Source organism: Drosophila biarmipes, chromosome 3R (genome assembly GCF_025231255.1).
Source record: "Drosophila biarmipes strain raj3 chromosome 3R, RU_DBia_V1.1, whole genome shotgun sequence".
Classification (NCBI taxonomy): Eukaryota; Metazoa; Arthropoda; class Insecta; order Diptera; family Drosophilidae; genus Drosophila; species Drosophila biarmipes.
The window spans coordinates 16,904,530-17,025,053 of NC_066616.1; the positions used below are offsets into that span (position 1 = coordinate 16,904,530).

Below are 120,524 nucleotides of genomic sequence, written 5' to 3' on the forward strand. Positions count from 1 at the left end.
ACCATTAAGGCGGGGCATTTCCCTGAATTCAACAGCCAAAAGCAAAGCTGTTTTGAATGACAAACAACCCTGAGCACTTTCCTGTCCACCAACACAATAGTCGTACCAGTAAATAGGCCTTAAAAGCATGTCAGTTCGGAGAAAAACCAGGTTTTTGACATCTTATAGAAATAATTTCTGGCTACTTTAATTGCTTAACTTAACATGTTTGCCAAAAGTGTGGCAATCATTTTTCCGCCATAATATTCCACTTTTTGCTTTATGTTTTGCTTTCAATTTCCGTGAAAAACATGACGAAGAAAAATTTGAAACTTTTATGTCAGATAAGCACGCAAACTTTACAAGTAAGAATTTATAAAAAGTTTATAAAATATTTCCACTAAAAGTGGATAGGAGATTCCTGAAACTGTTCACATTAAAAAAATATTTTTTATTGCTTTCTTGCTGTCACCCTTATATACATTTTTCAACTAAAAATGCTTAAAAGTTTCCTGAAACTTTTTATATAAATATAATTTTTTATTGATTCATTTCCGGTTACTTTTATAAAACGAAATTTTTTCACAAATTTTACTTTATATAAAATATAAAATTCAACCATTAGATAAAATCAAATATGGAGGACGAACGCTTTCTTCGTTTAGCCACATCATTTATTGTGTAGTTCGAGAACTGACTGTTTTTACAAGCGCAATCTCAACTTTTCGATCCCTTTCGATTCTAACGATTGCGAGTCACGTTCAATCGAAACTGAGAATGAATAAATTACATTCCCTTTTTATACCAAAGCATTATCTTATAATGTTTCCATTTCACTGCCAACTCGGTTAGCGAATGCTTAAAATTCCGACATCTGCTGGCGAAATGAATTCAATTAGGTTGATATCTGGCGAATGCGAATTAAATGGCAAACAATTGTGGACGCGAAGTGGAGAAGCCATTCCAGTTGTTTCGAAAAGGGGCTAGAACGGATGGCTAAAAAAAATGTTAGAAGGATGTAGATGTGGACGACTGTGTCCGCAGTTCGTGGGACATGTTGCCAACATCCGTTCCACAACAAATCACACAAAGAAATCGAGCAGCAGTTGGCATGCCGCCCATGAAAGGGGGCTCGGTTCGGCACATGGCAGTCGGAAATGAGTTTCGGGAGGGGGGCCCAAGTAGGAGGAGGTCCTTGGAGGAACGTCTGGCACGTAGCTTACGGTCTGCTGAAGCAACACGCGTACACATGGCAATCCAACGGCAATCGTTACGGGGACTCCTGCTTTCGGACCCCCAACTGCTCGACATTGATGCGATGTCTGCGGCTTTAACCGACATTAAATTGCTGATTCCTGGCAAGTCGGCTCCTGCTCCTCCGCATGTGGTCGCCCGCGCTTTGCATTGAGTCTCCGGTCGAGGCCTAATTGAAATGGTTTACTGACACATTGATGCCAATGGATTCCGGTTCAGTTAACCCTCCAAAACTTGGCTGTCGGCAATTAAATGCCAGTATGTTGGGGCATCTTTTGAACCGCATTTAGCAGAGCAAAAGCAAAATGAATTTTTTGAACAGAAACATACAGAGGAGCCCTACAATTTAATATCATTCGAATTCGCCTAAAATGTAATTAAAGGCGTCTCAAGGTGTGCAACACTATATATTGATTGCGACCATCTTGTTCTAACTATATTCAATTCTTCTAAATGTATTTTGAGGTGTCTAAAAGTATGCAACAATATATTTCGCTTGCAGAAGAACAATAAAATTGTTTAAAAACACAAATATCTTGTACTCACTATATTAAATTTAAAAAAATTTAATTTAAGAAATCTTATGGTATACAACAATCCACTTTAATCATCCCTATTACTTACTTGAGTCACCAAATGGAATCTAGGTTGAAGTTCGATGTTCTTCAGACTAATTCATGTTCAAATTAGACGAAACACCCAAATGACGGCGACGAAAGATCTGCAGACGAAGGAGGCTCATTTATTATGTTGACGGGAAAATCAGCAGCCAAGTGCAATGCAGCAGAAGCCGAGCAAACAAAGCAGCCAAACATGGCGTACAAATGAGCTGCAAAGTCTTATCAAATTTGTCACGAACTTTTTGGACACAAATCTGGATGGTTGGGTGACTGACTGACTGGCAAGACAAGGAGCCATAATATTTGAAGTGATTTCTACTGCTGACACAGCAGCAGCAGCCAAATATGCAAACTAGCCGAGCGCCAAGAAGCTAAGGTTACCATACATCAAGTGACCTTTCGCCAGGACACGCCTTGTCCACGTCCAGAGACTGGAGTCCTGTGTCCGGAGTCCTGGCAGTGACTTGTAGCCTTGGGTATGCGTGCGAGTACCCGTCTGCAGGACAAGCCACAAATCAAGTGCAAGCAGCGCAAAAACGCCAGCAGACGAACGAACATCGGTCAAGGCCCATAAATAGCACGCCCACATTTAAAACACTCAATGCATAAATCAATGCTAAGTAAACAAAGGGGCGGGTCAGCTTTCAGGTGTCCTACATGAGATTTTTTACAAGAAGAGGTCGTCAAAAAAGCTGAATAATAAAGTCGGACTGTCGAGTTATTTATTATGGTAGAAATAAATTCCATAATTTAAATTAAATTTACCATAAAACAAAGGAACATTTACTATTTATTTATGAAGAGTTCCACAAAAATCAGAATGGGTTTTAAATCCCTTATAATGACGCCAAAAATTATGCTACGAAATATTTTACATCTAAAGCATAGTGCCTTATGCTTTGACCAACTGTAACTATAATAAAGTATAATCTTTTTATACTTTCGCAAAAAATATTGAAAAAAGCCGAGTGCCCCAAAGCGCTCTACACTTTTTGTTTCTCTTATTATTATGTAATATTTGCCGAAGACAGGCAGGGAAATAAATGAAAAACGCCTCCAGACCGAACAGGGCGCATTAAAAATATAAATTTTGCGCAAGCAACAGAAAGGAGCTGAAATAAAATGAAAACAGCAATAAGTCAGCAGTAAATCAATTGAAGAAACATTTAAACGCAATTCCTGCCTGATTTATGCGAAAGAGAAATGACTGCCCGTTACTTGGCACCAGCCGGTACATTTTCAGGGTATATAATTGCCAATTGATAGAGTTTTTTGAGTCAGCAAACATCCTCTTGGCCCACGCCATCAGACAAATCGATTCGACCATCGACTTGCCAGTCAATCGGTATTGAACCCTATTTGCAAACCTGTCGACCATCATGCAATCATTTTATACAGCAGATATCTAGGCAATAAATTATATTTTAATTTTTCAAAAATCTCTTTTGTTTGAAAAATTGTTTGACATTTAATTTAAAGTGCCTAAAGGTATGCAAGAATACATTTTAAACTCTTAAGAACAGTGAACTCATTAAGAAAAAAAGGAATTCACTGCCTACTTTAAGACACCTTAAATGTAATTTAAAAGTGTTTTTAGAATCCATACACGCTTATTAAATGTTTTACTTAAAGCTATCAAACATTAAAAAAGTGATTGTATTTAATCAAGCACCAAGTACTCTTTAAGCCGAGTGTGTTCTAAGTGCCGCGATGCACATTCAGTGAGCTGTTGCTGCAGGTGGCAAGAAAGAAAGCCACTAACTTAATTGCAAGTTTCACAGAGCCCCTGGAGGAAAAGGTGAGCACGGCCACAACTTTAGTTGCTGCGTCTTTGGGTTGCAACTTTGCGCAATTTAGTGGCAGTGGTTGTGGCATGTGGCGCTCAGCTTAAGAAAGTGTGTACATTTAACCGGGTAATAAAAATCCGTCAACTTGAAATAATAATTTTGTTAGTTTGCGCAAAGCAATAATATTTTGAGTAAGAAATAAGCTTACAAATTATTGTTTTTCTTGTTTAAAAGAAACAATTTTAAATATAATTTCTTAAAGTTTAGTGTAGGGTAATGGTTTTATAATAACGACTTATACATTTAAATATAGTGATAAACAACGTTAAGTTATCATCCTGTTTTTTTCACAGTCCTTTAGGTTTTTAACGAAGGATTTTTTAAGAAAATGATACCATTTACCATTAAAGCCTTTCTTTTACTAAAAAAGGGTTAATTGATTGGTTTGTTCCGTTCACCATGACTGAGGTCCATCATGAGGCTTTAGCGGGAAACTTTGGGAAACTGCATCGAGGGAGAAATTTGCCACCCGGCCAGAAAACACACTGCAATGGCAAACAATACATCATTTGCGCCCTGCACAATGCATAAATTAAGCAGCTAAGTAAGCGTAACGAGACAGCTCCTCGCCGCCATCCTTCAGCGTCCTTGTTCCTGCGGATGAAAGCCACAACCTCATCCTTACTCTCGGGCGAGACAATGTTGACGCGAAACTCGCTCTGATGAATGTCACAGCGCTGCAAATGCGTCTGGAATTTTGAGAACCTGTCAGTACAGTCAAGAAGTTTAGTGCCTCCTTACCATAATAAATAATATACAAAATCTATACATATTAAGAATAAATTATATACAAATATAACAAAATATATTTGTAGTTTCAAATTTCTTGAAGGCATTCTATAAAGTTGAGCAACTTGTATACCTCTTTATTTCGCAGCATTTTGTTAGTACCAACTTGAAAATATTTTTGAAATTAAAAACCAAAAATAAGATACTATACCTAATTTTCACCGTGTAGCGTGTATTTGTAAATTTATTGCTCCCTCACTGTAATGTGCAGGTAACTTCATATACAAGCGCGTTAATAGTCATTAGAACCGTCACCTGACGGATATCTGGTACTGGAAAAACAATCCGTATATTTAATTGAAAAATCGTATGGATACAAAAGTTTTTTGCTGACTATGCGGCATAAAACATAAATAAAAACTTATAAATTAATTAAATTAATGTATGGGGAATTTGCTAGACCTAATTATTTATTGCCTGAAATTCAAGATTCTATTCCTTAGAGAATACTGATTATTGCTTTCTCTGCTCTTGATTATATAATTCATATGTTCACGATGCAAATCTATTTAATCAGTAGGCAACACGATTCGTAAATTAGTTGCGTAAGAGGTTTTCATGCTGAAGGTTTAAAATAAAAAATGTCTCTCTCTTTAAAATGTATCGCTACGATTCTCATCTTAGCTATCGCGAAATTGTCGAGGTGTGATATTCCAGAATGCAAATACGAAGAAACTATTGATATTTCGGACTACAACAAATTTAACGATACCTTTGTAAATGAAGATTTGGAAATCCCCGCTAACCTAACTGGGGAGTACCATTTTCGGGTGCTTCAGGATGGAACCAAAGAGTGGGTTAGCAAACACTTAAGGGCCTGTATCTGCAAAGTGAGGCCCTGCATCCGGATCTGCTGTGCCCGCAAGAATGTGTTGCCCAACGGGGAGTGTAATGACGGTCTACAGAAGGAGATTTCCCTAAGAATCTTGAACCTTACATTTGATGATATCATAACGTTGGATCCCAATATTACGGAGCTTAGGAAGATGCCGCAGTACAATCATACTAAGCTGATCGTGTTAAGGGAATACTTTCAACCCTGCGACGAACTTATTGGTTTGAAGACAGATGAATACACTATGTTAAAGGTTGGATTACAATGTGCCATCTGCTTCTCTGCTTTATTCAAATCTTTATAGGATGGATCCATACTGCTCCACTCCACCGCCGAGATCTTAAGCAACGACCAATACTGCCTGTTTCCCCATACTTACTCGGACTTTCCGAAGATCTTATGGTTTGTTAACCGAATGTGTGCAACAAGATACGTACCGGGTACATTTGATAGTAAGGATAATAATAGATTTAAAATGTATCGGTACATTATATTATATTTTATATTATTCCATTGCTTGAACAATTTTAGTTACGATTATATCGCTAATATGCCTCATCCTGACCATAACAGTGTATCTGTATGTTAAGAAGCTCCGAAACTTACTTGGAAAGTGTCTTATATCCTGTCTATTCTGTATGACAATGGATTACCTCATCTGGACTCTGAATCATTTAAGTTTGTTATACAGCATATGCACTCTAGTAGGTTAGTGCCTTAATTTTACAATTAACATTTTTTTAATATTTATCCCCATTAGGTTACTCTAAATACTTCTTCTCGATGGCATCCTATCTCTGGTCAGCAGTCATTAGCTATTATTTAAGGAAACTTTTCACTTCCCTCAATCGCCACGAGCCTCGTAACGCATTCAAAAAGTACAGCGCATTTGTTTGGGGCACGGCTGCTGTTCCCACAGGAATAATTTATTTAATGAATCAAATTTCGGGTGACGATCCCCAAAAAAGGTTCATAGCGCCCTTTGTTGGTGTTATTCGATGCACAATACAAGGTGGTATTAAATTGAAATGGTTTCAAAAAAGGTAGAACTATTTAAGATTAAATCACTTTGTTCCATCTATAGATTGGGGCTCGTCTAACTGGATATTTTTTAATGTCCCGATTTTGATCTTGACCACCTTCAGTTCTATCATGTTCGTCCTGACGGCCATTCACATTTGGAAAGTAAAGAGGGAGGTCAAAAGGTTCGCCCAACAGAACGAGCGTTCAAGGCCCTCACTGGACATCGATATTCAGACGTAAGAGCTGGTCTTTCAAGAGCTAAAGCGTATCTAATATTCCCATCCCAGTTACCTGCAGTTTCTTCGGCTTTTTGTCATTATGGGCGTATTTTGGATTCTGGACAAAATTATGGGTATGGTGGAGGACTTCCATTACTTGCTGGGAACCATATACTTAGATATACCCGTTTACCTTAACTCCGGCTTTGGTATAATCATATTTGTGATTCTTATTCTGAAGGGCAGCACACTTGAACTGCTAATGAATAGGTAAGTTCCCTTTGGTCACTGTCTTTATGCCCAAGTAACCCTTTTGCTGTCCAAACAGAGTTCGAGGAGGCAGGAAAAAGCCGGTTCAAAGGACTGCAATGAGGCGGCGTACGCAGCGTTGAAAAAATATATACATTTAAAATTATAATTGCCAAGAACCAAATCAAATTTAAAGCTAAATTTCACAAGAAATGTATTTATGTTTGCCAGGCTTGAATTTCCAATGGTCAATTACATTTCCTGTAACAAGTCCCCGCAGCGGAAAAGCTTGGCTCGTTGTGGTAGGTCATAATTCTTCTTAAATTCAGCTGCACAAACATCCTGCCCCCATAAATTTAATACCCGAAATCTATGCCAACGCCATTTGTCTTATCGCTATCTAAGCAAGTGCTAGCCTGCGACTTTGGCAGCCACTCAATTTGCATAATTTTGTGTTAATTGAAAAAGTTTTGTTGGTGGCCAACGAATTTATTGCCCGGCAGCTGGGGCGGCAAACTGCTTAAAATAAGACCTGCGAGTGATGTGATTAATAATGTAATTAAAACGCCCGAGGGGGTACTTTGGCCAGGATCTAGTCGAGGGCCGATGGGCGATGGGCCATTTAGGCTGAAAACATGGCCAAAATGACAGCCTAGGAGACGTGCGAGCATTCGACGAACACGCGCAGAGTTATGCTGTTGACTTTGGTTACAAATCCACTGCACAGAAAAATATAATGCAACTAAAAATATAAATAAAATGTAAAATCAAATATATAAAAGCATTTACTTTGTTTAAATTATTTTCCTATAATAACAGAAACTGTTTAAATCTTATACAAATTTATATTTTGTTTATTGTTATATAAAGTCTTATGATTTTTTTTCAGTGTGATCCTAGTCGTCAGTTGGTGGGCACGTGTTAGGCGGTGGAATGGGTATTCTTGGGGGTTTGGGCCATGTCATACTGTGGTTTTATATTTCATGACACAAAAAGCCAAAAAACAAAAGCAACAACAAAGGCGGCAGCAAATTGCTTACACTTACACTTTTTGGGGCCGCACATTTTATTTAATTTGATGATTTCATTAAACAAATTGCCCGGCGACAAGTTCCTTTCCCCTTCTTAGTTTTAACTCGAATGGCTAAGAGTGCGTGGGCGGGCGGGTTAAGGCCATTACAAATAGTGTTGCCTATGTTTGGGCGTCGACAAAAGCCATGTGAATGAATGTTATCTTTATTTGTTACGCAACACTTTGAATTTAATTTTATATTTTTCTTATTTCTTAGCATATCTTTAATTAAAAAAAAAACTTAAAGTTAAAAAATCATAAGCTTCATTTAAAAATAAAGTGTTTTCTTTTATTTCCAACCATTTTTAATATTTTAGAATGAACAAATTTTTAAAATTTAAATTAACATAAAAATATTATTAAAATGTGTATAGTAATTTATGAGATTTATATTAAATTTAACAACTCAAAACAATTAACTGTATATACCTTATAAAGTATTATAGCTATCTCCTAAAATAAAAAGTAAAATGTATTTTTAAATCATTATGTAATAGCCAGGGACCGCATCATTAAAATTTTTATTTTAAAAGTGAATAGTTTATCATTACATTTGATCCGAAAAAAAAACTCAAAAATAATCATTATTTTAAAAAATTAAAGTACCCAATTAAATTATAGAATATATACCAACAAATAAATTAAATAATTTTCTGAAACTAAGCACAAAATGGCCAAAGTGCCAGCACCGAAATTGGGCCTGCTTGAATCCAGGGAGAGGCTGGAGCAGAAATAATTAAAATTGGCCTAGCCAAATGTCGGACCAGCGTAATGGGAGGCACTATCCTGCGAGGGGGAGGCACTGATTGCAGCCATCGAATGACCTTCATCTTCATCAATTCGAAGCCTTTTCGCGCATACAAAAAAGGAGTCTCGTCCTTGAGTTTCACTAATTCAGACCGCCGCTGTGTCTCCTGGCATTTTGGCTTCACAAGTAATCTGCTTTAATGCTTTCCATTATCGTTCGCTGCGGTTTTCGTCCTTTTTCGCCCATCTGTGAGTGTTTGTCTTTGTTTGCCTGTGTGGCGGTGCTTTGGTGTGCGAGTGTGTGTTGGTGTGTGGGTGCTAGGGGGTGTTGTTGTGTTTAGAAAGTCGGCTATGTGTTGTTTGCTTTGCTGTTCCGTTTCCGTTTCGCCGACACATGAAAATTACAACACGCGACTTGCCATTTCAGACAGTAAATTTTTCGGCCACCTGTGTGAGTGCCTCTGTTTTACTTGTGTAGGTGTGTGTGTGGGTGTTTGTTTCGCTGTCTCCCTGTGCTGGTGTGTGTGCCCGAGGGCGTTACATTTTGCGGTGTTCTCTGCTTGAGTTGGGCATACACTTAAACAAATCTGTTATCTAAACACATTTAAAATCAATTTGATATAAAAACATGTAGGATGGCATCATCAACATATCCCATCCTAAATTTAGAAAAATATCAGGTTTGCACCAAAAAACAAAGGACCTCGTTTTACACCCAAAAATAATCAGTATTTTCGGCGAAACAAAAAAAATAATGGTCCAATTATGGAATGCCATACCTTGTTGAACTCGTAATAAAATTTCGAATCATTTGATATTCACGCCTAAAAATGTTATTTTTGATTAAATTTTGCGAAAAAAAGACGACCCTACCCCTTGTAAAAAAGTCAAAAATTTGCAAAATTTTTGTCATTTCTGGAATCGGCCAAAAAATTATTGAGATCAATAGTCTAGCTTGTACGCTGTTTAAAATAGGTTTCCGACCATTTTTGACCAAGTTACATCAAAAAAGATTAGCGAAAAATTTTATATTTTCGACAAATGCTAAGGACTTTATTTTCTACCTAAAAAAATCAGTATTTTGGACGAAACAAGAAAAGTATTGGTCCAAAAATGGAGTGCAATACCTTTTTGAACGTGTAATAAAATTCCCGATCATTTGGCATTCACACACACACATTTATTTTTGATCAAATTTTGCGGAAAAAAAAGACGATGCTACCCCTTGCAGAAAAAGTTAAAATTTGCGAAAATTTTTAGTTTCTGGAATAGCCCAGAAAATGATTGAGATCAATTGTCTAGCTCGTTAGCTGTCCAAAACAGTGCGTCAATTAGGTTTCAGACCAGTTTTTACCAAGTTACACCAAAAAACGTGGAAGAAAAATGTCAGATTTAGGCCTTAAAACAAAAATCTTCATTTTCCGCCCAAAAAAGCAGTATTTTGGTCGATTCAAGAAAAGTAATGGTGCAAAAATGGAATGTCATACCTTGCTGAACTCGTAATACAATTTCCGATCAATTGACATTCACAGCTCAAAAATTTTATTTTTGACCTATTTTCGCAAAAAAAGACGATGCTGCCCCTTGTAAAAATGTCAAAAATTTGCGAAATTTTGTAGTTTCTAAAATCAGCCAGAAAATTACCAAGATCTATTGACTAGCTCGTTAGCTGTCCAAAACACTGCGTCTTTTAGGTATTTTTGACCAAGTTACACGAAAAAAGACGATTGAACAAATCGGTTTTTCGCCATTAAAAATAACAATTTAAAGTGATTATAGGTGAAAAATAAATTTAAATAATACATTCATTTTTCCCCGTGCAGGATCTTGCGTTGACTGCCTCTTTATCTTTGCTGTCGACGCCCTTTGTGCAACTGTACTTTGTGCAAAATTTACTGCAGTGCCAAAGTTTTCAGCAAAATTACGGCCATAAAGTAGCAGTCAGCAGAAGGTGGCCACCACAATAACGTGGCCGTAATTAAAGGTATCCGGCTTAACATAATTTCAGCGGCATTCCGCCCACCTAGTGCTTATCAGAAGCCGAGCTCGTCGCTTCTTGGGCATTATATAAGTAAGCTTTACGACGACCTCTTCGGCGAACTGCTTAGGAATTCCGGGCAGGAAAGGTCAGCAAACACGGGCCTGTGATAAGACCCGGCATTTGTCAGTCCCTCAAAGATCACATAGCAGGAATACGTGACACTGGAGACGGCGTGCTGCTGGAGTTTAGGCCTCCCGGAATGTGGTAGTAAGCGCCGGCTAATCTGGTTCAAAAGTCTATGCAAATTCGGATCAATATTCCCTTTGTTGGTTCTGAAAATACATTTAGTGTGCACGCTTTTGGCCACGTGTTGCTTTGATAGATTCATAATTCCTTCAGGCCGAAGCAGAATTGGGATTATGGTTGTAAGTAGTTGTAGGTGTACGGGTAACTATATTTCTACGCCTTAACTTATGTATCTATTGCTAGTGACAAGTTTGGATGTCTTTTATATTGAATATCATTTTTACTATACTACGCGTACCTTAAAGTTGTATAGGTATAAAAAAACTGCAATCTGTCCCCCACGTTCGATGGTCAATGGCCAACGACCACTTGATCTCTGGCCCATGGTCGTGTCCAATGTCCAAGGGATCTTTATGACAGCCGGGCAAGCCATAAAAAGTATTTCAGCAAATAAAGCAAACGACTGATGGAATGGGGATGGGGATTTTTATACAATTTGTTGGTAACGAGCCATCAATATTGTATCTTTCTATGTTATCCTCGGGCGCTTTTATGGCACGGAAATGTCCTTGTCTGACTGTGCATATCGAAATTGGTAATTGTTTAGCCCGGTTGATTGTCACGCAGTTCGGTTGAGTTTTCAATTTGCGCCCTGAGGCAGCCCGGCGTAGGTGCCAGCACTTAACGTGGCTTAAAGCACCGAAAGGGACACCCAACCGCACACACACGTCCCCACGCAAAACCCAGCCAACCGCATAATCATGGCACAGCCCACATTAGACGGCGCTGCTCGAATAAACCACAAAAAAAGTACAGATATAAAGAGGAAAAAGTTTCAAACAACAATATTTGAGTGGCAAAGAGGCCGAGTGCCAAATGTTGCGTATACGCAACGTAATCAATTTGAATGTTTTTTTTCTCGTTCGGTTTAGCAGCCACTTTTGCGGCGACGGTGGTGAAATGCGATTACTGCACCTATAAATTTGCGGACTAATGAAAGCGCCCAGGTATTGCGGTATAGCGTCGGCGAATTATTTAATCAGATTCCTCGCGAAATCGCGAAATTTTTGCACACCGCAACGCTTTTTTGCGTTTGCATGAAAATTATTAAATTCATTAGCGTTCATTTGCGCGAAAATGTATCTTTAATTGCTTTCCCGGAAGCGGAACCGTAGCAAAACGAAAGGAAGCGAAATGGCAGCGAAAAGAGGAAAGCCATGAAAAACTTTTAACCGGAGGGAGGGCGCTCACAAAGGACACTAAACAGTTGACAATTCCGCCTTGCCGGCACACGACTCAAATGTTCCTATTGAGTAAGTGAAATTGCATGAATTTTCTGCTGCGCTCTGCCGGAGGACATGAAGTTAAACTAAAATGTGGCCAGCGAGTGAAAAAAATCCACTTCTGCTAACGTTTTCGGTTTAAAACTTTAAGCCTTGCTACACTATGATTTTTAGCACAAAAATACATGCTCTTCTTATTTAGAGGAAGTTAAATCCGGCTTAAACTAAAAAAAATTATTTTTTTAATTTATTTTTCATTCCATTTCACGCTTATATGTTTTAAAAATAATCCAAAGCAATTTGATATATAAGTAACAAGGGCACCGTGTGCCTCAACCCGCACTTTGATATATTATTTATATCACCGCAACTTATTCCTGTTGTCGCTGGCAACTCTTTTAAACAACTTTCCATAATCCTTCTGGAAAACAGAGTTCGCGTTGTCAAAGGCAGCTAAAAGCATCTTCAAGTTTCGTCGCTTAAAGCGAAAGTGTGTGTGCGTGTGTGTGGTTGTGGTTGTTAAATAAATATTACACATACGCCCTGTGTGGCAGCAGCAAAAATAAGATGATGGCAAGGGCATGGCTGCCGATAATTCAGCGCGCGCGATACAATGGCGATGAAAATCGGAAGATATGGCATCATATCAGACCTTAAAAAATGTACCCCCTTCTTTTTTGCTGGCACTGAGGAGGGTGAATATTTTCCAGCATTAATGGCAATTGGGATTGCGGATGACGTAGGTGTCTGTGTTCTTTTGGCTGGTCATCGTACTCGAACCGCTGGCCGCCCCAGTTTTTTAGGCTGGACCCCGCAAATGCGACGTTATTATCATTGATGAAAGGACAGCCTGTCGAGCCGAATTTATGTTTATGGCGCTCCTATGTGAATAAATTATGGCTTGTGCACCATTTTGGTGCCTCTCCGTTTCGGCTGCTGTCATCACTGCGCACATAAATATATGTGGCAAGTGAGGGAGTACATATGTGCAGACTGCTGCATGTTTTGGACAAACACTCATTTCCGGCGCTCCTCGAAAGTATGCAACAAAAATCGCACATATCGTATACGGCTCTGTCATTAAAAGGGACCAGTTCGTAAGGGGGCTTGTCCTAAGCACTCGCAATGTGACATCCTTTTGTACTTGGTGCGGGAATACGCTTCCTTTACCCCATCATTACTTTCAGTTCCTATTCCCGCTGGCTGCCTTTGTCGCTCCAAAGGACAAACCGGCAATTGGATTTTCCCGGTCCCTCACCATTCGCCTAGGCACTCTGAAAAAATGTTTAAGAAAATATATGAAACTTAGTTATGAAAAATCACATATTTTGTTTTACAATACCTATAAACTTTGATTTATTATATAGTATAAGAAAGGATAAGTTTTTTTTTTATTTTTCTGGCATAACACCTATAAGCATGCCTGCCTTACCTGTCCCCCAGTGTAGCTATCGACAGGCGTTCGCTCCTTTTTCCATTTTCGGATTTCTCGAATCTTAAAGCATATCCTGCGATTGGCTCCGATATCCTGGCGCTCCGCGTCGCGATAACTTTCAATAAGCGACATTTAGCGCTCGGCTGCACAAAAAGCATTTGCGTAATTAATTAAGTCATCTGCTGGGTTTGTTTAGGGGGCCAATATCGCGAAGATTGTGCGCCACCGCCAAATGCAATTCCCCATTTACGCCTGGCTTGGTGCGTCGACAATTTGCGATGTGAATGCTAAATGAGCGAATACAAATTTGTGGCCCCCGCACAGGCGGCAGTAAACACTTGGCAAAAGTATTTAAAGCCGTGCACCTACCACAAAGAATTACAGGCATTTAAATAGAATCCCCATTAATCAAGGACAAGACATTAACTCGTCTTCCTGTATCCCATAAAATATCAAATTTCCTTTGGGCACTTCCATCAAAGTTTGTCATAAAGTGTTCGGGTGTAGGAAAATTTCTAGTAATTAACAAACCGAAAAGCCATTATGCCGGGCGGTAAAACTCAATCCAGTTCGAGGACTACGCAGATATAAATAAATCTTCCCGGGACTGGACCCCAAAGAGTCTTTGCAACCGAAGCACAATTTTGGCAGCGACTCCGTCGTAGTTAATCAACTTTTTCTTTTTGCTGTATGGCTTGGAAAATTTCAATTGCCCGCTTTTATTGTCGGCGACGTCATTTAGCGTTTATGTGGGCCTACGAAACCAAACTTTTCTGGCGCTGTCTTGGGTTACCGCCTCAAGTCGGTTAAACTGGCTCCTTATTGATCGTGACCAGACATAAATTCATCAATATTTCGCCCTGGAGGGTGACGTCAACGGATGCTTCTGGATGAAAAACGGACAAAGGCAATTATATTGGACGGCGCATTGACCACTGAGGATGATGACCAGTTTGTGGTACAGTCCATTAATATTCTTATTATATTTGTATTTTAAATCTTCAGTAGTGCTTAGTAATGATACATACACTTCATAAACTAATAAGACAGCAACACGAAAGAAATACAGTTTGAAAACATTTTACTTAAGTGTAAGTATAATTTTTTTAAAAATTCTTAAAACATTTAAAGCTGCTTGTGTTCAAATTTCATCAAATGTGACTTAAGCCTGATTTCTAAGTGTAACAGACGCAGTAAATTTCCGCCGCAAAATGAAACCTTTGGCTGGCAATTCTCAGAATATACAAAAAATGGCTTTATTAAAATTCATACAATTATTTTGTGCCACTAGACCTTCACTCCAATTTCGCCCGGTGTAAAGACCTTGACGTTGCGATCGTTGACCTTGTAGAGCACCTCCTTGCGCGTCTCCTCGCAGGCGTAGTTGCCTTCATCAAGGACGCGTTCGATGAGCAGCTTACCGTCCACCTCGCGGAACACACCGCTCTTCAGGCGCAACACCTGGATGCGCACCTGCCCGAGCTTGGCCACATTGTTGTCTGTCAGCTGGTAGATGTCGCTGTTGCTCAGCTTCGTGATCACCGTGAGATTGTCGCGCTCCTTGGCGAGGGTGGCCAAGTCCTGGCAGAACTGTTGAACCTGCAGCTTGCTGGCGCCCAAATTGAACAATATGGACAGGTTGTCAATCAGCACAGTGTAGGAGTTGCGACTGGCATAGTTGCTCTCCACCTGGGCACGAATGTCCTCTACTAGCTGCTCGGTTAGTGTCTGACCCTCGGAGTTGCGCAGCCACTTGGAGGCCAATCCCTCGCCGGCCATGTCGCTCAGGACATCGATGACCCCCAGGGTTTTTCCCCGGAAAATGTTCGTGTTGTAGCCCAATCTCATGCCAGCATTAAAATAGTGCTGATAGTGATGCTGCAGGCAGACGAGCAGGGTTCCAGCGTTGGAGATGCGCAACCTCTGGCCCAAAATGCAGCTGATCAGGAAGCTGCCGTCCACATTGGACTCCTCGCTTATGTGCACGAATCCGGGCAATTTCTGTTCATTGAGCCCACAGGCGAGCAGCACTGAGGTGGCCATTGTTTCTACTACGCGTGCGGATCTGAAATAGCATAAAAAAACAGCCTTGGGTCAATTTGTAAATGTCATCTGCGAAGTTCAATTAATTAAGTACGCAGTATTTAGTCTTTTTGGGACGGGTCACGTGCCGACGAAGCCGATGAGGTTAAAAACACTTGAACGGGGCCAACAACTTGGAATTTATTGGCCAAAATTGGTGGGGGAAAATGAATAAGAGGGGCATTTCCATCTTGTCACTTCATCATTGCTGTCAGCGGCACACGTGGCCAGGATTGTAGAAAATGTATATTATATACAGCGGCGAGAGTTAATAAACCAAGATATAATAAATTATTAAGCATTAGTATAAGGGAATGCAGTCTATGTTGGTAATTTATTGGTTAGGGGGCATTGTTCTTTTTCATTTAAACACTTGTTATGGATACAAGTATTTTATAATTCGTTTTTTACATTTGCATACTCCTTAAAAATAAATTACCAAAAAACATATTGATATATTGTATTCAAAATAACATAATAATGTAACATAATTTTGTTTATTAACAAAAAACAAAGAACGTATGGATATATCCTGCACACAAATGATATGATGATAATCACTTCATAGGTTGTCCGGCTGAGTTACATCCTCAACATTCAACATTAATAATAGTTAAAAAATAATTTAAAAAAATAAAAAAGTTATTTTGGCCCATGAGGGGATCGAACCCGCGACCTTCGCGTTATTAGCACGACGCTCTAACCAACTGAGCTAATGGGCCGTTGTGTGAGGCGTCGACAAAGGCGCATTTAAGCTCCAAAGTGCTCGGGACTCCCCCATGCCGAGGGAAAGCTTTCTGGCGAAGCTTTTGTAGGTTATTTTTGAAAAAAAAAAACAATAACATTAGCTGTTCTTTTCCGTTGTATTTAATATTTAATCAAAATATAACACTAGGGATCAAGTTGCTAAAATAGCCGGGAGATACTAAAAGTGTTAATGGCGGAACATGCTACAAAAACGTGCGCAACAGTATTTAAAAAAGATTTAAGCACGGAGTTAATAATAGTTGGGGAAAATATTTGCCCATTCGTTCTCGCTATGGCTTCTTATCACGGCAGTATCCCGGCCAAGATTACACACTAGGAAACAGATTTTCCACTTGGCAGCGTTAACTATTCGCAGTACAGGCAAACAGAAGCATTCTAATTAAACCTTGACTCCAAAGTGCATTGTGCAAACTATTTGCTCGAAATCGAGCTTAATGAAACTATTTCCTTAGGCATGAAATGGAAATGTTTTTGCAATTAGCTGAATGAGAGTCCCATGATTAATGTGTTTTGGCGGGCACACGCCCGGATTTTCTTGAATTACATAAATGTTGGGGGGTGAGCGAATTTGAGTCATTTGCACATGGCATTTTCATGACCATTCCAAAACGACAGCCTGGAGAATGGATGAGACAGTGAATGGGTGTACCAGGTATTACAAAAGCTCGCAATTACACCTCGATCCCCATGTATTATGAGTTCTTATGTGAACGATACCATCGTCATAACGCACACACAGCCCACGAAACCCGGAGAGCCAGCGCGCTGTCAATAAAAAGCTCTCACCAGTTTTGTTTGATGTTGACTCGACTCTCGGACTCTCGACCCGCCTCGACTTTCTCCCGCTCTCCCACTCTCTCGCAGTGTCGTTCTGCTGACCGCCAACCACTGACTAACTGCCCAAGTCGATCCCGCTCCGGCATCGAACTCGAGTGGCCGGGTCCCGGGTGACATCCCGGCACCAGAACACTTCCGACACGGCCGCCTTGACCGCGCGATAAAGCAGACCTGAGGCAAATCCGGAGCGCATGTGGACACTGGGAGAAAGGTTTGCATAATACCTTTAAAAAAAAAAATTGTACAAAACAAATTGAACAAAAAAAAGTTGTAAAAAAAATCGTAAAAAAATGACCGAAAAATAAGTCAAAAAAAATGAACCAAATTTCGATTATGGCAACCTTTGTATAATTTATGTCTACAACTTGATTTTTTTGAACTAAAAAGTTAAATAACACCTTTACCTGGCTACCTGAGAATAAATAAACAAATAACTAACTCCTTTATATTGTTCAACATTTGTTTTACGTGAGTTCTTAAAATGAGTTATTTATTAAGGTGTTATTTGGAATTATTAAGCAATAACTATCAATCCTAAAAATAATATCGTTTAAAAATTCTTGAAAAGGCCATCAACATTTGTAAAAGTGTATAATCTTTTTATACAACCTGAACATCATACTTAATTATTAGTTAGTACTTGACAGACAAATGACAAAAACAGTTTAGGTTTTGTTAAAAAAAGCGCCTTGCATAGCCCCATGATTTATGATTGGGTTCTGATTATAATAGGGTCTAAGCTGTTATGGAATTTTAGGGGTGGTTTCGAACTCGATTTTTTCTGCGTGTAGGGTCGAGTGCCGGCTGTTGTGTGGGATCTGGCGCGCTGTCGGCGGCGGCGATCAGTCCGCTTTCGGTGCTCAAGCGTTGCGTTTCGTTTGCCTCCAGCAGCAGCAGCAAAACCCCTGACCAATCCCACTTCCCAAAACCCAGACCAGTTTGTGTGGACAGCGATGACGTGCTGAGGTCTCTCTCACTGTGCTTCCCTCTCCACCGCGCTCGCCTGGTGTGCCAAAAACTATAAACTTATTAAACAGTTTTCTTCGCGGAAAGCAGACAACCATCAACAGCCGGAAAAACCGAGGCAGCGTTTCGTGTTCAAGGTAAATACGCCATCAGCTGTGGCTGCTTTTCGCCACCCAGAAGTCTTTTTTTTGTTTCATTAGCACTTTAGCAATTGGAATTGCAGTGTCGGTTTACTATTCAATTTGCAAGGCAAACATGCGGCTTGGGAGCGGGCAAACACCCATAGAGATAGTGTTTCAGAGGGATTACTGGGCTATCACGCGATCTTTCGTGCCAGGAAAGGTTACAGAGTGATCCGAGCAGTCTACCCAAAAATCAGCTGTTCATAAGTAGTAAAATCCATTATCAACTCCACTTTTTTGGGGGCTCGATTGAAAGCGAAAACAACTTTCAGTGCTCCAAGTGATCATGTGATACTCGCTATTAATTCGACTTTGACCACTGCCCCTCATTTTTATATTCAGATAAAATTCAGCCAAAAAACAAGAATGAAACAAAGCAAGAGAATCGCCTTTTTTCTGCATATAATTTATGAAGCAATCGACGCACGTGTATGTTCTCAAACGAAAATAGTAACTGAATAAATAAATAAAAGCTGGCGAGCTGGGAAAAGGAAACGAGTACACATGCTGGCAATAATGTTGTGTTCCGGGATTTTGAGCGATGGTAAACATGTTATCTATCTATAAACACGGCCCGGTAACCGGGGTCCAATCGAAGGTTGATAAGGCAGGGACACCAACAGGCCCATAAATGTGGTTACTTTACTCTTGGGGTCTTGGGTTCAGAAATGGCAGCAAAACAATCGAAACAAAAGGCAATTGGCCGATGTGGGATACCATGACTTAGGTTATAAGCAAGTCGATGGTAGTACCAAAAGTATTGATACAAATTATAGGACTATTATGTCATTACTGAATCGATTTCTTGAAGGGGTATTCTTATTATTTTAGTTTGTTTGATCAGATAACAAGGAGGATTTATAAGGGATCTATTGCTTTAGGTTCTTTAGGAATAGTAATTCGCTTTGACTCTGTTGTCTTATACAATCCTACTAATAAGCTTTGCATTTCCTTGTGATCCGAAGACTATATCCTTTAGCGTTTAAATCATCAATCGCATATAAGACACTATTATACGACACTATTTTGGTTCAACAACGTACTTTTTTTAAGTTTGTATAGGATATTATAGGAACGATCTGTCTTAAGCAACATCAATAGTATCACCAGAGAAAGTAAATGGTTATTAATTTAAAGTTGTAAAGAATATTCTTTAAAAACGACTGTGTTGAACTTTTTGGTACACCCATGATTGGTAGACCCAGAAAAAGTATACCCAACAGATAGCAATACTTTCTCAGCTCTAGCTCTCCTATAGATGCTCCCATTCCGTTGGCCCGAATTCCTCGATTGTTATCTCACTCCAAATATAAATTCATGACCGATCTTCCGGCGATTATTGCCAAATAGACAAGGCTGAATGTGAACAGCACTGGAGACGCTCGACAACAAATGGATTTGGCGAGTCCGCAGATCGGGGGACGCTGGCCGGCAATGGCGACTTGTTGCGCAAGTTTGTGGGCACCGAATTGTCGGGCCAATTACTCACCCGTGGAGATGGTGGGCTGGCTGATTTCCAGAACTCTTCACTGGCGGCTAGGGATACACTTTTTCCGTTTAGTTTATGATACAAATATACAAATTTGACAGGAAAAACATGTTGTAGGTGCAGGTATGACCGTATTCCGAAACGATCAGCTGTTTGGCAGGGCTGCCAACTCTGAGAAACGGTGCTGTTAGGCGCGACCACAACGCTGTTAGCGGTTAACAGAATGTTAAGGGCGGGAAGAGTGGGTGTAACACATCCATGGGCGTTGTTTAGGGGTTGATCAATTCAAGTTACTTTTTTGCGTTGATTGCATATTTTATAAGCCCTTTAATATATTATAAATCTAAATATCAAGTTACTTATGCTTTTGTTGTTCAAGAAAAAGCATTTATTTTCTAATTTTTAAATTTTAATAAGTAATGACTTGATAATTTTGAGTAAATTTTTAAATTTTAAATTAATCTAGTACAATGATTGTAATACGTTTAATAAATTTAATACGTAAGTTTATCATTAACAACAAAAAAAACATTTTTGAAAGCACAGGATTTTAAGTATTAAATGGATGAGAATAAGAAAGTTTTTTAAAAATATTACAAATTATAAAGTAGATATGGGTACTAAAGTGAACCCCTTTTACCCAATGCCAAACTTTGGCTACGCCCACGATAACAGTAACCGTCTTTTAACCGACGAAAGCTTTCAAGCTGAGCTTTCGCGCAACCGCCCAGCTGTTTGGGTTCGGGGTCCTTGAGTTCCGTCACTTCCTTTAAGGCCCTCCGGCATGACATAACACGACCGACCCACTGAAAATGCCGCCCCTCGAAAGAGACTCGATTCAGTAGCCGTACCACCTTTTTATAGGTATAAGAATGGTGTTCGATTAAGCGTGTAAATAACTGACTATTTCTATCAACTTTCAGCTAAGGATTTTAAAGTTGCAACATGGCCAAACAGGAGAGAAAAGCAAGATGGTACTTTGGAGGACTGGCGAGCGTAGGCGCCGCTGTAGTCACCCACCCACTCGACCTGATCAAGGTCACGCTGCAGACGCAACAGGGACACCTGTCGGTGGCCCAGTTGATCCCGAAACTGGCGCGCGAACAGGGTATCCTGGTCTTCTACAACGGCCTCTCCGCCTCGATGCTGCGCCAAATGACCTATTCCACGGCCCGCTTTGGGGTCTACGAGGCCGGAAAGGATTACGTCAAGACGGACACCTTCGCGGGCAAAGTGGCTCTCGCCGGAGCCTCCGGCCTCGTGGGCGGAATCGTGGGAACGCCGGCGGACATGGTCAATGTTCGCATGCAGAACGACGTGAAACTGCCCGTGGAACAGCGTCGCAAGTGAGTCTTATAGTAGAGCATTTTTAAAGATTTGTGGAACTCATATGAGAACCTCTTCCAAAGTTTTTTATATAGTTCCGTAAAAAATATGAAGACAAAGCCTATAATACCATAAAAATACTACTTCAAAAATGCGAGTCAATCACTAAAATTATTATAATAATTTAGCTCTCTTAACCATATATCATACATTTGAAACCATATGTCATAATTTTCTTGTTTTTATTTTAGCTATAAGAACGCCTTCGACGGACTGTTCAAGGTGTACCGGCAAGAGGGATTCGCGCGGCTCTTCTCCGGCGCCACCACAGCGACTGCTCGTGGCATCCTGATGACCATCGGTCAGATTGCCTTCTACGACCAAACAAAGATCTACCTGCTGGCCACGCCCTATTTCCACGACAACCTGATCACCCACTTCACCGCCTCCCTGGTGGCCGGAACGATAGCCACCACCCTGACGCAGCCCCTGGATGTGCTGAAAACGCGGTCGATGAACGCCAAGCCCGGCGAGTACTCCGGTCTCTGGGACGTGGTGAAGCACACGGCCAAGTTGGGACCGCTCGGCTTCTTCAAGGGCTACGTGCCGGCCTTTGTGCGCCTGGGTCCCCACACGATCCTCACCTTTGTGTTTCTGGAGCAACTGCGTCTCAACTTTGGCACCACTTCCAGCTAGCCGGGATCCCGATGGCACCCATAACTAGGCAATAACTCTCCCATGGCTGGCTGGCAGATTCCCTTGAGCAATGCTACATTCCAGCTGCAATTCGTTCACAACAGTATCGAACATGTGTAATTAGCTATAGCCAGTACCAGTTGTTAACAAAGATGCTTTTATGCTAGCAAATTAGTTGTTATTAGCGTTTCATGCCCGTGTTTGCTTTTTATAGTCGACAGTAAATGGTAACAGTTGTAGTAAAACGGTACACAGAAAGTAGGATTTTGAATATGAAATAGCAGATTTAACTCATATGACTTCAATGTTTTTTAAAGATTAATGATTGTTAGGGTAAACATGTTTAAAAACTATCGTTATCACTTCACCAAGGACAGCAATATATTGCCAGTATATTGAACAAACTCCATTTTTTAAGAGCAATAAGTTGGGTTATTTTCTTCTTTGATTTGGTCATGAAAAGTTTAAGTTAAGCTCGATCGTACTTCATTGTCATTGCCGTGCTGTTAGCAATTAAGCGTATTTCGTTATCAATGGCTGCTCGTTTCTGCTTTACATGTTAGGACTGCCATGCAATTTACAAATAAAAAAAACGAAAATCGATGGTATTTCAATATCGTTTACAAGAATGTTGGGCACTTCCGCTACAAGCTGCAATTTGTTCTGCCGCTGAATGCCGAAGCTTATAAACCTCTTTAGTACATGATCGAACTTCAGTCTTATAACCATCGAAATGAGGTCTCCTTCGGCTCCGAATCTGGTGGTGCTCGTGACCATCCTCCTCGCCATCCAAATATTTGGGGTGCGGGCTGAAAAACACATAAAGATCGGAAGAATCGAAAAGGTCAAGGAGAACGACAGGTTTCTGGAAAGCAATTTAAGCATTGCGGAGGACGCGGATAATGTGCTCAAAGTCAACGGAGATCTAAAGTTGAATTATGAATGGGACGATCATTTTGAGGTAAGAAGTAGCTAGTAAGGACAATTAACCTTCAGTACCAAACTAAATCTGTGACTTGATCCTTCTCAGTTGGAAGTCTATGTAAATCGTTCCGACGAACACGGTGGCGATTATGAGATGGCCTATTATGGAGCCAAAATTGGGGTTTGCAAGTTTTTGAAGACCTATTACAAGGACTTCTTCTACGACCGGATCAAGGACTACTCCAATGCTCCGGACCCGGACACCTGTCCCCTGCCAGAGGGTTCTCACTTCCACTTGGTCGACTATCCGCTGGACGTCAAGCTGCTGAAGAGCCTGTTGAAGCCGGGCCATTACCGTATCGAATTTAAGGCTATGCTGGATCACCTTATGTATCCCATAATATATGAGGGGGAGTTGGAGGTGTTAGAATGAATCCAGAAGTGGTGGATCACAGGAAAACCAACCGCAATTAGGAAGTCAAAATTAAAATACATTCTTACACTACTTACTACCTTTGAATAAAATTGTATTTGAAAGTTTTGGACATTAATTCCAACACCTTTACTGTAATTGTCTTTTGGTCATTGAAGATGAAACCGCTTTTTAATGTATTCAAATTTAAGACTTTTGATAAAACAGATGAGAGTATATTTAGAAAAACCCAAACAGTTTTCAGAAAGAATGGGTATTAAATAGGTTTGTAGTTAATAAGTATATGTCCATACATGATTCTCATCATTGTCGTGCTGTTAGCAATTAAATATGATTCGTTGTCGATGGCTATCAATTATTGGGCATTTCCGGAACAGGTCCGGCAGAAGCTGCAATTTGGTCTGCCGCTGATTCCCAAACTGTATAAACCCCTGTCAGTATATGACGAACACCACTGATTCAACAATCGAAATGAGATCCTCTTCAGCGCGAAATCTGGTGGTGCCAGTAATCATCATCCTTACCATCCACCCATTCGAAGCGCAGGCCGAAAGAAAGCTAAGGCTCCACAATCTAGTGAAAGTCGAGGAAGACACTGAAGTTGTCGAAACTAATTTAAGCATCATCGAGGTCGATGGAAATGTGTTTAAAATCAACGGAGAGCTAAAGATTAATTCTGAAGTGGATGACAATTTTGAGGTAAGGAAGTGCTGATCTGGTGAATCACTTTTTTATTTCATTTTGTCTTTCACAGATGGGTGTTGAAGTTCAACGATCCGAGAAACATGATTGGGACTATGAATCGGTATTTTACGTAGACAAAATTGGGGTGTGCAGCTTTTTGAATACCTACTACAAGGAGTTCTTCTACGAAAGGCTCGAGGAGTACTCGAATGCTCCGGTCCCAAGCACCTGCCCTCTGCCAGAAGGAGCTCATTACCACTTAAAGGACTATCCGCTGGACGTCACTCTGCTGAAGACTCTATTGAAGCCTGGGCACTACCGTATAGAGTTTACATCTATGTTGAATAATGATTTCAATCCATTGATTTACTTGGTAGAGTTGGAGGTGTACGATTAAATTCATAATTGTCATAAATTTCCTCTAAATAAGTTTTTAATTTTCTGACTGCCGATAAAATATTTTAGTGTATGTACGAGGGACTAATGTATAATTTTTTCCTAAAAAATGAAGGGCATAAAAGATATTTTAGATAATTGGGAACATGAGTAAGTATTTAATAAATGAGACTAGATTTATATAGGATCATCATCAATGTCGTGCTGTTAGCAATTAAATGTGAATCGTTATCAATGGCTGCTTTACATGTCAACACTGCCATGCCATATACAAACGCAAAAACTCAAATAGATTTAATTTCAATATCTTTTGCAAAATTATTGGCATCATCAGTATATGATCGCCCATCAGTCAGTCAACTATCGAAATGAGATCCTCTTCAGCGCTGAATCTGGTGGAGCTCGTGACCATCCTCCTTAGCATTCACCTAAGTGGAGTGCAGGCTGAAAGAAAGATAAAGGTCCACAATCTAGTAAAAGTCAAGGAGAACACTAAATTGGTCGAAACTAATTTAAGCATCGTTGAGGTCGATGGCAATTTGATTAAAGTTAACGGAGAGCTGAATCTACTTTCATTACAAAATCAAATCTTTAAAATAGCTACACAGAGTCTATTATTTCAATTGATATTTCACAGATTGGTGTTGTACTAGAACGATCCAAAGTAAAAGGTATGATGTACGAAGTGGTATTCTATGCAGAAAAAATTGGGGTTTGCAGCTTTTTGAATACCTTTTACAAGGAGTTACTCTACGACCGGCTCAAGGAGTTCTCGAATGCTCCGGACCCAAGCCACTGTCCATTGCCAGAAGGAGCCCACTACCACTTAGTGGACTACCCACTGGACATCAAGCTACTGAAGACTCTATTGAAGCCGGGGCACTACCGTATAGAGCTTAAGGCTACGCTAAACAATCTTTTTTATCCAATGATATATTTGGCAGAGTTGGAGTTGTACGAATGAATCAGGGAGGCAAAATTAAAATATATAGATTGTAATATTTCTATCTTTTTTTAGCTTTGAATAACATTTTTTTAAGTCATCTATGTACATTAACTCCAAAATTAAAGAAACAGTGTTTTGGTAATTAACATTTTATATTTGTTGAAAAAATATTTTTGAGTATCTACATGGGGCTAAAATAACATTATTCACAAATTCCCAGGATTTTTAAAAACCTTAATAGATTTCGGAAAGGTAGGGTATTAAATAAGTATTTAAGAAATATGTATAGATTGATCATCGTCATTGTCGTGCTTTTAGCAATTAAAACCATTTTGTAATCAATTGCTGAGAATCTTTGTGTGTTAGGGCTGCAGTGCAATTATTAAATAAAACAAATAAAACTGAATTCAATTCGATATCAATTACTAGATATCTTAATATATTTAGAGCACGTCTGTTTCCGGTGCAAGTTTTAGTTCGGTTTACTGGTGATTCCCTTTTGACTGCCATAAAAACCCTCGACAGCTCGTGAGCAAGCATCAGTCTCTCAGCCATCGAAATGGGCTCCTCTTCTGGTACAGTTCAGCACCTGGTGGTGCTGGGGATCATCCTCCTGTCCACCAATGCCTTTGGAGTCCACGCAAGAAAACTTCGGATCCACAAGCTGGAGAAGTTGTCACAGGAAGAGGAGTATCTGCACAGCCGCCTGCGCATCGCCGAGTTTGAGGAAAATGTGTTGAAAGTGAGCGGAGAACTCAAACTCCATCATCACCTCGACAACGACTGGATGGTAAGGAACAGAAAGTATTTAGACTCTAGAAATCTTTTTATCATGTTATCCCTTTACAGATCGAATTCAAGGTGTCAAGGTCCGTGGATGGCGATGGAAACTACGAGAGGATAATGCTCTTCGAAGTGCAGCTTTGCGACTTCATGAAGACCTACTACAAGGATTTCCTCTACGAACGGCTTAAGGAATACTCAAATGCCCCTCACCCCAACACCTGTCCTTTGCCCAAGGAACACTACCACCTGGAGGACTATCCGCTGGACGTCCGTGTGCTGAAGAAACTAATGACTCCTGGGCACTACCGTATAAAGTCCAAGCTTAAAAACGAAGATTCAGTCATATTAGCTTATATGGCCGAGGTGGAGGTGGACTAGCGAGTGTAATGTTCACTTTATTGCAGAGGAAATAAACCTATTCGTAGGATCGCATCTGCTTCAAGACCTCGTCGTACACGTATTTCCTGGCCTCAGTGCCCCAAATGAAGTCCAGATGGGCCCATTTCTCGAAGGGCACCAAGTAGTCCAGTGCCATGTTGGGTAGTTCGTCTCTCAACCTGCGGACATCGTTTACATCACACATCCAGTCATTGGCTCCGTAATACAGGAGAACAGGGGCCTTGGCGTTCTTAAGCTTGTATTCCGGGGGGAAGTAGCTACCATATTCATAGGGATTGCGAAGAGCAGTGTAGTCGAATTTACGGAACTTTCCAGAGTTGAACTCCTGGCAGAAATGCAGGTTTTGGTTTACGGAGCCGCCAGCTGCAGAGGTGGCCATGATGTGTTCCAGCAGGGCCTGAAGAATTCACGTACATGGAGATCAATCAGTTTAAGCTTTACTTCTGGTTACTTACATAGTCCAGCTGCTCGGAATCGTAGCCTCCGATCAGGAAGATCTCGTTGGCACACACATCTCAATGTGGCCTGGCACATCTCAATGCCCAAATCCTGCTTGAACTTGCTGCTGGGCATGAACTCCATGGAACCGCAGAGCTCTACGATGGCATTGGGCTGGCCGAGAATGGGGGCAAAGGCGCGGATCATCGGGCTCTTCATGTTGCCCATATAGGCGGCGGGTCCCAGGAGATGGGCGGACTTGATCTTGTCATTGTACTCGGGCCTCTCGGACACCATCACCAGATAGACAGTGGTGCCCTGCGAGTGGCCCACATACTGCACCTGCTGCTGACCAGTCTTGGCCAGCACATAATCGATCATGGCCGGCACGTCGTAGATGCCGATCTCGTTCCAGCTGAAGTTCCAGAAGATCTGCCAGTACGTGGGCCAGTACTTGTGCGCCTTGGAGTAGGTATTGCCACGGGCATTGCCCATCCACACATCGTAGCCGGCATCAGCCAGCATGTAGGCCAGAGATCTCTTCGGACCCATCAGCACCCAGTCGGAGGAGGAGCTCAGCATTCCGTGCATGAGGAAGGCCACCGGGCGATCGGGAGTGTCTCCCGTTTTGGGGGAGTAGGGGATGCGGTGCATGGTCAGGATGTAGCTGTCGCTGGTGGTCACCACGTGACGCTCCAACGGATAGCCATCGTCTTCTATGCGCTCTCCCTAAGAACAAGAAAATAAAAAATCCAAAAATAATCATTCATTTATCTTTGCTTATGTACAAAGTATTTTTATATTTAAGAATTTAATTTAACTTACGCAATCGGAAATCGGACGAGTACCTGCCAATACCAGGCCCAAACCGACCAGGAAAATGGTTACTTCTAACGTTCCTCCTTTCATAGCTCTAGTATGGTCCGAGTGGTTCGGGATCCCAGCTTTTATAGCCTTTTTAGTACTATCTAGTGATAGCCCGCAATCAGATTTATTGGCGAACGCGTTGTTGGACCCCCAGTGAAATATATAGGAGAGATAGATACACCTCATCTAATCAGCTTCTTGTTCTGATTGAAATAGCGGTTCCCTAATTTACAATCTACAAAGCCCCAAACCCCCCAAGAGTTGACCGATTTTGTTATCGTTTTCCAATTATTTTAGTACTTATTTAAAAAATAAATAAAGTTTAAAAGCATACCGCACTTTTATGATGCCAAATTTATATTATCTAGATATATGTACTCGTATTTATTATAATGTCCCCTATTTTAAAAGGCAAATAAAGGTTCAAGATATGATATACAGATTTTAAATATGTAGGACGTTTAACAAAATTACGAGGGTGACACCCAGTTCATTCCATATAATGAGCTAGATCTCTGTTACTAATACTCTGCAGCACGTAATTCGTAGAAGATAACTTTAAAAATAGAAAGTGCGATTGCAAATGAAAACAATAAAATCCAAGAACCCTCTATACAAAAACAATTTTAAACGCATATTTTCAATTAGCGTGTCAGCTCCATAGACGGCTCATCAAATCTGGGCGTGTGTGATATCGATTTATAGTGCCCACATATTATTGGTCTGGACTATAATACACGTATGCCTCGAACCGGCTGCCCCTGGCGACGTGACCACAACATTGCCAGGTCCTGACCGAAAGAGATACTTATGACAGTTCCAGCCATAATTCAGTCTCGAGAGGAGCCACTCTTTGAAGGATTTCCGAAATGAAGCACCAACAAGTGACGGTGGACTACTGGACCATGTTCAAGACATCGGGGATGTGCTTGCTACTGGCGGTTTGCGGATTTGTACTCCTTAAGTAAGTCTATATGTAGGGCGTATTATTATTTTAATAAAATGTAATACAGAACACTGGTTGTAAGCTGGCTGGTGCTCGTTAAGTAAGTCTATATCTGGGCCATAGTAGTTTTTTATTACAGTATAATACAAAACAAAGGAAGTGCTTCAAATAAACTAAGTTTTTATTAAAAAATATATACTTAATACCTTTAATAAAACTCATGTCTCCCCATAGAATGGTGCAGACCATTTTCTGGCTACCCGGACACCTGAAGAAGAACCAAAAGCGTCTTGAGGATCTGGCCAAGCTCTATGCCAAGGACATAGGCGATGATGAGAGGGCCGAGATAGAGAAACTCTTCAACAGCGACGAGCCCATGACAGAAGAACAGATTAAGCAGCTGCTCGACAAAACCGAGAACGAAGAGCCCAAAAAGGATCAGTAGTTTAAATAAATAGACTTTCCGCATACTTTATATTATATATATATATTTTTATGTATATTGAGTGTATAATCGATAATTTGTTGATACAGGTTCTAGTTCTTACTCGCATATCGTATAATGTAACTCGCAACACAATCAATCATTTAACCAATCCATCAATAATGCATGCAACGCTCAATTATTCGGGGGAGAACATATAGAGTGATAACTATGTACGACAGTCGCTCGTCTGTGGAGCGGTTATAACCATATTTGCTACTGATATAGACGGACTCAGAGCCCTTTCCTGCTTCAATCGGTCGTCCCTGGCGGCCCATCGATTTTGCCAGCGACCTCAACCTCAATCCCAACGTCAATCTCTCAATGTATCTAGCTAACGAACTCATATCAAATACAAGCAAGTGTGCCAATTCGAATGCATACCGTGGATAGTATGCATTTAGATAGTCTATTTTAATTTTAAAAGCTCAAAGGGGCGCAAGTCTCTCTCATCAGTTTTGTTTGGTTTTTGGTTCGGTTACTTTTCTGTGTGTTCCTCTTCATTATTTTTGATTTTCTTATCGTACCGTAAGTGTAAAAGGTTCGTCCTCTGCACCTGCGGGTGCCTCTGCCTGGCCAGAAAATATCACGGGAGTACTTTTGCTATATTACACGTAGGCTAATCCGTTAACCAAAGTGAGGGGTGCCAATCGATCGGGTGAACTTAGGGCCGAGTTGAGTCAAAGTTCCGAGAGAGCGCCTCCTTAGAGTAGCGCCGATCAGTGGATATAAGCCACTTAGCTGATGCGGATTATGCGTGTTAACGTATATTTATATAGGGATTTGTATTAATCTGCTAGCCCCCCTGCGGATCTCTATTGGCTGGGTGTGTGCATTGGAAGCCTGTAGAAGGGGTTGGCCAGATTGACCCGCGCCGCCGGCAGCAGTTCCGGATGTTCGGTCAGGGTGTCCGACAATGCGCTGAGCAGCACTCCTAAAAATAAAATGTATTGCATTAAACAGAGGAACTACTATTACATTCCTAGGGGCTTCCCCTTTTTCTTTCTCATCAGAAAATAAAAATATACACTATGTAATTGTCTTAAAAAAATTAAAACAACTAAAAAAACTCACATTATCATCACTAAGTATTTTTCCAAACAGAGGAATCGCTTTAAAATTCGTTTAAAGGGTTTCTTCTTTCTCATCACAAATCGAAATAAACATGATGTAATTGTCTTAAAAAAATGTCATTTCTCAAACAACTAAAAACACTGAAACACTTATCATAATTACATAACTACTAACATATGTCATGATCTAGAGGACTAAACAATTTTAAATTGATAAAATCATAATTATAGTTGTTCTTCAGTTCTTAAACACTAATAAAGTTAAGAGTTTACTCACTTAAAACTTTCTTCTGCAGGTCAATGGGTATAACACCCATGTTACCCTCGCGCTCTAGAAACTCGGTGAGCTTTTGCAGCTCCATTTGGGCCTCATCGGATCCATGGGAAAGCGACTGGGCAAACATTACCTTTAAAATTATAATAAAATTATAATAATATATAATAAACAAACAAACAAACGTATTTATGTGTCTCTGAATTACCTTTGCCAGCTTGTACAGGATCTCCTCCAGGGAGTATTCATTGTACAAGTACTCCACAATCTTAGCCCGACCCTCGTCATAGTCATTCAAATCTGGAAAATGGGATACAGTTCTATAATATATAATATATTATAATATTTCGAACTACCCACCTTGCTGTGCCTCGTTGTCCAGGACTTTCAGTTTGTTCCAGAAGGTGAAACTATCAAAATTCTTCGCGGGCAGGATTCCTGCGCCTCGGGCGTTTCCTGATTCGATACCGGATTCGTGGGCTTCTGGGAATGGCTTTTCTGTGGTCGTGCTTGTGGTTGTTGTGGTAGTAGTGGATGTAGTTGGGGGCGTGGTAATGGGTGGGCTGTGCCGCTTTAGCTGATTCTGGCGAACCTCCTCGGGGAAAATCCGATTGGCGTAGGACCGCTGCAAGAACTCTATTCCCAGCCGAATGTCCTGCAGGAATTTTAGGGCGCTCTCCCGGGTAATCTAAGAAATAGAAAAATAAAGAGCTTTGTAAATGACATTATGCCTTATTCCTTATTTGGCTAGGAAAGGGGTCAAAATATACATTTTGCCGAAGGTTATATTTACACCAATGCAGGTCTTTTTGAATAAATTTGGCCCAAAATTTTCTATATCCACTGGTTGCATAAAATTATCTGCGTTCTCACTAAACATTTTAATTGCTACATAGCTCAGCAAGTCAATCGTATTAGGCAACCGGTTCTCTAAAAATAAATTAGAAATGCTTGAATCGTGCTTCATTTATGTGTAGGTGTTTTCGTATTTCTCACACAATCCAGCAAATCGTAAATGCAAACAAAATAATTACACAAAACCAATAAAATATTACTAATCCTATGGGCAACCAAAAATAGGGGAGAACAATAAGTGTAAATATGTTTTCATTCATGAAATACTTTTTGTTTCGTTTTATTTCCGCGTAAAATGAATTAAAGCAAAGAAATCGCGTTATCACGTTACACAATATTACTAACCATAATAATATTTATATATATTGTTTCCGCTGTTTTGAATTAATAAAACCATTACAAAGTACAATAATGTTAGTGACCTCCAATTTGACCCCATGACATTCAACATTAATTGAGGCTTTGAAATAGCACAACAATAATTCAATATTTATTATTTATTTAAAAAATGTAAAAATAATTATACAAAGATTCAATGAAATATAATTTTAAACGATTGTGTATTTATAGTATATTTTTTACTTATCTGAAAAAAACCCTAGAGCAATAAACTTATTTTTAGTTATGAATGAAAAATTGTGCTGTATTTATAATACTATTTTTTGATATCGTACATGTATCCCCTACAGCAAAAAATTACGCAAAATTCTTTTAGTATTGCTAAGCTCATTGACGTTGAAAAACAAGTGAAAAAGTAAAAAGGCAGGCAGCGATTACACAAGAATGTGGCAATATTTGTAAGCTAAATAAAATCGTTTAGAACGCCTTTCAACTTTAGATATTAATGGAATTGCACAAAATTATTACAATATTTCTAACTCTAATAAAGTCTGCTTTCTATGTTGATAAGATAGTGAAGTGAAAAACAATGTTATCGCTGGATGTGGGATTTGCCCGCGAGCGGAATATAAAAGCTTTTGCTTCGGCGGTGGGAATCAGTTCACCTTCGACAATCGAGCAGAGAAGTTCTCTAAAGTGTAAACAAACAACTATCAGCAAAGCAGAGAATCCGAATATGGAAGCTCCACAGCAAGAAACCCGTAAATTTGGAATGTTCCACTGCGGTCATCGTAGGGATCACCATGAACATCATGAACACCACGGCCATCATGGTCATCATGGCCATCATGGTCATCATGGTCATCAGTGGCACTTCGGACCCCATTGGAATCACCCCGGAAGCCATCACCACCACCATCGCTCCCCACCGTTTGGCTGCCACCGCCACCACCATGAACCGCCAAAGTGCCATCAAAGTTTTGGACCTCCGCTCACAAAGCCCTATGGATTCAGCCATTACTACTACCAGGCGATGCAAGACTAAATGTGATGATGAAATTCGGCCCACAATTCTAAACGGGCGCAACAATTTATGAAACCCCAAAATTAGTCATCTGATGTGGTCTCTTCTTGAGTGGTAGTTCTTAGGTTAAATAAGAGTATTTAATAAAAACCAGCCCAAAAAACTGCATTACACTGTTTTACTATTTCATCTATCAAGGCTCAGACCTGTTTTATAAAATCTCTTATAGGCCACTTACCACCTTTCCCTCTACCAGTTCTTCCACAGCTTTTACCACAGCGGTCTCATCGCCAGTCCAAAAAATGTACTGAGCCATGTCGAACGACGAGTACTGGCCATTCGGGCTTCGCAGCAAGTTCTTGGCGGTCTGGAAAAATAGATTAAAATCAAATGGTATGAGAAATTTACTAAGCACAGGAACTTAAGGTGATGAGATCTTTGTGAGAAAAAAGTAAGTTTCTGTTGCACTAATGGATAGAATTTTAGATATTCGTTTTTCAAAGGTATTTCCCTAGAATATAACCAATTTGCTGCCAATTATAATTTCAGGAACTTTTTCAGAAGGCTGCCAATCAATTAATTTCGAGTCCTTGGTTTTTGCAATTGTATATAGTGCCAATATTTCAATGCTGAATGATTTATCTGTGATGAGTTATAAGAACCTTGGCCGTGATCTTGGGCGTGCTGGATCTTCGCTCCGTGGTCCGGGCCACCACATCGAAGACAATGTCTCCGATGGTCTCCTTGTTCGATTCGTGTTGATGTGGCTTGGACTTCGGCGGATTCAGGGCGGTCAGCTCGGTTTCGGCCACTTCGCCGACGGGATCCTCGGCCTCGACTGGTTCCCCGGCCACATCTGGAGCTGTTTCCGCTTCCGTTTCCGCGGCCTCTTTGGCTTCCGCTTCGGCTGGTGGCTGGTGGTCGGCTTCCGGCTCGGCTTCAGCCGGAGGAGCTGCCGTCGTAGTCGTGGTGGTGGTTGTGGTTGTGGTCGTGGTCGTTGGTAGCACCTCTGGATTTTGGCCAAAAGCTAGACGAGCCGCCCCGTAAAATGCCTGTTGGTTTTTGGGTGGTTTCGTAGATATACACTTGGATTTTGCAAAAGAGGATTTCGGACTTTACCAAGCGGCCTAAAGGACGATTTTGCAGCGGGATATTGGGGTTGGCCACTTACCTTGGCATGGGCCGTCGGCTCCACCACGGTTTTGATCTGCGTCTTTGGCTCCTCCAGTTGCGACCTTTCGCCCTCCTCCTTGGATGTGGCCGTGGTTGTGGTGGCCGAGGTGCTTGTGGTTGTTGTGGTCGAAATCAGAGGCGTGGCCACCTCCAACTGCCTCTCCAGGTCGGGCAGAATATTCGCATTAGGATTGGGTCCAGGCTCGGGAACGGCAGCCACCTCCTCGACGCTCTCCTTGGTGGTTGTGGTAGTGCGGGCGGTGCTTCCGTCGTGCTGCCGCTTGGCCACCACCGCTCCGGGCTCGTTTCGCAGCTGGTCAAGCTCGCTGACATCGTCCTCGATTTGGGGGAAAGCCGTGTCGCCGCTGCTTCGTTTGGAAGGATCTGGTTTGGCAAACGGTAAGTTATCCACCCCAGCGAATTAGGTGGATTTTAACAAAAATATACTACATATTGCAAAAAATGAGAGCTTATTCGTGAGTATGTAATGATGATGAAAGATAGCATTAAATATTAATATCCTCATAATATCAAATCAGCTTAGATCAACTCAAGCTAAAAAACATTTTTTAGGATGCCGTATATTTCTCTGAGGTTTTAAGGTATTCCTCTCTAACTTAATTATATTCTGATAACTAAAAAAAACTAGTATACCACGTATTTGCTTAAGAATATAAAATCCCAAAGAATTTTTGAAAAATATTTGACTTTTGAGTGTAATTTAAAAAAAGTGTCGCATACTTTTAGACCCATAAGATTACGTTTAAAATCGTTTTTAAAACCGTAGTGATTTTATAAACATCATGAAAGCACAATAAAATGTTCTATCTCGCTGCATGGTATGTGTATAAACTTCGGCGTTCTGCGCTCAAATCTCGGCCGGTTTGGAATGCAAATTAGCCATTTGGAGAGGGTAAACGATGGGGTCAAGGAGTGCGAGAGAGTGCGGTACTCACTGTAGATGTAGGGCAACAAAGCCGGATATGCCTGGGCCATGCAGATGCTGGCCAAGAGAAGGATGGCCAACAGATTCCTCGAAGCCATGTTGTTTTGGCCCAAAAACTGAAAGTGACACAAGGCGTAATTCATTGGATTAGCAGCCAAGATTCGATTACACCATAAAAGGGAACCCACGCACAAACACAGAGCAGGCCGAAAAGGAAGTGCAAAAACAAGCACAAACAACTTGGACTCTCACACACACACACAGCCACAGAGAGAGAGAGGGAGAAAGCACGCACATACATATGCAAATCACGCTAAAAATAACACAAGAAATCGATAAGACAACAACAAAGGCAGGCACAGTAAAGCAGTGGGAAATAATAAAACGCCAAGAAGCAGGCAACACAAAACAACATGCCAACTTTGATGCGAAAGCCAAACACACACAGTCACAGGCGGGCACACACACACGCACAGATACTTCGGGGCTCAAGTGTAAATTGAGTAAATTGGCCGCATGAGCGAATTATCGATGCATTCGGGGAGCACTTGAGCACGTTTGGGAATCCATCGAATTAAAGGGCCACCGGAGAATAGCTCAAGCCTCTGCACTTGCCCCTTTTAAAGCAAACCTCCCTCCCCTCCCCACACACACACACTCAACAAACAATGCACTTTATCGAACGAGCAAATCTCGCACGGAAGATAGTTCCCGCAAAACTGTGCTAACTTTTCTTATACTATAAATCTCGCCTCCGAAAATCGACAAAACTTTTGGTTAGCCCAAGTATGAGTTACCTCTTAGATTTCTGGTTATAAGAAAGCGAAGACGCGTCTGCTGCGCTCGAGGAAAGAAAGTATTCTAAGCCGAACACCGTTAGGAAACGGTGGCCACATACCCAAAGCTCTCTCTCGCTCTCTCTTGGCCAAATTAAAGCTGCCAAAGCTGTGCTCTTAAAGAGAGGAAAGGACCTGCCTTGCCGTTAGTATTTGAAAATTGTAAATATAAACATTATGGTTGCATTTGGAATTTCCTGCTCGGAAATAAAGATTTTTACTTTGAAAACTAATAAGGTAAGCTTATAAATTATTATATATAACGTCTTTTTCAACGAGCAATTATTCCTGTTCTGGCTAAGGCCAGAAAATATTATTTTTGGAACGGTATATTCTGTTATCTAAAAAATTTGCTTAAAATATATATATATATATATTTATATAGGAAATAAGGATTCGTTTTAAGCAGGAGGCAGTTGGTACGATCAATGCCTATCCCAACATTCTGGTGCTTCTGCAATTGGTATTAGATAACAATTATACGGCACAGAATAAAGAACACCGCGTATTTTCAGCTCACATCATCGACGATCATCATTGTATTTTAAACGTTTGCTGTTTTGGATAAACCTATTGATTTTCTTTAGTCTTCGGTACAACCTTCATGAAATTCGAGCTGCTAAAGGTTTGCTTGTGTCCGACTACTTTCTATTTGACCTTGCACTTCCTGACATTGATGCCCATTTATCGAGAACAAAAATATTCAATAACTTTTTCATCAAGAATTTATGCTACATATTTTAAAATTTAAAAAATTCCGACGATGAGCAATAATTTAATTACTATTTTCGGACTCTCGCAACCACAATTACTCAACACAATATATTGTAAGTAACGAATAAATAGCAGCGCAATAACTACGAAAACACCAGTTTTATTTTAAACCTTTTCGAATCAACATGTTCTTGGGAACCAAAGGGTACATTTTGCTTCTGCTGCAGGCTGTTCTTCTGCCACATTCAAATGGAAATACTATATATCCTCACTTTTGCCAAATGAGTAAGTTTAAAATATTATTTTATAAAATAAACTTATAAACCCCTCGTATTTCATTTGATCCACTTATAAAACATTTTGGTTTTAAATACAATTTAAGTAAGAAAAAATGCCCTGACTCTGTTTGTCTTACATTTGAACTGCAAATTTTGTGTATAAAGTTTTGGGCATATAAAGCTGCAAAATAATTCAACATTGTTAATCAAATTTTAGGATCGCACTATCCTGGATCCCACAATTCTTATTCACACTATCCTAAATCACACTATCCTGAATCACACAATCCTGGATCACACAATCCTGGATCACTCTATCCTCAATCACACTATCCTCAATCACACTATCCTCAATCACACTATCCTGAATCACTCTATCCTCAATCACACTATCCTGGATCACACAATCCTGGATCACACAATCCTGGATCACTCTATCCTCAATCACACTATCCTCAATCACACTATCCTGAATCACACAATCCTGGATCACACAATCCTGGATCACTCTATCCTCAATCACACTATCCTGAATCACACAATCCTGGATCACTCTATCCTCAATCACACTATCCTGGATCACACAATCCTGGATCACACTATCCTGAGAGTTGGACGCAACGAAAAGCAACAACAACCACAAAATGTAGAGCTGATGAGGAATGTAAAAGTCTAACAACGTGTTCCGGCTTGAGTGCAACTGCAAAAGGCAGTGTTAAGGCCAGAAATGATATATTAAATGAAAGAAGGTGTTCCTCGATGAATACGGATTTTGTTTGCTGCCCGAAGCCAGGAAACTTTCTCCCAACAAAATCCTGCGGACAATCAGCTATTCGCACGTTCGGCAGAGAGGCCGGACCCAATGAGTTCCCTTGGATGGCCATGCTTTTGTATCCGAAAGGAAACGGACAATTGGAACCCGCGTGCGGGGGCTCCCTGATAAACCAGTGGTACGTCCTGACCGCAGGACACTGTTTCAAAGGCAGTGGAAATGAAGGCAAAGGCAATCCTAAAAGGGTGCGCCTGGGCGCACACTACACGGACCCCAATATTTACCCTGATCCCGATATTCGACCTAATTTTGAAACCGACGTGGCTCAGATAAAAAGGCATGAAAAATTCTTCCATAAGAGTGCATATAGGAACGACATCGCCCTGCTGCGACTCCAAATGCCAGTACGGTGAGTATTGAGTCCTAGATTAACTTCTTCCATCATTTTAATAGTAAATTTAATAGCTAATTTTTTCACGCCGGTGATTCATTTCTATCTACTTAGTTATTCGATGGCAATCGGACCAATTTGTCTTCCGACCTATGAAGCAGCACCTTATAGTCGTATTTTCGAAACAGCCGGCTGGGGAAACGGAAGTACAGTGTTGGTGCGCAAATTCCTTCAGGAAAATCGTCCAGGGAGTCAAAAATGTAATCAAAATGCTTTTCACCAAGATACCCAAATCTGTGCCGGTGGTCAGGATGGAAATTACACCTGTAAAGGTGATTCTGGAGGTCCCCTGATGGACACCACAAGTCCATCGCGAGTCATTTTAGCCGGCATCATATCCTACGGATCTCGGGAGTGCGGACAGAAATCAAAGGCATCTTTTTTCATGAACACACGAGCATATCTTAAATGGATACAAGAAAAATTGACAAAATAGAAGAAGTGAAAACATGAAAACTAGAACAACAAGTAACAAGTGTTCTGTACTTATGTATAATAATATAGCATAAACACACATACCAAGCCCGAAAACCCATTCTGCGGTTTCTTACATTTTATTGGCAGAAAAATTAGATTAACAGGGGACTATCACTAACTGCATCCTGGAAAGGGCTCGGTGCGATTTTTGCGCAATATGAACTGGATTTTTCGGTTCATGTCTTCATTGTAGATGGCCTTGCACTTCTCGAAATTTATGCGGCGACGCACCTAAAATAAGTTAAAAGCAATATGAGCCAATAGCCGAAAATCGCATTTTGACTCCCACCTGATAGGGCTTTTCGTAGAATCGCGTGCGGCGGAATTGGTCGAGTAGCTCCTCCTTGCCCAGAACGCGGTTCAGCAGGCGACACGCCTCCTCCACATTGTTGTTTTGCACCAACACAGTGCGGGCCAGAAATTGCACGTGTCTCATTTGGGCGGCCGGATTTTATTTCATAAAATGGAATAAAATTGCTTATGTTTATTAAATAATCAAGTACGAGCAGTGTGCCCGTGCTGTCTAAGAAAGACCCCGAATACGGTCTCACAAAAATGTTGGGAAAGTTAGCCGAGACACCCTCATGACATTCGCATGTGATCGTTATTTTCGTAATTTTTATTCTCTCTATCGATATGCCTGTTTTTAATATCCAATGTATAAAATATTATTCACCCGAAATTATCGGTATTTTTTAAGTTAAATCAATGCATTCACTTTTGGTTACTATTAGGAAAAAAGAACAAAACGAATTTTAGTACTCAAATTTAAAACCATTGAACACGTATGTGACTTAAAGACCTAAACAATGAAACTTTGGTTCTTAAACATATAGTTTTGTACATTTCTGAAACGCGAAGCTGCATTGCAGGGACAATACATATTGAAAAAATGTCGGTACTGAAATAGTTTACAATTTACAATTATAAACTAATCATTTCAGTACAAAACACCCTTTTATGTGATGTAAAATTTTTTAAAAAATACTAAGATGGAAGTATTTATTGTTATTTCAAATATCGTTACTTTGATACTTTTTTGGAATTGGTACTTTTTGTCTCAATATTTCTGAATCTTACGTCTTTTTTTCACTGCTATTTCAATGAACACAGCTGCAGATAAAAAAATGTAAATCTAAATCTAAAATCTAACAGTGACACTTACGTTTTCGGTCACTACATTTCCGATAGATATCACGGTATTTTAAATTTTCGATACTTGGCGTTCTCGGGCATTCTCTCGTTCCCCCATTCTCTCGTTCCGCACTCTCGTTCCCGCATTCTGCCATTCTCACATCCCATTTTTTTCTAGCGTGGCGACAAGTAAGCTGTGGAAAAGCGTTCGTTCGAGTTAAAATTATTGTGAAAGTGTAACCTCGAGGAACCCGGTTGCGAAGTCTCCATTTGCCCCAGACACGACACGACACGAGGAAAGGTGAGTGGCGCTGCGCTGGGCCGACTCCGTCTCCGCCTGAATTTGCACATTTCGCCTGGCACATTGCAAATGCGCTGGCCCGCGGCTTGTGTGTGTGTGTGTGTGTGTGCACTTGGTAGACACACTTTCCTTCGCTGCGTTCTTTTCCCCACCGTTAAGTAATCAGCGAGGCTGGTTTTCGCCAGGGATCTGCCCTTGGTTCTTGGCCCTAGACTTGCAAAATCGATGGCCCCGGCTGTGCGCCGCCTTTGTTCAATCGGATTACTCTGACGCAGCGTCTTGCGCGGCGGCACATGTTGGTACCCACACACCAGCGCCCCTCAGCGCACAAACACATGCAAGCCGCTTTTCTTGGCCGAAGGCGCAGTTGATTTGGCCATTGATTGCTAAATCGATGGCAGACTCTTGCATTGATTTCCATTTTATTTTCGACACCTTGCCCTTTCCCCCTGTCTGCCCTTCTCTCGCCCGTTTCCCCATTATCGCGCTCCCTGCTTTGCGGTCGCCGTTCGCCAGACCAGGGCTGCATTGCGCCGACGAAAATTTCTAGAAACTGTGTATGGCTGCGTGCGCTAGAAAGAGAGCGCGGCGCGGGTGTGGGCCGCGGGGGGAGCTGAGGGAGAGAGAGAGAGCGTCAGCTGCTCGCCGAATTGAAATACGAAAAAGTTCTAGAAATCGGGCAGAAAACGTCGCAGTTCTTTTCGCAACACATGGCGGCGTTTCGACCTTGAAACCGGGGCTCTAGCTTCCGGGAAGGCCCCCCCCCATTCAATAGCCGCCCTCCGCCAATTTGCACTGAGAAAAAAGTGCGTTGAGTCGAGACGAGAGCTGAAGAAATCAATAAGCAATTGAAAAGTTCCCTAAAATCAACTATACCCCCTGAAAGTTTGTTTTTCTAGAATATTCAACCACATTATAACAAGTCGTGGGAGAAATTTCTCCATAACACTGATGAGTAATATAGAAATTCGCATACTAATGAACCAGAAATTCAGTTAGAGCGCATTTCCCAACCCCATAAACATCCCATCCAAAGCAAGATATCTAAAAAACAATTCGAATAGAGCTCAGATCATTTCTAGCTGCCATAGGAACCATAGTTGTTTTTTAAACTTCTGACTTCTCAATAGAAAAGCGGGGATTCTATGAGATATAAAGTTTATCATGTACTGTATACCAAACTATCGCTATCCCCTCCTGAATCCGCACTTACCTTGCCCCCACATAGTAACCCAACTATCCTCTGCTTTCAGTAAACAGCCAACAAGATGGTCAAAGAGACTGGATACTACGATCTGCTCGGCGTGAAGCCCAATGCCACGCCCGATGAGCTGAAGAAGGCCTACCGGAAGCTGGCCCTGAAGTACCATCCCGACAAGAACCCCAACGAGGGCGAGAAGTTCAAGGCCATCTCCCAGGCGTACGAGGTGCTCTCGGATGCGGACAAGCGCCAGATTTACGACGACGGTGGCGAGGCGGCCATCAAGAAGGGCGGCGCCGATTCCGGCGACTTCCGCAATCCGATGGACTTCTTTGAGAAGTTCTTCGGCGCCGGATTCGGAGGCGGCGGCGGTGGACGTCGGCGCGAGCGACGCGGCAAGGATGTGGTGCACCAGATGTCCGTGCAGCTGGAGGAGCTGTACAACGGAGCCACGCGCAAGCTGCAGCTGCAGAAGAACGTCATTTGCGACAAGTGCGAGGGTCGCGGCGGCAAGAAGGGCAGCATCGAGAAGTGCATGCAGTGCCGGGGCAACGGTGTGGAGACACGAGTGCAGCAGATCGCCCCCGGCATCATGCAGCACATCGAGCAGGTGTGCCGCAAGTGCGGCGGCACTGGCGAGACCATTCAGGAGAAGGATCGCTGCAAGAACTGCAGTGGCCGGAAAACGGTGCGGGAACGCAAGGTACTCGAGGTGCACATCGAGAAGGGAATGCGGGACGGCCAGAAGATCGTGTTCACGGGCGAGGGCGATCACGAGCCGGAATCTCAGCCGGGTGATATTATTATTCTGCTGGACGAGAAGGAGCACGCGACATTCGCGCACGCCGGACAGGATCTGATGATGAAGATGCCGCTGCAGCTGGTCGAGGCGCTCTGCGGATTCCAGCGAATCGTCAAAACGCTGGACGATCGCGATCTGATTGTGTCCACGCAGCCCGGCGAGGTCATCAGGCACGAGATGACCAAGTGCATTGCCGAGGAGGGTATGCCCATCTTCAAGAACCCCATGGAGAAGGGCACGCTGATCATCCAGTTCGAGGTCATCTTCCCGGAGGTGATGAATCCGTCGGTGGTGCCCACGCTGAAACAGTGCCTGCCGCCGGCGCCGGAGGTTGACATTCCAATCGATGCAGAGCAAACGGTTTTGGTGAGTACTTTGTACCGGAATTAAGAAAATAGGGGCAGAGCTCCGTGCATTCAATTCCGATTCCGACTATAGATATCACAGATGATCTCATAACAATGTTTCTATATTAATAACGCGATGTCATTAGGTATCGATAACATTCAGCTCTATTTGCTAATTTATCATTCATTTCTCGCAGGAGGACTTCGATCCCAAGCAACGCCGCCAGCAACACCAGCGCATGGCCTACGATGAGGACGATGGCGGCTATCAGGATGGTCCCCGTGTCCAGCAGTGCACATCGAGTTAAGCGCCCCGCTGCGTGCTGCACCCCTGGAGCCACACAACCCCAATAATACCCCCAATCAACCAGCAGTAATAATATGCAAACCAGCTCCCGGAACACTGTAACTGCGCTTGCAATGGCCGAAGAACTCCCAAAAGCACCCAAACACACCATCCCACACACACTAGGAGACCCAACCAGTCGAGATCTAAAGTTATTTCATGCAAGCTACGATATTTAGGTATAAATCAAAGGAACTTATCAGATATATGCACTATGTCTATAACGCGTGGTTGTTTGTAAACCGATGGGACATTTTTCTTTTCGTTTATGTTGCGTTGGATTATCAAAGAATCGAAATCGAAAACGGAAACTGAAACTAAAACTAAAAACTAAACTGAAATTGAAAATCAGCCGCCACTAGAAACCGTATCTAAAGTCCGCGCCAGCGAACGCGTCTAGGAACAAGTTTAAGTTATTTAATTCCAGCATAAATAAAAGCGTTAGTTTAAACGGATATAACAAATAAATAATTAATACACAATTTCAACCCAAACGCTGTTCTTTGTTCTTCCCGCTGTTCCAGTTCCTGAGGCCCCGGCTATCTGCCGATTTCATAATCGCTGCACAGTCATCTGGGGGATGAATCATGCTCCAAATGTCAATTGGAGATATCTTGAATTTGGATGGCACCTGTAGAAGTGCCTGGCGCGATTAAGTGGTGGCCACTTTTGGGTGAACTGCTATCTGGAATTAACTGTAGATAAAAGCGAACTGTGGATCGCTTTGAATACCACTTGCCTAGTTATCGTTACTTATATATCTGTTGCCCGAAATAATAAGTTGAATAAATAGTCACTATGAACCCGCCGCGCAAGTGGTTTAAAATGCATACAAAATTCTGTTTCATTCGAATTGAAAACCCTTTAAGTAAAACCCTTAAAACAACTATTTAAAAGGTCTTGTAAATTTATTTACAAAGTTGTAAGATGAACTCTAATGTTCTGTAGATGGTAGAAGCTAATGCGCAAAGTTCCGTAGGGCAGCCACCACGCCAGTGCCGTAGACCAGCTTCTCCTCCACGCGCTGCCACGCCTCCTGCTGCACCTTGGCCACACTGCGCAGCGCCTTGACCAACTCCGGCGACTCCGTCAGTCCGAGGCCGTGGGATCGCAGGAAGACACTCAGATAGGACTGAGCCAGCTCAAAGTTCAGGTTGGTGCCGAACATAAACTCGATGAGTTTGAGGAACTGCAGCATGGCGAGGAGAGTTCCTCCAGCCTCCGGGTGTAGCGACTTGATCTCGAAGTCGACCATCGAGGGACCCAGTTGGGTCAAGTGCGCCACAGCGGGAGCGAAATCCTGGCTGTCTGAGGTCTCCTCCAGCAGCTGGCCAAAGGCAGTTAGATTGTTGAGCGTGGAAGCCTTTCGGATGCGGGAGTTTTCCTCTTCCTTTTGCCCATTCTGCACATCGAAGCGCAGCTCTAGGCCCGAAACGGTGGGCAGGAAAAAGGGAGCCTGCTTGGGAGCCTTTGGTGGCGCCTTGGGCTTATTGCGTTGCTTGATGAGCTCCAAGTCCAATAGGTTCTGCCAGCGAGAGGCAGCCAATCCGGAAAGCGTTATCAACTCCTCGGACAGCTGGGCTGGAGTTTCGTACTTGGCATCGACTAGCTCGCCGAGCTTCGACTCGTCCTCATCGTCAATCTCCAGCTCCTGCATGCCGTCCTCCAGTTCCATGGCAACGCACACATTTGTGGGTAATCCCACATAGGGAGCCGGCTCCAGGGGATCGATGGAGCGCAGGGAAACCTGATTGAAGAGTGTCTTGTTTGCCCACAGGTAGATGCCCAGGAGGCCAACGTGCGCGGTGGCCAGAAAATTACCATTGGGCGACATGCTCAACGATATGCAAGGCGTCTGCACCCGGAAGTGATCCACCATGTAGGAGGAGGGTATGTCCCACACCTTGATCGTGGAGTCCATGGCGGCGGTGATCAGCCAGCGACTGTCCGGACTGAAGGTGAGGTCATTCAGTTTGGCCGTGTGACCGACGAACTTGCGGACAATCACCCGCGTGTGCATGTCCACCACATAGACCTTGAAAGTCTCGAGACCGATGGCCAGCATGGAGCTCTCGCGGTGCTGTCGCATTAGGGAAATGCCATCAGCCAGCCGTAGGACGGCCACCGGGGCCACGGGCTTTAACACTGGAGGAGGAGGAGAATTTGTTGAGATAATGTACTTCACGAACGAGATCATTCCTTACGCTTTCCTTTGAAGGGCCAGAATTTCAGCAGACCCTCCGAACAGCCAGAGATGACCGTCTGGTTGAGGTTGTCGCTGGCCAAGCCGCGCACTGCCATCTTGTGGCCCGGCGTGCCGTAGGTAGCTCGATGGAGGCCCGACTGGATATTGAAGCGCTCGATGTCGCCAGTGTTGTAGCCGATAATCACAAAGTTGCCGCAGTGCGTCAGCACGATGCAGGTGGTCTCGCTTCCGAAATCTGTGCGGTTTTTGTTCTGGAACTGCTTCGGCACCAGACGGTGTTGGCCCATGCGGTTCTTGTTGAACGACCAGGTGGTCGTCTGAATAATGCCAGCATGAATGGCGGCAATGTTGTCCCACTCCTTCTCGCGAGCCGTCTCCGAGGTGAACTCCAGGATGGGTGGCATGCCAAATTTGTCGAACTGGAAGCGATCTGCGGGGAATAGTTAGCTATTAAAAGGAACTGTCTAGGGTAAGCCATAAAAAACGTACTCTTCTTTTTAGTGGCAGCTGGGTTGTAGGTGGCTCTGCCCATGCTCTTGTTGAGCGACTCGGAGATGGTGGAGAATACCCTCATGGTGCTGTCCTCGCCGGAGGAGAGAATGGAGACGCCCGCGTGGCCGTGGAAGCGGATGCAGAGGGGCGGCTTTGTGTGGCCCTCGCGGATCCTCAGCTGTCTTGCCCCACCGTCCGGCATATCGAAGATGAACGTCTTCATGGAATTGTCTGGCGAGGTGGTGAATACCACGGGTTCGCTGGGCAGGCAAATGGCCGTGGTCACCGACTCCTCGTGCGCTTGCACCTGACCGGCTAACTTGCGCTCCTCCAGATTCCAGAAGGCCATGTAACCATTGCTGCAGGCCGACACAAGGATGGGCGGGCCATCGGTGCGGAAGGAGAGCTTGGTGACCTGACCCCAGTCTTGGTGGAACTTCATTAGCAACTCGTCGAACTTCAGGTTTACCAGAACGATGGCACCGTCTCCATGACCCACAGCCACGACGTCCAGAGCCGGGGCAGGTTCAATGCAGGTTATCCGGCTCTTGTGGTGGCTCAATGTGCACACCACGATGTTCTTCTTGATGTTCAGGATCTTGAGCTGCCCCTGCTGGGAGCCCAGCACGATTTTGTTGATGTACGTGGGCGGATGGGCCACCGCCGTGATCTGGAACTCCTCGGACCGGAAGGGCACCTCCAGATAGACATCCTCGGTGGGTATGTTCCACACCTTCAGCACATTGTCCCGATCGATGGCAATCAAACTGGTGCCAAAGGGCAGCAGAAGGTGGACATCCTTCTGGTGGCCACGGTAAACGTGCCTGATGTGTTTGCCCGCCCGCCAGGCGAAGATGCACTTGTTGCTCGCCGAGTACGTGTGCAGGCGATCGGTGGCCAGGGCCGTGATCTCGTCCGGATGCAGGCCGCTGACGTGCAGCAGCCGGAAGTGGTTGGCGGTGTACACCTGGAAGGATCTGCCGATGCAGGTGATCAGCAGCGTGTCCCGGCGACGCAGAATGTAGCGGGTGACCGCCGGAACATGGTTGCTCACGTAGCCGAGTGCTCGGTTGCGCCGGAAGATGCAGCTGCTCTCCTTGAACACGGACCTCCGCTCCTCCGACTCCGGCTTCTCATCCGCTCGCAGGTGCGTCATTGTGGCGTCTGTTCGTCCCGTTTCCTTGATTTTCTTCAATAAATCCTACGATTTCTGCAACATGCCGAAATGTTTACGGGCGAAACACGTGTGGAGCAGTGTGACCGCGGCGAAAAAATACCACTGGTCTGCTAAATATACCAAATTCAACCGTAGGAGTTTTTGTTAGGGGTGTTCGTAAGTCATAATTTCGGGGAAACCCACCAATTTCGTGGTGAGTTCCGTTTGAATTTTTGAAATACTCCTTTTTTGATTTTCTGTTTCTAAATGAATTAAAAAGCTTGTAAGCCAGAAATACTGGTTTTAATTAGGGAATCTTGCGTGTTCTCTTAAATGTTATTATTCAAAAGTTTTGAATTAAAACTTAGGTATTAAGGTAAAGTATTTAGAAATGTATATGAAATGATTCTCGGCTTAATGAATGGCATAGAATAATTTCACTATTTATTCTAAATAAATAAATGCTGCAACTTATAGAGATCATTTATAAGTAATTTAGAAACTTTTTTCTGTTCATTAAGGGTTAATTTCTTTATATTAAATTAAATGATCGTCAAAAATGGAATGCTCCTTGATCAGTTCATAGGAAATTTTGAAAATGCAAAACTTCCCGATTAGCCTTTGGAAAATTTAAGGAATTTGTGAAACCCAAACAGCCAATCGCCGACGATAAGCCATTAACCCAAAATAAACAATCAATGAGCAACACTTGAGATCAGCTAACCCAATAAGCGAACTCCAGATTGCACGAATGTGATTAGGAATATAGCAATATCTATGCCACTCAAAAGCGGCTTTCTGGGCTGCCGATACTTTTACGAATATTTCACTATGCCAATCGAAGATGGTTATCCGCGGGCCTATCTGGAGTGTTGATTCTGCGGATTTTGACCGCTACGAGGAACTGCAATTGTTATTACTTATACTGAGTGTTATCATGCCTTCTTATCGCCATGAGAGCTGCTGTAAAACTCTCAATTCCCAACGGATTGATAAGTCCGCCAGGAGTCCATATAAAACCTGGTGCGTCCGTGCGGATGGCATTGTGAAAGTGAAAGCCAAATATAGACGCCATGAAGTGCCTGTTCAGCGTGACCTTGCTGTTGGCCCTCGGGCTGCAGCAGATCGATGCCCACGGCATGATGCTGTCCCCGCCCAGTCGCTCCTCCCGCTGGCGCTACGACGGATCCGCGCCGCAGAACTGGAACGACAACGAGCTCTTCTGCGGCGGCTTGTATGTGAGTGAAGGATCTGAAAGGTTTTACGAGACTTGGGAAAGGATTAAGCAAAGAATTTGGAATACATTTTGAAGATTTAGTAGAACACTATGGGTTCAATGGGCTATGACTAACATACTTATCTTTTCCTTTGAATCCGCAGACCCAGTCCAACAACGGCGGTCGATGCGGTTTGTGCGGCGACAACTTCTTGGATGACCAGCCCCGCGCCAACGAGATCGGGGGCAGCATCGGTGGAGCCGGCGTGGTGACCAGGAGCTATGTGGCCGGCAATGCCATCACCGTGGGCGTGAAGATCACCACCAACCACCTGGGCTACTTCGAGTTCCACCTGTGCAACCTGGATGCCTTCGGCGGCGAGTCGGAGGAGTGCTTCGACCAGAACCGCCTGCGCTTCCCCGACGGCAGTGAGAGACTGGAAATTGGCCAGCAGAGCGGTGAATTCGATGTGACCTGCCTGCTGCCGGAGGGCCTGACCTGCAACCACTGCGTCCTCCGATGGACCTACGTGGGCGGTGAGTTTTGGAAAGGACTTGCCCGGAATTAAGGATGGGAAAAATTAACCGAGTATCATTTATGTTGCAGCCAACAACTGGGGCATCTGCGATGACTCCGGCAACGGATCCCTGGGCTGTGGCCCCCAGGAGACCTTCAAGAACTGCGCCGACGTGAGCATCAACTGGGGTCGCAACCTGGTCAAGGAGCTGGTCAGCGGTGGCCTGCCCGTGGCTCCCATCGAGGTGGTCTAAGAATCTACCCAAAATACGACAAACTGTCATTTGAGACTGAAAGTGCTACAAGCCAAAAAGTCAGCCAAAGTTAAATAAATGCCTGAACATGATTAAACATTGTTCCATGGGGTTAGTGGTGGCGTTTTATCATCTTAAATTATATAATTTAGCTTTTTTAAGTTAATTTTCGGAATGCTTAAATTATATTTCTTTCTTGACCGAATGTGTCTTACATAAATTCCAGCAGGTTGTCCTCCTTTTTATACACACTTAATAATTAATTATCCATGACGCAAGAATTGTTGTGCCAATAAATCACATATGGCTAACCACAAAAGGGTTAAAAGAAAAAAAGAACACACAAAAGAATTATAAATTAATAAAGTACTCTCGAAAAAGAAAAATAATTATTTATAAATATATGCAACACACCTAAAAAAATATTTTAAACCAATTTATTGAAATTAATTCATTGTCAGGCTTGTAGCTGTTTAAAAAAGTTTACGTTTCGGATAATTTTTGACCAAGTTACACCAAAAAAGGTGAAAAAATTACGTATTTAGGCCTAAAAATTGTTTATTACGGGCGAAACAAAAAAAGTATTGGTCGAAATATGGAATGTAATACCTTGTTAAACTTGGCACTTACATCTTAAAAGTGAATTTTTGATCAATTTTAGCAAAAAAAAAGATTATGCTACCCCTTGTAAAAAGTCAAAATTTTCAAAAATTTTTGCAAATTTTGTAGTTTCTTGAATTGACCAAAAAGTGACTGAAATCAATTGTCTAGTTTGTTAGCTGTCCAAAACAGTGCGTCTTTTACAGAAAGATGGTCAGCAAAAAACATCAAATTTTCGCCAAAAAACGTCATTATCTAACCAAAATTAATCCGAATTTTGGGCGAAACCAAAAAAGTAATGGTCCAATTATTGAATGTCATACCTTGTTGAACTCGTAAAAAAAATTCCAATCAGTTGGCATTCACAAGAAAGAAAATTTATTTTTGACCAATTTTAGCAAAAATTGACGATGCTACCCCTTGCAGAAAAGTCAAAATTTGGAATTTTTTTTAGTTTTTTGAATCAGCCAGAAAGTTACAGAGATCAATTGTCTAGCTTGTAAGCTGTTCAAAACAGTGCGTCTTTTACGTTTCGGACCATTTTTGACCAAGTATCACCAAGAAAGGTGAAAGAAAATATAGATTTTTGGCCAAAAACAAAGGTCTTATTTTTTTACTCAAACATGCCATACCTTGTCGAACGCAATTAATATTTGGCTTATGTTGAGAATTTTTTTTAAGTATACGCTCGTGTTCTATTGAATTTTGTAAAAGAAAACTTGCGGTTTTCGCGCATCGCCTTGCCTATATAAGGCATTAAATTCCGAGCCCACAAAGTTGTGCAGTGATTTCAGCTGGATCAACATGTGGATTAACTTCATAAGGAAGCTTCGCTCTAAAAAGAGTGGACCCATCGATACGTCAAAGAAAGTTTTTCCCGAAGCCGATGACTTTCTGAGGCTGGCCAGGTTTTACTTTCACTCCATGGGTGTGGATCCCTACGAGTCGGAGCAGAAAACGGGCATCGGATTTCGACTGTATCTGGTGTTCCACTTGGTCAACATGTTTTTCATTTGGATCTCAATGATGGTGTTCGTGACGAGCTCCATGGGTCCCAGGGCAGATTTCCTCCACATCTCCATGGTCGTGGGCTACATCACCTTCGGCAATGTTGGTGTCCTAAAGATAATCGTTGTGCAGTTGGAAAGGCGCAAGCTGAACCGCCTGGTGCGGCACATGAAGTCGTTGTTTCCACCGCCAGTTGCCGAGGAGCAGGAGAAGTATGATGTGGGACACTATATGAATTACTGCACCCGGATCTCGAGGAGCTTCGCGTTTCTGCTGACCACCATGGTTGTTATCAACAGTTGTTCCGCCGTCACACAATACGGAATCCAAAGATTTTGGCTCCACTCGGCGGATGTCGAACTGGCTTTGCCCTATGTGTCTCTCGCTCCTTGGAACTGGCGCGAAAGCTGGAAATTCTGGCCGACCTACATGCTACAGTCCATAGCAGCCTACACCTGCACTTGTGGCTACATATCCGCAGATCTGATGATGTTCGCCGTGGTCATCCAGGTCATCATGCATTTCGATAGACTGGCCAGGGCTCTCAGGGAATTCCGGGTTCGGGACAATCGCGATGCTGGCAGATCTGACGAGGATTTGAAGGACTTAAGATCCCTGATCGCCTACCACAACCAAGTACTGGAGTAAGTATATAAGGGAATTTCGATTAGAGACAGTACCATAATATCCTTCAGACTCACTGACCTTATGAACAATGTCTTTGGAGTGGCCCTGCTCCTGAACTTCGTCAACTCCTCGCTGCTCGTTTGCAATGTGGGGTTTCAGCTGACCGTTGGTTTCAGTTTGCCGTACTTCGGAAGGCAGGTTTTGATCATACTCTCCGCTCTGGCGGAGATCTACCTCATCTGTTTCCTGAGCCAGATGCTGATCAATGCGGTTTGTTAAGTATTCCCCATACTGCTTTCGTAATGATTCTAACCGAAATGATATTTGCAGAGTAACAACGTCAGCTTTGCTGTCTACGAAATGAACTGGATGGAGTTTGATGCTTGATTCCGGAAAATGCTACTCTTTATAGCTATGCGGGGCCAGAAGCCCGTCTGTCTAAGTGCCACTGTGTTTCTGGACATATCCATGGAGACCATGAGCGCTGTAAGTTTCCGCGTCTTTTGTGTTGTAAAGGTTGCTTACCTTAAGATTTGCAGTTCATACAAGTGTCTTACAAGTTCTTCTGCGCCATTCGAATGATGTATCAGTAGAGGGAGCTCAGAGGAGCTGACATAAAACCTACTTAAAGAAAAAGGGCTAAGTCGACAGTTTAGTTCGGAAGATAAATGAAAAATCTAGTAAAACAAACAAATAATGGTCAATAGCCTAGCTGAAGAAGGTTAAATTTGGATTAAATTGTAAAAATAAATAAAACATGAATTAAACCATAGAAACTTAAAAATAAGTGAAATTTTTATAAAAACACATCATTTATGATTATGGGCACCCTAATTAAAGCTTATGTGAAAAGGGTTCCCGTGCGCACTGTAATGTTAATGTTAAGCTTTGAGTTAACAGCGACCGTTACTTTGCGCCGCCCTGGCTGAGCTGCGTTGCGGCCCTGGTAAACCGCCGCCAGGGCTGGGCGCACCAAAACAGCTGACGCCGCGCTTGTAATCCTCCCCAAAACAAAGAGCAAAAAAAAACTCGAAAAGCTTGTTTCGCCTTTACACACATCCACAACCACTTTCCAGCGTCTTGGCCGCGTCATGAAAATAATACTCGCCGCCTGTTCGGTGGGCGGTTTGGGTGGCTGCCTGCTTGGGGGCTGGTGACGTCGACGCCGACGTCGGCGGCGCTGGCAGTTGTTGTTGCTGCCGCTGGATGAGCTCATACGAAAGTGAAAAGAAACAAGTTTAGCTTTTTGGAATACGGACGACACGAAACGACGACTGCGAATTGCAGCTTCAGTTTCATTTGAACGCCAAACGCCAGCGACGCCGGACAGAGAGCGAGCGAGGGAAAGGCCGCCAGAGAGCCGCGAAAAAAAAAACAAACAACAAAAAACAAGAAACGAAAACCGAAAAAGTGTGTGACAAACCGTGTGTGTGCGCGTGTGTGTGTATGTGTGCCCCTGTGCGTGTTAGAATCGTACTAGCTGCGGCATTAGTGTTGGTAGCGCTGCTAGTGGAAGCGCCTTTCTTTTTGCCACTAATTGGTACCAAAAAACACAGAGAAGAAGAGATTTAAAGAGCGTGTTACGTGGCCGTCTTTTATTCCAGCTCAGCTGAGCCACCAAGCACGCTTCCAATCAGAATCTAATTAACAGTTTTACTCGGATATTTCCAGGCTAACAGCGAAAAAAACACAAAATTCTAGTGCGAAAAAAGCGAGAGAGGGGTTAAAACTCTTCAGCGGCTAAAACAAAATCAATAATTGGCCCTGCGTCCGGCCCTGTGTGTGTGTGAGAGTGTTGAGTGGGGGCGAGTGTGCGTGTGTTTGTGAGAGCGACAATTGGAGCAATGCCTGCTGATTGATAGCAAAAAAAAGGGAAAAAAATACAAAAAAGGGTTAACAAATAAATAAGAGGCACCACTCGAGTGAAGAACTAATAAGAGTTAATTCAGTGCAATAATCGAGCGATCTAGAGGCCATGCAGCCCGCAACGCCCAGCACCCCCATTAACAGTGCCCCCTTGGCGAGCAGCGCGTCGTCGGCCACCCCCGTGGCCGCCGCCCCTGCCAGCAGCCAGGGCCAGGGGGCCAGCAGCCAGGGCCAGGGGGCCAGCAGCCAGGGCCAGGGGGCCAGCAGCACCCCCATACGCATAAACAGTGCCAAGCAGGCGGGCGGTGGGGGCGACACGTTGACGCAACCCTCCACGCCGCACTCCCACTCGATGCCCGGCACCCCGCAGCAGCCACAGCAGTCCAGCAGTGTGCCCACCGGCGGCCACCTCCTGCAGCTGCAGCCGCCCCTGCCCTCCGCAGCCGGGGCGGCCGGGGCTGGGGGTGCTGTCACCCCCTCGGGCCTGTCCATGGGCGCATCGAACCAATCGCTGGGCGTCAGTGTGGGCGCCGCCAGCAGCGTCAGTGGCATCAGCATCACGCCGCCGAACAGCGCGGGATTGCGTCAGTCGACAGGTGAGCTTGACCCCCTTTTCACCCGCCCCTCTCTCTCTCTCTCTCTGTGTTGTTCCCCTCTCTCTCTCTCTCTCTCTGTCTCCCCCACCTCCATTCAATGTCACTTACATTCAGTGTTCTCTCTCACTCCCACACACTATCAACGGTTCGATCAGTCGCAATCGATTCTACTGCAATATCGATTATCGCAAAAGCACGCACACACTCACACAACTGCGGTCAAACAAATAGCACAAAAGAAGCCATTCATAAGTTGGAGGAAATCGAGTACATTGCTGATTAGCCATGCGAAATGAATATTAACCCCAGGTTAATCTAATCTAAAATACTTGACTTACAAATAGATCATCATCAATTGTCATGATTTTTTTTAGGTGCAGAAAAAGGTGTTTAATCTATTTTTGTCCCCTATCTTATCTCAACATCCATAGACCATATCAATGGTAATAAAAGCCATTGGCTCAATTCAGATATTATAAATTCATTTCAGCAAGGAAACATAAAAATAAAGTCTATAAAACCATAAAAAACCATTAAACAACCGAGGTAGGAACCCCACAGATAAGACACTTCGATGGCATTCCGCTTTTGACCGCATTTGTAAACACAAAGGCTCTGATTGACTTTGTCTAGCTTTCCGTTCTCCGGTTTTCATTTCCGTATGCTGTGTGCTTTGCCTGCTTTGGTTTGCTGCTCACATTTCAAAATTCCAGCTCATTCATCAGTCGCCTGCCGGCTAATCCGCAGCCCGTACCCCCACACCCCATCCGTAATGCCACTCCATCCGATCCCGGGGGCCACCTTATCGCTTAACACTCGGCTTTGTTCGTCACTTAGCGCGCTTCCGCTCTGCGGGCCCATTCATCCATGTGAGATTCGGGCGCTGGTGTTAATTGATTTACATGCCAGTTGTCCGCCTCTACTCAGCCTGGTCGGTGGCTTTCGGTTGCTAGGCTACTGGTTGTTCCGGATACTTTCGGGGGCCCATTGTGGCGCTGGTGACTGTCAACTCGGCTAACCGGCGCTTGCCATTGGCACCTGTGCGGAAACCCACGGTGAAGGCCTGTCGCTTGTTGTGTGCTTACAGCCGGCTCCATGGCAATGGACGATGTTCATCTGCCGGTTCCTATCAATTAGCAGCGCAATTGAGCTCTTTGTCCAGCACTAACCCGCATTCCTGGGTTTTTATAGTCCTAATAAACGCATTATAAATCATTCTGTTCAAGCAAATTGAGTCACTACTTTGTAGGCTTTCGGTTCGAGTTGCTTATCCGGAGTAGTTTCCTTATCCATCTACCCAGATGACATCACATCCTGCTAGCCTTTACAAACTTTTCTAAAATTGGGTTATAATTAAAACATTTTCTCATTGCCGCCTCTTTTATTTTTGGCTTTCGCTTATAGATCACAAAAGACCATATGCGACGTTCCTCTGTCAGTCTATGCAAAGTTTTTTAATTGATTTTACTTGCTCAGAGATGAGATCATATTGCTGCTAATTTACTAAAGCTGGTCTATTCAACTTAGTTTCCTACGAGATTCTGTAAAGAGAAAATTAAAAGTAACTAGGGAAACCTCCAAAATGATGGAAACTTGGATTAGGAGATCCTATCCCTTTTATAGACTCCCGAATAAGCACTTCCATACCCTTTACTTAATTTAAAAAAGTTTTTCACTGTCTGTAAACTTAGAAAGGTCATTTGTTTTTAAGAAAACATATGCTTGGGTTTCTGATTCCATTTTTTATGCGCTTTATCGATTAGCTTTTGACGTGGTTAAGCGCTCAGTTGGGGTTAGGATAGCTGGGGGTTACCAGGTAACCAACGTTTTTTGCACACGCACGATTTGCTTCGATGTGATTGTGGTTTGTTGCTGTTGCCTTTTGTTTGCTTTGTGGTGTGCAACCGTCATTAAAATTTTATTCGCATGCTGTATTACTTTATAGCCCAGATATATATCCATCACTAAACACTATCTCACCACTTATATGAGCAGGTGTTAATTAGGGTGGACTTTGATGCCAGTTGAAGGTTAAGATTTTAACTATGAATTTGAAGCTAGCCGTTGCGAAATAGACTTCTTAAGGAAGTACTTTTAATTTTATAATTTTGCATGGGTTCCCCAACTATTGCACACCCACAAGGTCCACCCTGCTGCACCCTATATCTTGTATATAAGCAATTAGCTGACACAAGCACTCACACTCCCCCTCGCTTTCCATCCGAATGCGACTTTATAATTACCATTGTAGTCGCCTCGTCTTCTGCTGTTTATTTTTGAGGCCCCGGGCGGCAGGAACAGTGGGTGCGAATAAACATTACTCGCATGGCAAACTATGCGAAAACTGCATGTCATAAATGCTCGGAAAAGCCCCTCGCACCTGCTAAATAGGTAAGCACCCACCCGCCGCCCCCTTTCAAGTGTCCTCCTTTCGGTATCGGTGGCACGCGGAAATGTTTAGAGGTGCGAAAAGGGAAATTGCGTACAAAATAAATACGAGAAAAATCGATGCATGACTGCATTCTCCATGATGTCTTCGTTTCTGGGCTAGTCAGAGATTAAGTGTAGAATGTGGGGTGTAGAATTGGTTCTGATTCAACAACTGTTAGGATGTACTTGTTTTTAAAAATATTTTGAAAATATGATTCAAATATTCCTTGGAAAGTCTAGGTTTATAAAATGTATTTGACTTCTTATATGGCTTTATCATTTGTATACAACTTGTTTAAAACTTTTTACCACCATTTTTGCCAGCCTTTTGATTTGAGGCAACCCTTGTGAAGGACGAAAAGGGTGGTTGGTGGGTCAGTTTCCCCAACCCTTCATTCTTCGCGTTCTATTTTTGTTTTCGCTGAAAACTGTTTCCATCTCCAAAAGGTCAAAAGTGAGAGAGAGAAATGCAGCTTACACAAAGAAAAGGGTTATGCTATTCTTTTCATAAAAATATATTTTAAAAGCTAAGTGGTAAGATTAGTTCATACCATTTGTTATGGATATCTGAGCCACTTTGGCACTATATTTTAGCTGGTGGTGCAATCCTTTTTTCCCTGTTTACTAGAGGGATTCAGCAGACTAATTCTATTTGCATCTGCATTTGCATACCGAACGAGTCACTTGATTACGAGCGTTCCGCTCGGAAAGTGTGTGCAGGTGTGTCCGTGTATCGATGAATATTTTATAGCATGCTTTTGGGCCAATTACCGTCCGATAAATAAAACATTGGGCAGAAGGGTAGAAGTTGAGTGTTTTCCGGTGTCCGCCGCGCCCTCCCATTGATCCCGACACTTCTTGAGTGGAGTTTCTAGTTGAAGTCTCTATAGTGGCCATAAATATGGTGACCCGACCCCACAGCCCGACATAAAGTGTTTCTCCAGTGACCCCCACACACTCGAATAGAAAGCCAACTAAATCGTAATTGGATTACGTAAAAAAGAAGCAGAAACACATATTTTGTGTGGCGGGGTCAGAGCGGTTTGGGGGTCATTTAGAGCGGCGCCATTTCAGTGGCCAAACATGACGTCAGTTTTGGCCAGGCCCAGCGGGCAGCTCGAAATTGCACTTTCCGCGCTGCAATGTCTTGCATCAGCTGGCATCCTTCGGCCGGGAATTTAGTGAGCTGCCTCACGCAAAAGGGGCGAGTGGCCGGAGGCCTGGCCCGTAATTTTCTCCCCAACGACAGGGCACTGAAAAAAAGGCATACCCAGTATCTATATGAAAAGCTCTTTAAAACCTTAGTTTAGGCAATACTTTCCATTCAAGATAAGATAAAATAAAATGTAAATATTTAATAAAAATGAATATATTCTAGTTTTTTATTTGTTTAAGCAACAGTTCAGTTAATTAAGTTTTCAAAAAATATTAAGAAAATGGCTTTATAACAAATATTTAATAATAAATCTATAAGAACCATTTGTTGCCTCTCTTTAAAGTACAAATATAATGATGTAAGGAACACTACTCATAAGTATCTCAAAGATACATGATATCATTTCTCGATGTGCAGGCCCAATACGTGGGCAGCGACTTGGGTGCTGAACTCTGAACTATTCGAAACTGAGGAGGCGTGCTCTAATTGCATAAATTGATTGCCTGCGAGGCGTTGGCGCTTTACTTAAAATCAATCAGGGCACTGTATTGTCTCGGCCATCCCATCGCCATCGCTATCCTATCCGCATCTGCATCGCCATCGCAGCAGCAATCTTAATTACCACCAGCCGGGCAGGCGCCTCCTTGGCGCTCCTCCTGGTCCCTGGGTTCCTCGATAGCGACTCAGCTGCGTGCTGAGCTCCCATGTTCGATAGCAGACAATTGATGAGCGGCCATAATTAAGGCCGTAATGGTGATGGATGTGCCGGGAGGCGTTTCCTGCGGGGCTTCCCTGCGCCTGATTGGATCAAGTGGCTTAAGACTTAGTCCTGTCAAGGATTTCGCACTCGAAACTGTGTTAAACTGAACTTTGGGGGAGCGTAATCGATACTCAAGAGCTTTATTGTTTCACAGAAATTTTTTCATTGGGATATTGAGAACTTAAGTTTCTTAATTTTTGGAAAAATCAAATGAAACTCTCACTCTTTGATTTTACAGAAATATAGCTTTTTTATAAATATAATTTGTGTTTAATGTTTTGATGATGTTTTCGATTCAACATTAATTTTTCGCTGTGTAGTTGGCTGTTTTCGTCCCAGATTAAGTATGTCTTTCTGCGTGTTTGGTGTGACTATCCCTAAGTTTTCCTTCTTTTGTTATGTCGTGGTTAAAACTTTATCTGTACAATTTAGTCGTTGTCTCTGTGTAGTGTGTGTGTTCCCAAAACTGTCTGTACCAGTGACCTAAGAACTAAGACCATAATCCTATAATAAAATATATATACCAATATATGCTCGCTTTCTCTTTCTCCCCCTATATATGTGTGTGTGCTGCAATCTGCTGCTCAGTATTCGATTTCAAATTCAAACGGCGACCTTCGCTAAAAGTGCTCATGACCAAACTTCCGTCCACGGACAGTTTGAGCAACAGTCCGGCGCCATCATCGCCAGGTGAAGTTAAAAAAAATAACTCAAAATTTCAGCACAGTTGAACGAACGTAGAGCATCACTTATCATTTCCAGCGGTCATTCATTGTCAGTTAAACAGTAGACTTCTAAGTTGTAAAATGACCAAAAATATCATCAATCTTTCAGTACAATTTTATTTTTTAAATATGTATTGAGTTCTTTTTCATAAACCATCACAAACAGCCCTTTTTTATGAGTTATGATCCTCACATTTATAAATACTTTGAGGGTAAAGTTGCTTTGATCTTTTCTATCATTCATTGATCATTCAATTTTGATTTTCTTTCACTCAATCAAATTCAATACGCATGCTAGTGATTATTTCCAGCGCCTGATCCGCACACAAAACACAAAAATTATAGATCCCCACTTCCGATCCATTATTGGGTTATACAACATCCGCAGCACTTCAGCATCCATCAAAGCAAATAAATAATTGATTTTGACTCGGCGCGATCCTAAAACGATCATTACTTACCGAATTTGAGGCTTGATACTTTGGTTTTTGCTATGTACCGAAACACAATCAGCACGTTCGTAATGCTCGCGGCTATCACCTGATGCCGCATACCGAATGGAACCTGGCTAAAGTCGCATTCGTATGCATTTCCCATATGGCATGGCCCCACCCACGAAGCCCCCTGCCAGCCCAGCCATGCGTTCCAATTTTGGCGTGACGCATTTGGCCTTTTATTTTGGTTTAGAGCTTTTGTTGCGCTTTTTTGCCATTGTTTTTGGCGCATTATTATCAAACGGTTTTGCGATTGTTCGGCACGAGAGTATTATTAATAATACTTAAAGTGCCCTGCCACTAAACTTTCGGCCTGGATAAATGCTGGCCATGGCAATCATATCTTATCATCGCAGCCATGACATTTATGAGAGTTTTACAGCCTGCAAGTTTTGCACTTTGATAAGAGCTAATTGGGCTGTATATACAGGGAAACACTAATCGGTTTGCTAATCATAAAACAGTCAAGGATTTCCCGCCAGAAGGGGTTTTAGAGAAATCGATTGATGACTCAACTGGTGCCGGATTTATTGGACCCTCGGGGCCTCGTATATGACAAATCACCACCCGCAGACGGCATAGCACTTTCCTTTATCTATGGTGCTCCGCATGGTTGATAAGGTTTACATGTTCTGATTTTAGTGATGAGTAATATTCGAAAAGTAGATACCAACTCTGCACACCTGGCTTTTTTTTTGGATCCTCTTTTCAGGGCCCACATAATATCAACAGGTGTGATATGGGGCTGAAAGGGTATTGAGTGTTGTACGCAAGAGGTTTATCTGAGTGTCATAATAATGATATATTTCGCAGGTGTCTCTTTGGACTTTGCATTATTCATTTGTTGTCAATAGAACGCTGTCAAATCATAAAGTCACGGAAAATAAATGGCTAACTTTAGTCTTCGTAACTATTATTTTATTATTTTTGGAAACTTTTTCTGACAAGTTTTTGGAATTTAAATAGGCAATTTTTTATACATAAATTTACAAAGCTGAAAAAATACAATTTTAAAAGAGATATTTAAAATACTTTATAGATCCCTATTTTTATATTAAAGGTTTTTTTAAGTTATAATATCTTAGGAATAAATTATCTTTTCTGTTCGATTGCTGAATCTTCGCATTGGGATAGGTTAGGATGATGTTATCGCTGGAAAACACACAGATTCCACTGTAATTTCCACTTTCAAACATCTTTGGGTGAGATCATATATCAGTTGGACTTGCTAATAACCCCCATGGATACCGCCGGCAGAGGTTTGCCGCTCTCTCGTTGGAATATTTGCTTTCGAGAGAGCGCAGTCGGCGTTGATATCGTTATCTGGGCAGAAAAAGCACACCGAGTATCTATATATCTACGCACGAGTACGGAAAGCGAACTTTCTGCCTCCGCTGGCAGAGATGATCCTCTCATTTTGGATGAGTATTTTGGCTTGGCAAACGTTTTCTACACATCCTGTTTTTTTTGTCAAAAATATATGACGAAAGCCAGATACTTGTAGTAGTAGTTGGGCCTCTGCCGCGGCGCTGCCCTAGTGCTTTTGTCATTTGCCGCTGGTGCTTTGTTGTGTTTTTGTGCTTTGTGCGCGCGTTTCGGGGCAGACTCAATGTATCTCAATCAGTCGGCGAGCGGCCAGCGGACGAGCGGCAGGCAGAAAATTACCAAAAAAAATAAAAATAAAATAGAAGAAAAAATATAAATAAATAAATACAATAAGCCAAGCGGAGGTCGGCGTCTCTGAATCGGTGCTCGCATCACGCATACGCCATGTAGTGCCGTCCTGCAAACCGTGAATGAGCGAAACACAACAAAATATGCAAAATAGATAGAGAGACAAGTATTGGAAACGCAGTTCGAAGCGGTGTCCTCTGGTCATGAATCTCCTACAAAGCAAGTGACGCCTATTAAATCCATAATTAATACTTCGAGTTTTTTTTTGTGTGGGGTCTGTGAATATTAAGAGAGGCCTTTATTTTTAGCCGAGCAATAAAAATAATTAATAAGAATGCGAAAGACACGAGGGCAGCGGCCGTTGAACGATGCTTAAAGTGCAAGTGCGAGATACTTGACAATGCCAGTCGGGCGGTACGAGAGATCTCGAGTTCTAGAGATCTCAAGACCCCAGAGACCCAGAGAATCTTTCGCGCGATGAGCTAGTACTGTGCGTTCGTACTCTGGCCCGTGTATCTTTCGCAATAAAATAAAACATATTTGTAAAATAAATACACCGCTGACCCTCCGAGCTGCGCACCTTGAGAATCATTGTTTTAGTTCTCTATTATCTCTTTGCGGTTCTCCCTCATTTTGTTGTGTTTTGGTTTGGTCTCGTTTTATTCGGATCGTAAATAGGCGGTGGAAAAGTTTCCAAAAACAAAAAGATATCCCACTATTTCAGGGCTAGATCGATTAGATACCTGTCGGAACTCAAATCATCATGTTTCCCATAGACATCATACACACACAGCTCCCATGATAACAGAACTATGATCTTTCGTGTTGCAGGAATCGCCAATTGGGCCTCAGACAATCGGGATGGAAACCTGGCAGATAAGGCAAGTAAACCCAAACTTTAACTTTGAGTTGTTGAGCCGCATACGAAATCTGGGTTATTTATGGGGAGGGCAGCAGCGATAAGAGTTGCTACGGTGCGTTCCGTTCCGTTGTCTAATTTAGTTATAATCGATGTGTGCCGACTGTGTGATAAATGGTAATAAACATAGGGTCTGCGTTCCGGAACACGCCACGTGTCACATTCTGGCATAAAAGTGACAAATTTTTCACTTTTATCCGGCAGCTAAGCAAATTATAAATGCTAATTAGATTAACAATGCGTTTCGGATTTCGCTTTAGAAATTAAAAGCTTACCGGGCAATTGTTGCCGAGCATTTGACGTAAGCGCAGGCAAAAATTAACCGAAAAGACAACGAAATTATTACGAAATAGAGCAATGTATTTTAAGTACTTAAATATGTTTCGCTGCTGCAGTGGGAGAAAGGTTTAGTAATGGCATTATTATTAAATTTATATTAATTAATTACATTGTTTTTATATTTCGACCATAGTCAGCTGCTGATGCCGCCAAACTTAACAGGAAAGAGTCCTACAAGGCCCAGAGGAAGAACTACAGGCGGGAGAAGAAGCGAGTGGCCAGCGAGCTGATGAATTCCCTACAAGATCCGGCGGTTATAGTGCTGGCAGACTGGCTGAAGGTGAGTTTAACTAGTACCCAATAAATGATAAAGAATTTAATAATTAATATTCTTTTGAATGTTTTTAGGTTCGAGGAACCCTCAAGTCCTGGACAAAGCTTTGGTGTGTGCTCAAGCCCGGGTTACTGCTTATATACAAGAGCCAAAAGACCAAGAGCAGCCACTGGGTGGGCACGGTGATGCTCACCTCCTGCCAGGTCATCGAGCGGCCCAGCAAAAAGGATGGCTTCTGCTTCAAGCTCTTCCATCCCCTGGAGCAGTCCATTTGGGCGCCCCGAGGACCCGACAAGGAAACCATTGGTAATTTAAAACCTCATTTCTTTCACAATCACAAAATAACATATTTAAGCTTGAAAAGGTTAAAATCCAGCTGATGGAAATGATTTTCCTAATACTGAATCTGAACTTTATAATGTTAACAAGCTGTAGTATTTTTCGTATATTACAAGTTATCTATTAATATTATAGAATATATAATTAACTTAAGGTACATTTAAATGTGGTTTTCAACACTTCATAATACCCGAACTTTATAAGGAATACTTCTGAAGTCGTAGTGTTTTTCCTGCACTAAAAGTTTTTCAATATTATAAGGATGCCATACCTCAATTACTAATTGAACTCTTTTTCAAGGTGCCGTTGTCCAGCCGTTGCCAACCGCTTACCTGATCTTCAGAGCTCCCAGCCAGGCGGCGGGCAAATGCTGGATGGACGCCCTGGAGCTGTCCCTGCGCTGTTCGGCCCTCCTGCTGCGCTCCAATAGCAGCACGGGAGCGGCACCCTCCTCCAGCTACGTGGGCGAACCGCTGCCCGTCTCCCATGAGACGCAGTGGTCGGAGGCGGACTACGAGAAGCACTTCAACGATCACGGTAAGTGGGCGCAGTTCCTGGCACTGCCATCGGGCGAGGCGGACACCTCGCGCTCCGACACCAGCCTGTCCGTTTCACGCGCAGCCACTCCACTGCTGCAGCAGCTCTACAGCAGCGCCGTTAGCAACTGGGAGCGCACCAAGCGCCTGCCGCGCTTTGGCCACCAGTCGGAGCAGCGGAAGACCTCGTACAGCGATGCCTCCAGTGCGGAGCAGGGCATGGGCCTGGGATTGGGCATGGTCCAGCGAAAGCGGCGCCACCTGAGCCCCATGAGCAAGTCCATGTCGCTGGGAGCCACCCTGTGCAACAGCAGCTCCAGCGAGGATGACGACGATGGGGACTTTAAACGCAGCCAGACGGGCTTGCGGCCCCTCAGCGCTCCGCCAGATTGTCTAGTGATGCCGCGATTCCGTCTGAATGTCAAGGGTGAAAACGCCCCCTTTGCTGTCGTTTTAGTTGGTTGAACATCATCTAGGGGGAAGACTGCATTGAAAGAAGAATTTAATATTATTTTGAGATTTTAAAATGAAGCTTTTGAATATTTTTTTTTAAATGAAGATTTTAATGTAGTAGTTTTGAATGACATTTTTATGAGTCAATATATATTTCTAACTTATTAATCTTAAAAAAAAAACACAAAGATAAAGTGTTATTTGTTTTTTTTTCCAATAATTTTGCTTATCTTTGATTCAATTTTAAATGGAAAAATATTTCGACTGATCCTTACTGAAGATTATACTGTAGTATAGAAATTATTTTTTTGATTAATTTTGGGTTCTTACTTTGTAATTAAAAAAACACAAGCTACGGAAATACCCGAAAGTGTTATTTAAAAACATTTAGAAGTTCTTGATAAATAAATATTACGTCATCTCAAAATGCTTATAACATTCTCAAAGTCTGACTTAAAATATTCTTGTTTTCGCTTCTTTCAATTGGGTTTTCCCCTAAGCTAACTAGTCATCATCAGTAGCAGTCGATTTTCATGTTCAAAATTCGTGTTTTGTATGCTCACCGCCTGGCATTGGGAGCCAATATCCCACCGTTTTTCAAGAACAATTTGCTCGCATATGGTCAATCCTAGCGCTAGATATTCCTTACAGTATTCCGCTTTTGTGCCCAGACGAAAGGTTGATGTATTTCACCTGTATTTCGCCAAACTCAGGCTGCTAGAGAAATGTTTGTGTTAATATCACTGATTTAACAGTCCCATCTCATCGGTTTGGCTGTGTACTTTTAGATCTGGACGCAGACAGCCAGAATGAAGCACCCAATGCCGTCATGTCTGGCCCGGAGTCGGAATCAGAGTCGGATCCTGCAGAGCCGGCGCAGGAGGATGGCGTCGAGCAGCAGTGTGAGGAGACCACGTATGTGCCCTTCACCGAGGAGGAGTTTGGCGAGGTGAGCTGACCATATAATACCATTATTGACCCACTAAAGGTTTGCTTACTTGATTTCCAGCAAGGGGAGCAGGTAGAGGAGTTGGCAGAGGAGAACAAGAGCCTAATTTGGTGCATTGTCAAGCAGGTGCGACCGGGGATGGATCTGAGCAAGGTGGTGCTGCCCACGTTTATCCTGGAGCCGCGTTCATTCCTGGACAAGTTATCCGACTCGTATTACCACGCGGACTTGCTCTCCAAGTGAGTTTACCTATTCCTTTCACTTTTCTGTGCACTATATAAGTAATCCTCTTTCGATCCCAGGGCCGTGCAGGAGGATGATGCCTTCACGCGCATGAAACTAGTTGTGCAATGGTACCTGTCAAGCTTTTACAAGAAGCCCAAGGGCCTGAAGAAGCCCTACAATCCGATTCTGGGCGAGCGGTTCCGCTGCTACTGGCAGCATCCCAGCGGCAGCCGGACCTTCTACATTGCCGAGCAGGTCTCGCACCATCCGCCCGTGTCGGCCTTCTACGTGACAAACCGCGAGGACGGCTTTAGCATCTCCTGCTCCATCCTGGCGAAATCGAAGTTCTACGGCAACAGCACTTCGGCGGTGCTTGAGGGCGCCGCCACGATGACGTTGCTGCCGCGCGGTGAGTGCTATACGGCTACGTCGCCGTACGCCCACTGCAAGGGCATCCTGATGGGCACGCTCTCCATGGAGCTGGGAGGCAAGATAAACATCGAGTGTGAGAACACCGGTTACAGGACGGAGCTGGAATTCAAGCTGAAGCCGTTCCTCGGCGGTGCCGATGCCACCAATGTCGTTGTGGGCAAAATCAAGCTGGGCAAGGAGACGCTGGCCACCATCAGCGGTCACTGGGACAAGGAGTGCCGGGTGAAGGACTCCAAGACGGGCGAGGAGACGCTGCTGTTCAAGGTGGATGCCGAGACGCGATCGAAGCGGCTCACGCGACACCTGGTTCCGCTGGAGTCACAGGAGCCCAACGAGTCGCAACGCCTGTGGCAGAAGGTCTCCGAGGCGATTGCACGCGAAGATCAGGTGGCCGCCACCGAGGAGAAGACCGTGCTGGAGGAGCGCCAGCGGGCGGATGCCAAGGAGCGGGCTAGCACCGAATCCACCCACATGCCCGAGCTCTTCGAGGTTGACAGCTACGGACAGTGGCTGTACAAGTACGCCGACCTGCGGCCCTGGGACTCGCGCAACGATGTGCGTCAGTACGAGTGCCAGTTCAAGGTGCTCACCCAGACGCGACACAAGTCGGTGCCCATTGTTCACAGCGCCGAGATGATCCATCCCCTGCGCAGCTCCATCGAGACGATATCTCGAACCCAAAGACAATCGCCGGCCGGACAGGGCATGCAGACGGGCGGCTCCTCTGCGCCCAAGGCCAAGAACAAGAGCCTGGTGCTGGCGCCGCGCGACACCAACTCGGACTCCAGCCAGTCGCCGCAAGGAGCGGTCAAGCGCAGCTCCTCCAGCGCAGTTAAGCAGTGAGTACAACCTTCAGCTCAGTTTCTCTTGGGAGTAAGCTTATTCATATTTGGCCTCATCATTTCAGACTCGCTTTGGCCGTAGACCAGGTGAACCGTGTGCTGGAGATGCACACTCGGCAGTTGAACGAGATCAGCCAGCGCCTGGAGCGCATGCAGTATGCGCCCCCGCCGAGCAGCATGGGCGCGCATTCGCATCACTTGCTGGGCGGCGGCGTCTCACAGTCTACGGTGATCAAGTCGCTGGTCTACGCCTTGATCGGGCTAACCGTCAGCCTGATCCTGCGATGGCTGTTCAAGTAGAGTGGCGGCGGAGTCGTTGTTGGTGTCATTTCGTTTAGGATTAAGAAAAGTTTTGGTCAACCTATAGATAACAAGATATATATATATATATATATATATGCATACACCCTAGAGTACAGACAACGCATATGCTTTACTGAAATGTACATTTGGTCCTACTCAAATGCCTTTGCACGCTGCCAGAGATTTAACCCCGACCGAGGCGCGTGGCCAGAACATCCGTTGTGAGAAAGTCTAATCACGAACTAGGATTAAGTGTTTGTCGTTTGTAAGTCCCAGCGGTTCAGGTCTCTCCCGCAGACAACGTCCATGTGCAAGTCCTTTCCCCGTTTGTCCCTGGAACCGTTTACTCAAGCTAGACCCTCTGGGTAGGTTAGGATGTCGGATATATATATACAAATATACACAATCGTACGAGTAGATGCACCAGATTTCGTAAAAATTCCAATTTAACCGAAGCCACTACTTAGCTAGTTCGCTTTTCCGTTTCCTGCTATAGACAGTTAATAATAAACGACACGATTTGGGGGTGATTAATGAACGAACAATGCTCGAGAGGCTCTCTGCCCTTTAAAGTCACCACTTACAGACAGTGCAACATACCTTAGAGATTTAATGCGAAAAGTGCTTATAGTAATTACTTTTAGTATCTCTTATACACGAACTGTTTTTCCTTCTCCCAATACCTGCATACCTTTAAAACTTAATAAATTCCCTTTTTCAAATCAATGCTAGAGTGTTTTCTTTGAAGGACTGTCCGTGGGTTTCATCTGGGCATGGCTGCTTCTCATTACCCACCTTTATTAAATAACCAACATTTATGTTTTGCATGTTTTATTGTTGTTTCAGCTCTTCGCTTCGCTTACATTTAGTTATATATATTTTTATATATACTATATATTCGCTACAACATTTACGATCGATCTCTGTCAATTCAATTATAGCTGATTTTACTTGTATTTCTCCTCGTCGATTCACTTAATTTAGGGACTCTTGTCTCTCCGTTTTCTAATTTTTTGTTCTAGAAGCAACCCGGTTTTCATTAAATGTATTATTGATTATTTATGCGATCGCCTTCGCTCCGCTTGTAGTCATGTGAGTAGAAGATGCTGCTAAGTATGCGCTAAGAGTACACTTATATAAATAGTTGCTTTTTTCGATTTCCGTTCGGTTCGGTTCGCTTCCGATGGCGCCGTATGCAAGTTTAGAGCGGGCGGGGATTACACACAGTATAGCAATAACTAGTTTTACTTTTAATTAATTTACTTTACTTTGCTGGCGGGCTTAACATTTAACACGACGAGAAAAGCTGAGAGAAGCCGATACTCGGAACTAATAGGTAGGTTCGCGGAAGGGGCCAGGGGCATGAATTACAACAGATGCTAGGGGGATAATTTTGGTGTGGATCGATTTGTTGTAGAAAGAAGGTTCGGTGCTAAAGAAATCTACTCAGCCATTCTGTACCATTTCGTTTTAAAAACGGTTGCGCAAATATTAAGTTTAATCATAAGAAATTAAAGAATACCGTCTGCTTCTCATAAAACAAGTTCCTTGTAAAGGAAATACTTATGTTGTATAAAAAGGTATTACTAAGTATGCATATCTCACAACATAACAGATATAAAAGGTGAGTGACCTGGGTCACGCCTAAATTAAATATAAACAAATGGTGTTACTTGCTCTTCAACGCTTTATCAGTACTAATGTTTAATTTACAGTTTCCAAATTGTTTTTTGCAAAGAAAGAAATTTAAATATATAAAATATAGACGGCTGAGAATAGCCCTAAGATAACTTTTATGCACCGACCCAAATCGACCCATCCTAGGATAGTATAGAGTTCAGGCTTAAACACCCTGTATCATATTATTCGTGGCTTAGGCGAATACGGCTAGCCTTAATTTACAATTGGACACGCATGTGGATCAGCTCTCTACGATATAGTTACATACAATTGCGCTCTGCACAGCAGGTAAATAACACTTTCGAGTATATATTCAAATATAGTATTCATGTAATCGTATTCGTATGCCGTATATGCGATCTATAAGTGTATGTGCTATGTGGCATGCATATTGCACTATTCCTCAATGGCTGCTTGACTGGCTGGCTGGCTGCGGACCTGGATCGCGTCGCGATCTGGCTCTGGAGTGGGTCTAGCAGGTGTGCACCCTCAGGTGGTTCTGCAGCGTGCTCTTTTGCCGGAACTGTTTGGGGCAGTAGGAACAGTTGTAGGGCTTTTCGCCGGTGTGGATCTTCATGTGATTGTTGAGCGTGGCCACCTGCCGGAAGTTGACCTCGCAGATCTTGCACTTGTACGGCTTCTCGCCGGTGTGCGTCTTGATGTGATTGACCAGAGTGCTTTGCTGCGAGAAGAACCGCTGGCACACGCTGCAGCCAAACGGTCGGTCCGGATTATCGCCCTTCAGCATGTTGATGTTGCCCACCACGGTCATGCGGCCCGGTGGCGACCCGCCCGCCTGGAAATGCTCCACCTTGGTGTTGGCCGCCGCCGTGGCCACCACCGAGCTGACCGTGGTGCTGCCATCGAGGAAATGCAGGAGCGGATGGTGGTCCAGCTGGATGATGTTCGGCGTGCTGCCGTGCAGGTTGTTCGGCAGCAGCCCAGTCGTCAGCTGCTGCGTCCCGGGCGCCAATGGAGCGGGCATTGAGTGATCCACTGCAGGTGAGGGGTTGATTGTTGGTCGGTTTGTCGAAATTGGCATGCGTACAAGATTTAAATAAAAGCTTCGTTAGGGAAGAGCGTTATTAATCAATGCACACAGTGATAACAGAAAGCGGCTCATTGGTAGGGCGAACACACAAGCGGCTCACCTGTGGCTGTGACGGCTCCTGCTCCGCCGCCTCCTGCTCCACCCCCGCCCCCGGGAGCGATCTGGTGCGTGTGCGTCTTGAGGTGGTTGGTGAGGGTGCTCTGCTGACGAAACTGCATGTGGCAGTAGGAACACGTGTACGGCTTGTCGCCCGTGTGGATCTTCTTGTGGTTGGCCAGCGTTGCCAGCTGGCTGAAGGACTTGTCGCACGTCTCGCACTTGTACGGCTTGGGATCGATGTGGGTCCGCTCGTGGTTGTGCAGCGTGCTCAGCTGCGGGAAGCGGCGCTTGCAGACGCTGCATTGGAACGGTTTCACCAGCTCCTCGGCCGCCGGCGAGCTGTAGCTGCCGGAGTACAAGGTCTTTGAGATTTGGACGCGCTGATGCTGCTGCTGGTAGGCCTGGTGCATCTGCGACTTCCTATGCTTGCCGCTGCCCGTCTGCGGCTGATAATTCAGCAGCGACGTTGGCGTGCTGGACTCCGCCGCTGTTACCCGCAAACGAAGCGAAAAGGAGACAGTTAAATCGTTAGCTCCGCGTAGCAGATGCGACCACAAACTCACCCTTGTGCGTCTTGATGTGATTGATCAAGGTGCTCTGCTGGCGAAAGTCCTTGGCGCAGATGTTGCAGGTGAACGGCTTCTCGCCGGTGTGGATCTTCACGTGGTTGGTCAGCGTCGAGATCTGGCGGAAGGCCTTGTCGCAGTGCTTGCACTTGTAGGGCCGCTCGTCCGTGTGGATCTTCATGTGGTTGCGTAACGTGGTCAGCTGCCGGAACTTGTTCTTGCACACGTGGCATTGTTTCTTCTTGCGCGGATCGTCCACCACCACCTCCTCCTCGCTGATGACGCTCTGCACCTCCTGTTTCATGGGCGAAATGGGCGTGTGAGTGCCTCCACCGCCGCCGCCACTATTCGCTGTGGTGGTGGAGATGTCCAGCAGATGGACCAGCGGGTGCTGTGGATGGAGCATGGCTTGGTGGGTGGGATGCTGGATGGCCTGCACGGCGGTCAGTTGGTGCAGGGCAAAGGGGCTCTGCTGCAGACTGGCCAGGGTGGTGGCCTGCTGCTGCCCGGCATTGGGTCCGGGCCCAGATCCACCATTGGCTCCACCTCCACCACCGCCACCTGCTCCTCCGCCGCCGCCGCCACCGCCATGCGAGGCTGGCAGCTGGTAGTGCTGATAGTTGGCCATGGCTGCCGTCGCGGCTGTCGCATGGTTCAGATGCATGGTATTCGAGATGTGGGTTGCTAGCGCGGGTCTACAGTCTGCCCATCGGCGTTATACAATGGCAGCCACCGACGACCCTCGGCCATTCCCCGCCCCCGTCTTGGTCGCCCCCGCTGCCGCTCCTTTTCGGCCCTCTCGATTTGTTATTTTAGCCGTCTGGTTGCACTTCTGTGTACTTCTGCTGGTGCTGCTTCTTCTTCGCCTCCTCTTCTTCCACTCCACACGCTGCCTACGCTTCCACGTAGCGCCTGGGTGTGCTCGAATGGGCGCCCAGTTTGTCGCGCACCGCCCGACGATCAGTTCGCACCGCTTTCGCTCGGTTTTGGGGCGCTTTCTCCGCCGTTTCTGCAGTTTTTCCAGGCCACGCTCTTTTTGTATCCGTATCCTTATCAAAACAAAAATGACTGGCGTGGTTTTCCAGGGCTGGGCGAACGGCCAGAGCTGCACCCCCGCCGCACATCGAGTAATCGGCTAACGGCCGACGAGGGATGGGGGCGCGAAAGGGCCTATCGCTGGGTGGGCCGATAACAACTATCGGCTATTTTGTGCAACCAGTGGTGGCATTATAACTATTTCACTTGGAATTAATTATTTTTTATTAAAAATTAAATTTAAAACAAGGGTTACAAATAAAATACGATTAGCTAATACAAACAACAGCCGATTTTTATTTCATCATTTTTAATTTAATTTATTTGTATGTTTTTTGATTTAAGCTAGCAACAAATAATTAAAATATGGAACTAGCTATTTTATAGCTTTTAGCGATAATTTTGATCCCTTCGTTTTTTTATCGATAGTTGTCAGCACTGGTTGCTCGGCGTGTTTTGCTTTTGCGTGAAAAGAAAACAAATAATCAAAACAACGGGGGGAATTCCTAGGATATTACAAAGTTTCAGATACTTTTACCTCCCGGGGTCCAGGACTATTGCGGCCATGAGTGACAGCGAGAAAAAGCAGGAGAAACCGACAAGGACGGATTCCAATTCCTCGTCCAGTGACGAAGAGGAGGGCAAAGGTTTGTTGTCTAACAACTATAGTTTTACTGTCACCTACTAACCAGATACGACTTCCAGACCACACAATGGATGTGATTCGGCGCTTCTTTGCAAACACTCTGAATCTGGGTGGCTCCACGGACGCAAAGGCAGACCTCAAAGTGGAGAAGGTGAGAGCAGCGCCTGATAATTCAATTATCATCTTAATTAAGCCCCATGTTATCTTATAACCAGGTAATACCGGACTTGTCTTTCGAGGGCTTTGCCGAGCATTGGCGGGAGCATGGCTTCAGGAAGATTGTGACCATGGTGGGAGCCGGCATATCCACATGTGGGTATATCTATTCATGCCTTCAGAACATCTACTTACGTACTTAACTTTCAACTTTAATAGCTGCTGGCATCCCCGACTTTCGGTCGCCGGGTTCCGGGCTGTACAGCAACCTAAAAAAGTACAAGCTGCCCCATCCCACGGCCATCTTCGATCTGGACTACTTCGAGAAGAACCCGGCTCCGTTCTTTGCCCTGGCCAAGGAACTGTACCCGGGCTCCTTTATTCCCACGCCGGCCCACTACTTTGTCCGTTTGCTGCACGACAAGGGTGTGCTGCAGCGCCACTACACCCAGAACATAGACACCTTGGACCGTCTGACGGGTTTGCCAGAGGACAAGATCATCGAGGCACACGGCAGCTTCCACACCAACCATTGCATAAAGTGCCGGCAGGAGTACGACATGGCCTGGATGAAGGCGGAGATCTTTGCCGATCGTCTGCCCAAGTGCAAGAAATGCAAGGGCGTTGTCAAGCCGGATATTGTCTTCTTTGGCGAAAACCTGCCGCAGAGGTTTTACACCAGTCCCGATGAGGATTTCCAGGACTGCGATCTCCTGATTATCATGGGCACATCGCTGGAAGTGCAGCCGTTTGCCTCTCTGGTCCAACGACCGGGACCACGTTGCCTGCGCCTGCTCATCAATCGAGATGCGGTGGGTCAGGCTAGCTTTGTGCCCTGGATGGATCCCCATGAGCGGTCGCTGCTTTTCAACAAGCCCAACAACACGAGGGATGTGGCCTACCTGGGCGAATGCGATGCGGGTGTCCTGGCTCTGGCGAAAGCTCTGGGATGGGAGGATGAGTTGCAGCAGCTGATAAGCAGTGAAAAGGAGAAGTTGAAAGCCGGCCAGAAAAGCGAGAGGGGTGAGGAGAAAAAGGAAAACACCGATTCGGACCCAGTTGAAAAGGCTTCCGGCAGTGAGGCCAAAAAGGACGCTTCGCTTTAGACCCTGAGATTAGTTAGTACGATTCGTAGTTAATTTGTAGTTAAAGTGTGCAATCTATTTACATGTACTAAGTGTATAAAACGGACAATGCCATGTGCAGGCATTGGCTGGCTAATACCGCGCGCTTCATTTCTCCTCCTCCGTTTCCGGCATTCAATTATTCAAGTGCCATTTGTGAGCCATTAGCGTGTCCCTTTTGGCCGGGCCACCATAAACCGCAAAAACTGATTGAGTTGCTCTGCCGTTTCCGGCGCACAAAAAGCTGAAACCGCCAACAAAGGTTAACTCCCGACATGTTTCTGTTTCGTTTTCTGCTCTGATCCGGGCTCGGCAACGGATTCGGAATGTGATTCTGGTGCTGCTGATACAGATTCCGATTCAGTTACAACTGCCACCAGCCAGCCCCTCGACAACGCTCAACCGCTGTTGTGGGCGTGGCATGTGGCATTCTAACTGCCTGTTTGTGTGGCTTACACCGATGTTGCTCCGGCTGCTGCAGCTGCAGCTGCATCAACTTAATGACTCGCAATCTGTCCTCCAGAAATACACACGCACAAAGCGAAAGAGACACACACGGCAGTCCGGTAATGAAGCTTCTGCGGTGAATTGGCCAATAGAAAATACGTACGGGCTGGACTAATTAAAACCAAGCTCCCAACCAGGCCAGCGGGTAACCTCCTGCCGGGGCAGGACAAGCGTATATTGTTAATCGTTGACAGGGACGATGGTTTGCAGCCGAAGAGGCCTCCTCCCCACGGCGCCAGTCAACTTGGACCTGCCTCTCGCTGCGGATGCATTAGGAAATCAAATGCAGCCACGGAAATATTGATAGCCACGCAATTTGTTGCAGTTGCAGTTGCAGCTGCCACGGCAATTGCAGTTGCTGTTGCCCCAGAACTTTGGCAATTAAAGCTAATGGCCTAAGATCTTGTCTATTTGCAATTTTCCCGAGTGTTGCCATCTCAGCGAATGTGCGGCTGCACTGATAAAAATCGAATTGGAATAAATGGACTTAATATGAATTCAATACTTTAGGTGTAAATTGCTTTAAGCTTTATGTTATCAAATAACATAAAAATAAATGTTTTTAGGTATTAAAAATACACAGATATGAATTTGTAATTTCTAGTAAAACACCATCCAAAAATCTTTCAGTATAAATTTTTTTTAAATTTATGAAAGAAGAATAAAAAATATAAATATTAGTTCTTAATATAAGGAGTAACTATCTTATACGAGTCTTTAAGAAGAATTTGGGTAAAACGATCAATGATCTATTTATTTTATAATAAACAGAATTATTAACCCTTTAATAAGAGTGTATATGTATTCTGTATGTTTTTAATTTTTGATATTTTTTTTTGTATTTCGAGGATTTTTTAATTACTGATACCATCAGGATACCATAGAATATTATTTATGACATTCCTTTAGTCTATTTCTATTAGATAAACTATATATATCAGTTCTGGTGCTGATATATTTTCTCCTTGTGTGACTTGGCCCACTCAGTCAAAATTGACTCAAGTTGGCTCAATATTAACTTGACTTCCAAACCCCTCCGACAAATGCGGAACGCCATTAAGTGCACTCCATACACACGCCATTGAGGAAGCTGAGTGAGTGTGTGTGGTGGCAACCGAAGGGCAGGTCATATTTGTGTGAACATGTTTCATATTTGTAATCAAAATGCGATGCTCTCCACCCGCGCACGCCGCCCCCTGACCACCCATCCAACCCACCCACTCGCTCAAAGCCTGTTCATCAATGGCACTGAAAGAAAAGGCGGGGGGTTGATGAAATCGTGGACATTCCCCGATGTCATCAGCGACAGCTGCGCTCGCGCTTTGATATTGAATTCTTGACATGATTGTGTGGCGCACAGCTTGCCCGGGAATTGATTGAGCCCCAAAACACAGTTTAAAGGAGGCATAACCCCGACCGCAAATAACTCAGGCGAGGCTAATAAACCAGGGATCCCAATCGATTGGGTGGGAAGGGGCCAGCCACAAACCTATTTAATGCCCGCTTATTCTAAAATATATGCCTTGTTATCGTTGCATAAACGAAATCTTTATGAATATTTTATTATTGCTTTAATAAAAAGAAAAGCGGAGGGAGCTGCCACGACGGCTGGCCAATGCTGTTCTCAAAACGCAATTTGTGTCAATAAATGTGGGAGCACGAAAGTGGGAATTGCCTACAGCAGGGGACATGCCATTAGGTTTTAGAAAAAATTGGAAAGCCTTATTATATTTTTTAATAATAAACAAATTATTTATACTAAACTGTGAGTTATAAACAACAGAGGTTCGTAAAGTAATATTTGTTAGTGCACTTCTAGTACTATAAGGTTTACTATAGAGAAATATATGTTTAATATAATAAATCTATTTTTTATATCACATATAGTTCTTATTTTAGTGTCCGTTCCAAAGTGTAATTGAATTTTATATGTAATGTACTACATATTTGATATTGGATAATGTTTTATAAAAATTGATGCAGAAAGTATCAAGAAAATAGAAAGAACATGATAAAGTGTGACCAGGGCTGTTTGTAATGGGTGCTCGTGTGACCGTTCGCATGTATGAAACATCCCCAATAGAAAGCAGTTGCTGAAGCTCCAGCGTAATCGTCATAATCATTTTATGTGCATGTTGTATAGCATACTTTTGTGTGCATAAATTTTTTGGTTACGTCTTTGTCAACACAATGCTCCGAAAACGATTGAGATTAAGTGTGGTGTGTGTAGATGAACCCCTCCCCCATGTATACGCAAAATAAAGTGCGATTTAAAAGGCTGCCTGCCACACGGATCCAAATTGGCGGTTTTCGTGGCTCCAAATGAGCTGCGGTGGTGCTCGCATGTATAAAATAAATTTCCGCTGCGGTCCCGACACAATACCCCGATTGATGTCGATATGATGAACAATAAACAGTGTACGAGCGTCCACTCGAGTGTTTTCCCCAAATAGAATTATGCTCAAAATCGCTTCTTGCCCGGGGGCGCCAAAAACAAAACGAGTTTAGGGATTGCCATTAATGAAGTGTAACGAATTGGAAAACCAAATAATTCGCATTGATTTCGCTGGTTTTCGGACCGCAGGTTGCATTGATTTGCCGCCATGGCAAAAACGCGACCATGGCCAATTGATTGGCCAAAGCCAATCTTCAATGGATAGAATGAACGGATGCGGATATATGCATGTGGTTGGTGGTAGCCGATTTCGGGGTCCGTCAGGTGCATTGTCGAGTGCATTTAATTGTGGCCCAGCACGCACAGAGCTCTCTGCGACAAAAGGCTTTGGCCAGGATGTCCCTGCAACGGCGGGAAAAACTCCTCAAACAGATCGAAAGAGAGGAAAATGATTTAGCCAAAATGGTTGGCAGTGGACAATATTTTTTTTTGTATGCCATTGGTCTCTTTTTTCCGCTTGCATGTCGTTTTGTTTTCGGTTCGATTTGGTTGGCCATCGGTTTTTGTGGTTAATTGAAATTTTTCATTTGGCCCGCTTTGGCCATCGCCTCGGCGGCTTTAAATTCATTTTGAATTGTTAGTTCTAAGCCCCGGGCAATTCCCGGGCGAGTTCGCAGCCTGGGCCAAAATATGCAATAAATTTCCGAAAAGCACAGCGGCAACCAAACTCGTTTCTGTCACTGGATTATGTAATTGCACATATCTAGTCTCGTATATTTAAATTCATACAGATACAATTCGCATCGATTGGGGAAAAAACAATTATCAATATTTAATTCGTTGGCGGTTTTTGTGGTCGGCAAATGCTAATGAAATATGGAAATCTGTTTGGGCTTAAAGCACCAACCATTCCAATCTAAGTCAAGGCATTAGGATGCAGCTAGGCACCCGAAATAAAGGCTATCAAATTAAATGCGCTTAATTAAAGTTATAATTTCACACAACAGAATGGCAGGGGATGGGACTGGGAAAACCCATTTAGAGCGTAAAAGAAACTTGCATTTTGCGAAACATTTCCTCAGCCTGTTTCCTTCGTTTCTTACCTGTTTCGACTGCAGGATGTGTCCGGGCACCTAACCAACTTTCCCAGCCCCTTATCCTTATCGCCCTGGCCCGGTTGGGTCCGACATTGGTAATTTAGAGAAAATTCTGGGGGGCACAAGTATTTTGTACTCGTTACTTGTATTGCCTTTTCGATTTGCACTTTACACGCTTTCATTACACTTCGTTTCCGTTGCTGGGAAAATGGCAGGGAAAGCGGCAGGGAAAGCGGCAGAGGGCGAGGAAAGATGGAAATACTTGACCCGAAACCGTTGCATTGTTAGCATTTAAACTGTTTCTTTGCCGTTGCGCTTCACTTGAACTGCACTCTCGAGAGATACAGAGACAGTGCAGCCTCGCTAAGTTTTGCTCTTTGTTTAAGCAAACATTGGGTTACGTAAAGCTTGTCTTGCCAACTCAAATTCGAAATTTAACAGTCAGTAACCAAAAATTAAAAAACTGTCATATCTTATGGCAATAATAACCAAACAGTGAACCTAAGAATTCACCAGAGCTTTGAAATCATTTAATAAAGTAACTAAAAGCCTACCAAAATTTTGATTGCAGAAGTCAGCTGGATTTAATCGTAGCATACTTTTAGACACTTTCAGACACCTTCTATTACCAAACGATGGCTTCAGTAGCAGATTTCTTTTTAAAAACCATAATTGTTTTTTATAAGCAACTTTGAAGCTGCCAATGTGCACAAGGTGTTAAATTGCCGAGGCTCTACTGTGCTCAGAGGGAGAAATTGGTAAGTGGATGGGCGGCATTATCTAAATACCCAACAGCAACATTTGGCAGCTGCAGCCTCATAATCATCGACAGCCGAATCATCGCAACGAGCACTCATCTTAACGTCAGTGGAAATGATTGCTGCCCCCGGAAAATGCCACCCACTTTGGCAGCAACCGACATGCTGCTTTGACACTTTAAGCTGCAATTTCGTTAAAATATTTCCAATCGATTTCGTTGGTTTATCGCCAAGTTTATTTCCACTTTCTTGTTGTTTGCCAGTTGTTCTTCCCGCCCCCGACCCCTGTTGCCCCCTCGAAGTGCAGCACATTTTCCTTTTCCACTCTGCCAGATCTTACGGAAATGAAATGTGTTTCTATTTTAGTTTCACAAGCTTTATTTCTCTTTTTTTTGTCGTGTGTGTGCATTTACACGCTCGAGTGTTTGCCTCAAACTCGAGGAAGAGGTTTTTGGTAAGCTCAAAAAAAAAAAGGAACTAAGAAAACGCAGACTGCCTCTTCAGTTTATTTGGAAATCATGAAAAAATTGCAATTTTCAATACACCGAAAATGGCAAACACAAATATGAGCCCAGCTCCAGGGGGCCTGGCCTCGACCAAATGGCAAATGTTTGCACAAACTTTCGAGTTCCCAGCCCCCCAACGCCCTCTCATCACATTTCTGCAGTGGCAATCTGCATAATTGTGCGGCAACAAAATGTTATAGGGAAACCATTTTCCGTTTTCCACCTAGCACCACGCAGCAGCAGCAGCAAATGAGAATTTCAAGGACAAGGACTACTAATGCAGTGTAGTGTGCGGTGTGGAGTGGAGTGGTGAAACCGATGTGCTGGCTAATTACCATGCAAATATTTACACATTTCCATCAGCTGACAGAGGAATCTTGCCGAGCTTGTCGGATGCTTGTCAGATACCGTCAGATGTCACAAATGGTTATCAAGCATACGCCATGTGTGCCGGGCACTTGATGAGCTGTGCGTAATTGTTTCTGACTCGGGCATTGAGTGCCCAGCAGGTGACAGATGGTGATTGTATTAATTTGCCAAGGAATACATCTGATTATCTTAGAAAAATAGGAATTTGGAAACAAAGCATACCTATATATTCCATATTTTCTATAATTACCTAATATTCCGTCCCAAAATAATTAAATATTTAAATATATAAAATCCATTAAAAAATATAAAGTTCTTTAAATGTGACATAAGTTAAATGAAATTCATTATACATTTAAAAATAGGTAAACACAAGTAAAAACCTTAAGCTCCTTGTTATCTGAGAATAAACTAAGAAATAACAAGTATACGCCCTGTATGCCAATAAATAATGAGAATTGAATAATTAATTGAGCATAGATGCCAACATCTAAGGTAAACAAGCCTATTTATACAGTTTCACTCACAAATTGCTCTGGCATTGATAATAGATATGTCTAAGAAGTACAACTGAGCCCACTCGTTATGTCACTTCCAGATACAGATACATGTATTTAAGTTTCAGCCTTTCTGTGACAAGTTAAACTCGACCAGAATTATTGATCCCAGCGCATTGTTAGTCAGCTGGCGTGGAAAATGAGCAAGTGAAAGTCGTGGAAAAGGGAAAACTCATTTGCATTGGCTTATTCACTCGCAGCCCGAGCTGCCATGGGCTATAATGAAGTGGCACGATTTACCACCACTCTTTTTGCCATTGTTTAGATTTCAAGGCCGACGCCTTGTTTCGCTATTCATTAATGCAGCTGCGCCCCTCCTTGTTTCGTATTATTATTATTTAAATCCAAGTGGATGGCTTGCAAAATATATATGCCTGTACTAGAGGGTAATTTGGCTTTAAACATGCCCGGCAATTTAAAGTTGCTGCTGCGGCGAGCACTTTTCATTAGCATGCAAGTGCAATTCGGTCTAGGCAAATTGCCCGCCAGCAGGCACCAGATGAAAGCATAACACAAAACTCTAAGCCACAGACGGCTGGAGAGGAAAAGAATTTAAAAAAACTTTAGCTAAAAATGCGCCACGCACTCACTCACTCACACAGCCGTAAACCTTTTCGGTTTTTGGCCATATGTTGCCACTCTCTGCGTGAGTGTGGGTGTGTGTGTGTGTTGGCCACTTCTGCAGCTTGTGGGCCACATTGCGGTCGGTTTGCTGGTCAGCCCGCCTGCGGTGCCTCCACCACCCGCCCCCCTGCACCACCTCCATGATAGCTGCGTGTGCCTGTGCGTGTGTGAGGCGTGTAAATTCCATTGCTGCGGACAGACACGCACGCAGACAAACACGTAATCGCACAAATCTGCATTTGTGTCTTGATTAGTGTTGCATACTTCAAGGAGCTGCGAACTCGGGGCAGCTTTTATTGTTGTTTTGGGGTTTCAGGTAAAACTTTGTTTGTGAATGTAGCAGGGGATAAAGGGTATTACTCTCAGAATATTAGGAGTTGCAACAAAAACTACTGGGCATTGAAATCTTGAACAAAGAGTTCTATAGGTCTTGCTCTTCGAAAATATTTTGTTGCATACTTTTAAACAGCTGCACAACGTTTAAAATTACTCTTTATTTTTTGATCAGCACAGCTTACCTCAGCTTAAAAATACTGTTACTAAATGGAATCGAAACTGAGTAAACTATTAAATGTAATAATTTCTGAGTTTTTTGTGAAAGTCTTCACAAGAATAAAGTAAAAATATGTAAGAGTTATAATCAAGACAATCAACTTGTTTATTTCACTCACAGCCTTCGTAACTTTAGCTTTAGTATAAACCTAAAAGGAATTTCATGAGATTTTCTGTGATAAATCATTTCTGCAGGGGTTTTTGTAAGCCCAAAAATACCGAATAAATTTTATAACGTGATTTACCAAGTTCAAACTTAATCACTTTATCAAACCTGGCCCTCATTGGCTTTATTGCCACCCGCAAAAGCGTTTGAGAAGATAAATATCGTTTCATGGATTTTTAATGCCATTGACTTTCGAGTAACTCGGACTGGGGTAACACACCGCTTGAGTGTTTAATTGCCCTTCAGTGCCGTTCAGAGCCGTGAGTGTGTGTGGGCGAATGCTATGGAGCCATGGCATTTTTTTCTGTTTTTGGGGGGTTCCCAGCAGGTTGTCGAGGCAATAAAATCGCCGCCTGCTGTGCACTCAAATGACCAGGACCAGAACGAGGACCAGACTCCCCGGGCTGCCTGCGATGGCCATGTCTCCGCTGGCCTCTGCTTTGGCTCGCCAGGAGCAAATCCTTTAATCTGTCTTTCAATTTCAAATAACCCAATGGTTAAGCACTCGCAACACTCGCACATTCACTGCGATAGTCTGCTTGTCTCGACTGTCCATTTGTGTTCCCACATCGGCGATGGGGCAACGACTTCGTCGTCCTGCGTCCTGCATCCTGCGTCCTTAGCCTCTCGCTGCCCCTGAATTGGCTGCCAGACCAATTGAATTGTTTCAATTGACACTTGGCCTGGTCCCGGCTCAGTTTCGGTCGACTATCCATGGACCTTTGGCTATGGCTCTGGCTTCGGTTCGGGCTTGTTCGCGTTCATAATGAAAGTCAGTAGTTTCGCCGCATTGTTGCCGCTAATTTGTGGTAACGCTAATTGGGCGAGAGCCAGGGGTTAAGAAAGATCACTGCGAAAAATTGGGGGTCTGAAATTGAAACACATATTCTTTAAAAGCCAGAAAATGTTAGATTAGCATGGACCTTACCAATTCACTTGGTTTATATAAATATAATGCTGCATATTGGTCAATTTTATTATTTTAAAATACTGAAATTTATCAAATAAAAATTGGAACTTATCATTATTTTTAGTAGAAATTTGTAATGATAAAAATAATTTTCTTAACTAAAATTAAAACTTTAATACCTATAATTTTAATGGATCTTTAAGTGTATTAAATGCTTTAATAATGGCATTTTAGATACTTAACCAGACATATTTATTCCCGTAACTTATCACTTTGCCCACTTTTCAGAGTTGAATAACCAAATAAAGATGCTGTAGCTGACTCTGAGAGTGCTGCCTTCCATCAACTTCATAGATAGCCAAACTAAACTGAGGATTTCCGGTTGACTTACCCGAGGCACCCTTTTGTTAAGCTCTTGTTTGTTTACTGAATTATGCAAATATCGTAATGTGCTGTGTGCGTTTCATTAGGCTAATGTCTAGGCAAATAACGCCCATTTCCAGTTTGCGACGATAGGACCTGCCGGAGGTTTTCAATTACAGTTCGGGTTAAAATCAATTTGCCGGCCAATCGAAGCAGACTCATTAAATGCCAGTCCTATAAAAGCCGGAAACAGGGAAAATGAAATCAAAAGCCAGCCGAGATGTGGCTGCAACCGCTGGTGATGCATTTGAGCCAATTGCTCCGGATTATAGGTAAGGATAGTCGGCTTAATCCTCTTAACCAACTTAAGATAAGCTAATTCCTTCTTAGTTGGTCAATACTTTGCTGGATTTTCGTCCATTTTGATTGTCTACAATAACTCTGGGTCTACAACTCCCCTTCAACTGGATTATATGAGTGCTTTAGAATTGGTTCTTAGGGACTTAAGTCAACCCATTAGGCTGCAATGGATTAATGTGGCACTATTAGAGGATCTGGAGGCGGTGGAGAATCAAGTTATGGGTGCTCTAAATAGCAGTGTAACAGAGGTGATTACTTCTTTTTCAGTTTAGGATAATATTATACTATGTGTATAATTACTATTTATTTCTTCTAATCCAGGGGTTTGTCACCATCTTGTCTCAGACCAACTACTTTCTCCACTCCCGATACTATGTCACTCGCAATGCAAATGTGCGACTCAAGGATAAGAGATACCTGTTCCTGTGCGAGGACGAAAGCCCCGCGGAATTGCTCGGCATGGCTATACTGCAGTGTGAGTTCGGTTTATAGATAGTTGCTAATGAATACGGATAACCCGCTTCAATTGAGTGCTCCTGTCGTGCTCCATCCGATTCCGATTGAACCAAGCCCGTCAGCATCAATTTATTAGCTTAAGCGGTGACTTCTCGCCACCTCCCTGGGGGGCGTGGCAAAACAAGTCAAACTGGAAAAGTTTTCTTTTCGAGGGGACCAGGACCAGCAGTTCTCCACACAAAGGGACTCGACTGCCGCGTAAACATGGTGGGCAAACGGGAAACAGCCGCAGGACATTCGTGGCCAGTTGATCAAACTTTAGCACTTGCCAATAATTTCAACGCTCGACGGCGTCTTGTTCAATTGTAAACTTGGGCTTTTTGGGGGCTTGGGCTTTTACTACCCAGCATTTTTGTTGGACGCTCTCTATTGTCACATACTCTCTTATATGTGTTAACCTCTTAATATTTCCCATACCCTAAGGACACACTTCAAATATGTATTTAAATGAAAACTGAGAAATTATAATTTTTTTATATTATTTTTAAAGTTCCTTAGTGCTTTCAAATTAGGTAATTCCCAGTCGAAATCTCTCGCTATCTAAATAAGGTCCCTGTCCGTTTTTTTAAATCCCCCAAACCCTGCTTGTCCGACATCGGGAAATCGGTGTAATGCGCTTTAGTCTACCCCCACCATCTGATGGTGCGACCCGGAATCGAAACTGTAGGAGCAGGACCAAAAACAGGACCCCAACCAGACCCCAGGCGCAAAGCGGGAGCATCGGTAAACATGGGAAACAAGGAGGATGGAGTGGGCGGATTTGGTGGGACAACAAGGACAACAGGGACTACCAGGAGTACTGGGAGTTTTGGGCCGACAACCCCTTCGCCCTACCGCGACATCAATTTCGAGCTGTGGACACAAAAGTTTGTCGGTGCCTTTGGTAATTTGGATGCCCTGCTCCTGGACGCATTCTTGCCGAACGAAACTTTTGCCAACCGGGTCGAACTTTATCCCAACAAGCTGCTCAATCTGCAGCGCCGCAGCCTGCTCGTTGGCTCCATTACTTATGTCCCATATACGATTACTAATTATGTGGTAAGTAATTGCCGGTTAAGTTTATATTTATCGTTTGTTGTTGGCATAGCCGTTGCTGCACTGTGAAAAATAATAATAACAAAACGTTGTTTGTAAAAATTTGTTAATTTATAAAACCATGATACACATTTTTTCATTAAATATTAAATTGAAAATGTAATTTAGGTGGTTTAAAAGTATACAGTAAACATAGGGTTGCAAATCTTTCAGAATACATGTTCGGTATCTATGAGTTTTTAATATATTGTTTCACACTTTTAGATACCTAAATTTAATTCAAAACTGTAGTTATAAAAGCTTTAAATCTAAGACTATTATTAGACTTGGATATGTTATTTTAAGTAAAATATTTTAAAAAAATTCATAATTTTAAAGGAGTTGACACATTTTAGTTTATTTTAATATTATTTCCACCAAACTTATATGATATAAATTTGTTCGAATAAAGAAGGCAGGTTTTTCTCTGTGCCTTCCTGATGGCCAGCCAGCTTTACCCAAATGCCAGAGATTTGCACGCCGGCATTAAGCAAAGCCAATTGGTCGTCCTTGTTCCCCTAGCCCCAACCTCCCCCCACACCCCGTCACACCCCCAAGAATGTTGAGGACTCCTCATCTTCATCAGGCTCATTCACATCGTTGTCTTTGCATTAGTCGGGCTCAGTGTGCGAACTCATCATGAATAAATGTCCAGTGGTTGCTCCTTTTGGCCCAAATTCTCATGTGTGTGTGTGTGCGAGGTTTGTTTGGTGTTTGTGTGTGTTAGTTTGGCGGTGCTGGTGTGGGTGCTTAGTTATTCGGCTTTGTTGTCGTTGTGGGCAACGATTTCGGCAACTAAAATGTAAGCACATGTTGTGTTGCGGTGCCCAGTCCATGGTAATCACTGGTGGGAGTTGTCAGGAGCCGTCTCCATGATTTGTCTGTGTGCAGGCACTGTGGACTGCAAAAATTCAAACTTTGTATTGTAAAAAAATTTTACTAGTTCTCAAAATAATAATAACTTTCAAGACAACAAAGAACAATAATGAAAATATATAAAACATTTTTCATTTATTTTGGGAAGCTTTAAAATGTAGTTGCAAAAGTCTTGTTTTACTGAACATTAATTAGTCTTCAAAGCAAGATTCTTTTTAATGACTAAATAGTATAATAAATGATGGTATAGTGTCTCGATCACAAAACTCCCAGTGTATCCCTAATCAGTTATTTTTCTGACTACTTTCGAATACCTTTCTCCCCATTGTAACCACAGAATAGACGCAAAAAAAGCCAGCTTTTGTTGTCAGTTGGCAAAAGTTTTGTTCGCACTCAATTGTTTGCCTTAAGGACATTTGCACATTTGTAAACACACGCACACACCCGTGGCCTAACACTAACACAAACACCAGCACACACACACAGAGCCACAAGCATGTGAATGTGGTTTTGTTTGGGGCCTGGCTTTGGATCCTGCACAGGACCAACATTGATTTAAATTACGTGTTTCCATTTAATTGCCGCCCGACGAGCCAAGTGTCGATGTCCATTTGAATGTTACTTTGCGCTCCGAATGGAGTGTGAGTGAGTGTCGTGTCAGTAATGGTTTGGGAGTGGGCGTGGCACCAGTTAGCCCATTAACGAAATTAGCAGAGACACTTGAATTGTCGGTTCTAGTTAGCCATTAACCATTAACCCATTGCAGCCCGCTGGCCAAGGTGACGTGGATCCCATTAACCCGCACAGGCCCAACCGTTCGCTCACCTTCGACGGGGCGGAGGCCAATGTGATGAAGACCTTCTGCCAGGTGCACAACTGTCACCTGAGGGTCGAGGCTTGTAAGTTACTTACTTGAATATTGATAAGATTCATTTTAAAGTATAATAATATTTGGTAGATTAAAAATTAAAAAGTTTTTATTTAGTAGAACATGATTTTCTTAAGAAAATCCTAAGTTATCTTAAACTTATCTTAAAAATCGTGAATTGTTGCTAACTCGGAGTTATTCTTTAGTGATTTGATTACTTTCTATATGACATAAAAGTTCAATTAATTTAACATAAGTTTTTTACAGATGGTGCCGACAACTGGGGTGGTATTTACGAAAACGAATCGAGCGATGGGATGCTGGGGGACATCTACGAGCAGCGTGTGGAGATGGCCATCGGGTGCATCTACAATTGGTATGATGGCATTACAGAGACCTCGCATGCCATAGCTCGTTCATCGGTGACCATTTTGGGTCCAGCTCCCGCGTGAGTTTCCTCAAACCTTACAAACCCAATCGAACCAATTTGAATTCTTATTTTTCAGACCCCTACCAAGTTGGCGCACTAACATAATGCCTTTCAATGACCTCACTTGGCTTATGCTGATTGCGACTTTAATGATATGCGGCACCTTTCTGTACTTTATGAAATATGTGTACTATAGCCTGGGGTATTGTCCAAATCAGTACGGGTTTCATCACACCAGAAAGCTTGAGAAATCCATGCTGGACATATTTGCTCTTTTCATTCAGCAGCCATCGGCTCCTGTGAGGTGGGTTCGCCAAGACAAAAAGTGAAAAATGATTACAAATTTCTAAAATTTTAGTTAGATATTAATTTTTTATTTTTCGATAATCTAGTTTAATTAGGTATAAATATATGATCTTTTAGCTTCGATCGATTTGCACCACGCTTTTTCCTGGCCACTCTCTTGTGTGCCACAATCACGCTGGAAAACATTTACAGTGGGCAACTCAAGTCGATGCTAACCTTCCCCTTCTTCTCCGCCCCCGTGGATACGATCGAGAAATGGGCCCAATCGGAATGGAAGTGGGCAGCTCCCTCCATTATCTGGGTTCATACGATCCAGAGCTCCGATCTGGAAACGGAACAGATTCTGTCCCGGAACTTCGAGGTGCACGACTATAGCTACCTGTCGAATGTCAGTTTTATGCCCAACTTCGGATTCGGAATTGAGCGGTTGTCTTCGGGCTCACTTTCCGTTGGCGATTATGTGTCAACGGAGGCTCTGGAAAACCGAATTGTAATATCTTTTGTTTCCCTAACTTCTTAAAGAATTTACAAATCAATATTTAATTGAAGGTTTTGCATGACGACTTATATTTTGATTACACGAGAGCCGTTTCGATACGTGGTTGGATCCTGATGCCTGAGTTGAATAAACACATTCGAACCTGTCAGGAAACGGGTCTTTATTTTCACTGGGAATTGGAGGTAAACTTAATTTAATGTTTTTTTTGTACATCCAATATGACCACCAATAAAGGTTCGGGAAAATTTTATATTTTCGCCAAAAGCCAAGGACCTTATTTTCCACCCCAAAAAAATCAGTATTTTGTTTGAAACAAAAAAAGTATTGGTCCTAAAATGGAATGTCATACCTTGTTGAACTCGTAATAAAATATCCGATCGTTTGGAATTCACGCCTAAAAATTTTATTTTTGATAAATTTTTTCTTAAAAAAGACGATGCTACCCCTTGTCTAAAGTTGCGAAATTTTTTAGTTTCTGGAATCGGACAGGAAATAATTGATATAAATTATGTAGCTTATAAGCTGTTTAAACTAGTGCTGCTTTTAAGATTCGGACCATTTTTGACCAACTTACACCAAAAAAGGTGAAAGCATACAATCAGTTTTTGGCCAAAAAACAAAAGTCTCCATTTTATGAAATTGTATTTAGTTATGTTGTAATTAGTTCTAAATAAGTGGTTCATTACCTTCAAATACACTTTTAAAGCCTTCTTTTTCAACTACCAGTTCATTGAGAAGTACATGGACAAGAAGAAACAGGAAGTGCTGATGGATCTCGCGAGTGGACACAAGGTGAAGGGAGCTCCACAGGCACTGGATGTGCACAACATCGCCGGCGCGCTGTTCGTCCTGGCCTTTGGCCTCACCTTCGCTGGCTGTGCCCTGGGGATGGAGTTGCTGATCCATAGAATGGATATAAGCAAATAATTTGGCCATTAAAATGATGCCCGTTTGTGCAGCACGGTGGGGAGTGAGCCACTGCATCCTTGGGTTTCTGGCGCACGTGTCGCAGCAAACATCAAAATCGCATGCTGCATGACACGAAAAAGCCACAAAAACCCCGCATGACTGGAGAACGAAAGTGTGGGGTGCACTGAGGAAAAGTAGCTATAAGCAATAAGGAAGAAAAGGTTTTCTTTAATATTAATATTAATATTTAAAATAGTAGATTATTTAGGGATATTATTTTAGTAGTTACTAGAACTGCTTGACAGTTAATAAATTTTTCACTGAACTGCATTTTAAAATGTAGTAAAAATGTTAATTTACACAAGACACTTATTAGTAATAATTTTAATGATTATAGCCAAAATAGTGCTTAAATAATACTGGAGTTAGTTCCAATGGAATAACTACCTAGACCCTGATCATAGCCTATTTTTCCGAATAAATTCCGTGTTGAGGAGGCATTTCTCAGTGCTCGGTGGATGGGTTCCCCTGGCAGAAATATGACGGCAGTTTGCAGCCTGAAATCGACCACTGGCATTGTTGGCCATGGGATGGATAAGCGTCACGGCCGAGTGGCCAACTGAAAAGTGAAAAGTGGACCCATCTCCCTGGGAACTAGATGGAGATGGGGGGATCCATGGGCTGGTCTCGTTCTGCGGCACTATCTGCTGCACTTGCCACGGAAATGCGGGCGGATTGGGGGATTGTGGACATGCAAGCGGAAAATGACTTCTGCCCTGTATGCTGCGGTAATTGGAAAAGCGTTTAGTGCTAGACGAACGCAATTTCGTCGCCGGCAACATTTTTAATGATGCCCTTAATTATCGCTGTGGGAAATTATTCATTATCACTAATTTGCCGTAGCTTACAGGCCACTCGCATGCACCTGTCCACGCCACCCCACTCCAACCTGGAAAGGTGCAAAGTCGCTTAGCCAAGTAAGCGATTTCTCTTGGCCCTCTTCTTATCCGCCTGCCACGCCTCCTGCCCTCTGGGTGGCCCCCATCTCACCAACTCACAATCTCACCTGCAAATACGGCGTGTTCTGCTCGTTAACAGCTCGTTTCAGAGCGACAAACAAGCAAACCAGGCAAGAAACCAACAGTGGCAACAACCACGACGGCTGCATTCACAGACAGCGGTAACAACAAGTTGGCCAACATGGCGGCTGTGTCATTTCCGTTGTCGTTTCTCTCGTTCCAGGGGATGCAAGCCCTTCCCAGGGGTATCTTAGTTTAAGCCTTGGCGTTAGGAGTCATTTAAATACCAATACTAAATTCAAATATACATAAATATACATAATATATTATTATTTATTATATTTGTTAAATATTTTCATATATCACGCATACGCCCTGATTTCTGCTCTCATTTATTTAAGCGCTAAGATAAAAATGGACTTAAAAATAGTTTTTCTTGGCTAAAAAATAATTTTAGTTGTGTCTCTCATACATTTTATTGTTGTTGAAAAAACAAAACTACAGTAATTTAGTAAAAAAATTTGTGTGAAACCTTTTTATGTAATATATCACTCATACGCCGTGTTGTGTTTATTTTGTGCGTAACATATAAAGTTTTTTAGGAATAAAAACCAAGTGACATAAAAAAGAGTTTATTGTTTAGCAGTTTGAAAATAATATCTTTGCACCATTATTTTCCTTTTTTAAGTTTGTTTAAGAAATCTCCCTTCAATTATTTTCAGTAGTCCAATAAAAGTATTTAAATTCTAGGGTATTTTAAGGCTCGATCTCTGCCTTTCGCATCATCCTGTTTTTTGTTTTGTTTATTGCTAGTCCAAGCTTTTGCATATTTCCGCTTTGTGTTTGGAATTTTTAAGTGAGTGCGCTCAACTTTGTTTGTTGCTGCTTGTTTGTTGCTGCTTGCTGTTTGCTGCGATGTGGCTGTGATTGCTGCTGATTTGCGTCTGCTAATGCAGCTGTTTGTTTCCGTTTGTTAGCAGTCACTTGTTGTTGCTGCCCCAAAGTTTGGACTTCTCCTCGGCCCAGCCAGCAATATGACAATTTCTGGTTTTTGTTCGTTTTTTGGCTTGGCCAAAAGTTTTCGGATCGAATGAAATTTGTGGGCCCAGATAATCGCCCTCAAAGGGTTCAATAGGCGGAAGGAGAGATAGAAAAGTTGCACCAAAGCCCCGAAACCCGTAACTCGAGTTCATAACTTTTGCATTTGCACTTAATTAAAAGGACCACGGAGGGGGCAGGGGAGTATTTTTCACATGCAATCAGCGCAACCTGCAGCGTCTCAGATTTTAACTTAATTTATGGCCAGCAGCCAACAGGCGATAATTGAAATTAAATTAAAGGGGGAGCCAGCCGGCAAACTGCTTTTCCTCTTTTGGCCGCTGTAAATAAAATAAATCTGTGCGAGGCGTTGTCGTCCGTGTTGAAATTTACGCGCTCCGATAAAAGTGCTATCCGGACGGGGTCCCGGGTCTCCACTCCGGACTCCCCGACTCCGCCGGAGTGGATTGGGATTGGGATTGGCACGTGCAACTGCAGCCAGACGACAGCCCCGATAAAATATGAGCCCGATCCGGACGGAGTTTTCGGCTGAGGATGAGGTTGAGGCCTTTAAATTGAATTAGCCCCGGCGCCAGGCGAGATTCTTGTGAATTTTTAATGTGCCGCCGTCGAAATCGAATCGATCCAATTAGAAATTCTGAATATATATACCTAGAGTTCTTTCTTTTGCCCTGCATAATTGCTTGTGTTTTTCGTTCGGACGACGTTGCCCGAACAACCGGCCTCCATCTTACGGCTCATTATCAACGCAGGCGATATGCCACCATCTCTCGCTTTTAGCGACAATTTCCTACACAAGACGCCGGCAAATTTATCGCTCATAATTATTTCATTTTACAGTCTGCTGGAGTTCCCAGGCAAACGACCCCGTCGTTTGACGTGCTTTTAAATTTTCCCCGACACCTCTGTTTGCTCTGCTTTCTTGCAGCGTCCTTTTAATATTTCACAAGGTGTTTGCGATTGGCTTCCCCATTCCCCATTCCCCGTGCCCCACATCCCATCAAACTTTTGGCTTAGTGTAATGCCGCTTAGAAGGCATTACACAAATGCACTCGCTGGCACAGTTTTCTGTTTTCAGTTTTCCGTTGCCAGTTGCTACAAGTCTCTATTGTTCCACATATAAACCGTGCCCGCCCTCCAAAAACACACACCCCTAAACTTTCCCCTTTCGAAAGGTGTGTTTTGGGGGCTGTGAGGGGGTCGTAAGGGGTTTACGAGGTGGATGGCGCCAATCAACACACATGACTACGCGGCAGGTGGGAGTTGCCCCAGCGCTCGCTGCATTAGCATAATAAAACAACTGGGGGAAGTTTAAGCCAGTGCTTCACTATTCAATTGCAGAGGAGCGTGTACCCTGTAGAAGGCCAAGTGGGGGAAAATATTTTAAATTACATATTTAAGTAAAATTTAATATGCTTCAGGATTAATTAAAAGTACAAAGTACTGTTGATATTGGTAGTAGAAACTTCTAAAATCATGACATCAAAATCCTGAGACATGGAAATTCTTTTCTAGTAACAATTTTAATCAAAAACTTTTTGAAAACTTCTTTTTATTTCATGACATTATCCAATTCTTAAAAGATGAATTTTATTAAAAATATTACTAACATTTTTTAACAAAAATTTCTTGTAAAATAAAAAAAACTAAAGACTTGTTGGTTATAAATTTAAAAAACTTTATTTTTATTTATTTAAACGAATTATCGTGTTGCCGTTAAAAAAGTTAGGACTTAACTTGTGAATGAAGTATTAAAAACAAACTTCTTATCTGTTTATTAAAATGTTACTCACATAAATACAAAAATCATAAGGAATAACATTTTTGTTACTAAAAAACCCTTTTACTTTTGACTTGCACTTTCCTTCTTTTCAGCGATTTTATCAAAAAATCTTTTTAAAAATCCTTTTGGACATGAGCCGAAGCTTAAAGGCAGAACATCACTTAGTGCTGAAAAAAATGCATTTGTTTTTCGAATTCGGGTTGTCCCCCTCGCCCAATTACAGGGTATTACGTGCACAAAAACCAGATACCGCAAAAGTGCAGAGCTGCTTTGGCAGGCTTTTCAAGCGATTCCACAACAACAATAACAGTGGCAGCAACAACAAAAGAGCCGGGGGAGCAATTAAGCAAACATGCATATATTTGTGTCCCGCCAGTGCGTAGGTGTGCGGGTGCGCTTGTGTGTGTTGTGGGAATTTAGGTAAATTGTTTTGCACTTAGCTAAAAAGTTGGCGTGCCAAATAAATACAGAGCACGAAATCGGCTTAAGCGGCTATCTTCGTGCTGTTTCACTTAGCTGCGTTTTCGGTGCGGATCTGGCTCCGGATCGGGAGGCAGGTCGGGATCGGGGGTAATAAATCAGGAAAGGAGGCTCAGGATATGATGGTGAAAGGAAAGCTTAAGTATGGCCTTCTAGTATCTATCCAGAGGCGGGCTAAAGGGGACTCTAAAACAATATATTTTTAAATCTTAGTTATTTATTACTGAGCTTATATATGTACATCCGACAATGTGATGGTTTGGTCAACTCAAATTCCTTTCTATTCCAACCAAGCTCGAGGGTAATTCATATTATAGTACAATTATTATAATCAGAGGAGTTATTTTAATGGAATTTCTATAAATCTTAATCCCGAGTTTTTAATTTTTTGTAATCATTGCAAAGTAAAGTAATTTATATTTTCTTGGACCAACATTTTCCAAGACTAAGCTGAATTTGTTTTAAAAAATAACTTTTTAGTTTAAAAGTTCCTATTTCTAAAATTAGCGACTTAAACTTTATTTAACTTTAACTTGTTATATTACGAAATATTGACCTACCCCCTGAAATGTGATTAACCGCCCGCCCATGCCCCGGGGTAATTGAAGAGTTACCATTTGACTGGCAGATTCTTTCACTCCCTTCCGGCTTATAGCGGTAATCCGCTCTCTCCTCAGCACTCTCTCCTTCCACTTCCAATGACGAGTGACAACAGCAAAGTCAAAGCAGCCAGGGCCACAACAACAACAAGGCGGCATCGAGAACACAGCTGGAATAACAGAAGTGTAAGTGGGCTCAATCCATTGACTATCCTATCGGAATCCGCCTGAAACAAGACAAATTGCACTCCAGCCGGGATCTATGGGTAGCAAATGAAACAGAGCCGCCGCTCAAAGTCGGGCATTTTTTCCTCATTCGAGCAGGGAATAAGGATAACGGATAAAGGAGGCTGTGGAGTCCTGGAGGAGAGCTAGTCAAAGAGAGTTACCAGCTCGAAGCCCGGGGCACAAAGGCAAGCCGCGTCGAAATGCTGCTGACGTTTCACATTCAAATGCGGCAGGAGCAAAAAATAACCCAAAAAGGTGTTGCAACGAAGTCGGTGTGCCCTAAAAGTACAGCTCTTTTATAATAAAAGAAATAAAATCATCTTCTAAAAGGGTAACCAAAATAGTCACCTTTAAGATACAAAAGTTATGAATTAACAACTCTCGGCTGCCTTTAACAATGTATATAATTATAATAATATATCACATAAAAACATTTTCTGAAGATACATTTCCTTTGAGATACAAAAGTTCTGAATTCTTTAAGAATGTGCAAGCAAAACTAAAGACCCTGTTCCCCTATTCTTACAGAGGAAAGCCCTCTATTGATAAAACAGTCCATCAAACCCCTAATAACCTGGATTAAGTGTATACATTTTTGTGGTTATATTAAACCAAGATAATTAAAATTGTTTAAAATGCTAAGCCCACAATTTAATAACTTAATAACCTAGTGCTTAAGCTGTTAATGGCTAACGAGCCATTCAAAATATTTGCTTTGATTATACAATGACTTTAATTAGTAATTTGTAAGGAACTTAAATTGGCCAATAAATGTACCCCTTGGGAAGGGGAATTACAAGTGAATATGGATTGCGAGGACAAGCAGGCGGCAGGGATTGTGGAAAGCTAGTCAAACTGGTTGGCATATAAATTTTGCGGTCGGCGGCCATAAATCAGCGTTTGGCTGTCTCCCATTTTGCCATTTTGCCAGTGTAAGTCGCAGGACTCGTTCTTCCGCTTTCACCGTCTCCCCCTCCCCTTTTCACCGACCCTCTGCCTAAAGTCCTTGCCTCCGAAGGCTGCTCTCTTTAACTGGTCATTAATTACAAATTATATGCCACTCCTGGCGGCAGGAACAAAATCCTTCTGGGCTGTCAGCTGTCTTGCGAGTGTCGTCCGACACACAAATTAATGTTGACACCGTCGCCAGGTCCTTCGCACTGCGGAAAAAATGTCCTTTTAATTATTTTCTGTTAAGGTTTAAAAAAAGGTATAAATAAAATAAAGAAGCAGAAAATTACAATCTGCCAGAGTTGCATCTATAATTTAAATTACTGCTATTACGATCATTATTATAATTAAAAGGTAGAGGTCATGTGTGATTGCATGATTGGTTGCATGGATTTTAGATGACTATAGAAATATAAAGCTTATATTTTTGTCACACTTAGCTCATTTTTCCCGGTGTAGTTCTTCAGATTGCGGAGTTGAGTGGCGGCTTCGTTAGCGATGATGAAGCCGCCGCTGCACTTCAAAGACGCATTAATAATTAATAAGATTGTAGCCGGGGCAAAAAACTGCCGGCCCGGCGAGTTACTTGACTCAGGTTGCTACTTGGCCACTTGGCAGCTGCCAAAGGATCTGCGCTGCTCCTCGGCTCCTGCAATCCCCCAAACCTCCATCCCTAAAATCCTCCGCCCGCTCCAAGTGCTTGCGTATGCAAATATTTGGCCCCCTCCACCGAGCCGCTCCGCTCGCCGCCGCAACGCACTTACAAATTCCGTTTCAAATTCAGAAAAGTCATTAAATAATTTTCCACACTTGCACTTAACGCCTGCCTAGGTGGGTGGAAAATAGGGGACAAGGGGGCGGAGTGGGCGCCAGATACTTGTCCGGGTCTCATGCATGTGGATAATGACTGCCAAGGCAATTTGATGTATAAACAAAATACTGCCTGGCTTTTCCTGCACTTGCCACAGTCGGCAACTAAAATGTGAAATGTGTTTGTCTGAATGCCAGAATTTATGTGCAGCAATCCACTCAGCCGGATAAGTGGGCCAAAAAGGCGTTCCCGACATCTTTGGATATTTACACGGAGAAAACAAAACTAATGAGACTACTTTGAAGCAATTTGTGCTATCCAAGGTGTCATAGAAACATCAAGGTAAACACAAAATAGTTAAAAATACCAAAAAGATAGTTCTAACAGTTGTAAATATTTTTAAAATGTAGTAAATGCAGCAATGATTTTTGTTTATTAGAGCATTTATCCATGTTTACTCCAAAGACAGAGACATTCAAATGAATTCAATTTAATGCTAACAATATAATTTGTAAAAAATTTACAGTCCAAAAAAAGAGTTATATTTGTTCACATAAAAAACCATAAAAAACTTAAGCTTTTTGTTGGACTTCTGATTGGATAGCAGTTTTTAACGTATTTACCAAGGATTACCAAATTAAAAAAATGTTAAACATGACATAGGATTCATAGTGTTTGTGCTCTTTAATCCAATAAGTTATTATTTATGGAATATTTGCTTTTCTGTGTACCAGAGTGCTTGACTCCAACATGCTATTCAATCAATATGTGCTTTTTGAGTAATTTTAATTAAATCGCAATTGCTGGCCATTTAGTAATTTGCTTGTCAATAGGACCAGGGCCATTGAAATGCCGAAGCCACTTGAACAAAAGGGCGTGAATAAGTCCTGAGTGAGGCTAATGTAAAGCCGAATGGCAGCCAAACGAGAAGTGGCAGGCTCACTTGGAGGTGGAGGGAAAAACGAAGGCAAGGACACGTCCTGCCGGGAAGAACTCAACCAACATTTCCGGCTCGATTGCGGCTTATTTGATTTTCATTAGGCATAACTCAATTTGAAGCAAATAAAATGCGCTCAGCCGCAGATGAGCTGCTTATACAATAACAGCAGGCGGATCCGGCTCCGGAGAAGGGGATGGCGAGGGAGCCGGAGCCGGACAAATCGGGAGAATAAAGCCAACGGAAACGGAGATGAGGGCTGGCAGCCGGCAGACAAGTGGGTCCAGGGGGAAGAGCACGGCCAAGACCCACTTCCCAGTCATGGTCGAAATCGGAGGCCGGCTAAGGAACTTCCCGACCGCCAAGTGAAGATGATAAAGTTAAACTACAAGCCACACGAACAATGGCGTTCCTGGGCTGCCTCGGAATTGGAAAATCAAGTGAAAGCCAACCTTTTGATTTCACTTCCTGTTAATATAGTATGTGAGGGAATGATGGTTGGGGGAGGAGCAGTGATGGGAAGGGTCTAGGTAGCAGTATCTAAATAATATACTCGTAATGTTACTTTTTTTTATTTATCTGTTACCTGTTATTCTTTTTTTGTGTAGCTTGTAGCTTAGTACATATTAATCGAAAAAAAGGGTTTAAAAAACATGTACACAAACAAGCTACAATCATCCAAAGTCTCTGAAATTATGGACAATTTAATTTGGTATCTAAAAATATACTTAACTTTTTTATAAATTTGTCTACAAGAATACGGAACAAGGGATTACTTTTTAGGGGTTTTCCAGTTTTAGAACTTACCAAGACTTGCCAAGTAGTACCCTTGCCATCACTGGAAAGGATTGGCATCTGGGACTTCAGTGCGGGGAGTGCTGGGGCACAATCCACAGGCATAAGTAACTTTGGCAGCCGATTAAGGTGAGATGCCGGGCCATGCCAGCTGAATCTCAATTCAGGACCTAATCAGCTCTGCCTGCCTGAGTGGGGGAGCTTTCCGCAACTAGCTAGTGTGGGCCTGGGTGTCCTGCCCGACACCCCGGGGAGATCATTATACCGTCGGTTTAGTCCCAGTGCAAAGTTTCCTTACCTTTCGACTTCTTAGCCCCTGCCGGCTGATAAAGTATTTATGAGCCACACACATGTAGGCAGTTGAGTCCCTCGAATGTGCAGGCGGCGAACACTGAACGATTTGTTATTTAAATAAAATCGGAAACTGAACGAGCTATGTAGAGTTTTATAAAAAGGAAAAAATTTATAAAAAATGAGTTTATAAACATTTTTAAAAATCGGATTTTTTTAACCTATGTTTTCCATGATTTTTAAATACTATATGGTACTGTTCTACATAGACTACGTCTGCAATTTATTTATTTTTTTTCAATATTAAAAAAGATTAAAAAGTGTTTTGATATATTTTCGGCCTCCGTTTGGTATTCCGATCAACAGCAAATAACCCCTGAGCAGCTTATATGGAATACGCATAAGTATTCGTTTTAGTTATGCTGAAAAGTGCTTATAAACTTTGCACTCATTGTTCTAGTCTCCTCAAATCCTCCGGGTTCCAGCGGCTTGTTTTTCCCCACGCAGTTTTCCCGTTTTCCCATCAGCTCCGCCCCCTTTCGAGGGCAATCCCAGGGCCAGACAACTTTTGGCCGACTTTTATTTGAGTTTTCCTTCACCTTGCCAAGACCCACGTTTGGCTTAAGCTCGGTTTTCAATTTCATTATTTTTGCTCATGCTGGTTCCGATTGTTGTTGGCAGTGCTTCCTTTGCTTGCGGTAAACATTTATGTATTATTTTGTGATATCATCAGTAAATATTTTCCCATTTTATTAAACCCGAGCGGGGGGTGGTGCGGGGTTACGGGGGATAAGAAAGTTAAATGCCGAAAGTGGTTGGCAAAGTTCTGGCCGACTTTTGCGGATGAAAGTAATAGAGTTTTGCGTAAGCTTTAACTTGTTTTGTCGGCTCTCTGTGTGTGCGTGTGCACTAATTAAATATTGAAAAAGAGCAAAGGCATCTTGAAGATAAATCTGTTAAGTGGAGGCAATTAAATCAAAACTAAATGCCGCCTTTCAACATGCCAAAGCCATTTATAAAAACGAGCAGACGAAGGCGACAGGGAGGAAGATTGGGTCTCCTTGAGGGAACCACTGAAGCGCCCAGTTTGCAACCGCGGAACCACTGTGGAACCCACCCACCAGCCAACCACCAGCCACCACCCACAGGCACTTGCACCCGCAAAACCATAAAACAAAAGCCCGAACAAAAGCTAATTAAGTTTATGTCACCGGAAATTTGTTTCACCTCAAAAACCTCGAATTGTGTGGAACAGGAGCGGGACCGGGAGGAGCTGGAGCTGCCGGAGGAGCAGCAGATAAAATGTACGTGGCCTCGTTTTAGGATGTCACCCGGAGCGCAACGTCGACGCAATGGAGCGCGGATAAAAGGGGCTCCGCGGCTCTGAAAAACTTCCATCTCGAACTCGTACACACTCATTGGCAATTAATCTGCTCGCCAGCTAAGACAAATGTAATGTGGAGTGAACATTTGTTCCCCCAGCGACTGCCATTGCAATTCCGCCTGTGCACCTCGGGAAGGGATCTTAGTTGGTCCTGGCACCCCGGTAATTCGGTAATTCCCAGCATCCATACTAAAAAAAATTAAATAAAATATTTCAATAGGAATATAATGTTTTAAAAGGACAGAGTGATGATAAGTAGTAAAAACTTTTGGTTGACAGAATATAAAGTGTGTTAAGATGGGTTCTTAGCCCATTAAATAAATATACTGATTTTTTATAAATGGCAAGTGTCTATAAAATATTGCTGCTTAATATTATTATCCTTAAAAGGATAACAACAAAATATTGGTTCCCAAATCTATTTTATTTTGTTTCACAGGAATATGAGTGGTTTGCTATTTCCGCATTTTTATACGTAAAAAGTCCTCATAAGTAAATAAATCGTATTAATTAAATCTACATTCAACATCTTAAATTGGTTATTATCCTTAAAAGGATAACAACAAAATATTGGTTCCCAAATCTATTTTATTTTGTTTCACAGGAATATGAGTGGTTTGCTATTTCCGCATTTTTATACGTAAAAAGTCCTCATAAGTAAATAAATCGTATTAATTAAATCTACATTCAACATCTTAAATTGGTTATGGTTTTTTAAAATCATATATCAAATAATCCCTTTTTTAGCAATGTCTGATGTAACATCGATTTTTTCTCAGTGCAACAGGCTGCAGGAGCGGTCACGCTAATGAATTGATTATCTTAATCCGAATGGGCGGGAGCCCCAGTCCATTGTGCATAACTCGGAGACGTTGGGTGTCAACAAGAATTATTAGCTTGTCTGGACTGTCGGCCTGCGGCGTGTTAAGTTGATTTACGAGCCGTTTGCGGCCACCGAGCTTGAAGCCCGGCGCTCGAAGCTCGAAGCCTGACGCTTTATGGCCGATTTTTATGGCCTTTGCAACTTTGCAAGTGCAGCGCCTGAAACTTATGCGCCATATAACCGAAAAGCGAACGATTGCACTTTGAACTTTGCTCTGTTCTGCCCCCCACCGCTCGGAGTTTCTGCATTTTTTCTAGTCTTTCGGCGGCAACTTCTTGCACCTTGTGCACATTGTCATTTGGCCAATTACAAGGTGGCTTCTCGCTGCTGCACTGCGAGAAATGCAGCGGGAAAATTTCAAATGAAATATTTTGCTCTTTCAGTATTTTTTCAATGTTAATTTATTTTTGAATATCCTTACGATTTGACTCAATGTTCCAGTAAAAAATGTATAATTTTCTAAAAAGAGTATTCTTTCCTTTTAAATCTATCCTTTTTAAATCAGCCAGAGAAGAATGGGTGTGTAGAACAGGACTTTATTTATCACTATTATTTTTGGATTATCATGTGGATGTTATATTAGTGTTTTCCATGATATTGATCAAACAGGCAACATTTTTTTTGAGTGCACTTTTGCCGCTGTTGGTGGCTGAGCTTTAAATGGGCGTGGACAAGCGCACACTTGACGCTCTATTGACGATGTAGCCAAGCTCCCCCTCAAGTGTGTACTTATGATTCCTCCCAAAACGCCCCCAATTCCCGCCTCCGATTTTTCGCCTTCCCTTCTTTTTTTTTTTTTTTAGAAATTTTCAGTTTGCGTTACTTTGGCAAGTTTTCCGGTGTCGCTTTTTGCACCTCGATGACTGTTGGCGGCTGTCGATGTCGTTGTCGTTGCCGTTGTCGTTCAGGTTGTTTGTAGTTGCTGGCGGTGTGGCGCCGCCCGCTGTCAACAACTCAAAATGCTTCCGTGCAATCGCTTTTTACAGCTTCCGAACAATTTGATTTGATTCCATTAAAAAAGTTCCTCTAGTGATTTCCGTCAAGTTCTCACCTCTCATCGCGCCGCATGTGAAGTTTGCAGCCGTTGCAACGGATACGACATCACTTGAAAAAAAGTAGCTTCCGCTAACGATATGATGCTATAAAATCGACGAACAAAAAGGCGGTTACGTGTAAAGAGTTTAAAACTATTTTCCAATGTGATTTTGAGCCATTTAATTTTTTGATTTTTATTGGAATATTTTTTATTTTATTTAGAAATATTAATGTAAAACATATAAAAATTTTAATTTTTAAGTTATTTTTTAAAACGTTATTTATTCGGAATGAATACTTTTATATTAGTGTAATTATTTTTATAATTGTACAAGGCAATATTTAGAAGGAAAATATTTTAATTATCGTAAAGATCGTTAGCGATTTTAAGTCGGCAAAAATTCGATTAACAAATGCTGGTGAATATTTTTAAGTGCAAAATCTACCTTCCTGCACTTCTGGACTTCCTGTTCGAAGACTGTTTCATAAGCCATGGTATTTGGTTGAGTGGAGCCCGGGGGCTTGCCTAAATAATTGTGACATTGGCACGTCAGCATCGTGCAACGCGCGTCAAGTGTTGCATACTTTTAAGTACACCCCTCGCCGCCCACTGCCTCCCACTGCCGCCCACTGCCTCCCACTGCCGCCCGGCGCCCACCGCCCCCTTCAAGGACTCATCGCCGGCGACGATGCATGTCATTTGCTGGCAGATTGACAAACTTTGGTGCGTTCTTCGGGGCGTGAGTGTGATGAATATGGCAGCTTCGGCGTGTAATGTCAACTGGCAACTTGCACTGATGCCAAGCAATTTCAATTGACGACACGAACGACGGCAATTGCCGGCTTTAAAGGGATAAGGCGACGTAATGATGGAGCATAAGGGCGGTCGGAATTGCCATAAAAACGGTTTGGCATCGTGGCAGTCGTAAAACCCTAACCCCTGGCAAAGATAGTTATAATTGTGAGGCGGGAGTTGTTAAACGTGAAGTCGATAAAGAATGTCAGACCACAAAAACAAAGAACGCGACTGGAATAAGTGCTGCCAAAGCTACGTAAGAAATATCTAAAAAATAACATATAATATGTAGTTGGGGTTGTAGGGTTTTTTTTTTTTAATTCATATCTTAGTTAATATTAATATCTTAGTTAATATAATAAAATGTATAAAAAGAATCAAATTGCACAACGAAGAAATATTGCTTTTTTGTTATATTACATATTTGGGTAGAGGTCCCATCTTGAATTCACATTCATCCACTTTGAGGACATGTAACAACATTTCGTGCCGCGTCGCACTCACAAAAATAAACAGATCTGTCCTCCGAAACGACAAGCATTGGCAGCACTGTTTTTAGAGGGTTATTCAACTGACATTTATGCAAATCGCAATTCGGGTTAACAACGTCAGCAGTCAAGGGGTGTAATGTTAAATATAAAATTTACTATGCCAGCTGTTGCCGATTGTCGTCATTCGGTCGGTTATGGAATTTAAGCTCTGCAAATATGCATTTAACACACTTCGGCGTGTCGAGATGCGGCAACAGACTGCCCGACCTACGTACTCGTATACGTATGTATAAATAAAAATCGCCAGCAGCTGTTGGACGGACGGACGGATTGGGTTTCGGATGGTATGGTTTCGGATGGGATGGGATGGTTGGTTGGATGGAAGGTTTCTGGGGACGAGAGACGAGGGACGTGGGGCAGTGCAGTGCAGTGCGGCATTTTGAGGAGCATATGAAAAGTTTGGCTCCCATGTTGTCGCATGGAATTTATGATGAATTTTCCAACTCGACGCATATTGCAGAACATTTTTGGGTCCGCTCGGCCTAGGCCTGATTCATTCCCGCCCTACCCCTTTTCGGGAGGGGGGGGGGGGGACCTCTCACCATGAACTGCAACCACAGCAGCCGCAACGCAGGCAGATCCCGACCAGAACCAGAAACAGGGCAGCATTTGGTCCATGGCTTGTTCATGGCTTTCTCTTTTTTTTTTGCTTTCTGTTTTTAACTGAATCCCACCCAATCCCCAGCCACCCCCTGCTTTTGATGTTTCCAGTTTGGCCCGCTGCTCGGTTGTTCGGCCACATGACGTGGTCCTCCTCGTCCTGCCTCCGAAGTCCAGTATCCAGAGTCCAGAGTCCCGAGTCCTGGGTCCTGGCTCCACAGTCCTGAGTCCTGGAGCTGCCCAAGGGTGCGTGCTGCGAAATTGTTTTAGTGCTGTTAGAAAATTTCGAATGCGATTTGACATGTATAAAGCAGAGAGTGGTGAAAGGCCAACGGCGGGACTGGCGCTAGCAAATTCGGTTAGAATGAAATAGAGAAGCCAACGCGCAACGGACCTAGGCACTTGTCTAACTTCGTTCTGCAAAATCTTTTGCCGGTCTAAACTACATATAAATGTTCCAGAAACAAAACTAATTAGCAAAAAATAACACAAGGGTACGCTCACTAATACCTTCTTACCAATTAATTGCTAAATGTACGAGCTCATTGATTGTTTATGGTGCCTGCACCTTAATTTTAGTTCTTCTGTATTTTAAAGATAAATACAGAAGATACCGGCATTATCTGCAAAACAGTTTCTAATAAAAAGGGAATTGGCACTTAATGAATATTATATAATAGGAATGGTTTATGCTCCCACTTTGCAAGCCCAATCTGCTTGATTATTCCGCTCGTTCTCGAGACTCCGGCTCCTCCGTATTATAATGCCATTGAACAGGCCATAAGCATAATCATAGCATTTATCTAATGTGCCAGGGAAAATATTTGCTCATTTAATAAGGCAGCGCGTTGCCTGCGGCGGCCACTGACTAGAGTGGCTTCGAAGCGACTTCCATCCCAGATCCCAAGCCCCAAACCCCAATCCCTAACCCAAATCCAGCTACAGATACAGATGCCAGCCAAAAATGAAGCCGAACTGCGAACGATGCCGGGCGCAAACAAGTCGCAAATTGAATTGATTGGCGGGTAAACAAGCGCAGACCCGGATGCCACGCCCACAAAAAATGAGGGGGCGGGTAAACAGATCCCGGAGCAGAACATAACCGGATCGGGACAGGGCCAAAACTAAAACCACAGGCCCTAATTGAGCGTGAACATAGAGGGCATAATGCGCGGCCAAAAAAGCGGACTTCAATTTTGATAAGAAGCTCCGAGCTGGAACTGCTGAAAATTTGCAATTAGCCCGACCGCAAAAACGGAATGGCCGAGCAAATTGTCAAAGAGCCGGTGAAATTGTTTACAAACCAATTACGAAACAGCGAGCCTCAGACAATGGCAACAGATTTCCAGCCAGCTGACCTTTGAACCCAAAAGCCAAACTGCTCGTTGAGGCCCTTCGGGCGCAGCTGCTCGAAAGTAAAATCCAGCGGAGCGCTAAAAATTACGTTATCTTAATGAGTTTAAACGTTAATCAGCCAAAGCAAAGTCCCCGAAAAAGCGCGGTGGGATGGCCGGAAAGGGTGACCATTTTGCTGGCCACCTCAGTTGGCCAGTGGGCTAAAAACGCCAAAAAAAAAAGAGACAGAAGCAGTTGCCAAAATTACCGGCTGCGGCAAACGGAAGTCGAGGAGTCGGGCAAAGTCGAAAGTCCGAGGCGGCACGGATGCATATTAAATTAATAATTTGACCTCATCCTGTGACTGTGCCACAAGCCCCAGCAAACTCGACTGGGCTAATTTCTGCATCCGCCCGACGAGATTTTTGTTTGCTGATTGCGACAAGGACAACATGGTTGCGGGGGCCATGTTGCGCTAATGTTTCACCCGAGACCCGGGACCCCAGGACTGCGATTCAGAATCAGATTCAGAGCCCCTTCCCGAGACACCGAGCAAACTGAGAGATAAACAATTAAAAACTTTTGCAATTTGCGGTAATTCCACTCTTAACCCCTTTGGACGCCAAGTGCGCATAACAAGTAGTTGTAGCGTGGGATTGGGACCACAGTTCACAGTGAACCGAATGGGGCTGGGGCCAAACATATGCCCTCTGATACGACAATTAATCGGTTCTGCAATCGCTTTTAAATTAGTTCTACGTTTGTTTCATTGAAAATCTTCCGGGTTCAATTATAATGTTAAGGTTATTAAAAGCAGACTGACAACAAAATTTTTGAATTTGGTCAGAACCTGATTTTTTTCTAAGACCTTTTTTGGTGTAACTTGGTCACAAATAGTCCGAAACCCAAAGACGCACTAGTTATCAAGCTAGAGAATTGATCGCAGTCACTTTCTGGCTGATTCTAGAAGCTAAAAAATGTGTAATTTTAATTTTTTTATTGTACTTTTTCGTAATAATTTATACAAAAATAAAATTTTTAGATGGGAATCCCAATTTTCTTGTTTCGGCCAAAATACTGTTTTTTTTTGGGTAGAAAATGAAGTCCTTAGCTTTTGCAAAAAATGTGATATTTTTTGCAGACTATTTTCGGTTTAGCTTGGTCAAAAATGGTGCGAAGTCTAAAAGACGCACTGTTTTGGACAGCTTACAAGCCAGACAATAGAACGCAAGCGTTTTCTGGCTGATTCTTGAAACTAAAAAATTTCGAAAATTTTGACTTTTTTACAAGAGGTAGCATCGTATTTTTTTTGAAAAAATTGATCAAAAATAAACTTTTTAGGTGGGAATGCCAATTGATTGGAAATTTAATTACGAGCTTAACAAGGAATGACATTCTACGTTTGGACCACTACTTTTCTTGTTTCGTCCAAAATACTAATTTTTGTTGAGTGGAAAATGAAGTCCTTAGCTTCTGCCAAAAATGTGATATTTTTTTGGTTTAGCTTGGACAAAAATGGTGCGAAACCTAAAAGACACACGGTTTTGGACAGCTAACAAGCCAAACAATTGAACGCAGGCATTTTCTGGCTGATTCTGAAAAATAAAAAATTTCCAAAAAATTTATTTTTTTATAAGGGGTAGCACCGTATTTTTTTCCAAAAATGTACTAAAAATAAAAATTTTAGGTGGGAATGCCAATGGATTGGAAATTTTATTACGAGTTTAACAAGGTATTATATTTCACATTTGGACCACTACTTTTCTTGTTTCGCCAAAAATGCTGATTGTTTTTGGGTGAAAAATTACAACTTTTGTTTTTTGCCAAAAACTGATATTTTTTGTTTACCTTTTTTTGTGTAACTTGGTCAAAAACCGTCGAAAATCTAAAAGACACACTGTTTTGGCCAGCTAAAAAGCCAAATAATTAATTGCAGTAATTTTCTGGCTGATTCTGAAAATTAAAAAATTTCGAAAATTTGGTTTTTTTATAAGCACCATAACTTCTTCCAAAAATTGACCAAAAATAAAATTTTTAGGTGGGAATGCCAATTGATTGGAAATTTAATTACGAGTTTAACTTTTGGACAATTACTTTTCAAGTTTCGTCCAAAATACTAATTTTTTTTGGTGGAAGAGAAGACTTTTTTTTTGGCCAAAAACCAATATTCTTCTTTCACCCTTTTTGGTGCAAGTTGGTCAAAAATGGTCAGAATACCAAAAGTCGCAGCGTGTTGGACAGCTAACAAGGAAGACAATTGATCGCAGTAGCTTTCTGAATGATTCTAAAATCTGAATATTTTGAAAATTTTGACTATTTTTAAAGGGGAATCATTGTTTTGTAAGATAATAAGTTGTGGTTTTTTATTTGAGGTGACAAGTTTTCTCACACCGCTTCTACTAAGAAAATTTTATTTGATATCTTATCGCTTTTTCATATATAGCTAAAACTGATAATGCTGGAGGTTTTAACTTCGTTTGAATCGGGTGCAGTCATGTAATTTGTGTTGATTTTGCGCACGTTTTTCCTTATCAATCAAAGCAGAGTGCAAAAATTTGTACGCGGCACTTCGTAGGTGGTCGGCTCTATAAATACACGAGGCATAAACAAAGCTGACCACAAGCAAGTTGAAAGGTGTTGAGCGAGTTCAAGAAAATCATACAAAAATCGCACAAAATGGGTTGCAAAGGTTGCGGAGCTAGTGAGTAGAAAATTCAATATTTTTTAATACATACAAAGTTAGTTATACATAAAAAACCCCTATTTTTAGACTGCAAGTGCACGGACACCAAGTGCGGCGACAACTGCGCCTGCAGTCAGGACTGCAAGTGCGTGTGCAAGAATGGACCCAAGGATCAGTGCTGCAAGACCAAGTAGAAAGATTATATAAAACTGCAAAACATTTCCAATAAACGAAAGTCGGTCTCTCTAAGCCCCAAAGTCTGAAAGCATTTCCCTTGCCCATACTGGCGGCGTCTGTCAGGAATGATATTCGCTTAATTACAATTTGGTGTGCCATGCTAAAACTGTGCAAAACACACACGAACCCATCCATTTCGAGGACAGATATTTACTACGGCATTATGGCCTGTGTGTGCCCGTGTGTGTGGCCCAGAGGCCAAGTCCTCTTCTGGCCAAGTGTCACACATTTGGCCAGGGTCGCATTGCCATTTCAAAATGCGCAATTATTGCATTTGTGGCGCGTGGCAGGCGGCCAGCCAGTTGCAAAATTTATGCGGTCTCATTTGGAGCGGCGACGAGGACACAGCTCGAAATTGTGACACTTGTAAGTGAGCGTGAAATAATTTCGCGCATTAAGTATACGCAACGGGGACCCACAACAATGCGGCTGCCATTAGGAGGAGTGCAATTGTTCAGGCAATTAATTAGCACTGTTTGCTGGAAAATAGCCACAAACGAAACGAAAAAAAAACCGGAGAAAAAAAGAAAATATGAAGACTCGGGCACTTAAGGACTTCTGCCACTCAGATTGCCTTCATAATAAGCTCGGTGAAGTGAGTTTGGGGCCGAGGAAAACTCATGTTTCACTCCCAACAATGAACTTCCTGGGACGGGGGGCGGAGAATTCTAACCGCAAATTGCGGAAATGCCTGTCTGGCCCGCCTGCCTCTCTAATTGTCTGTACATAATTTAGGCAAACATTTTTAATTAAGTGCAATGCTCGACGTACATGGCTTGCTTTTTAATTCCACCATTAATCTTGCACGCCGCTGCGAGGTGTGCTCGAGCAGTTTGAGACTCTCGAGCACCATAAACATTTGCCACACAGTCTGTAAGTTTCTCCTCCAGTTTGTGGCCTGTTGTCTGCGGCTCAGATGGCTTTAGTCCCTTTAAATGGTTATATTAACTGGATCGTATCGTTTGCCTCGGCTTAAGATGATGTACGGCTTTTAATTGGCCCTAAACTTCCGGAGTGCTCGCCATATAAGCAGACAAAATCTTAAACAATGTCGGTTAATTATAAAATTGGCCCATGTCTAAGGCATGAACTTGTTGAGTTACTTTCAAGAGAGAATGAAAACTCGCACACTTTGGCTCACTCAGCCATCGTGGCTTTCTTATCGCCACGTTTTTGTTTTTCTTGTCTGCGGCACTCGTAACTTTGCCGCAAAATTGCTTGTTTCCGCTTCCGCCCCGCCTTAACCCTCCACTGGCCACTGATAGATGCCATTATGACCTACACTTGGGCACAAGTTTTCCCTCTTGGCCAAAGACGGCGTTGTCGGGGCCGAGGCTGCTGGCAATTAAAGCCAATTATTTTGAAATAATTGTTTTAAGCAGATTTCTCGGGAGCCCTGTTGTTTTTTATTTCACTTTCTTTGCTTCTTAATTGTTGGTGGGGATTGTCGTCTTTTTGGGACTCAGCCTTTGGGGCTGACATTTGAGTTTGTGGCTCTTTAAAGCGATTCGCATTTTCAATTTGCAATGCGAAAAGCTCGTTAAAATAATTTGTCACAGTATTCTGTTTAATTAAAAAGTTTCAAATGAATGTGCGATGCCATTAAATGATTCTTTCCAGCTTCTCTGTCTCGTTTGTGTGCTTTTCTGCATGCCTAAAAAACAATTAACCCAGCTGCAGTGAAATGCATTTGCATGCGAGACTGTGTGTGACCGAATTTGTATAGGGAACTCGAAAATTTCCATTTCCATAGCGGGAAAAGTTCGGAAAAAAATGACATTGGGGGAAATAAAACGGCATTTTAACATTGGTTTACATTTAATATTCTGACGTTTAAGCCTATTAACTGTGATTAAAAACGTACTGGAGACATTATCGTGCTCAATTAGGTTTTATTACTCCCGAATTTAATTCATTAAATAACGGTTAAATTCAATTAAATATTTGTAAGCTCTTTTGTTGGTTTTCATTTTATTACCTTGTTCAGTTATTAGCCCTTATTAAATACATTGAGTGGTAAATTAATTGTTGATTTCATCAAATCATAGAAATATAATATAATAAATAAGTAGAAAATAATAATTCTTTAAATAATTGTAAGTTTGGATTTATTTTTTTTTATATACGATTTTTCAGAGATTTTTTGGGATTAAGTTTGCTAATATAAATATTTTTTTGTTTGCTATTATATATCTGTTTGGATTATGTACTACGGCTTTCTGCATGTGCATTTCTCTACAATTTCATTTGCCAGCCCAAAAAACAGGAGCAAAAAATGTTCTATACAAAATTCGCAACATCCATGTTGAATGAATCTATGCGAGTGTGTGTTGTGTGCTGTGTGTGCGTGGGTGAGTTGCACAATAAAATTTATTGTTGTAGTAGATATTGTTGTAAGCTCTTTGCATTCTGTGTGTGTTTGTCACCCACAATGTCCGTCAGGGGCTTCATTGTTCAGCCACATAATTAATTGTCGTAGTTTTCGGGTGTTAAATAATTAGAAAACAAGTTTTTCGGCTATTAATCACTCGGAGTGCGCTGAAAAACGGAGGGGCTTTCCAGAATATTGTGGCACCGAACTGTGGTTCAATTTAATGGCCGCGGCACTAAGCCCCAAATTAACCTCAACACCCTATCAATGGTGAAGAGAAGATAGCCTCTAATGCGCTCCTTAAGCTCCAATTGTAACCCATTCTAAATCACAACATAATCCCATAATTTACATAAAACGAAGCCAAATCGCTGGGACAAAAAAAGGTTGTGACCCCAGAAAAAACGAAAAACAGAAAAAAATAAAGAATACCTTCCCTAGATTCCCCCACAAACACTGGGCTAACGCAATTTGCCCCACTCAAATATCATTATGTCATAAATTGATGTTGAATCCTTGTTCATTTATGAAATTTTCCCATTTTATTGTGTTCCCCCGTCTGTGTCTGTGTGTGTGCGAGAGCGCTTGTAAAGTTCACAAGTTCGATTTTCCCAAGTGCTGCGGAAAGGGCGGAAAACCGAGTGAGTGGGTGTGCACGAATTTAAGTTTTTATGAGTGCCATCAGCATCAGCGTTATAGTCATCATTAGCATCATCATCATTTGATTGACCTTTATAATTGCCAAGGTACGGCAAGGTGAGCTATCTAGTTTAAAGTGCGTTCGATGAGGGTGCAAGCGATGGAAATTTGCATGGCAAATGTCCCTTAAGCAGACAAAGGGATGATGCTAATGAAACGTCAATTATGTGCGACCGTTTACAAGTAGCGATGGAAAATAGAACAAGTATGGGTGAAAGGTATGTTCAAAAAGGATACCCATTAATAAATTAAAAAACCTACTAAAAAATAAAACACAATTAAAAGATGTTGGATGGATAGCAATTAAGATAAAGATCAATAAAGAAGGGATCCTCTGTTAAGAACGTATATGCAAAGAAAATTCATCTCTAATACTATATGATATACTTGTATGATAATAAATGATGTAATGGCTACAATTACCAAGAATTTTTGAAAATTTTAAGAATATAAAGCTGTTAAAATGTAGATATTTACTATATGGCATTTGCAATGTCCTGGAGGATTGAGGCTCCGAAAATCCGAGGATCGTGTAAACTTGTAAGCAAATTCAATATACTCCTAAATTTTTAAGAATACCGTGTATAAAAAACGAGCACGTGACCAACTTTGTCAGGCGGTGAAGCATATCCAATTTAACCCTCAAATTGCTGCCATTATGACAGCATCAGGGGCATCAGCATCCTCGGGTGGAGTGGCATGGGGGCGTGGCATCAGTGGACCCGCTGAGTTATTAGCGAATCGTGATTGGCATAAATCAATGCAGCGGGCACTGCGGGGGAGCGGCCTGGAAATGCACCTGCCGCAGACACTCGGCCCACTCAACTCACTGGCCACTCTTTTAGCCTAATGGGCTCCAAGGCAGTGTACAATTTATGACCGCCATCCGTCTGCCATCCTCGGAAGGTCCTTGTCGCTGACATTGTTCCGCTGCGGGCTCACCCGTAATCCCACTTACATCAAGATGGATGCCGCTGATGTGCCATTTATGCTGAAATCGAAAGCGTATCGATCACATTAACATAGGGCAGAGAATAAGGACTCGAGAGCTTTGGCGCATTGCAGATTTGATTTGCATAGAGCGCTAGATGGTTAAGAAATGCAAATGCCCGGCTGGAATAACTCAGCTAAATAGTTGGTCCAACGATCTGTTTATGCACTCCCAGCCCGCTGTTTGCCCCGCTGTTTTTGTATGACAAAATGCTGGACAAAGGATTTAATTAGTTTTTCTTTCATTTGCCATGGGAGCGATGGTGTAATTGCTTTCGAACAGATATCACGACACGCGAGAGCATTTCGTGCACGAAACCCGGGCAAAAGCCAAATTGAAAATTAGAGGAAGCGCTGCTGCTGCTCCCAGGAAAAAGTGACGACAGGATACGGTTGGATGGGATGGGATGGCCCTGAATGCTATGGTATACTATGGACTGGTATAGGATGGGATCTGATGGGGCAAAGGCGGCAGAGGCAGCAGGATCTGAGGGGCGGACGGGGATGCCTTTTCTCTAATGAAATACTTGTGTCGTGCGCCTGTCAACATTATTAACAGCTTCCGAACTTTTGAATTTACGAACGGAGCCGGGGAACCGAAACGGGCTAAAAGGGAGTGAAAATGGATTAAAAACTGCAGTCGCCAAGCGCCAGACACTCAAAGAGAAAATGTGAAAAGTGTGCTAATTTCCATTGAGAGCTGCACTGGAGCAGCAGCATCACAAAGGCTGCGCTCCAAAGTGTTTAATTCAAATTGTGCACTGCCAGAAACAGAGAACTTTGAACAGGGGCTCTAAAAATAAAGAACCATATTTGAATTGTTAATTTATTTACGTTTTGTAAGATTTAAATTCACAATAAAATATCTTTTGTACCAAAAGATACTATATTTAAAGATTTATTTTTATATACAAAAAATTGATAATAAAAGGAAGGTTCTAAAAAAATAGTTATATTAAAATAGTTATTATAAAAATATATGTTTAATATATAATAATAACAAAAGAAGAATGTTCCATTATGAACATTAAATGAACAACTATGTTCTATTCAAGACTGTATCTCATGCTAAACTTAATATTTTAATTCTAAAACCTATTTTAAATTTTAACTTTAAAAACTTATTTTAAAGACCGTAGAGGCTTCCTAAAAACATAAATCTTCCCTTCCTCCTTTTCAAAACAAATTTACAATTTAATAAAGCTATTCCAGCGCATTTAGACCCCACCAACATTATGTTTTTTCCTAAGTGAGCCAAGCTCTGACCATGGCCGGAAAAGTATCTGCTGTTTGGTTGTTTCCTGTTTGGTTGAGTCAAGTGCACCAGCAGGAGTCGCAGTCAGTTTATTTATTCCCAGAACCAGTGGGTTTTGCCCGGGATTCGGTGGTGCAAGTGGTGCAGTTGGGCGGTGGGTTTGGGATCGCATCGAATAAGTCGCTGCCTTGGCGACAGGAAGCCAATTTATGTGCTTTGTGTGCATTTTTGTTTGAGTTTGCTATATTTTTTATTGGCAGCACAATTTATTCACGAATATGGTTGCACCAGCCAAAAGCCTCACTCTACACGAGTGCGGGTGATGTTTATTGTATAAAGGATATATGGTATTGCTGCAGCTACAAAGAAGTGCATTTTTCATGTGCATTAACTCAGACTAGTTTGTTTTGATATATGCAGGCCTTTAGTGGAAGCTAGATTTGATTTTGTATACGCGGGAAATTATGAACTTAAACGTACTTTTGGTATACTTGTGTGTACTTATGTGTAAATATTTCCTGACTATCTGAAAACTAATAGTAGCTATATAAACACTGAGTTACTTTAAGATTGTGGAATGTAGAAGATGAAATTTAGTTTGAAAAGTCAAAAATACTACTACTTATGAATTGTGGCCTTTTGAATCAGTGTATTCAATCGCTTTCTTATAATATTCACCTTTTCAGTATCTTAAGAATGACGGAAGATCCTCTGGATTGTGCATTTTTCATCGTCCCTGATGGGCTTATTTTCCCTTCGCATATGAGCAATTTCCGATTGAGCGACAAAGGGCCGTGAATTGGTTGTATAAATCGTCCAGGCGCTTTAAAGGGACCCTGCTGACATTCCGATGGGGAGTACCTTTGGCATTTTCCGAAGTCAACATGCAATATTTGTCGTTTCTCGTTGGCTGGTCCTTTTGGCATTGTTGTGTGCGGAGCTTTTAAAAGTTAATAAATCCTTTTAACTTATTCCATATTTCAATGCCGCTGCTGTGGCGGCTGTGTGCCAGCCTTTTCGCATTTTCAGTCGTTTAAATCGAGAAAAGCGCCAGACAACGATGTGGGTTTCCTCTAGCGCTTGGCTATGGGAATATGAATACGAATACGGATACGAGTACGAGTACTGGCTGAATGAAAGCAATTGTGTTTATTGAACAACATTATTCAAATGGAGATTATGGAGTTGTATTGTCGGCTCGATTTGTTCAACTCGGCAAGGAGCCAGGCATCATTCATATCAGTTTATTGTGACAAACAGGACTCATCATTAAAGCTTCTATCTATTTCAATTTCTATTTCAATCTGCAGGCCCACTATTTGTATTTAGAAGGGGTGGGGGAGAACTGGCTGTACATAGTGACCCATAATATATCATGGCCATTGTCAAGCTTTGTCTTCCATTTGCGACTTACATTCCTCGAATATTGCGTTATTTTTCCGTTTCTGGCCTTACGCTTTTTTTGATTTGTTGTGGCAACGAACATTTATATTCCTTCTCGTTGCGTTGTGCGGCCTTTTAACGATTCATTTTTTATAAGGGAGCGCCCGCCGACTTACCGTAGTAAGCTCGGATTCCTTTCAGGACCGGCCCTCCCTATCGCCATGTATTTTTATTATTTATTATCCGTTTTAAATCCCAGCTAAAGATCATTATACACATCAGTGCGTCCGATTGTGAGAATCGCAGCTACTTCTGATTTTCTGATTTCTTGTTTTCGACGTTTTGCCAGCCTCCTTAGCGGGATTCAGAAATTCCGCATCCCCAACCCCAGCAGTTCGCAAGTTTTCACCAGAATCCCTTGCAAAAAAAAGGGAAAGGGGGAAGGGACGCACAAGCGCAAAACGAGGCTGGCAAGGAAAACGATTTAACTGAAAATTGAGGTTGAACTTAATCATAAATCAATGCTAATGATGCTAAAATGCTAGAAAATTTCCTACCCATCCGGGGGGACGCCACTCGGAGTGGATATCACTGCCCGTGGGGTCGGAGGCTGGATGCTGGATGCTGGATTGCCGAGGATTTGCCGAGCTGGCATTTGCCAGGAAACCGTCCACGTCCTCGTCCTTTGGCCACTTGGCAGATGTCTGACTGTCATTTATTACAATTGCTTTGACTTTTGTTAGTTTGTTGTCGTTGGCGTTTTTTATTATGCATCTCATTGCCGGATATCCAGAATCTCTGGGGAGTGGCCTCGCTGCCTCGGCAAGTGGCCCCTGTGAAATTTGTAATCAGTTTCTCGATACCACGGCCCCATTCATTTTGAGTACCCGACCAAAAATAGTGGGTATCCAGAGGCTCAAGGACAAAGGCTGCTTATTTACTGGAAGTGGCAGCCATTGGTAGCTACATGGCAATGAGTGATCAATTAATATTAAATTGTATTAAGTCTTGTAATTAATCCTGTTTTAGATACAAATTATATAAAGAAACCACACATTTTATAATCCTTCTTTTCAGACAATGTATTTATGTATATAGTGGAAATCCAAAAGATCGATTTAGCTGTAAATGGAGTCAATCAAAGGATAGATTGCAAAGATTGGTCAAGTAATTTTCGAATCCAAAAGATACTCTTTTTAATCTTTTTTTAAGATAAACAAAATTTTGTTTATAAAACGGAAGTCCATACTTTTATGGCCCTTCATTTTTATTAGACTATATTTTCATAAAATCTCATGGCTATGCCGGGAGTTATTGAACCCGACTTTCAAATTTACTCGGCTCCCACTCCTGTCTAGCCAATATCCGTCGGCCAATACCCGTATCCTTTTTAATATACCTTTGGCCAAACAAAGCTCAGGACTGATAGCTCGTTAAAGTGACGCCATAAAAGGAGCGCGTAATGTGACGCCCGAGAATTGCAAAATTCATGAAGGCAATGCGAAGGAACTTTACTTTGAGGAAGATCCCATTCGGGATGTTGAAGAGGGAGTACTCTATTAGATGGTAATCTAGGTAACTGAATTTAATATAAATAATAAATATTAATGCAACTAACAAAGAACTTTGTTAGCTGATTATGATTAAGTTCTTTTTATATTTATTTCCATATACGATATTCCTGTGACTTCTTCAACCTTCATTAGCTAGCTGATGTATTCCCGCATAAGGGCATGCTACAAGCTGATATATTCAAAGCACTTTAAGTCATTTATATTTCGATAAAAGTGTTTATGCAAATCTTGTAAAACGTAATCGTAAAGCGGACGAAGAACCGCCAACGATACGAAAGCCAATGTCGAAGCCTTAAAGCGCATTACGAGAGCCGCCGGCAGATGGGGAAGAGCAGGGAGAAAGCTGAGGGAAAACCTGGGGAAAACCTGGGGAAAACCGGGGGAAAAGCGTGCAAGAGCAATGGCATCCGAGTTGTAAAAATTGAAATAAATGTATGCTGGGACCCACACCGACATATTGTATGCAAAAACGCGGCCGTGTGCGTGTGTATCTGTGGCATAAGTTATGCCTCGCTGGTGGCCAAATGGACAGGGGGTGGCGCTCACGCCCACCTCTCACGCCCTTCTGACCTCAGGCCCGACCACAATGGAACCAGAAATTTTTGCAAATAGAAAATTGAGTTAGCGGTTCTCGCCCTTCTCCCCGGTCGCCCAAAAAAAATAAAGAAAAACAACAGAAAAACAAATGCGTGAGGTGGCTGAGGTGCGTTGAATTTGTGGAAATTGCCTTTTTACGAGCATATTAGCATGCGTGTGTGGGTCGCGTGTGCACTGAAAAAATACTTATAAGAGTCGAGGACCTCTTCCGTTTCCGCTGTGCGTGCTTCGTCGGCAGATCCATATAATTAAGATTTTTGATTTCGTTCGTAAAACCATACCGCGAGCATGTTGGGATTTGTCAAAGAAAAATGGGCTCAGAGAAAAGTATTTTATTAACACGAAGATAAGGAAATACCTGGAAAACTGTTTGAATTATAAAAGATTTTGTAGTATTTTATAAATTAAATGAATACAAATATCTATTGGAATTTTGTATCTCTTAAATCTTAAATTTTTATGTTTTCCTTTAATACATTATTATCTTTTAGGATGAACTTTATGAACAGTCTAATAGATTGTTTAAGCTTTTAATAACTTTACTGGGAGGCAAACTAAAATTTATAATAAAAAGCATATACCTTGCTTATATTTTTAAAAAGGTGATATTTTTTCCGTGTAGTCATTTGCATTCGCATGTGTGTGAGTCTGGGTCCGCGACTAATGTGTCCCCAGTGAATGAAGCGGACCCTTCAGGCCACCGGCTCCTCCCTCCCATTCCTTTCACTTCACCCCCTGGAAGTCTTCTTGTGCCGCAGATAAATCAATTTACTTTCATTTTATTTGCATGCATAAAATTTGTGGAGCACGGGCATGTGGGTATACGAATGTGGCATGCATCCACAAATTTTAAAATGATTTTCTAAAGCTTTTGTTCTGCCCTTCACCTTCTGTCCAATTCGAATTGGCATTCCAAATTACAGCTGGCCCGCAGCAATTACGAAATTCATTTGATACACCCTTATTGGTACATAATTATTCAGTTTGAAGCACTCGCTCGTTCGGCCAGTGAATCAATTTCATTTTAGCCATTTAGGCCACGCTTTTGTGCTCACCTGGATTGCCGAGCACCCTTTCCACCCGTTTGAGTGATGATGGGAGAGCTAACAAAACATTTTCCAATTCATTGGGTTTTACAGTTGCCATCCATTGGCGTCATCAGTGATTTGGGATTGTTGGCGCCCCTTCTGCCGTTCTGCGAGATATCAATGGGATCCCCCGAGCTGTACTCTTTGTCACGTACGTGTGTGTGAGAGACGTCAACAAATGTCAACATGCGATTTGTCAAATTGTTGAGAAATCTATATATAATCTGTATAAGGCAGCAGCGGCTTCCTGCGGAGCTGGTCGAGCGTAGGAATGAAATTAGATTGACATTTGATACATTTCCTTATTTCCATTCTTTTTTGCGTATGCCTAGCAGGAGAGATTTGCCCCTAGCCCATGGCCCCCATCCCCAGATCACTGTCACTTTAAAATCCCCGGCAGTCTGTCAGTGAGAGCCACCTGGGGGAATATGCATACTTATCCGAACAGCCGAGCAGGCACACATGCCTCAATATATGAGGCAAGTGCCTGACATGTTTTCGATTTCTCGGGTAAACAGAGAGCACAACAAATCACTAAAGCGAAAAGTGTTCTCGAAAATGCGAGCGAAAAAAACTAAAACATGAAAAACAATTTACAATTGACATGTAAATAAGCGTTGGGCAGGGAGGGGTGAAAGGCATCTCAGGATTTTGGGGGAAGTTTCTTGGAAACGCAGCTGGGTTTTTAGTGTACTTCCCTAAAAATATTTTTGGTATCTCTTATAGAATTTTTGATTGTTTTTTAGGCTTTTAAAATAAACTATAATAGTTGCCAGAAAAGGTTTCCAAACTTAAGCCATTTAAGTCATATTTAAGTCTTAACCTCCAAATTGTATTTATCAAAATTGATTGGCATCCATTATTTTAATTCCCTGATGAAACCATATTTTTGTTTTATTGTATAAAGTAATTTAAAGTTAAATGAAATTAAAAAGCAGCCAAATCCAATTATTGACTCAACTGTGTAACACTTTAAAGTGTTGCCCTTTTTCATTCCAAAATAAATTCTCCCTATTTTACGCACTCTAAGAATATATTGTGAAATGTTTTTAGCTTAAGGAAAGTTTTCATTGTGTGTTGCACAAAATGTAACCATTATTTATTTATTTTATGCAGCTATGGAAAAGGAAAGTATCCGTGACTTTATTAAATTTAATTGAATGGATCAATGTAGCCAAACAAGGACTTAATAAAAAGGAGTTGTAGAAAATGCAAAACCAATGAGGCAATTCTTATTTGAGTGTTTAATAAATGATTGGTTATTTTGGCTTAGCCCTTTTTTCGGCTGCCAATAGTTCGACAGACCGGCTAATGAGGCGCATTGGGAGACCACAACACGTTTTGGCACTCAAATATTTATGCGCATCTTTGGCGACATAAAATATTTAAACACATCATCGCCATGCACTCTGTCAACACTTTCGCCGCCCTTGCCGCGCATAAATTTTGACCCCAGCTCTCTTTTGGCCTGGCTTTCTTTGACAGCATCAATCTGGGTGGCAAAGCCATCGGCAAAGTGCACCCGGCCACCGAACCGACCGCCACTCCGGATTTTGACTGCTGGCAGCTTGACAGTTTCTTGCCTAAAACCTGCAACAGCACGCCGCGCTTCATTTTTCTTCATTTAGCCCTGCTGGCACAACAGCTTGAGTGCAGGCGCCTCTGATTTATCTGCCAGTCAGCTTATAAATATTTCAAGTGCTTGCATTTTAGTGCACGTGTGCCGCATTATCATCATTGGCCTGGCCAAAAGATCCTGGCCGAGGAGTGTCGGGCATGCTCTTAATATGCAACGAAATTTCCCTGGTCCGGAGTGGCTGAGCTGGCTGAGATTTTCGCCCTCTAAGACACATGCCAGCTGTTTAAAAGTGGCGGGCGAAAGAGCTGCATTTTATGCACTTTGAGCTGTGCAGCACGCGAAGAAAAGGAATCTAGTTGGGCATCATAGCTTTATAGATATATTATGATATAAGGGAATATTTATATTCAATTTCTTCAATAGTTTTAAAACCATATTGATAAAATAGGGTCTAAAAGTATGCAGTGAAAGCTTTCTTCCACACTGTATCCATAGGATTATCTGTATAAAATTTTGTTGCATACTTTTGGATGCCTGATGTTTTAATTTTAAATTTAAAATCACACAATAATACCTGAACATAAGTTTTAAAAGTGAATATTTTAAAGTTAAATCTTAAAATTTCAAATATTTAAATATTGATAATTTGTTTCAGTGCGTTAGAAGTTTAGTTCAGGCTACTCCATCAGGTTTTAAACTTTATCTGGGGTTGGTCTTAACTTTGATTGTTTTGTGATTGGTTCATTATTTGCAGTTATCTCTGCGGGTGGCTCTTTATTGCCATTCACCGAGGTGACTTAAACTAATTAAAATATTCCACAAAGCCAAAGCATCTTTAAAATGCCATCAACAACATATTGCCATGTGAGATGTGAGCGAGTGGGTGGGTGTTTTGTACCGAGCAAGTTTACTTTATGGTTGAGGTAATTTAAAGGCACACAGACACAGGGACACGAGAGTACAACAACGTGGGCAATATTAACTAACGCACACACGTACGGACTAAATGAAATTCATGGCATATGTGCGTGCGTTCCATGCGTGTGAGTATCTGTGTGTGAGTATCTGTGTGCGAGTATCTGTGTGTTTGGTGCCGGTGCTGGTGTGAAGCGACATGCATGGCATGGTGATACGATAGCATCTCTGGGCAGCCCGAGTTCCTTCTCCTCTAACAGCCAACAGCTACTTTGGCCTGGCCGTAACCAAGCCACCGTGCCAGAAAGTGCTCTCTCTCTTTCGCCTTTTTTAGTTAAACATTTTTTAGAAATTCCTCTGCCGCCGCAGGCCAAATGAGATTTAAAGATGGGATAAGGCTGGGAGACACACACAATTATGGCACTTTCCGCTCTAAGTTCTGGCCGCACACACTTGGCCCGGTTTGCTTTTTGTTTTCTCGTTTTTCGACTTTTTACTGGTCTGACTTTTTAGCATATTTCCCCCAGCATATTTTTATTTGTAGCATTTATAAGTGAATAAATGCGCGCATTTAAATGCCACTTCCTGGCCCGGTCCAGCTAGGATTTTGGCCTGGTCTGGTCTGGTGTGGTTTGGTCTGGCCTGGTCTGGGAATCATCGAGGCTCATTACGTATGCAGTGGAAATTTTTTCCTGCTCCTGCCGCTGCTGCTGCTCAGCATTTTATGCACGTCTTGCCAATTTATAAATCATTTTTGTTTGTCTGTTTGCATTTAGCCTGTTTGCTGCCGTCTCTGTGTGTGTGTGCTTGGACTTGGACATGGCGGGCTACGTGGCGTATACGTAATGCGGCTTGCCGCTTGCCACTTGCATATGTTCGCTTAGTTTTATTTGTGCCGCTCTCCTTCTCATTTGGCCTATACATTATGATTTATTTTAATCATGATGCTAAATGATTCTTTTCGGGGATCATCTTTCATTTTTATGACCTCTGACAAAATTATTTTCTTGTATACTCCCAGGTTTGTAATATCAATAAAACTCACGCACTAATAAATCATAGCGAGAGCGGCTTATTACCATGGCGAGAGTCGGCAAGACAAAGGTGAATCTTTTAGATACTCCAGTTCCAGTGCGAGAGCCGAGATACAACACGAATTGCGTGGGTACTTTGTGGGGTGGAGTGGCTGGACGGTTTATATTTTGACGAGTTTCGGCCAGACTAAAAGCATTTCCGTGTCTCTGTATTAGATTTTCGTGTTATTTTATTGAATTGTTCGTTTTTCTTGAACACAACGAGCTTTTTCTGTCGCCGGCCACATCCCTCGGATATAGTGCTGCCCCTCATCGTGGTTCATTCGGCCGGTAAATGACCCGCATATGTCTCTCCGGAGTCCGGATTATGTCCGTCTTGAAGGACATTGAATAACACGCAACACTTGAGCGGACACATCCGACTGGATTTCAATCTTGTGTGAATATGGATGGGCTGGGCCCCGAAAAACAGCTGGCCATCGAGATGAGGAGGGATGGTCAGGCGGATTCGGAGGCTCCAGCGGCGGTGCTTCGATGGTGCCACAAGTGCGCTTGTTGTCCGCTTGTTGCGCACTGAATTATTTATTAGGCATGTGTTCTCCTGTTTTTGCACTAAGTGTCATTTTGTTGGCCAACAGAATTTGCCTTGTTCCGTTCGGGTTTTGTGTCTGTCCCTCAAACACTGTGCCTGAGTCATCCTCCTTCCCGCTGGCCGACAAAGTGTGTCAAAGTGCTTGAATATTTTATAAGGCCCGCTCAAATGATGCACACAAGTAAAATAAGAAAAGCAGAGAGCGGCAGCCGTAAGACGGAATATGGAAATAAAAAAATTGATTTAAAGTCGAGCTCTGTTGGCCGTAATTAAACTGGAGATTTGCATAATTTGATTTGCGCCGAACAAGTAGCAGTAGTGGGATTTACAAATGAAGTGAGGAATATAATAAACCAGCATGTTTCCGGGCATCCAGCCTAGTTGCCTGACTTTTGTTTTGCCAATTCTGCTTCCACCTCGGCCAGAAAATCAAGCCAAGAACACATTCCCAAAGTTGCCAGAAAAAATGTGCAAAATTTGCACTCCTCGAAGATTTCATATTTGAGCTCTGGCTCCAGCCGAAGCCCAGGCACAGGAATGCAATCAATTTGCAAATTTTCGCTACTTTGCCGCGTTTGCAAATGCTCGAGTATTTGGCTCCTTAGCAGTTTTTCCTACGTTCATACGTACATTGGAGCAGATACTTTTTTGCTCCCATTCCGCCTCTATTATTTTCCCCATCGCATTGCCATCTATTTTGTGTTATTTCTGCACTTGGCTGCTTGTCTGGCGCGCAGCGAACGCTGAGCCTGAGCCTGTCTATCTGTCTTCGATGATGCACAGGGAAAAATATTCCTGAGAGTGGTCAAATACTGGGTATTCTTGTGTAGTGCAGTGGCGAGTTTAAAATACCACTCAACATCACAAAGCGAATAAGTACCATTTATGTTCGATTCAAGTTATAGAAGTAGTTTTAGATCCCATAGTGTAAGAGGTTGGCCAAAGTTTGATTTTTGGCTTAAGAAAAAAAGCTAAAGCTTTTAACATCTAAATATTTTCCGGCGGCATATATTTTCATACTCTTGTTTATTCC

General features: G+C 42.5%; 21 protein-coding genes and 1 non-coding gene across 35 annotated transcripts; 15 read left to right on the forward strand and 7 right to left on the reverse strand.

Annotated features, from left to right (window-relative positions):
• Positions 1 to 5,070: 5,070 nt before the first annotated feature.
• On the forward strand, positions 5,071 to 6,839 carry LOC108031037 (probable G-protein coupled receptor Mth-like 12). Its single transcript, XM_017104238.2, has 6 exons — positions 5,071 to 5,577; positions 5,629 to 5,776; positions 5,856 to 6,032; positions 6,085 to 6,336; positions 6,409 to 6,583; positions 6,635 to 6,839. Exons 1-6 carry the CDS (start codon positions 5,071 to 5,073, stop codon positions 6,837 to 6,839), a joined length of 1,464 nt encoding a protein of 487 aa, XP_016959727.2.
• A 7,970-nt stretch (positions 6,840 to 14,809) lies between these two features.
• On the reverse strand, positions 14,810 to 20,058 carry LOC108031917 (uncharacterized). Of its 2 annotated transcripts, none has more exons than XM_017105688.2 (2): positions 19,903 to 20,058; positions 14,810 to 15,643 (listed from the first exon to the last, which is right to left on the reverse strand). In XM_017105688.2, exon 2 carries the CDS (start codon positions 15,619 to 15,621, stop codon positions 14,866 to 14,868), a length of 756 nt encoding a protein of 251 aa, XP_016961177.1. In that variant the 5' UTR covers positions 15,622 to 15,643; positions 19,903 to 20,058; the 3' UTR covers positions 14,810 to 14,865. The 2 variants fall into 2 exon arrangements, with proteins under 2 accessions (XP_016961177.1, XP_016961178.1); XM_017105689.3 differs by lacking the exon at positions 19,903 to 20,058 and adding an exon at positions 17,215 to 17,355.
• On the reverse strand, positions 16,309 to 16,382 carry Trnai-aau (transfer RNA isoleucine (anticodon AAU)). Its single transcript has one exon. It is a non-coding gene; the product is annotated as a tRNA-Ile (tRNA).
• Positions 18,124 to 22,532, forward strand: LOC108031916 (mitochondrial dicarboxylate carrier). 2 transcript variants are annotated; one of them, XM_017105686.3, is made up of 3 exons: positions 18,124 to 18,368; positions 20,826 to 21,248; positions 21,480 to 22,532. In XM_017105686.3, exons 2-3 carry the CDS (start codon positions 20,848 to 20,850, stop codon positions 21,922 to 21,924), a joined length of 846 nt encoding a protein of 281 aa, XP_016961175.1. In that variant the 5' UTR covers positions 18,124 to 18,368; positions 20,826 to 20,847; the 3' UTR covers positions 21,925 to 22,532. The 2 variants fall into 2 exon arrangements, with proteins under 2 accessions (XP_016961175.1, XP_016961176.1); XM_017105687.3 differs by lacking the exon at positions 18,124 to 18,368 and adding an exon at positions 20,590 to 20,766.
• Positions 22,533 to 22,613: 81 nt separating this feature from the next.
• Positions 22,614 to 23,456, forward strand: LOC108031039 (uncharacterized). Its single transcript, XM_017104239.3, has 2 exons — positions 22,614 to 22,885; positions 22,955 to 23,456. Exons 1-2 carry the CDS (start codon positions 22,658 to 22,660, stop codon positions 23,279 to 23,281), a joined length of 555 nt encoding a protein of 184 aa, XP_016959728.1. The 5' UTR covers positions 22,614 to 22,657; the 3' UTR covers positions 23,282 to 23,456.
• A 280-nt stretch (positions 23,457 to 23,736) lies between these two features.
• Positions 23,737 to 24,362, forward strand: LOC108031040 (uncharacterized). Its single transcript, XM_017104240.2, has 2 exons — positions 23,737 to 23,980; positions 24,036 to 24,362. Exons 1-2 carry the CDS (start codon positions 23,753 to 23,755, stop codon positions 24,360 to 24,362), a joined length of 555 nt encoding a protein of 184 aa, XP_016959729.1. The 5' UTR covers positions 23,737 to 23,752.
• Positions 24,363 to 24,729: 367 nt separating this feature from the next.
• LOC108031041 (uncharacterized) lies at positions 24,730 to 25,325 on the forward strand. The gene is made up of 2 exons (XM_017104241.1): positions 24,730 to 24,909; positions 24,999 to 25,325. Exons 1-2 carry the CDS (start codon positions 24,730 to 24,732, stop codon positions 25,323 to 25,325), a joined length of 507 nt encoding a protein of 168 aa, XP_016959730.1.
• Positions 25,326 to 25,840: 515 nt separating this feature from the next.
• On the forward strand, positions 25,841 to 26,535 carry LOC108031239 (uncharacterized). The gene is made up of 2 exons (XM_017104474.3): positions 25,841 to 26,097; positions 26,157 to 26,535. The coding sequence occupies exons 1-2, from the start codon at positions 25,867 to 25,869 to the stop codon at positions 26,469 to 26,471; spliced, it is 546 nt and encodes a 181-aa protein (XP_016959963.1). The 5' UTR covers positions 25,841 to 25,866; the 3' UTR covers positions 26,472 to 26,535.
• On the reverse strand, positions 26,509 to 27,839 carry LOC108031237 (lipase 3). Its single transcript, XM_017104473.1, is given in 4 exon segments — positions 26,509 to 26,889; positions 26,948 to 27,008; positions 27,010 to 27,659; positions 27,756 to 27,839. Coding segments are annotated over 4 exon segments (1,176 nt in total).
• Positions 27,840 to 28,598: 759 nt separating this feature from the next.
• LOC108031908 (uncharacterized) lies at positions 28,599 to 29,209 on the forward strand. Its single transcript, XM_017105676.3, has 2 exons — positions 28,599 to 28,761; positions 28,978 to 29,209. Exons 1-2 carry the CDS (start codon positions 28,667 to 28,669, stop codon positions 29,186 to 29,188), a joined length of 306 nt encoding a protein of 101 aa, XP_016961165.1. The 5' UTR covers positions 28,599 to 28,666; the 3' UTR covers positions 29,189 to 29,209.
• A 2-nt stretch (positions 29,210 to 29,211) lies between these two features.
• Positions 29,212 to 35,770, reverse strand: LOC108031909 (mucin-5AC). Of its 3 annotated transcripts, XM_044092301.2 has the most exons (9): positions 35,709 to 35,770; positions 34,922 to 35,027; positions 33,964 to 34,349; positions 33,455 to 33,877; positions 33,031 to 33,159; positions 30,935 to 31,262; positions 30,783 to 30,874; positions 30,578 to 30,707; positions 29,212 to 30,161 (listed from the first exon to the last, which is right to left on the reverse strand). In XM_044092301.2, the coding sequence occupies exons 2-9, from the start codon at positions 35,007 to 35,009 to the stop codon at positions 30,043 to 30,045; spliced, it is 1,695 nt and encodes a 564-aa protein (XP_043948236.1). In that variant the 5' UTR covers positions 35,010 to 35,027; positions 35,709 to 35,770; the 3' UTR covers positions 29,212 to 30,042. The 3 variants fall into 3 exon arrangements, with proteins under 3 accessions (XP_043948236.1, XP_016961166.1, XP_050744310.1); XM_017105677.3 differs by lacking the exon at positions 35,709 to 35,770 and having other exon boundaries at positions 33,455 to 33,844; XM_050888353.1 differs by lacking the exons at positions 33,455 to 33,877; positions 35,709 to 35,770.
• On the forward strand, positions 35,109 to 38,468 carry LOC108031042 (phenoloxidase-activating enzyme). The gene is made up of 4 exons (XM_050888400.1): positions 35,109 to 35,403; positions 37,590 to 37,920; positions 38,091 to 38,119; positions 38,187 to 38,468. The coding sequence occupies exons 1-4, from the start codon at positions 35,325 to 35,327 to the stop codon at positions 38,396 to 38,398; spliced, it is 651 nt and encodes a 216-aa protein (XP_050744357.1). The 5' UTR covers positions 35,109 to 35,324; the 3' UTR covers positions 38,399 to 38,468.
• Positions 38,469 to 38,497: 29 nt separating this feature from the next.
• On the reverse strand, positions 38,498 to 38,987 carry LOC108031241 (28S ribosomal protein S21, mitochondrial). The gene is made up of 2 exons (XM_017104476.3): positions 38,729 to 38,987; positions 38,498 to 38,670 (listed from the first exon to the last, which is right to left on the reverse strand). Exons 1-2 carry the CDS (start codon positions 38,873 to 38,875, stop codon positions 38,554 to 38,556), a joined length of 264 nt encoding a protein of 87 aa, XP_016959965.1. The 5' UTR covers positions 38,876 to 38,987; the 3' UTR covers positions 38,498 to 38,553.
• A 722-nt stretch (positions 38,988 to 39,709) lies between these two features.
• Positions 39,710 to 43,058, forward strand: LOC108031678 (dnaJ homolog subfamily A member 4). 2 transcript variants are annotated; one of them, XM_017105320.3, is made up of 3 exons: positions 39,710 to 39,874; positions 41,128 to 42,243; positions 42,422 to 43,058. In XM_017105320.3, exons 2-3 carry the CDS (start codon positions 41,143 to 41,145, stop codon positions 42,530 to 42,532), a joined length of 1,212 nt encoding a protein of 403 aa, XP_016960809.1. In that variant the 5' UTR covers positions 39,710 to 39,874; positions 41,128 to 41,142; the 3' UTR covers positions 42,533 to 43,058. The 2 variants fall into 2 exon arrangements, with proteins under 2 accessions (XP_016960809.1, XP_050744311.1); XM_050888354.1 differs by lacking the exon at positions 39,710 to 39,874 and adding an exon at positions 40,549 to 40,680.
• Positions 43,059 to 43,459: 401 nt separating this feature from the next.
• LOC108031677 (WD repeat-containing protein 36) lies at positions 43,460 to 46,527 on the reverse strand. The gene is made up of 3 exons (XM_017105319.3): positions 45,266 to 46,527; positions 44,775 to 45,206; positions 43,460 to 44,715 (listed from the first exon to the last, which is right to left on the reverse strand). The coding sequence occupies exons 1-3, from the start codon at positions 46,422 to 46,424 to the stop codon at positions 43,529 to 43,531; spliced, it is 2,778 nt and encodes a 925-aa protein (XP_016960808.1). The 5' UTR covers positions 46,425 to 46,527; the 3' UTR covers positions 43,460 to 43,528.
• A 947-nt stretch (positions 46,528 to 47,474) lies between these two features.
• On the forward strand, positions 47,475 to 48,522 carry LOC108031297 (uncharacterized). Its single transcript, XM_017104541.2, has 3 exons — positions 47,475 to 47,662; positions 47,805 to 48,177; positions 48,248 to 48,522. Exons 1-3 carry the CDS (start codon positions 47,498 to 47,500, stop codon positions 48,409 to 48,411), a joined length of 702 nt encoding a protein of 233 aa, XP_016960030.1. The 5' UTR covers positions 47,475 to 47,497; the 3' UTR covers positions 48,412 to 48,522.
• Positions 48,523 to 49,815: 1,293 nt separating this feature from the next.
• LOC122817796 (odorant receptor 67a-like) lies at positions 49,816 to 51,020 on the forward strand. Its single transcript, XM_044091055.2, has 2 exons — positions 49,816 to 50,663; positions 50,715 to 51,020. Exons 1-2 carry the CDS (start codon positions 49,816 to 49,818, stop codon positions 50,923 to 50,925), a joined length of 1,059 nt encoding a protein of 352 aa, XP_043946990.2. The 3' UTR covers positions 50,926 to 51,020.
• An 874-nt stretch (positions 51,021 to 51,894) lies between these two features.
• On the forward strand, positions 51,895 to 66,684 carry LOC108031618 (oxysterol-binding protein-related protein 8). 8 transcript variants are annotated; one of them, XM_050888459.1, is made up of 11 exons: positions 51,895 to 52,186; positions 52,318 to 53,108; positions 58,043 to 58,144; positions 61,179 to 61,232; positions 61,743 to 61,885; positions 61,954 to 62,185; positions 62,519 to 62,755; positions 63,996 to 64,156; positions 64,217 to 64,395; positions 64,459 to 65,652; positions 65,721 to 66,684. In XM_050888459.1, exons 2-11 carry the CDS (start codon positions 52,622 to 52,624, stop codon positions 65,953 to 65,955), a joined length of 3,024 nt encoding a protein of 1,007 aa, XP_050744416.1. In that variant the 5' UTR covers positions 51,895 to 52,186; positions 52,318 to 52,621; the 3' UTR covers positions 65,956 to 66,684. The 8 variants fall into 8 exon arrangements, with proteins under 8 accessions (XP_050744416.1, XP_050744417.1, XP_050744418.1 ...); XM_050888460.1 differs by having other exon boundaries at positions 51,895 to 52,139; XM_050888461.1 differs by having other exon boundaries at positions 51,895 to 52,090.
• Positions 66,685 to 66,772: 88 nt separating this feature from the next.
• Positions 66,773 to 70,483, reverse strand: LOC108031848 (gastrula zinc finger protein XlCGF26.1). Of its 2 annotated transcripts, none has more exons than XM_017105600.3 (3): positions 69,352 to 70,482; positions 68,790 to 69,275; positions 66,773 to 68,634 (listed from the first exon to the last, which is right to left on the reverse strand). In XM_017105600.3, the coding sequence occupies exons 1-3, from the start codon at positions 70,016 to 70,018 to the stop codon at positions 68,111 to 68,113; spliced, it is 1,677 nt and encodes a 558-aa protein (XP_016961089.3). In that variant the 5' UTR covers positions 70,019 to 70,482; the 3' UTR covers positions 66,773 to 68,110. The 2 variants fall into 2 exon arrangements, with proteins under 2 accessions (XP_016961089.3, XP_016961090.3); XM_017105601.3 differs by having other exon boundaries at positions 68,569 to 68,702; positions 69,352 to 70,483.
• A 336-nt stretch (positions 70,484 to 70,819) lies between these two features.
• On the forward strand, positions 70,820 to 72,412 carry LOC108032169 (NAD-dependent protein deacetylase Sirt2). Its single transcript, XM_017106023.3, has 4 exons — positions 70,820 to 71,036; positions 71,095 to 71,186; positions 71,251 to 71,347; positions 71,411 to 72,412. Exons 1-4 carry the CDS (start codon positions 70,955 to 70,957, stop codon positions 72,295 to 72,297), a joined length of 1,158 nt encoding a protein of 385 aa, XP_016961512.1. The 5' UTR covers positions 70,820 to 70,954; the 3' UTR covers positions 72,298 to 72,412.
• An 8,987-nt stretch (positions 72,413 to 81,399) lies between these two features.
• LOC108031044 (uncharacterized) lies at positions 81,400 to 86,975 on the forward strand. Its single transcript, XM_017104245.1, has 10 exons — positions 81,400 to 81,451; positions 81,510 to 81,727; positions 81,801 to 81,954; positions 82,618 to 83,033; positions 84,712 to 84,844; positions 85,081 to 85,261; positions 85,320 to 85,547; positions 85,667 to 86,039; positions 86,099 to 86,230; positions 86,775 to 86,975. The coding sequence occupies exons 1-10, from the start codon at positions 81,400 to 81,402 to the stop codon at positions 86,973 to 86,975; spliced, it is 2,088 nt and encodes a 695-aa protein (XP_016959734.1).
• Positions 86,976 to 105,065: 18,090 nt separating this feature from the next.
• On the forward strand, positions 105,066 to 105,434 carry LOC108031296 (metallothionein-3). The gene is made up of 2 exons (XM_017104540.2): positions 105,066 to 105,195; positions 105,265 to 105,434. The coding sequence occupies exons 1-2, from the start codon at positions 105,171 to 105,173 to the stop codon at positions 105,369 to 105,371; spliced, it is 132 nt and encodes a 43-aa protein (XP_016960029.1). The 5' UTR covers positions 105,066 to 105,170; the 3' UTR covers positions 105,372 to 105,434.
• Positions 105,435 to 120,524: the final 15,090 nt, after the last annotated feature.

Excerpts from the sequence above, each read along its gene's own strand:
- LOC108031296 (XM_017104540.2), top strand. The coding sequence starts at position 105,171 with ATGGGTTGCAAAGGTTGCGGAGCTA. Across the intron at positions 105,196-105,264 it reads TTGCAAAGGTTGCGGAGCTA|ACTGCAAGTGCACGGACACC; the intron begins GTGAGTAGAAAA and ends CCCTATTTTTAG.
- LOC108031040 (XM_017104240.2), top strand. The coding sequence starts at position 23,753 with ATGAGATCCTCTTCAGCGCGAAATCTGGTGGTGCCAGTAATCATCATC. Across the intron at positions 23,981-24,035 it reads AAGTGGATGACAATTTTGAG|ATGGGTGTTGAAGTTCAACG; the intron begins GTAAGGAAGTGC and ends TGTCTTTCACAG.
- LOC108031618 (XM_050888458.1), top strand. The coding sequence starts at position 52,622 with ATGCAGCCCGCAACGCCCAGCACCCCCATTAACAGTGCCCCCTTGGCG. Across the intron at positions 61,886-61,953 it reads TGCTGGCAGACTGGCTGAAG|GTTCGAGGAACCCTCAAGTC; the intron begins GTGAGTTTAACT and ends GAATGTTTTTAG. Across the intron at positions 64,157-64,216 it reads CCGAGGAGGAGTTTGGCGAG|CAAGGGGAGCAGGTAGAGGA; the intron begins GTGAGCTGACCA and ends CTTGATTTCCAG.
- LOC108031297 (XM_017104541.2), top strand. The coding sequence starts at position 47,498 with ATGAAGTGCCTGTTCAGCGTGACCTTGCTGTTGGCCCTCGGGCTGCAG. Across the intron at positions 47,663-47,804 it reads TCTTCTGCGGCGGCTTGTAT|ACCCAGTCCAACAACGGCGG; the intron begins GTGAGTGAAGGA and ends TTGAATCCGCAG. Across the intron at positions 48,178-48,247 it reads CCGATGGACCTACGTGGGCG|CCAACAACTGGGGCATCTGC; the intron begins GTGAGTTTTGGA and ends TTTATGTTGCAG.
- LOC108031908 (XM_017105676.3), top strand. The coding sequence starts at position 28,667 with ATGAAGCACCAACAAGTGACGGTGGACTACTGGACCATGTTCAAGACA. Across the intron at positions 28,762-28,977 it reads TGCGGATTTGTACTCCTTAA|AATGGTGCAGACCATTTTCT; the intron begins GTAAGTCTATAT and ends GTCTCCCCATAG.
- LOC108031909 (XM_044092301.2), bottom strand. The coding sequence starts at position 35,009 with ATGGCTTCGAGGAATCTGTTGGCCATCCTTCTCTTGGCCAGCATCTGC. Across the intron at positions 33,160-33,454 it reads CGCCCAAGATCACGGCCAAG|ACCGCCAAGAACTTGCTGCG; the intron begins GTTCTTATAACT and ends CTATTTTTCCAG. Across the intron at positions 30,875-30,934 it reads GGACAACGAGGCACAGCAAG|ATTTGAATGACTATGACGAG; the intron begins GTGGGTAGTTCG and ends CCCATTTTCCAG.
- LOC108031241 (XM_017104476.3), bottom strand. The coding sequence starts at position 38,875 with ATGAGACACGTGCAATTTCTGGCCCGCACTGTGTTGGTGCAAAACAAC. Across the intron at positions 38,671-38,728 it reads TCTACGAAAAGCCCTATCAG|GTGCGTCGCCGCATAAATTT; the intron begins GTGGGAGTCAAA and ends AACTTATTTTAG.
- LOC108031678 (XM_017105320.3), top strand. The coding sequence starts at position 41,143 with ATGGTCAAAGAGACTGGATACTACGATCTGCTCGGCGTGAAGCCCAAT. Across the intron at positions 42,244-42,421 it reads ATGCAGAGCAAACGGTTTTG|GAGGACTTCGATCCCAAGCA; the intron begins GTGAGTACTTTG and ends CATTTCTCGCAG.
- LOC108031037 (XM_017104238.2), top strand. The coding sequence starts at position 5,071 with ATGTCTCTCTCTTTAAAATGTATCGCTACGATTCTCATCTTAGCTATC. Across the intron at positions 6,033-6,084 it reads CAGCATATGCACTCTAGTAG|GTTACTCTAAATACTTCTTC; the intron begins GTTAGTGCCTTA and ends TATCCCCATTAG. Across the intron at positions 6,584-6,634 it reads CTGGACATCGATATTCAGAC|TTACCTGCAGTTTCTTCGGC; the intron begins GTAAGAGCTGGT and ends TTCCCATCCCAG.
- LOC108031239 (XM_017104474.3), top strand. The coding sequence starts at position 25,867 with ATGGGCTCCTCTTCTGGTACAGTTCAGCACCTGGTGGTGCTGGGGATC. Across the intron at positions 26,098-26,156 it reads ACCTCGACAACGACTGGATG|ATCGAATTCAAGGTGTCAAG; the intron begins GTAAGGAACAGA and ends ATCCCTTTACAG.
- LOC108031044 (XM_017104245.1), top strand. The coding sequence starts at position 81,400 with ATGTGGCTGCAACCGCTGGTGATGCATTTGAGCCAATTGCTCCGGATT. Across the intron at positions 81,452-81,509 it reads CCAATTGCTCCGGATTATAG|TTGGTCAATACTTTGCTGGA; the intron begins GTAAGGATAGTC and ends ATTCCTTCTTAG. Across the intron at positions 86,231-86,774 it reads ATTTTCACTGGGAATTGGAG|TTCATTGAGAAGTACATGGA; the intron begins GTAAACTTAATT and ends TTCAACTACCAG.
- LOC108031917 (XM_017105688.2), bottom strand. The coding sequence starts at position 15,621 with ATGGCCACCTCAGTGCTGCTCGCCTGTGGGCTCAATGAACAGAAATTG.
- LOC108031041 (XM_017104241.1), top strand. The coding sequence starts at position 24,730 with ATGAGATCCTCTTCAGCGCTGAATCTGGTGGAGCTCGTGACCATCCTC. Across the intron at positions 24,910-24,998 it reads TCGATGGCAATTTGATTAAA|ATTGGTGTTGTACTAGAACG; the intron begins GTTAACGGAGAG and ends GATATTTCACAG.
- LOC122817796 (XM_044091055.2), top strand. The coding sequence starts at position 49,816 with ATGTGGATTAACTTCATAAGGAAGCTTCGCTCTAAAAAGAGTGGACCC. Across the intron at positions 50,664-50,714 it reads TACCACAACCAAGTACTGGA|ACTCACTGACCTTATGAACA; the intron begins GTAAGTATATAA and ends AATATCCTTCAG.
- LOC108031042 (XM_050888400.1), top strand. The coding sequence starts at position 35,325 with ATGCCAACTTTGATGCGAAAGCCAAACACACACAGTCACAGGCGGGCA. Across the intron at positions 35,404-37,589 it reads ACAGATACTTCGGGGCTCAA|AGGCCGGACCCAATGAGTTC; the intron begins GTGTAAATTGAG and ends CGTTCGGCAGAG. Across the intron at positions 37,921-38,090 it reads CGACTCCAAATGCCAGTACG|CCGGCTGGGGAAACGGAAGT; the intron begins GTGAGTATTGAG and ends TTTTCGAAACAG.
- LOC108031916 (XM_017105686.3), top strand. The coding sequence starts at position 20,848 with ATGGCCAAACAGGAGAGAAAAGCAAGATGGTACTTTGGAGGACTGGCG. Across the intron at positions 21,249-21,479 it reads CCCGTGGAACAGCGTCGCAA|CTATAAGAACGCCTTCGACG; the intron begins GTGAGTCTTATA and ends TTTTTATTTTAG.
- LOC108031039 (XM_017104239.3), top strand. The coding sequence starts at position 22,658 with ATGAGGTCTCCTTCGGCTCCGAATCTGGTGGTGCTCGTGACCATCCTC. Across the intron at positions 22,886-22,954 it reads AATGGGACGATCATTTTGAG|TTGGAAGTCTATGTAAATCG; the intron begins GTAAGAAGTAGC and ends GATCCTTCTCAG.
- LOC108032169 (XM_017106023.3), top strand. The coding sequence starts at position 70,955 with ATGAGTGACAGCGAGAAAAAGCAGGAGAAACCGACAAGGACGGATTCC. Across the intron at positions 71,037-71,094 it reads TGACGAAGAGGAGGGCAAAG|ACCACACAATGGATGTGATT; the intron begins GTTTGTTGTCTA and ends TACGACTTCCAG. Across the intron at positions 71,348-71,410 it reads GGGAGCCGGCATATCCACAT|CTGCTGGCATCCCCGACTTT; the intron begins GTGGGTATATCT and ends CAACTTTAATAG.
- LOC108031677 (XM_017105319.3), bottom strand. The coding sequence starts at position 46,424 with ATGACGCACCTGCGAGCGGATGAGAAGCCGGAGTCGGAGGAGCGGAGG. Across the intron at positions 45,207-45,265 it reads AGCTGCCACTAAAAAGAAGA|ATCGCTTCCAGTTCGACAAA; the intron begins GTACGTTTTTTA and ends TATTCCCCGCAG. Across the intron at positions 44,716-44,774 it reads CTGGCCCTTCAAAGGAAAGC|TGTTAAAGCCCGTGGCCCCG; the intron begins GTAAGGAATGAT and ends CTCCTCCTCCAG.
- LOC108031848 (XM_017105600.3), bottom strand. The coding sequence starts at position 70,018 with ATGCATCTGAACCATGCGACAGCCGCGACGGCAGCCATGGCCAACTAT. Across the intron at positions 69,276-69,351 it reads TCACATCAAGACGCACAAGG|CGGCGGAGTCCAGCACGCCA; the intron begins GTGAGTTTGTGG and ends TGCGGGTAACAG. Across the intron at positions 68,635-68,789 it reads AGGAGCCGTCACAGCCACAG|TGGATCACTCAATGCCCGCT; the intron begins GTGAGCCGCTTG and ends CCTCACCTGCAG.